A 142782-nucleotide genomic window follows, 5' to 3' on the forward strand; every position below is an offset into this window, starting at 1 on the left:
TTTAGTGTGGTCTCAATCAAATGATCCATAGCTTATAGGCTACGAAGTGCATGCTCGGAGATGCACAGTCACAGAGCAAAGTTATATTTCTAAGATAGCTGCTGGGATGGTGTAAATACAACTAGTCTGCATTACACACTGCAATGGATATTCCATCCCTGAGCCCCGGCCTGCTCTGCTCTTGCTGATCCCACACTTGTTTGTGTGCTGCCTAACCAATGCTGTGCTGTGTAGGCCTATGGTGGCAGGTCAGGAGAGTCAAAGACCTAGTCCAAAACATGCAGGTGTACTTGCCGATAGCCTATGTTCTGGAGGTCAATGTTAATACTTTGCTACGACTACAATTGATTTTATAGAAAATAGAGTTATTGACCTCACAATAAGACAGATTCTAGTAATATACATTGTGGTGGTGAAACTTGAAGCTGCAGCCACGGCACAATCAACCGGAAGGGGACAGCTCATGGTGCTGAAGATAGGCAAATTCGAGTAGACATAATTCATTTCAACCGTCTTCATTTTAATTAGACTTTACTAACAACAATAGGGCTTTGTGTTGGAGCCTATTTCTTCCTATTTAATAAATAATTAGTAGGCCTACCTGTTTGACAGACAAAATGTATGCTTTAGGTTGCTATATCCATAGATGTGTCTGTCAATTCCGCCCCCAACCATGCACTCTTTAAATAGACTACCTCTGTGTCAGTGAAGTGATGTTAAGTTAAAACCAAGACTCAAATTGAGGGGGTATGAGGGGGTATTCCATAGGCCTAACTTGTATTAAAGAAAACGGCAAAAAAAAAAACCTTGTTAGCTTAAGATTTTGAAGAAAATAAAACGGATTCGATTATATGAAGTGATCTATAAAGGCGCTTTGGTCCACAATGCTTTATGCTAGACTCCAAAGCTTATGGGAATATCATGGTTTAGTTTATTTGACCTTCAGCGGCTGAGCTACAACCTATAGCCTTTGCTTTGCTTGGGAAGCAATCTAATTCTGTCACTATAGAAGATGTTTGAACCCAGACAGCTTTTAGGGAAACACTTATGACCTTCTCTCTCGTTGGGTTAAGCCACAGAAGAAGAGTAGCCAGCAGTTAAATCTTAACATTTTCTGCATCTACACGGAACTCAAACCGGTTGCGCGCGTGCGCCATCGTGCATACATTTATTTTGTCCCCCTACACCAAACATGATCACGACATGCAGGTTAAAATATCGAAACAAACTCTGAACCAATTACATTAATTTGGGGACTGGTCGAAAAGCATTAAACATGTATGGCAATTTAGCTAGTTAGCTTGCACTTGCTAGCTAATTTGTCCTATTTAGCTAGCTTGCTGTTGCTAGCTAATTTGTCCTGGGATATAACCATTGAGTTGTTATTTTACCTGAAATGCACAAGGTCCTCTACTCCGACAATTAATCCACACATAAAACGGTCAACCGAAACGTTTCTAGTCATCTCTCCTCCTTCCAGGCTTTTCATCTTTGAACTTATATGGTGATTGGCATCTAAACTTTCATAGTATTACCACTACGACCGGCAAAACAGTTTGTCTTTCAATTACCCACGTGGGCATAACCAATGAGGAGATGGCACGTGGGTACCTGCTTCTATAAACCAATGAGGAGATGGGAGAGGCAGGACTTGCAGAGCAATAATTTAAAAACTAGGATTTCTAAATTTATTTTGCAACGCGACGCACATGCGACGCGAGCGGTGTAGTTAGGCCTACTCTGTCTGGGGTGGAAAGGCAGGCCTAACTTTTGAAAGTACTATGCTCAGATTCCAAATGACGTCTCAGATTGAATTATTTGCAGGGACAGTTTTGTTGCAAACAAGACACACTGATTTGACATTAGAGAAATATTGTAAAATGAACACATAGGTCTATCTCTGTCCATTCTTAGCCCGTAATTTCGGTAATTTGTGTGGTATTAAAAAATATTCTGCTAATATGTAAAAGGACGTAGAATTGCATGAAATGTTTATTAAAAAGCATTTTTTTCTCAGACCTGCAAATACGATGATAGATTAATGTAATGATTAAACTATAAAGGAGATCTTTCCACCCCTACTCTTGTCCACGGTGGTCTGCGAACCCACAACCTTCTGGCCCGCAGCCCTGTGCGCTATCAAAATTCATGCGTTGCCATGTAATGAGTATATGACGCAGAACAGTTCCTAAAACTGCTTATCTAAGGCTCTGGTCTGTCCAAGAAGTGAGGGTATCCATGTTCTCTGCTATCCATTTTGATTTAATAATTATTTTGGCCATAGGGGAGGGTCACTTGTTTTTTTAAAGCGTTTAAGGAGGGTTTAGGTCAAATATATTTGCTGAAGGGAGGGCCATCAACTTTCATTTCGGAGCGGTCCGATTTTCTCCATGTAACCCTTATTATAAATAACATTCACTCTCTTAGTGGTAACCTGTGAAGTCTGCTGACTGGAGGGAGTGTTTCCATACTGTTGCTGCTTTGCTTCACATGTAGAAATACTGCCCACTTGTGTCTGAAAGAACATTACAGTCATCTGAGATCCTGAGAGTTGTAGCCTATCACAGCAGGGCAATGGTGCACTATTAAACAAAACATGCAAGTCCCACAAATGATAGACCACCCTAAAATCATATTAGGACGAAAGTGAAAAGAGTCTGGTAGCCTACTGAAGGCTCCAGTCCAGGTGAAGAGCAGGCCTCCAGATATTCCCAGCATGTGCTAGTCATGCACCATCTGGTTACGCTCTTCATGTAATCTCAATGAAATGCTAATGCAACATGAGGCCTTCCCATTTTAGCGCCTGTAGACAAGACCTTGTCTGTCTATGGGAATCATCTTTAGTTTTGTGCTGTGGCAAGAAAGGCTGGTGCGTCTGTGTTGCAGTGAAAGGGCACATGCTATAGTCACGAGCCAGGCTGCTGCAATTATCACTGTCATGTACACAGAGTGTACAAAACTTTGCTCTTTCCATGACATAGACCAGGGATGGGCAACTTTGATGGGGGCCACAAAAAACTGAACTAAAGAGGGGCCGCAGAGGCTCATGGGTCTGCATAACCACATCCATAGCTCGGTCGGTAATTCAACCATACTTATTACAAGTTTAGAAAGCTGGCCGCTAGACTAATTCATCAATCTAAAAAAAAGGGATGACATGGGCTAATTGAGTGACTGCTGATGCACAACCAAATTTCAAAATTGCACAATATGTATTCTATTATTCTGGCTCTCAACAGTAAGTTCCAACTGAGTTCCTAAAATAAATACAAATATATCTATATATTTTTGGGGTGAAATTGGTCCGCAGGCCTACAAAAGGGGAGCCAGTTGCCCATCCCTGACATAGACTGACCAGGTAAATCCAGGTGAGACATGGACTGTGTGCCATTCAGAGGGTGAATGGGCAAGACAAAATATTTAAGTGGGTGTCAGGCGCACCGGTTTGAGTGTGTCAAGAACTGTTTACTGTGTGCATCACGACTGGTCCACCACCCAAAGGACATCCATTCAACTTGACGCAGCTGTGGGAAGCATTGGAGTCAACATGGGCCAGCATCCCTGTAGAACACTCTCGACACCTTGTAGAGTCCATGCCCTGACGAATTGACGCTGTTCTGAGGGCAAAAGGGAATGGATCTCAATATTAGGAAGGTGTTCCTAATGTTTTGTCCACTGAGTGTAGTTCCCCCACACTCAGCAGTCAGAGAGCTGGGGTATGGACTTAGCCTGGCTCCACATGATCATTCTGACAGCATTGGTCACACTCCCCATCAGAGAGAGGGTCAGGCCCAGGGTTCTCCTATAAGTCTGGAGTCAGTAGTCAGGTGGCCATGTTGGACTGGTCAGACACATCCAGGTCCCGGACTTCATTTGCAACGTTAACAATGCTTTGATCACTGAATTACACCGGAATATTGTTCAAATCTGATTTTCCTGTTTCAGCATCATTTCCCCCCTCATTTTTTATCTATGGTATTTGCAATGAAGGTGAATATTATTTGAATAGGAGCATACTTGATTGATACAGTGGGGAGAACAAGTATTTGAAACACTGCCGATTTTGCAGGTTTTCCTACATACAAAGCATGTAGAGGTCTGTAATTTTTATCATAGGTACACGTCAACTGTGAGAGACGGAATCTAAAACAAAAATCCAGAAAATCACATTGTATGATTTTTAAGTAATTAATTTGCATTTTATTGCATGACATAAGTATTTGATACATCAGAAAAGCAGAACTTAATATTTGGTACAGAAACCTTTGTTTGCAATTACAAAGATCATACGTTTCCTGTAGTTCTTGACCAGGTTTGCACACACTGCAGCAGGGATTTTGGCCCACTCCTCCATACAGACCTTCTCCAGATCCTTAAGGTTTCGGGGCTGTCGCTGGGCAATACGGACTTTCAGCTCCCTCCAAAGATTTTCTATTGGGTTCAGGTCTGGAGACTGGCTAGGCCACTCCAGGACCTTGAGATGCTTCTTACGGATTTACTCCTTAGTTGCCCTGGCTGTGTGTTTCGGGTCGTTGTCATGCTGGAAGACCCAGCCACGACCCATCTTCAATGCTCTTACTGAGGGAAGGAGGTTGTTGGCCAAGATCTCGCGATACATGGCCCCATCCATCCTCCCCTCAATACGGTGCAGTCGTCTTGTCCCCTTTGCAGAAAAGCATCCCCAAAGAATGATGTTTCCACCTCCATGCTTCACAGTTGGGATGGTGTTCTTGGGGTTGTACTCATCCTTCTTCTTCCTCCAAACACGGCAAGTGGAGTTTAGACCAAAAAGCTCTATTTATGTCTCATCAGACCACATGACCTTCTCCCATTCCTCCTCTGGATCATCCAGATGGTCATTGGCAAACTTCAGACGGGTCTGGACATGTGCTGGCTTGAGCAGGGGGACCTTGCGTGCGCTGCAGGATTTTAATCCATGACGGCGTAGTGTGTTACTAATGGTTTTCTTTGAGACTGTGGTCCTAGCTCTCTTCAGGTCATTGACCAGGTCCTGCCGTGTAGTTCTGGGCCGCCAGGTCCTGGCGGTCTGACACAGGAGAGACATTGTCAGTGTGACACCGACACATCATTCATCTGCCAATTCAGCTCATATCTAGTTTGTTTGTGTGACTCCACTTGATCATTGATGCCCCACGAGGTGAGATCTTGCATGGAGCCCCAGACCGAGGGTGATTGACCGTCATCTTGAACTTCTTCCATTTTCTAATAATTGCGCCAACAGTTGTTGCCTTCTCACCAAGCTGCTTGCCTATTGTCCTGTAGCCCATCCCAGCCTTGTGCAGGTCTACAATTTTATCCCTGATGTCCTTACACAGCTCTCTGGTCTTGGCCATTGTGGAGAGGTTGGAGTCTGTTTGATTGAGTGTGTGGACAGGTGTCTTTTATACAGGTAACGAGTTCAAACAGGTGCAGTTAGTACAGGTAATGAGTGTAGAACATGAGGGCTTCTTAAAGAAAAACTAACAGGTCTGTGAGAGCCGGAACTCTTACTGGTTGGTAGGTGATCAAATACTTATGTCATGCAATAAAATGCAAATTAATTACTTAAAAATCATACAATGTGATTTTCTGGATTTTTGTTTTAGATTCCATCTCTCACAGTTGAAGTGTACCTATGATAAAAATGACAAGACTTCTACATGCTTTGTAAGTAGGAAAACCTGCAAAATCGGCAGTGTATCAAATACTTGTTCTCCCCACTGTATGTAGCTGTACAATAATGGAGTAAACGCTTGCTTACTTGCTTATGGCGGCACAATGTGCAGGATGATGTCATGCCATAGCTCGCCGTTATTCATGACAGCTAGAAGGTCCCCTGTTCTGAGACCAGTGTCTCTGCATATGTTGTCCACACAGGTTTAATGTGGTCTTCCAGAAGGCCTGCACCCATGAGAGAATACCCACAGTATGAGACTGCTGGTGGCTAGCTCGAGATGCCTGAAACAGTGACCAGCAAATCTCAGCCTCCTTAAAACATAGACAAATTGACACACAATGTAATAATAACTTTTTAATCACATTAAACAAAAGGGACTGCAGAGCAGGAACTCTGACATTCATCAGTGATGACCAACAGTTTGGCCATTTAATTTTACACAAAAAAATCTCCCCTCCAAGCCATAAGCAACTAATTAACAATATTTACATAGATAAAAATCCAATACCAAACCCCAATAAGCACTGAGCTTTCCAAATCAGTCAAACTGGAACCTTGAACACTGAAAGCTGGACCTGCTTATGAATGTGAAACACTATATAAACTAACTTTAAATCACAACTGCTGTTTCTTTACACATCTTCATATCATGTCCTTATCTGAACTGTATTCAACTATTTACACTTTTGTAAATGCACATGCTTTGTATAAGAATATTTCAGATCTTGATTCCTATAGTACAATGTATTTCTACTTCTGTCAACAGTTTGACTTGTGCCTCCATAAGGATAGCACCAATAACACAAACAGCCCCCTAAAGAAGATCCCAATAATGTTGAATTATTCTGTTAGAAGTGTGTATCCTGTTCAACAAGAGTGATGTGACGTTTAAGTGGTAAATCTCTTAGTGGTTGATTCACATTGATAAATGTGAGGAGGGTTGAACAACAACAACTTAACCTGCCGTGAGTTTGCATTTGTGGTGCGTTGTGAGGCTAATGATTCAAGTGAATATGATCTTTTAACACGTCAAAGAATACAATAGTATTGCTTAAAAATGTGTGTGTGTGTGTCTGTCTGCTTTAGGCTACTGTGCTATATGCTGCATTCTACATGATGCTTTCCTAAATAGCCTGTACATGTGGTTAGCTGCCCACTGTAATACACTGCATATTGTCAAATGTACAAATGTTCGCTGCAGAGATTAAACGACCATAGAAGATGAATACATGCAGTTCAGAACATAAACCAATATTTCACACCATCCCGTAGGCTCATGGTTTGACTTAACAACAGTATTATACGTACATGAGCATTGGAAAACTGTGTAAATATGTAGAAATAAGTCAATAATACAATGAAAACACAGGTAAGAAATATTCACCTTGTGTATCCTGTCTCAGTATCCTTGCTCAGGTCAAAGACAGCAGCCTATGGGTAGTACAGTCAGAAGGGAGGCAGCTAAAATCACACAAGCACTCGGACGGACACAGACAGCGAGTGGATGCATAGATGGAATTGGAGATCCAGAGGTAAACCCAGTCAAGAGCACAGGACATGACCGATATCAAGATAACAGTTGAAGAGACTGGAACTCGAGGTTAAAATCCAATTGATATTCACATCTCAAATCTCCCCGGCAAAGTCAACAGAAAGTCATGTTATAGTAATATCTCTGTTGTTATACTTTTACTAATCTAGGCTTCGTTTAACTATACACTCCTATAGATAAAGTCAGAGGCAAAGGGTTTGAATAAGGCAGGTTTAAAAAAAACTAACAAAAAAAACAGTTACGGATCAAGACGAATAACATCGTCAACAAAAAGCCATCAACAGTATGGGTGAAAACAACACAAATCCCTAAGTCAGTCCATAAAACAGACAGTGACATGGGCAAGTACTTTGTTTGTTCCTTTGAAACCCCATGTCTTTGTACAGTGAAGTCAATTGCTGATGTGAAACGTTAAAGGGATACTTTGGGATTTTGGCAATGAGGCCCTAACCCTTTATTTACTTGAAGGAAGTTAGAGGTAGTTTCACGAGCCACACCTATAGACTTCCAGTCATTGCGCTAACGCTAGTTAGCAAGGGATCGTGAAACTACCTCTAACTTCCTTCATACTGGACAGAGACATAAAAATGTTATCCACAAGTTCATCTGACTCTGGGGAAGGTCCCCATTGCCACAACCCTGAAGTATCCCTTTAATAACAAAACATAAATGAATCAGCTGAGCTTCAACTGTAACATATGAAACTCCCACCAACAAAAAAGTGTGACCTCAAATATATAAATATCAAGTACCTCTTGTCCCTTCTCTTTGAAAATAAAACAAAAAAATCTGAACTGTTGCCATAACATGAAAACCTATTTACATGTATGTACACATATTGAAGTAAAAGAGTCATATATATATATGTATATACTGTATATCCTTCCCTGATCAGTTAAGGCCAAAGTGCTATGGGTGCGCAGCTTCTCCAAACTTTGTATAGGCTGCATTTGCATTTAAATGTTCCTCATTTTTTCCCAAAACAAAATTACAAAAAGCAAAATAACATCAAGCTCACGAGGCTCTTAAACTAGTGCTACGTTCTGTCTCAAACATATAAAACTAAGTAACTCTTGCATCTAGAAGAAAACTACCAAGCCTTTTTTACACCAGTTCATCTTTCTTCATTAGAAAAGCAAGCGTTGTACAGCATATACATAGTGCCAGCAGACATATGAGGACTGCCCAGGGACATCCTGTGGGCTTCCTGTAATGCCCTCTACCACTGAAAGAGGATCATGGGTAGTCTGTGTGAGTCGAGGAGAGTTGTCCATTGTCCAATGCTGATGGAGAGGGTAACAGGGGTATACCAGAGGCCTGGTTAACGCAGGTTTTGTAAGTACCCCCCCCCCCCCCCCCCCCCCGCTGTATGAGCAGGACTACAGTGTGACCAGGGTCTGGGGGTGAGCTCCAGGGATAAGGCCAATCAGAGCATGCCGAAGCCCTCACTGCCCTCACTGATGGCGAGCTTCAGCATCTTGTGCAGCTCCTCATAGGAGTCATAGGTAGGGAGGCACAGCTGGTTAAAACTAGAGAGAAAAGAATCCACAGAGTCAATTGACAGTTGTGTATGTGTTTATTCTACAAGATGTGTAGTGTGTCTGTGCATTATTCAAGTAAAGAACTGAAACCAACTACATAGTACATGCATATGAGCCAAGTACGAATGTGAGTGTGAATGTGCATATACTGTAAATGTCCGTCTGAGTGTGTGTGTTTGTGAGGGTGCGTGCATGCCCGTCCACTCACCAGGTGTGTGCGGTGGGCAGGGTGCTGTGTGTGGGAGCAGCGATGATCTGGAAGGAGGGGCAGAGGGTGCTGAAGCCCCCGGGGGGCAGCTGGGAGGAGCCGGTGGTGAACTGCAGCAGGCGAGCCAACTCCTCCTGGGTGAAGCTGGACACCACAGCCCAGAACCACTTCATCACCTAGGACAACACAACACCAGAACACAGTCAGCATGGTGCTCAACACAAGCACATTTAACACATCTCCATCAATGCTGTAGCAAAGCAGTATCTTTCACCGTGTACTCTGGGTCAGACCTAGTGATGTCACCCACCTTCTCTCTGAAGTGCCAAGACCCTCCTACGACCACAGCATGGGCCTTGAAGTCCTGGACATCGATATCCCCCGTACCACACAACAACAGCTAGGGACAAACAGACATTTAGACTAGAGGTCGACCGATTAATCAGAATGGCCGATTAATTAGGGCCGATTTCAAGTTTTCATAACAATCGGAAATCGGTATTTTTGGCCGTTTTTTTTTTTTTACACCTTTATTTAACTAGGCTAGTCAGTTAAGAACACATTCTTATTTTCAATGACGGCCTAGGAACGGTGGGTTAGCTGCCTTGTTCAAGGGCAGAACGACAGATTTTTACCCTGTCAGCTCGGGGATTCAATCTTGCAACCTTACATTTAACTAGTCCAACGCTCTAACCACCTGCTTTACATTGCACTCCACGAGGAGCCTGCCTGTTACGCGAATGCAGTAAGAAGCCAAGGTAAGTTACTAGCTAGCATTAAACTTATCTTATAAAAAACAATCAATCAATCAATCAATCATAATCACTAGTTAACTACACATGGTTGATGATATTACTAGTTTATCTAGCATGTCCTGCGTTGCATATAATCGATGCGGTTCGCATTCGCGAAACAGGACTGTTGTTGCTCCAACGTGTACCTAACCATAAACATCAATGCCTTTCTTAAAATCAATACACAGAAGTATATATTTTTAAACCTGCATATTTAGCTAAAAGAAATCCAGGTTAGCAGGCAATATTAACCAGGTGGAATTGTGTCACTTCTCTTGCGTTCATTGCACGCAGAGTCAGGGTATATGCAACAGTTTGGGCCGCCTGGCTCGTTGCGAACTAATTTGCCAGATTTTTACGTAATTATGACATAACATTGAAGGTTGTGCAATGTAACAGGAATATTTAGACTTATGGATGCCACCCGTTAGATAAAATACGTAACGGTTCCGTATTTCACTGAAAGAATAAACATTTTGTTTTCGAGATGATAGTTTCCGGATTCGACCATATTAATGACCTAAGGCTCGTATTTCTGTGTGTTATTATGTTATAATTAAGTCTATGATTTGATAGAGCAGTCTGACTGAGCGGTGGTAGGCAGCAGCAGGCTCGTAAGCATTCATTCAAACAGCACTTTCATGCGTTTTGCCAGCAGCTCGTCGCTGTGCTGTTTATGACTTCAAGCCTATCAACTCCAGAGATTAGGCTGGTGTAACCGATGTGAAATGGCTAGCTAGTTAGCGGGGTGCGCGCTAATAGCGTTTCAAATGTCACTCGCTCTGAGACTTGGAGTAGTTGTTCCCCTTGCTCTGCATGGGTAACGCTGCTTCGAGGGTGGCTGTTGTCGATGTGTTTCTGGTTCGAGCCCAGGTAGGAGCGATGAGAGGGACGGAAGCTATACTGTTACACTGGCAATACTAAAGTGCCTATAAGAACATCCAATAGTCAAAGGTATATGAAATAAAAATGGTATAGAGAGAAATTGTCCTATAATTCCTATAACAACTACAACCTAAAACTTCTTACCTGGGAATATTGAAGACTCATGTTAAAAGGAACCACCAGCTTTCATATGTTCTCATGTTCTGAGCAAGGAACTTAAACGTTAGCTTTCTTACATGGTACATATTGCACTTTTACTTTCTTCCCCAACACTTTGTTTTTGCATTATTTAAACCAAATTGAACATGTTTTATTATTTATTTGAGGCTAAATTGATTTTATTGATGTATTATATTAAGTTAAAATAAGTGTTCATTCAGTATTGTTGTAATTGTCATTATTACAAATACATTATCAAAATTACAAATATATATATTTTTTTTTATCGGCCGATTAATCGGTATCGTTTTTTTTTTGGTCCTCCAATAATCGGTATCGGTATCGAAAAATCATAATCGGTCGACCTCTAATTTAGACATTACAGGGCCATAAGAGTGACATTTAGAATATATGACAAGGGATGTACGCTTGGAACGTATGACAGTGAATGTGATTTTATGCAGCATACCTCCAGCTCATTCTCATCAAATATGGCCAAAAGGTTCTCTGGAACAAGTTCATTCAAACCTGCAATTCACAAAACAGTTTGTTGCCTATCCCCTTACAGAGATTCCAGATTAGACACACAGGTGAATGTGAAGAGGCCATACAATATCTACGTTTGTATCCTTACCTTTGAGAAAGTGCTCCACCTCGTCTCGCACCTGACTGGCGAGCCTGTACTGGGCCAGCAGGTTCAGATAATGCATCTTGTTCTCATTGTTGACAGCAATCTGAGCTCCTCCAGATATCAGCTCCACCACCTGCAGTGACAGAGTAACAGAGCTCAGGACATGACTGACAACACATACCGAACCTTACACACTACCTCTACTTTTACACACTCCACTTCTATTTAGGAGTCCTAAGCAGTCTGCCAAGGAAATCATATGGGTTTCTTCTGTTGAGTTATTGCTTTATTTTTTTCTGTGAGATGACTTGGTGGATAAGGGAAGTCATGTCAAATAGAATGATTGCCTCATCACCTTCTCCAGCTGTCCTGACTTGCTGTACTTCTCCTCGGCAAACACCAGGTCCATTTCACTGACATCATTGTTTAGGATGACACAGACTTTCATTTTGTAGAACTCCTGATCATCCGTCTCAAAGTACTGCCGTGGAAAATGAAATAAAAACACAGGAAAATGGAATTTAAATAAACACGTCATTCTATCTCGGCGAAACAATAAGGATGACTTATCCACTTAGAGCGGCAGGTTTAGATCTTAATATGTTCTATAAACACCACAACATACAACTGGTACGCTATGAAATAAACACATCTCCTTTCATGGCCTTGTGAACAATGCAACACTTACAGTTTGATACCAACTAGGGCTGGGCGATATGGCCAAAATCTCATATCCCGATATAGGATCATTTTCTGTCAATTCAATTTATAAATAGTTTATATAAAATGACCACATGTAAAGGCCTATTTCTTATTACATTTTGAATTATACTCATCAAATAAAAAGGTACTTACTCATATTTGATTATTTATTTTATTTAGAACCTGTGCAAATGTTCAATGAAGCACGAAACAAAATATAAAATATGAATGTATAAAATCTAAAAAAGGTAAATAGAAAACACTTTCAACTATAGTTGCAAACAAAATAAATATAGGCCTAAAATATATATATTTTTGGGGGGGGCTTTCCTGTTTTGCATGTTATTTTGGCATTAATACATGTCACATACCAATTTGGTATTTGGGTCAAGTGTTAGCACCAACACACGAAACCCCCGTTTCTCGACCGTGTAAACTGGGGCCATGTCTTTGCAGATGTAAGTTGTAACAGCAGCTGTTATCGCCTTCCATCTTTGTGATTCTTTGCCATATAGTGTGCCGCGGGCAAAGGCCTCTTGCAACGTCTGAGTTTGGGGTTTGTTTTGAGCACTCGACTGTACTTTTTTGGGTCTCATCCGTAGACTCTCTCCGTACTGTTTCACATGATTCTTGCATAGGTGGTAAAATAGGTTAGTGGTGTTTGAGCCTGTTGTCGGGACTGGCCTGCGGCATATTTTGCAGTGGACGGTTTTCTGGTCCATGTCAGAATTTTCATACCCAAACCACGTCCATGCGACCGAAGTAGCCCCTCTTTTAGGTACGAGCTCCGTGTCACCGTGCTCTGTGTCACGTTCACTCTCCTCCATGTTTGTTTGTGATGCAAATTTCCTTTCACACGGCACGTGTGGAAGAACTCAAAGCGTTGTCCAATTGGCGAAAAATATTGCCGTAAAGAGTGTGATTTGCGACAACGAAATAAACAATAGAGCACAATATGAAACGATAAGACGCTTTTCTATCGTCACACGATATATATCGTCATATCGCCCAGCCCTAATACCAACTAGCCGAAGCATAGAGGTAAACATTGGGAGTGAGGTCTAACTCCAGTTCCTCTGAGCGGCTGTGGGACTGGGGTGGAGGATGTACCTTGTAGTTCATCCTGAGTCCGATGATCTGGGCTAGGAAGGAGCGGGTGAAGCGAGCACGGACCATCTGCTTGTAGGCCCCGCCCAGGGCTGACTCGTACAGGCACTTCCCCACCACGCGGCCGGCAAACTCATACATCTTCAGACGCAGGTGGGCTGGCCGCTCTGCATTGGGGTGGACCTGGGAAGACAGGCAAACACATTACCTCACTATCATATTGGCAAAGTCAGTGAATATTGACCCTAGCCGTATTGTGTTAGTTGTGCTGGTGAGAAGGGAGGTCTTACCAGGCCCTGGTTGTCGTCACTGAAGCGAGTGAACAGCTGATTGGTGGTGTCAAACAGGGTCTTACAGATGAGCTCAAACCACTCCCTTCGCGGCCCTCCCCAGTCCAGAGCTAGGGGCCAACACAACACACATACTTAGTCATTCAACAGCGCTTACCACAAACAACACCAGCTGACTGTCCTGTCATCTTCTGTATGTTGAGTGTTGATCTTACCTTCCTCATCCTGGAACACCACCTCAAAGTTCTTACTCCAGTCCGACACGGAGAAGTTCCGGGTGGATTTCAGAGACTGGGGAGAGAATTCTTTTGTAATTTTCAATTTCCACTCATTGTCATCATATGAGTCTGCTGTAGCAGTTCTTAATCTCACTGCGGCTCGGAGAGTAGTTGCACGGTGGGTTCACTCACCGAGTCCAGGATGCAGTGGCGTGTGATCTTCAGGCAGGTCTTGGTGCGAGGTCTCTTGGAGTGGATGTGTCTGAGCTCCCTCTGGAAGAAGCTCACCTTGTCCTGGAACGTCTCCGAGCCTCCTGTCAACGGCATAAAAAACATACAGATCTTAACCATGTACTCCCCATGGACACTGAATTGGAAGAGGAAAGAAACTAGGGCTGACCCCATTTAGTCGACTGGTAGGTAGGCTGTTGGTTGACCAAGATTTCTTTAGTTGAGCAGTAGCAAAAAATAAATACAAACGTTAATGGTGTAGACACCTGTCTGATTGGCACCTGTCTGAGCGGACTAATCCATTATAGAGGCTGTAGGGATGGCATAGTCCATCACTCTAAGACATGTGCTATTGAAATTGTATATGATTATATTATGTAAGAACAATGGCGCAACACTAATAACAATTATATTATTTATAACAAATGCGCTTTCTCCCATGTTGGATAGCGGTCGCAGTTCTGAAACATCAGTGCGCTGTTGAATTGGCACCTTTTCATAGACCAGCAAAGTTAACCAGCATGCATATTGGTGTTGAGAACAATGCGGTTGAGGCAGCAGTGGAGTTAGGAGACAAGAAAACAGCCTTTTCCTTAATTGCCTAAGAAAAGTGAGGAGAGAGGAAACCAACTTAATTAGGTCTATAATCAATAGCCTAACTGTTAAATGTGCCTGGCTATATAAATCATCCATGTACAGAAATGTACAGAAATAAGACAGATCCTGCTTCTGTTGCCAGTTTGAGTGTTTGTTTAATAGCCTGCTGATTCTGTGAGCACCAAGCCTCATGTAACCACAGCATGTTGGATAAACAATTTCACAAATTCGGCTGTTTATAATCTTTGCTATGCTGTAATAAAGGCATTGGACTTTTTTCCCATTAGAACAGCCTCTCTAGTATTATTTATAATCTATTTAGTGTTGTTTACACTGTTCTAAATTGTCAGGAAAATTATATTTATAATAATAACCCTCCTTATTGTTATTATTACTATTATTATTATTGATTGTCAATATAATAATAAGTAATGCCATTATAATTAGTAGGCTTAATATAGCAGCCTTCCCCTTTACCTCCTGAGCGATCAGAAAACATTCCCCCGTTTTGAGTTTATTTGTCACGTTCTCTGCATCCATTTTTCTGTCACGTGTTACGGTGTTCAGAGTTCATCACCAATTAATTGCTGTGATTATGATACAGTGCGTTTGGAAAGTATTCAGAACCCTCGACTTTTTCCACATTTTGTTACGTTACAGCTTTATTCTACAATGGATAAAAATAAATAAAATCTTCATCGATCAACACACAATAACCTCATAATAACAAAGCGAAAACAGGCTTTTAGACAATAAAAAACAGAAATACCTTATTTACATAAGAATTCAGACCCTTTGCTAAGAGACTCGAAATTGAGCTCAGGTGCATCCTGTTTCCATTGATCATCCTTGAGATGTTTCTACAACTTGATTGGAGTCCACCTGTGGTAAATTCAATTGATTGGACATGATTTGGAAAGAGCCCCGAAACAGGATTGTGTCGAGGCACAGATCTGGGGAAGGGTACCAAAAAAATGACTGGAGCATTGAAGGTCCCCAAGAACACAGTGGCCTCCATCATTCTTAAATGGAAGAAGTTTAGAACCACCAATACTATTCCTAGAGCTGGCCACCAGGCCAAACTGAGCAATCGTAGGAGAAGGGCCTTGGTCAGGGAGGTGACCAAGAACCTGATGGTCACTCTGACAGAGCTCCAGAATTTTTCTGTGGAGATGGGATAACTTTCCAGAAGGACAACCATCTCTGCAGCACTCCACCAATCAGTCCTTTATGGTAGAATGGCCAGACGGAAGCCACTCCTCTGTAAAAGGCACATGACATTCCGCTTAGTTTGCCAAAAGGCACCTAAAGGACTCTCAGACCATGACAAACAAGATTAAACTCCTTGGCCTGAATGCCAAGCATCACGTCTGGAGGACACCTGGCACCATCCCTGCGGTGAAGCATGGTGGTGGCAGCATCATGCTGTGGAGATGTTTGTCAGTGGCAAGGACTGGGAGACTAGTCAGGATCGAGGGAAAGATGAACGGAGCAAAGGAGATCCTTGATGAAAACCTGCTCCAGAGAGCGCAGGACCTCAGACTGGGGTGAAGGTTCACCTTCCAACAGGGAAACGATCCTAAGCACACAGCCAAGACGATGCAGGAGTGGTTTCGGGACAAGTCTCTGAATGTCCTTGAGTAACCCAGCCAAAGCTCGGACTTGAATCCGAGACCTGAGCTTTTCAGGTCTCTCCAGAATCTCTCTGGAGAGACCAGAAAATAGCTGTGCAGCAACGCTCCCCATCCAACCTGACAGAGCTTGAGAGGATCTGCAGAGAAGAATGGGAGAAACTCCCCAAATACAGTTGTACCAAGCTTGTAGCGTCATAACCAAGAAGACACGAGGCTGTAATTGCTGCCGAAGGTGCTTCAACAAAGCGTCTGAATACTTATGTAAATGTAATATTTCAGTCTTTTTTATTTCTAAAAACCTGTTTTTGATTTGTCATTATGGGGTATTGTGTGTAGATTGATTTAATACATTTTAGAATACGGCTGTAACGTAACAAAATGTAGAAAAAGTCAAGGGGTCTGAATACTTTCCGAATGCACTGTACTATAAGTCAGGCCCTATTGGTCACGTGCATGCGATGCATACATGTATCATGTAAAGAGAGCAAGGGTTGAGGGAATAGAGAATGTAAATGGCTCTAATTATGTTGCAGCTTTAGCAACACGGACAGCGGCATTAACACTGTTGATATTCTGTGGTGGTCGCTGTAGTGGGGAGGGGAGGGTGCTAGTCACACAGTGTCATTTTCTTACACACAATCAAATCAAGTGCGGTTGGACTCCCTCTAGTCATTAGGGTGTCTTAATTATTTAATCAAACAGTGAGCTTAAAGCATCGGACAAGCTCAGTGAATATAGTTGATTTGATTAAAATACATAGCATGTGTCTATATATGTAAAATGCAAGTTTTAAAAAAGGAAACCAACCGATATTCTTGTGCAGGAAACGGATGAAGGTGGCAGCCATGATGTTTCTGTCTTTACAGCTCAGCTCCACTGGCGGCTGGATCCCATCATCCACCACTAGAGTCAGGTACTTGTGAACGGGGTCAGGGCCGTAGTATGTGAACTGGGAGGGACAGAAGAGGAGGGTGAACACACCAGCTCATTAAATCTACTAATAAAAGGTCAGAAAGCATTATGTGGACATCGTACAGTGTTTCAGAGCAGTTCTGCTTGTCCTACCTTTGTCCCTGGACACACTCGAAAGGTAAAAAGGCGCCATGGAATAATTTTCAGGTAAAACTCCTTCACGGACAGTTGCTGTGTAGCAGAAAAGTAAATTTTCCAGTCAATGACAAGTCTGCAACACACCCAACTGTAGAGCATGTCCTATTTCTATAAAAAAAGCCTTCCCTTTTATCCCCTCTTCACCCACCTTTGGGGATATGTAGCAGTAGACCTTTTTGGGTTTCTTGACCTTCTCTGGCTGGTCTTCTACAGGGGAGTCATGCTCGACCTCCTCGTCCCCCATGGAGGGTCGACTCTGAGGGGCCATCAGAGCCGAGGCTGGGAGCTGCCACGAGGAGTTACTGTAGTTACTGTAGTTCCCTGTGCCGTAGAGGTACGCCTCAAAGTAGATGCTGATCCCTGGAGTTGACACGTTCTTCTCCACACAGTTCTTCTCATTCTCTGTGGGGGAGGTGGAAGAGTAGCAGTTGAAACACAGGAGCGACGTAAGAGATTTTACTACACAAAGAACAAAAGTCTTCATATACACTGTACATGATCTAATTTTGAGTATGATAGGCTGACTTGCTGAAATATTTCCTTCACCTCGGCCTGTGTAATCGTACCCTAAAATAGGACCCTTACTCACCACTGAGAACGATGATGTCAAACTCCCCATTGCTGATGGGCAGGTCGTTATAGGAGATGCGTGCCCGGAAACAGCCCTTCTTCCTAAGGGTGATCTTCAGCAGTACCTGGCACAGCTGCTTGTTGGACGTCACTGACTTACTGTAGTACTCCTCCAGGCTGTCGTCATCCACTGTGCCCAACTGATAGGAGGCAGACACAAAATGGATTCCCAGTTTCCACTTTCACAGTCTAAAATCCGGAAACAATTGACTTCAGGCTGTTATATGAGGATTGTTATATTGGGTCTCAAGTGTCTTACCGAGTGGACGTGGACACTGTAGTTGACCTCGTCTATGAGTGAGGTGGAGTTACTGGTGGGGTTGCCATACTCGTCCCGGGGCTCAATCTGCAGGGTATGCTGCTGGCCATATACTAAGACCAGCGTGGAGAAGTGGTAGGCTATCTTCGTTTTAGATGGGACCACTGTCCCTGAAATGAACACAGAAAATAAGGGAAACAGATGAGCATTGAAGGAACGTTTCAAATTAAAGTATGTAGTGTTTACCAGTATAATACATGCAATGGCCCTGAGACAACAGAGAAAAACAACTCTCTTTCATTTACACAAAGGTTCAAGTTGCTTCCATGTTAAGGGAGCATTTCAACACGTATCAAGCCTGATTGATCAAAGCTGTAGAGCATGATGACAAATTAAATCATTCCAAACATTGTAATAAACAACCAGATGAAAGTAAAATGTTCCCGAAAAATATTGATTTTGTCTTAAATAAACTTGATGTCATGATCAGCATCACATCATGCTATATTTAGTAAACAAAGCCAAACTACAAACCAGATTGGGATGAAGAATAATATTAACAGCCTTATTATTGTGCTATGAGGACAAGCAATGGAAAGAACATTGGAAGAAACATTGGCATTATAATAAGGGGTATCAACATTTCTGGTCTGGGTGGCCATTCATTCATTCCTACTAGGCAACTTCAAAGTTATGTTCTTTATGAGCAAAAGCACATGATTATCAATATCACTTACTTAAATGTCACCCATGCTTTGTATTAAATCTTACAAATATAGCACAGTCCTGTCCTGAAATGGGTTACTTACACAGCCCAAAAGGTCATGACCTTACCTGGCTGGAATATCTTGTAGTAGGGGCTGTAGGCCACGTTGAGTCCTCCCAGTTTGACGGCCACCTCATAGCGTCCGGCCTTTCGGACAGTGAAGGTCACTTTGACCACGTTGGACTCAGGCTCCTGCAGAACCTCCTGGGTGACGGGGATGTCTAGGGCCAGCTCTATGTGGGTGATGTTGACCCTTAACCCCACGGGCCGGTGGGCAGGGAAGGGCTGGCCGTTCTTATAGAAGAGCTGGGGTAGAGAGTCAGAGAAAACCATGAGAAACCATGGCAGGAAGTCTAGCACCACAACTTGTGCCAGAACACCATCCTGCCAACAGTCTATTCATTGTGTGCTTTATGATCCCAACAGAAACCCAACAAACAAGCCAAATAACAGAATGACTGATTTCAATCTGCAGAAACAAAAAAAACTACATCCAAATGTATCCTTCCTCCACACTCTTTAATACTTGATGTAGGTTGTTGTGTTTTAATCATACAGTTTCAAACAGAAACTAAACTCTTAAAATCCAGAAATTACTGAAGCAGACTTCAGATTTCAAGCCATTCGGTGGGTAAGGATCTTACCTGAACACAGAAGCTCATAGTTTGGCCCACTTCCTGTGGGTCCTTCCAATCCCATGACACATTGCAGGAGCGCGGGTCCAGGTAGTTCCCCCGTACATAGTCGTAGATGCTGCGGTCGCCCCTCCTCCCAGGGTCATCATTCTGCAGGAAGCTAACCACCCGCGCAGCGAGCTCACATAGGAACTTGATGGTAAAGACAAACGCTATGATGGAAACAGTAATTCCACCTGACAGGGGGAGACATTGTGTCAGAGAGCTAAATGTGATTAAATGCACAGCACACTGAGGATGGCTCATACATATCTCATTAGTAGAGAGACCATTTGCAATGCAATATTACTTCAAAGAATGCCCTCCAGGTCTATTTGATTTAATGAACTGCAGATAAGCAGTAACTGTATGGGTAAAGCCTGAAAGTCTTGGGACACAAACAGTATCACAAGTTCAAATATGTACTAGTATTTCAACAAGTTCAAAGTTCTTCCTGATAATTCTTAACTACAAGTTAGTTTAGACTCCAGGCCTGGCTGACAGGCACCCATCCCCTACTTCAAACAGCTACGGTCAGTAGAACTCACTCACCAATCACGTAAAACATGAGGTCCCTTATCAGAAAGCAAAGTGCCACAGTACAGCCAAATATAAGAGCTCCCGCTGAAAGAGAAACAAAGACAGACAGCATACTTCACTTGACTTTCACAGCACAGAAGGAGCTTTCAACAGACATTTCATATAAAGCTGACGTGCTCTAGTGTACACCATTCATTCTGAGAGGCATACTTACAGATCAACTTGGAGGATTGACTTGTATTTCACTTTTGTTTTCTGATTCATCTGTAGATAATAAACCTTTAAACGTAGCACACACCCAGGTTGGACTCTGCATCCAGGACATTCATCAGGAAACCTATTAGGTCCATGTTGTCCTGCACTAGCCAAGTACTGCAGTATATGGACTAGGGCTGACCCCATTTAGTCCACTGGACGATTGTTTGGTCGATAGGCTGTTGGTCGACAGAGATTTCTTTAGTCAAGCAGTGGCTTAAGAATGTATGACACATGAGACACCTGTCTGATACACGCCTGTCTGATACACGCCTGTCTGAGTGGACTAATACATTGCGGAGGCTGCGTGGGTGGCACACCAATATCACCAGTACTACTAATTACAATGTTTGTTTGGTTACGGTCATTTCTGTTAATGCATTCAATATAGTACTATTACAGTCTAACCGTCATTGTAGGAGTGGACACGTTGTTTGCAGAGCGCACAACCTATGCTACACTTGTGAGAAAAAAAGTTGTGGTTTATTTAATTCTATTTACGAGTTGTCAATTTATTCATTGTCTTTTGTTTGGAGCGCTCCTGTCAATCTTGAGTACGCACCTGATTTCGCATAGAAGTAGGCCTAGGCTACCTGGCCTGGGCGCAAATGTAGGCCTATAAATGTTCCCGTTTGGGGATTTGATACCATTTTGAATTGTCTTAACTCATCACCACTGTGGAGCTTCTCAAAGTAATTTTGTCTTCGCCTTAAACCGCAAGTAAATTAAGTCTGTTTTTACATCCATTGAGAATGACAAAAGTTGTGTGTCTGTCTGAGCTCACCAGCGTGGGAAACTCTCGAGGGCCCAGAATATTTTATACAGTGTTGCAAGTTTGCTAGCATGAGCTTCAGGCCAGACCAAGTTAATGGTTGATACAATGTTTCAAGTTCATTGCAGAAAGGCCATGCATAGCAAATATGATTAATAGGATATTTATTTTTAAAATCAGGATATTTTCTACCTGCAGTCTGCAATGTTTTTAATTTGTTGGCTTTATGTAGGCTATTTTTAAATATTGTCAATGGCAATAGAAGTTACTTTTAGATTTGTATCATTTTAATTTAGATAGAATTTTGATTAACCACATAATATTGATTGAGATATGAAGACATTATAAATTAAATGAAACTGTTCCATGAAAATGTGCAAATGAAAATCATAACTGGTTCGCAGATCAGTAGAAACGGTACGATAACTTGGCACTCCAAATTGAAAATGTTGCCGACCGCTGGTGTAGCCTATTACCGGCAACTTCAGGAAAGTAATGGCAGAATCTGCGAAGGCCAGATCTCCCTCTTTAGTAATTTGTGCGTCTTCATTTTTAATCGCAGTGCTTAAAGCATCAGACAAGCTCAGTAGCTTACACATAGTTGATTTTATTCAAATATAGGGTGTGTCTATATATATGGAAAAATACACATTTACAAAAAAATATATTTTGTACTTTTTTTCTCCTCAATTTCGTGTGGGGCGGCAGGTAGCCTAGTGGTTAGAGTGTTGGACTAGTAACCGAAAGGTTGCAAGATTGAATCCCCGAGCTGACAAGGTAAAAATCTGTCGTTCTGCCCCAGAACACGGCAGTTAACCCACTGGTCCTAGGCCGTCATTGAAAATAAGAATTTGTTCTTAACTGACTTGCCTAGTTAAATAAAGGTACAAAATAAAATATCCAATTGGTAGTTACAATCTTGTCCCATCGCTGCAACTCCCGTACAGACTCAGGAGAGGGGAAGATCGAGAGCCATACGTCCTCTGAAACATGACCTTGCCAAGCTGCACTACTTCTTGACACACTGCTCGCTTAACCTGGAAGCCAGCTGCACCAATGTGTCGGAGGAAACACCGTCCAACAGGTGACCGAATTCAGCATGCATGTGCCTGGCCCGCCACAAGGAGTCACTAGAGTGCAATAGAACAAGGACATCCCGACCAGCTAAACCCTCCCCTAACCCAGACGACGCTGGACTAATTGTGTCTCCTGGTCACGGCCAGCTGTGCCACAGCCTGGGATCCTGACCCGGGTCTGTTAGACCGCTGCGCCACTCGGGAGGCCCACATTTAAACATTTCTATCGATTGGTCGAAAGAGCAGAAAACTCTCGGTTGACCAAGTTTTTTTTTTTAGTTGGGAACAGCCCTAATGTGGACACTGTTAATTCACTGATGCACCACATAACAAAGGCAAATCAAGATTTTCCGGGAATAGGAGTTAGGCTATTCTTGGCGTCAGAGAAGATACGTATCACAGGAAGCATAGCTATTTGCTAATTGAGAGTGTATAGGCCAATGAGACTTGGTGTGTGTACTACAATATGTAAATTAGGATAGGAAATGGTACATTGGAGAATTGTAATGTAACAACATAGGCCTAGGCTACCTTCTTAACATTATGTGGTTGCACTTTTTTGGGGGGGGGTGAAAGATTTGATTTATGATTACGATTTTTAAAATCCAAAACATCCATGTACAAACAACAACAAGCAGACGCACACAAACATCCACAACATCATCCCCACCCAGACCCACCTGCTCACACCCCCATCTTCAGCACTAGTATTACTCTCCCCCACATGACTTCAAACCGCACCATTTTGTATCTCTCCGTCGCCTACGCACATTTAGATAATAAAGCATTTGACATTTCCATTGTGTTAACGATTTATTTCCAGTTAAGTATACGTTTTCTCAAGATGATTGATGAGAAAAGTATCGTCCAGCCCATCGGGTATCTCACTCCACCCTCATATGCCATGTCTTGAAATATGCAGACAGACGGATTATAAGTAAATTTACATTGTAATATTCTGACAGGCAATTTTCTAACTCCTCCAATAACTTTTGGGCTTTATAGCATTCCCAGAAGGCATGGATTATTGAGTCATTGTTCGTTTTACACTTAAGACATGACCCATTGCGCTGTAGAATGTAGCATGCGCATCTTCAATATGTACCCATTGTTCCTCTTTAATCCATTTAACTATATAATCACAAGTAAAGTCCCTGAGTGGCGAGTTGATACAATTCCAGGTCTGGAAGGTTAAAACCACCCTCTGATTTAGGAGGATGTAAAACTTTCCTTTTTATTCTATGAGTTCTATTTGCCCATATAAAGTCTGTTATGACTGAGTACTATCATCCCCCCTCACCCACACACGTGTTACTGTCAAATTCAACACAACAAAAACAATATCTGTGGGCTACACTGCACATTATTACATTGTACACTTTCTGCCTGTGGACATCTGTTCTACAAATGTGCCAGCAGAGCATGATACCCTTTTGTTGGCATAATTTATCTCTTTCAGGCAGAGAGTACACCTGGCTTACCCCTTTTTATGCACTGTATTGAAAAAGTGAGAAAGAGGGAAAGTGTTGTGTTCCTTTCACCTCTATAGTGGCATCCAGCTTAAGCCAGGCCCAGCTCCAGCTACACTTGATCCCTGAACCCACTTGTTTAACAAGCATTGTCACCTCATTTTCTCATTATGAAAATTAAAGGGAAAAACATTAAAACATTAAAACATTAGTTAACAGATAGTGGTTAGTTCTTCTTTTTTTTAACCTTAATTTAACTAGGCAAGTCAGTTAAGAACAAATTATTATTTACAATGACGGCCTAGGACCAGTGGGTTAACTGCCTTGTTCAGGGGCAGAAGGACAGATTTTTACCTTGTCAGCTCGGGGATACGATCTTGCAACCTTTACGGTTACTAGTCCAACGCTCTAACCACTAGGCTACCTGCCTCCCCAGGCAGAACATTTCACACAGATTGCCAGGGTTCAGTAAGCAACTAACGCGTTATAACTTGAGGAACGGCAAGGAGTCGTATGCCAGTTAATATTATAGCGAATGGTTAGGTTACTAATGTTTGCTCATCTGATGTTGTAACGAGCTGTCTGACTTTATTAGCAAGCTACATTTCACACCATAAACTAAATGATTTGATCAGATAAGTTGGCTAATGTTGCTCAACATTTCTCTGGCTAGCTAACGGAAAATTCGATCCAGCTAGCAAGATACTTAAAATACTTGTTCCACCACACTTTCTCCCTCACCTCAAACTTTCCAAATGTCGGTTGTTTTTCGGTTATAGCTCGTGAAGTACGCATCATCACCTTCTCACCCCCGTCTCCGTAGTCAGGCTTCTCACCTAACGTTACCTCTTCGTTACCGTTCAGGTGACGCGATGCTGTAACTGGCAAGCTGCCTTTCCAGAGCGCGCGCTGATGCTGTAACTAGTAACGGTTGTCTCCTCTTTCTGCAGTCGTGTGCTGCGCTGCATTCTGTTGCTATGTACACGATTTTGCTCCAGTATTGCTAGAAAAAAGAAGAAAAAAACGCGCATCACTCGTTCGTTTACAGCCAGTAGTAATCCAACCTCCCCCTGCCAAAGTTCTCATTGGATCTACACGAATCACGTAGGTCGCCTATTTTAGATTCAAAACGGCAAATTTCGCCGAAAGGTGACTAGTTTGCATCGCTGATAATTGCTTCGGGGTTGTTGAGTCTTAGAAGGCTGTAGGATCCGTCCAATTGTTGTTTAATTCAGATTTATATAGATTTTCATAGAAGCTTTTAAAATGGTAATTAATCCCGTTGTTGTTTCTAATGAACGAATTTGTATCTTTATCTTTTAAAATTATAACTGGTTTGGCGTGTAATCGTTTTGTGAGGGCTGCGAGATTTTTAACAGGTTTATTTGCCATTAAATAGTATGCTTTATTTGAGTTTAACCTGTATTTGTTGGCTCTCTTCAAAAGTAAATCATATTCCTGCTTATGTTCAGAAATTGTATTTTCTTCTTTACTTTGTACGGATTTTGTATGTACTTTTTCTAAAATAGTGATTTATTTTTATTTAATTTGAATTTCTAACTCAGATGTAACTTTTGCAGACTAATGAGATTATCATGCCGTTAATGTACGCCTTAAAAGTATCCCAAATTATAATCGGTGAAATTCTTTCTCTATCCTCCATGTCTACATTTGTAATGGTAAAGGTTTAAAAAAATATATTTATGTATTTAATACATTTCGGGTCTTGAAGATGCACTCTGTTCATTCTCCATATTCGGTTGCGGAGTGTATTTTCTGTTGGTGTAATTAATCATGATACAGGTGTTCTGTAAATTATTTGTAGAGATAGCATTTTTTTCAGTCTCTTTGAAGGTTCCTTGAGTTTGCCTTTTTTATTGCTACGTCTGTCAAACTTATCAACTGTATTATTTAGGTCTCCTGCTAAAATAATAGTTCCTGTCTGGATTTGATCTAATATAGCTTAAATTCCATCTAAAAACACCAGATTTGCCTATTAAATCAATGTGTAATCTTTTACCATGTAAGGTACAATTCAACATTAGAAAATGTCCTTTTTGGTCTGTGTGCTCGGATATAACAGAACGGGGTGTATTCTTATTTCTCCGCATGCCTGCACTACTGCTGTTACTACAGTAGTTGGCAGTAGGGCTGGGCGTTATGGCCTAAAACTCATATCTCAATTTTTTTTAACTTATAAGTGATTCAAGATATATATCTAGATTTTTTAAAAGTTCTCTCTACATAAGCTTTGTTGTACAATTAAAAAGGTTAAATACACTGCTTTTAAAACAGTCACCAAAATTCTAATGAATTGAGAGCTTGTGAAATTATACCTAGGCTGAATATATATGCCTTCCACAACCATAAGACCCACTAATAATGTAATTATTTTATCAAAAATAGTTGTACCTTTTTTGTTGTTGCAATAATCACTGATTTGGCTTTCAGGTCGGTCTATAAAAATGCTATTTTTGTAACAAATTTAACCAAAACCATGCATAATGCACATTCAGTAATAATGTTGAGGGCATTATATAAAATGAACACCGGTCTCATGAACAATATCTCGAGCACAAGCCCATGTGCTAATATTTATATTTCAAGTTTAGCCAACTTGGATCTAGGTATAATTTCAGAAGCTGTGAATTCAGCTAACAAGGCCAAACAGTTGAATTGTTATGAACACAACCTTCTGTCCGTCTCCAACTGTTTGAACATCATGCTAGCCTGTCTACTTTGTTCACATGTTGAAATAAGTGGCCTACCTTATTTGTCAGAATAAGAACGAGTTGCCAATTCCTTATAATTGTTTTATGCTTATTGCACATTTATAAAAGACAGACTAAACAGCTAGTATAACAATCTTTATTTGACTAAAATGCTGCTAGCGATACGTGGGACCGTAACCCATGGGCGTGCAACAAACTGAGCATACATTTTCCAGAATAATTGTTCATTGGTACATCCGTTTTATTAGTGTCTGCTCTGCTTGAAATGTAAGGAGTTGAAACATAAACAGGGTATGGTTCGAAAGGTTCACGTTTCCTCTATTACAGTAAAATAATGTCTCAATGTGTTTCGGTGTCCATATGAACGATTCCGTTGGACCAAACCTCAAATAGCGAGTTGAAACCGTTTGTCAGAGAGGAAGAAGTGATCTCCCATCTTAGTTGTTGTGAGTGGTAGGGGCTTTGGAGAAAGAGGCGGGACAACAACTACCATTGTTAGGGTGGAGACATGAGCATCTCGTTATTATATACAAATCTCTGGTGGAAATGGGAAGGTGCACAGCACAGAAGGAGCGAACGAGATGAGACCAAAAAGACATGAAAACAAGCAGACAAACGCTCATAAAAAAATAAAATAAGAATTCTGCGACACAGGCATTTGGAATATCAGGCAAAAACATTCATTTGAATTAATTTTATATATCGCTCAGCCCTAGGTGGCAGCATAGGCCTCTCCAACCCAGCTCCTCTTTAAATATTACATTTCTCCTTCTTTGAAATGTAACTCCTGCAGGAAAACCACATATGCTGACAATCTCTAAGTGTTCAAGAACCATATGCTTTTCCCCCATCATGAAGCCTGTGCACATTCCATGTAATCAATCAATCGAATGTATTTATATAGCTCTTCTTACATCAGCTGATGGCACAAAGTGCTGTACAGAAACCCAGCCTAAAACCCCAGACAGGAAGCAATGCGGGTGTAGAAGCACGGTGGCTAGGAAAAACTCCCAAGAAAGGCCGGAACCTAGGAAGAAACCTAGAGAGGAACCAGGCTATGAGGGGTGGCCAGTCCTCTTCTGGCTGTGCCGGGTGGAGATTATAACAGAACATGGCCAAGATGTTCAAATGTTCACAGATGACCAGCAGGGTCAAATAATAATAATCACAGTGGTTGTAGAGGGTGCAACAGGTCAGCACCTCAGGAGTAAATGTAATAAGTTGGATTTTGTTGATCTTTACTTGTATACAATCAAAGTTAACCAGATAAAACATTTTAGCAGTCGTATAAGGGCAGTGGGCCATTTCATGAAATGGGAGAGTCATACATCATATGAATACATAGTTATTGTATACATTACATCTATAGAGCGTGTGAACATGCAAGCTGAACAGAGATTTAACAGAAAACATACAAAAAACAAAGTAAAGTACTTTTGTACTTTGAGGTGCTATGCCTTTTAGGGCTTTTAAGCTCCAACTCCTCTCCTAGTGTACCAAAGGTCTGAGGATTATGTCATTGTACATAGATGAGTGGAGGCTTGACACACACCTAAGAGAAGTGTCTAATGCCTTCCCATTCACCCCGTCCCAATCCCCCAGAAAGAGCCCCTCTCCACTCTCACCAATAACCACCATTGAATCTTAGCTGTAATGACAAATTCAACATCCTCTCCTAATCGATCCAGAACTCTTACTCATTTTACAGCAGGTTTGCAAGTCACAAAAGTAAATTAAATGACATTGTAGTATAGTTAAATACTTCTCTCTCCCAAGCCAAACCCATCCCTCTCCACCTCCCTGCTCCCCTCCTTCTACCCCCTTTACCTAAGCCAAGCTTGTCCCAACCTCCCATCCTTGTCCACCCAAGCCAAGCTTGTCCCAGCTTCCCATCCTTACCCACCCAAGCAAAGCTTGTCCCAACCTCCCATCCTTGCCCACCCAAGCTAAGCTTGTCCCAACCTCCCATCCCTGCCCACCCAAGCTAAGCTTGTCCCTACCTCCCATCCTTTCCCACCCTCCCTCCCTACCTCTCTGACACACTTACACCCATCAACTTACTCATCCATTCCCGCCCAACATATACCCTATGCACCCACTCTCTCCCACCCTCCTACACATATTCATATTCACCATCCATCACCAGTTTTAACCGGTAGGTAGCCTAGCGGTTAAAAGCGTTGGGCCAGTAACCGAAAGGTCACTGGTTCAAATCCCTGATCCCTAATTGCTCCTGTCGCTCTGGATAAGAGTGCCTGCTAAATGACCAACACATATATATACAATGCCAGTCAAACGTTCGGACACACCTACTCATTCAAGGGATTTTCTTTATTTTTACTATTTTCTACATTGTAGAATAATAGTGAAGACATCAAAACTATGAAATAACACATATGGAATCATGTAGTAAGGGAGGCAGAGCTAGCATGTTGGAGTGAACGGCTGTGTGTGAGAGAGGCTCCTGCAACTGTTTTGCAAAACAATCTAACTTAACCTACTTTACAGCACTTTTTACAACATAAGTCTCTTTCTAATACAATATTGTAACTTTTTATGTGAACATGCTGAGTAATAGGCGACTAAAGGACAATAAATCCTCATCGGAGCCCTCCTCCCTACCAAACAACAAGACAGACATGGCGGAATGCACAGGTAACAACATGACACTTGCCCGGGCTCTGGGAGAACTACGTGTTGCTATAGCTGAGGATTTTAAGGCTACTATTTGAGAAGACCTTGAGAAGGCTTCTGAATTCAACGCTGATAGGATTGACGAGTTAGAGAAGCTATGCACGTCCTTGCAGGACAGTGTGCAGAGGCTTTCTGTGAAAGTGGTCGACCTAGAGGGCCGATCCAGACGTCATAACGTTCACGTTGTCAGAGGGGGTGGAGGCTGGCTCTCGCCTGTTGTCCCCGTGCCTGGACCGGGCCAACGTCCTCACCCAGTAATCATCTCTTGTCCCCGTGCCTGGACCCGGCCAACGTCCTCACCCAGTAATCATCTCTTGTCCCAGTGCCTGGACCGGGCCAACGTCCTCACCCAGTAATCATCTCTTGTCCCAGTGCCTGGACCGGGCCAACGTCCTCACCCAGTAATCATCTCTTGTCCCAGTGCCTGGACCGGGCCAATGTCCTCACCAAGTTGTCACAGTTTCAAGACCAAGGATCTTATCCTGTGTGAGGCTCGAATGGGGTAACCTGTTACATAAAGGACATCCCTTCCGTGTCTATGTGGTGAAGCATCACGCCGGCTACAGAGATGTCATGACCAAACTCTACAAACTCCATCTTCGCCCAGCCTTGCTCTTCCCTGTCAGACTCAGAATTACCCCTCCTTCTGGTGAGAAGATCTCTCCTCGGTTTTGGATGCAGAGAAGTTTAGAGTGCCTTGTCATTGTGTGTTAGGGTGTGGTGTGCTCATGGACTCGAATCCATACTATGCCATAGCGGATGAGACCTTAATAAACTGTCTCAGCACGGGCTGCCGACTGAAGTTTTATTGTTGCTCCCGAACATGTAAGATGCTGAGCCGGCCAATGGAGGGCGGTTAGAGCTTTCATTTCACTTTCATTCCAGCTGGAAGACTGACCTGTCGTTGGAGTTTAGAGGATGCCTATTTGAGTGGCTTGTCAGGTTTGATCATTGACACTTTTGGATGGATATACTTATATTCCCCCATTTTTGTTTTGTTTCGTTATTTCTCAATTCTTACATTATTCCTACATTATTCTTATTATCATACCATTTATTTACTATTTGCAGGGGACTGGTGGTGATGGTTGGGGCGGGGCAGATGGGGTGGCATCAGACACCTGGATATCATGTTGGTGTCTTGTGCCGTTCTGCTTCTGCTTCTGTCATTGCAGCGGCCGCTCTGCCGTTCTGCTCCTGTCATTACAGCGGGCCGCTCTGCCGTTCTGCTCCTGTCATTACAGCGGGCCGCTCTGCCGTTCTGCTCCTGTCATTACAGCGGGCCGCTCTGCCGTTCTGCTCCTGTCATTACAGCGGGCCGTTCTGCTCCTGTCATTACAGCGGGCCGTTCTGCCGTTCTGCTTCTGTCATTACAGCGGCCGCTCTGCCGTTCTGCTCCTGTCATTACAGCGGGCCGTTCTGCTCCTGTCATTACAGCGGGCCGCTCTGCCGTTCTGCTCCTGTCATTACAGCGGGCCGTTCTGCTCCTGTCATTACAGCGGGCCGTTCTGCTCCTGTCATTACAGCGGCCGCTCTGCCGTTCTGCTCCTGTCATTACAGCGGGCCGTTCTGCCGTTCTGCTCCTGTCATTACAGCGGCCGCTCTGCCGTTCTGCTCCTGTCATTACAGCGGGCCGTTCTGCCGTTCTGCTCCTGTCATTACAGCGGGCCGTTCTGCCGTTCTGCTCCTGTCATTACAGCGGGCCGTTCTGCCGTTCTGCTCCTGTCATTACAGCGGCCGCTCTGCCGTTCTGCTCCTGTCATTACAGCGGGCCGTTCTGCTCCTGTCATTACAGCGGGCCGCTCTGCCGTTCTGCTTCTGTCATTACAGCGACCGCTCTGCCGTTCTGCTCCTGTCATTACAGCGGGCCGCTCTGCCGTTCTGCTCCTGTCATTAGAGCGGGCCGTTCTGCTCCTGTCATTACAGCGGGCCGCTCTGCCGTTCTGCTCCTGTCATTACAGCGGGCCGTTCTGCCGTTCTGCTCCTGTCATTACAGCGGGCCGTTCTGCTCCTGTCATTACAGCGGGCCGCTCTGCCGTTCTGCCCCTGTCATTACAGCGGGCCGCTCTGCCGTTCTGCTCCTGTCATTACAGCGGGCCGCTCTGCCGTTCTGCTTCTGTCATTACAGCGGGCCGCTCTGCCGTTCTGCCCCTGTCATTACAGCGGGCCGCTCTGCCGTTCTGCTCCTGTCATTACAGCGGGCCGTTCTGCCGTTCTGCTCCTGTCATTACAGCGGGCCGTTCTGCTCCTGTCATTACAGCGGCCGCTCTGCCGTTCTGCTCCTGTCATTACAGCGGGCCGTTCTGCTCCTGTCATTACAGCGGGCCGCTCTGCCGTTCTGCTTCTGTCATTACAGCGGCCGCTCTGCCGTTCTGCTCCTGTCATTACAGCGGGCCGCTCTGCCGTTCTGCTTCTGTCATTACAGCGGGCCGTTCTGCTCCTGTCATTACAGCGGGCCGTTCTGCTCCTGTCATTACAGCGGGCCGTTCTGCTTCTGTCATTACAGCGGGCCGCTCTGCCGTTCTGCTTCTGTCATTACAGCGGGCCGTTCTGCTCCTGTCATTACAGCGGGCCGCTCTGCCGTTCTGCTTCTGTCATTACAGCGGGCCGCTCTGCCGTTCTGCTCCTGTCATTACAGCGGGCCGCTCTGCCGTTCTGCTCCTGTCATTACAGCGGGCCGTTCTGCCGTTCTGCTTCTGTCATTACAGCGGGCCGCTCTGCCGCTCTGCCCCTGTCATTACAGCGGGCCGCTCTGCCGTTCTGCTCCTGTCATTACAGCGGGCCGTTCTGCCGTTCTGCTCCTGTCATTACAGCGGGCCATTCTGCTCCTGTCATTACAGCGGGCTGCTTTGCCGTTCTGCTCCTGTCATCACAGCGGGCCGTTCTGCTCCTGTCATTACAGCGGGCCGCTCTGCCGTTCTGCACCTGTCATTACAGCGGGCCGTTCTGCTCCTGTCATTACAGCGGGCCGCTCTGCTCCTGTCATTACAGCGGGCCGCTCTGCTCCTGTCATTACAGCGGGCCGCTCTGCTCCTGTCATTACAGCGGGCCGCTCTGCTCCTGTCATTACAGCGGGCCGCTCTGCTCCTGTCATTACAGCGGGCTGCTTTGCCGTTCTGCTCCTGTCATCACAGCGGGCCGTTCTGCTCCTGTCATTACAGCGGGCCGCTCTGCCGTTCTGCACCTGTCATTACAGCGGGCCGTTCTGCTCCTGTCATTACAGCGGGCCGCTCTGCTCCTGTCATTACAGCGGGCCGCTCTGCTCCTGTCATTACAGCGGGCCGCTCTGCTCCTGTCATTACAGCGGGCCGCTCTGCTCCTGTCATTACAGCGGGCCGCTCTGCTCCTGTCATTACAGCGGGCCGCTCTGCCGTTCTGCTCCTGTCATTACAGCGGGCCGCTCTGCCGTTCTGCTCCTGTCATTACAGCGGGCTGCTCTGCCGTTCTGCTCCTGTCATTACAGCGGGCCGCTCTGCCGTTCTACTTCTGTCATTACAGCGGGCCGTTCTGCTTCTGTCATTACAGCGGGCCGCTCTGCCGTTCTGCTTCTGTCATTACAGCGGGCCGCTCTGCCGTTCTGCTTCTGTCATTACAGCGGGCCGTTCTGCTTCTGTCATTACAGCCGGCCGCTCTGCCGTTCTGCTTCTGTCATTACAGCGGGCCGCTCTGCCGTTCTGCTTCTGTCATTACAGCGGGCCGTTCTGCTTCTGTCATTACAGCGGGCCGCTCTGCCGTTCTGCTTCTGTCATTACAGCGGGCCGCTCTGCCGTTCTGCTTCTGTCATTACAGCGGGCCGTTCTGCTTCTGTCATTACAGCGGGCCGCTCTGCCGTTCTGCTTCTGTCATTACAGCGGGCCGCTCTGCCGTTCTGCTTCTGTCATTACAGCGGGCCGTTCTGCCCCTGTCATTACAGCGGGCCGTTCTGCCGTTCTGCTTCTGTCATTACAGCGGGCCGTTCTGCCCCTGTCATTACAGCGGGCCGCTCTGCCGTTCTGCTTCTGTCATTACAGCGGGCCGTTCTGCCCCTGTCATTACAGCGGGCCGCTCTGCCGTTCTGCTTCTGTCATTACAGCGGGCCGTTCTGCCCCTGTCATTACAGCGGGCCGCTCTGCCGTTCTGCTTCTGTCATTACAGCGGGCCGTTCTGCCCCTGTCATTACAGCGGGCCGCTCTGCCGTTCTGCTCCTGTCATTACAGCGGGCCGTTCTGCCCCTGTCATTACAGCGGGCCGCTCTCCCCATTAGGTACCCACCAGCCTTCTGTGGTGTTTGTGTATATATGTGTAGGTGTGTGTACATATAAATATTATTTGAACTTCATTTTTTTCTCTCAGCATTTTATTCTTATTATTATGTATGTTTAATTTAGATTATTATTTTTTGTATAAATATGTTTGTGTTGATATGTATATATTTGTGTGTGTATGTATGTATGCGTGTGTGTGTGTGTGTGTGTGTGTATGTGGTGTGGATATATATATATTTTATTTATTTTTGATTGGGGGGTACGTTTAATTTAGCAAAATCCATGTTCCGATCTCCCAACCCACAATATGTAAATGTACCGCTGTCTATATCGGTTGTTGATGGTTTATGTTTAGACCGGCATTGCTTAGCAATATAACCTTGAGCTGTTATATATTGCTTATCTCAGGGATAGACCCAGGATGACATTTAAGTGCGCAATATGTTTTCGTTGCAACTTATTCTGTTTTGGTTTATTAGATGCTAAATGAACAATTTATTTGCTGGAGCCTCCTCAGTTCATATGTTAGTAGACGTTCTAGGATAGTGAGAGGAGAAAGTATAGTTGGGATTTTATTTTTGTTTTACCTCTCGTTTGAGGTCGCGCCGTGCATTTTTGGCATCGGCCAGACAGTGTGTTTATTTGTATTTTTCTCTCCTATTTGTGTATGCCTGTTAAAGGTGGGTTGAGGGGAGGGTAAATGTTGGGGAAAGTTGGGGGACAGGGTAGAGAGTAAGGGTGCTTGCCAGGTGGAGGGGTTGGTTGGATACTGCTCATATGTAGGTGCTACATATGCTGATCGTGATGGTTTGGTGCGCTTTCTTACCTTTTTATTGAGTTACATGTTATGCAGGCCACCATAGGAACTACAAACGAGAGGAAGGCGGGGCTTACATTTACTTCCTGGAATGTCAAGGGTTTAAACGAACCAATTAAGAGAGGCAAGGTCCTAGCCCACTTGAAAGCACTCTCGTCTGATATTATATTTTTGCAAGAAACCCATCTGAAAAACAATTCTCATAGCAGACTTAAAATGTAGGTGGGTGGGGCAAGTGTATCATTCTAACTTGTCCGCCAAAACGAGAGGCACAGCGATTCTGGTACGGAAAGGAATTCCCTTTCTACATAAAACCACTATTGCGGATAAAGAGGGTCGTTATGTGATCGTAATAGGAAAGATCCACTCTACTTCTGTAACTCTACTAAATATCTATGGGTCAAACATTGATAACCCCACATTTTTTCAAAAGAGTCCTTGCCCTGATTCCAGATATCTCCCATACTAACCTGGTCATTGGAGGGGACCTTAACTGTGTGCTAGACCAATATTTGGATAGATCCTCTACCCGGCGAACCCCTACCTCCTATTCAAGCTTATACCTGTAATGTGAGGTATCATGATATTATAATCTCTGACCACAGTCCACTCACCTTCTCCCTGAGATTGAGTGACATCGTATCAAACGAGAGGGTCTGGATGTCAAACGAGAGGGTCTGGATGCTCCTCACAGAACCAACACTCTGTGAACATCTTAAAGACCAAATGACATTTTTCTTTGATACCAATGACAACACAGAGACTTCCCCAGCATTATTGTGGAAAACACTGAAGACCCCAGTACTTGCACACTCATCTTCTGCTCATCTACCACTCCAGTGTTTAATTCTAAATTGTAATTATTTCACCACTATGGCCTATTTATTGCCTTACCGCCCTGATCTTACCTCATTTGCACACACTGTATATAGACTTTTTTTCTCTATTGTGTTATTGAATGTACGTTTGTTTATTCCATGTGTAACTCTGTGTTGTTGTTTGTGTTGCACTGCTTTGCTTTATCTTGGCCAGGTCGCAGTTGTAAATGAGAACTTGTTCTCAACTAGCCTACCTGGTTAAATAAAGGTGAAATATATAAATATATATATATACATACATATATATATTTGAGAGGCTGTATCATCTCCTTTCAGGCTGCCAGAAGTAGGCAAAACAGAAAGGAAAAAAAATAGAATTGGAGGGACAAATTCATTTACTGGATAGGGAGAATGCTAGTCATCCATCTATGGAGAAACATTTTTTTAAATTACCGCTTTAAAATATGAATATAATCAGATTCTCTCAGCTAAAATGTTTAAATCTTTGCTCTATGCCAAGCAAAAATATTTTGAATTTGGTGACAAACCACATAAATTACTTGCCAGACAACTTTTAAAAAACTGAGAGTGACCGAATGATTCACAAAGTAAAATTTGCAACTGGAGAATTACTCTCTTCCCCCAAGGACATCAATGACAGATTCCATCAGTTTTCCGAGAATCTATATACATCTAAAGCAGATCCTAACCCCTTAATTATGAAAAACGTTTTGGAGGACTGTAATCTCCCTGCCCTAAACCAGGAAGATTCCAACCTCCTGAATAAGGAAATATCTCTTCGAGAAATTCAAGAAACAATTACATCTTTAAAGAGTGGCAAGACCCCAGGCCCAGATGGATTCCCTGGTGAATTCTATAAAACATTCAGCAACATGCTCTCCCCCTACCTGCACAAAATGTTGGTTCAGGCCAATGAGGATGGAGCTCTCCAACCTACTTTGGATGAGGCGTTTATTACAGTTATTCATAAAAAGGGTAACGATCCGGAAGAGGTAGGGTCATACAGACCAATATCTCTCCTTAATACAGACCAAAAGATTTTAGCAAAAACTCTTGCTAATAGGGTTAGCACTTTAGTGGGCAAATTGGTCCATTCGGACCAGACCGGCTTTATCCCTAACAAACTCATTCTTCAATATCAGGCACCTCTTTAACATTATGTATTCCCAGAGGTTATCCAACGTGGACCTTGCCGTTATATCTCTGGACGCCGAAAAGGCCTTTGACCAAGTTGAGTGGTCAAAGGCTATCTATTCAAGGTCCTACAGAAACGTAATATTGGAGATGGGTTCACAAAGCGGATCCAGCTTTTATATAGGAACCCCTGTGCGAGAAAACTTACTAACCAATCACTCACTAACCAATCGCCACAATTTAACCTTTATAGAGTGACAAGGCAAGGTTGTCCGCTGTCGCCTCTGCTTTTTGCTCTAATCTTCGAACCTCTCGCTCAGACAATCAGATCTCATGCAGCAATACAATGGCTTTAATACTAAAGATACTCTAAATAAGATTTCACTATACGCAGATGACATACTCCTCTATGTAACAGAACCCCAATCTAGTATTCCAGCTATTCTTGATTTTATTAATTTGTTTGGTATCTTCTCGGAATCCAGAATAAATTGGAACAAGAGCGAATTAATGCCCATATGGTTGCAAAACACCTCTTGGTTAGAACTTCTTCCATTTAAGTTATCTTCAGAAAAATTTACCTATCTAGGAATTGTAGTTACCAAACAATACCTCTCACTATTTAAAGAGAATTTCCCCCCTCTGATGCAAAAACTCAAGGCAAACATATAATTTTGGAGAACTCCCCCAATTTCATTGCTCGGAAGAATTATTGCCATTAAAATGATCTTCGTCCCACAACTGCTTTACCTATTCCAGAAAATCCCAGTATTCATACCTAAGTCCTTTCATAAACAACTGGACTCAATTATCAATCCATTCATCTGGGATTATAAAACACACAGGATAGGTAAAAAACACCTCAGTAAATCCAAGATGGAAGGAGGATTGTCTCTCCAAAATGTTTATATTTTACTATTGGGCCGCTAACCTCCGTGCTGTTACGTTGCTGCTGGATGACGCACTTCTGTCATCCAGTTGGCTTAGTATGGAGCGTGAGGATTGCCACCCCTTCTCTATTGGCGCTGTGATTTTGTCACCTGTCAAGTTGGAGATGTCACTTTATAGTAACAATCCTATTATACATAGCACAGTCCGAAATTGGAAGCAAATTAAAGTTGACTTTGACCTTAGACCAATATCATTCCTACTCCCTGTTGCCAGGAATCCCTCCTTTGCCCCATCTAACCTTGATAACACCTTTGAGTTATGGGGAGAACTAGGGAGCAATACCATATGGCCTCCTTTGATTTGTTGATGGAAATCTATAATCTTCCCAGAATTAACTTTTTCAGATACCTACAGATTAGAGACTACGTTAGAAAACATCTTCCAACATTTGGGAATGCTAAACCGTCCATATTTGACAGATGCATAAAAATATGCCCCAACGCAGGCAAACGAATATGTTGTCTATATGACGCTTTTAAATCTGTTAGCACACCTTCTACAGATGCCATTAAGGCAAAGTGGGAGGAAGAGCTAGGGACTGACATTTATGTGGCAGACTGGGAAGATAGCTTGGAGTATATCCACATCTGCCCTCTTTCTGTTTACCTGTCCTTGTTCTGTTTTTGTATTATTTACTTTGGACCTAGAACTCTGGGTCTTTTTGTTTCTGTCTGCTCTTTTATGTTTAGATAAGAATTGCATACTTGTCTTTTCTACAAAATACCTATACAACATTCTTGTGTGTTCAATAAAAAAATATTTGAACAAGAAATCATGTAGTAACCAAAGCAAGTGTGAAACAAGTCAAAATATATTTTAGATTCTTCAAAGTAGCCACCCTTTACCTTGATGACAGCTTTGCAAACTCCTGGCATTCTCTCAACCAGCTTCTTGAGGTAGTCACCTGGAATGCTTTTCCAACAGTCTTGAATGAGTTTCCACATATGCTGAGCACTTGTTGGCTGCTTTTCCTTCACTCTGTGGTCCAATTCATCCTAAACCATCTCAATTGGGTTGAGGTCGGCTGATTGTGGAGGCCAGGTCATCTGATGCAGCACTCCATCACTCTCCTTCTTGGTCAAATAGACCTTACACTGCCCAGGGGTGTGTTTTGGGTCATTGTCCTGTTGAAAAACAAATGATAGTCCCACTAAGCGCAAACCAGATGGAATGGCGTATCGCTGCAGAATGCTGTGGTAGCCATGCTGGTTAAGTGTGCCTGGAATTCTAAATAAATCACAGACAGTGTCACCAGCAAAGCACCTCCACACCATCACACTTCCATGCTTCGGTAGACTAGTGGTTAGAGCGTTGGGCCAGTAACCGAAAGATAGCTGGACTGAATCCCCGAGCGGACAAGGTAAAAATCTGTCGTTCTGCCTCTGAGCAAGGCAGTTAACCCACTGTTCCCAGGGCACCGAAGACGTGGATGTCGATTAAGGAAGCCCCCCGCACCTCTCCGATACGTGGGACCGTAACGCGTGCAACAAACTGAGCATACATTTCCAGAATAATTGTTCATTGGTACATCCGTTTTATTAGTGTCTGCTCTGCTTGAAATGTAAGGAGTTGAAACATAAACAGGGTATGGTTCGAAAGTTTCACGTTTCCTCTATTACAGTAAAATAATGTCTCAATGTGTTTCGGTGTCCATATGAACGATTCCGTTGGTCCAAACCTCAAATGCAAATAGCGAGTTGAAACCGTTTGTCAGAGAGGAAGAAGTGATCTCCCATCTTAGTTGTTGTGAGTGGTAGGGGGAGGGGCTTTGGAGAAAGAGGCGGGACAACAACTACCATTGTTAGGGTGGAGACATGAGCATCTCGTCATTATATACAGATCTCTGGTGGAAATGGGAAGGTGCACAGCACAGAAGGAGCGAACGAGACCAAAAAGACAACATGAGAACAAGCGGACATAAACGCTCAAAAAAACAAAAAATACAACAAAAAAATAATTCTGCAATAAATGGATTTGGAATATCGGGTAAAAACATTCATTTGAATTAATTTGATATATCGCTCAGCCCTAGGTGGCAGCATAGGCCTCTCCAACCCAGCTCATCTTTAAATATTACATTTCTCCTTTTTTGAAATGTAACTCCTGCAGGAAAACCACATATATTGACAATCTCTAATAGGCTGACCACACCGCTCGCGTCGCAAAATAAATTTATAAATCTATGTTATTCAATTATTGCGTCAACAAGCGTCTGCGTTGCCAAGGGCTAAAATAGAAGTCCTTTCTATTTCTGATACAGATCGCGCTGCAAGTCCTGCCTCTCCCATCTCCTCATTCGTTTATAAAAGCAGGTACCCACATGCCATCTCCTCATTGGTTATACCCACGTGGGTGATTGAAAGATGAACTGTGTTGCCGGTCGGTGTAGTAATACTATGAAAGCTTAGATGCCAATCACCATATAAGTTCAAAGATGAAGAAGCCTGAAAGGAGGAGAGATGACTAGAAATTATTCGGTTGGCCGTTTTATGTGTAGATTAATTGTCGGAGTAGAGGACCTTGTGTATTTCAGGTAAAATAACAACTCAATGTTTATATCCCAGGACAAATTAGCTAGCAACAGCAAGCTAGCTAAATAGGACAAATTAGCTAGCAAGTGCAAGCTAACTAGCTAAATTGCCATAAATGTTTAATGCTTTTCGACTTGTTCTCAAATTAATGTAATTGGTTCAGAGTTTGTTTTGATATTTTAACCTGCGTGTCGTGATCGCGTTTGGTGTAGGGGGACAAAATAAATGTATGCACGATGGTGCACGCGCACAGCCGGTTTGGGTTCCGTGTAAGTGTTCAATCTCTAAGTGTTCAAGTTCAAATGTTTAATCATGAATTGAAATGCATTCCAGGTAACTACCTCATGAAGCTGGTTGAGAGAATGCCAAGAGTGTGCAAAGGTGTCAAGGCAAAGGGTGGCTACTTTGAAGAATCTCAAATATTTTTTTATTTGTTTAACATTTTTTGGGTCACTACATGATTCCATGTGTGTTATTTCATAGTTTTGATGTCTCCACTATTATTCTACAATGTAGAAAAAAGTAAAAAATAAAGAAAAACCCTTGAATGAGTAGGTGTGTCCAAACTTTTGACTGGTACTGTATATGTGTATATATATATATATATGTGTATATATATATATATATATATATATATATATAAGTCACCTTCCCATTCATATACACACACATACTCCCACACACACACACATCCATGAAACAGTTATTGCACTTATTGTTTCAGCATGACTATGTAGTAACAGTCAACTTCTCCTTTACAACATATTACCTAGTTCTGCTCATCTGTGTGGCTATTGCTTGATAAAACAGTGAAACGCTAGGTCCTTGCAATACATCAGTATCTTCTACAGACAACTATTGAAGTCACTCTAAGTCTCAATACATGGCAGAAGCTTTCCAACACCTGTCAAACAATGTGTACAAAGTGATCAGGCACTCACCGATAGACCACTTCTCATTCAGCCGCCTCTCAGCAAGGTTGTGCACTAGTTGGATCTCGTAGTCTTGGTCGCGGCTCCCCCTAGAGGCCTGGAGAACCTTGACGCCCGTGGACAGCTTGATGTAGTCTTCGTAGTAGTATCCCCACGCAGCCAGAGAGAGCTGCAACTGGCTGTCAAACTGGGCTAGATCATCCAAATTCATACAACCCAAGGTCTTCAGTCTTCATTTGGACCACAGTGCAATATGGTCAAACAGAGAAATAAACTGTCAATTGTATTCATTTCACCTCTAGCATGGCCCCAGTCTTACACAGGACAACTGAACAAGAAGAATCTGGCTTTAAACAGGGCTGTGGTCTGTTAGCTAGTGCCTTAAATAGGCTTCTGTGTACTCTATCGTGCACGTAAAGCAAATATTGGTTTATCACCTTGTTCTGCACTGCACCACAGTAAACGTAAGATGATCTACTAAGTTACATTTACATTAAGCCTTAAAAAGGGTCAATCTGCAGTTCAAACAACAACAAAACGGTCAAACCGCCCCTGATTTGGTAAATAGCTGAGGGATGGGGCTGGAGAAATGTAACCACTCAAATTCATAGACAAAGCTATGGATGCAAGGAGATCAAATGAGATCAAAATTACAGTTAACCATATTGAGCCAATACAGTGTTTGTTTACAATTACTTTGTTTAGAAACAAAGGAGTAGAACAAGTTTATATTTTGGGTTCTGATGCGGTAAGAACATTTTACTACGCTCATGAGGGATTTATAAGTTATATTCTTCAAGAATCTATGCAAATTAATCATGAATTTAAATGTCCAGAAATGGATGTAGCAATCGCAGATTGCCTCTTCAAGAGTTATATAAACATCAGAAAGCCAGATAGTCATAGTGTAGTATGTAGTGAGTCATGATGAAAATGGATTAGTATTCCTATGACACATGTATTAAATGGTACATTGTAATCTACTCAAGGAGCAAAAGCTTTCCAGGGTTGACAGCTGCTGTAGCCACAATAAACACAGTGTAATAACCACTATAACCCAGCTGCTCATGTTTACAATACATTACTTTAGGTAAAGAGCCAGTGCTCAGACAGACCTGAGCTCATACTGTACTGAACAATCTGCAAAGAGGAAGTCAAGTTTACAATCCCCTCTGTATGACTAACCTATGTATCACAATAAAATATATGAATGTGATACAACTGAAAATAGAAAACATTTGTCTTTATTTATTAATTAATACATAAAACAAGTAAAGGTTATACTATTATACAGAAAGGCCTATCGGCTCAGTCTGACTACAGTTCAACTCAGTCCACTGAAAGCTACCCCCACATCTATAGGATTGCAGAACATCGACTACTATATCGTATGTGTAACAGCCCCTTAAGAGCACTCATTACTGCAGTGACCCTCTGAAACACTGCAGCCTCCTGAGCTCAGTGTCACCAAGCGCAGCCAGCCATGAATGGGGAGTCTGCTCCCAAGTGGACAAAAAAGCTGACACAAAGCAGTATCTGTTCTATGGTTGTTATTCTCATTCATGTAGCCTATCTCTCAGTGAAAGAGAGAAAGAGAGAGACCTCAGTGTTTCACGAAATGAATTCTGTAAGATGTAAGTGCAGAATTGTGTAGTAATGTTAGTTGTGTTTATGTGATGAGTTTGAATCTGCCCATGACAGGTGAGAGGTAGGTAGTACTGTGCTAATAGCATGGTGGTGGTATGCTTACGTATGATAGTAGTGCTCAAGGCTTTGAGAGCAAAGCCACTCCTGGAAGGCAAAGTCTCGCAGCAGCTGGATGTGAGCCTCTGCGATGTCCCTCCAGCGCCGCTTCTCTCTCACCACGTCCTCCAGACGAGTCAGAACACTCAGGCTCAGCTCCTCCAGAGTCTCCACATCTACACACACAGACAGACAAAGACGCAGACAAATCAGCCAGAGCAGAGTAGACATGCCAGTATGAGGATCTATTCTAGTCTATAGCCTTGTCACAAAGACATACACCTCAACATTACCAGAATGAGGCGAACACAAGAATATACTCTTACCTGCAAACAAGAAGGCCCTAAATCACTGAAACAACAACCCCAGGCACTACAAAAAGTTACACCAATGGCTGAAGATAAGCTGTCGAGAAGGAATTTCACCCATTGGCCTAACCTTCGTTAAAACGCCCTTTTAACTGTGGTAGACATTTGTGCAAACTCCAACAGATGAGAAAATTCAAAGAGAATAAATTCCCCTTGTTGTAAAAGAGCTGGGATGCTGTGCATTAACTACAGAGCAAATCAATTAAGATTTACTGTGTTTGGCTGCAATTCAATTAGCCTCCTTCCCATCAGCAATAGTTCAGAGATGCCAAACTGCCACTGAAGATGTTCCATGCCATTCATAAACACTGGATCATCGCAAAGAGTGGCGTATATTTTCTCAACTGACCTTCAAGTAAGTGTTTGTATTCGGAGAGACTGTGGCCTTGAATCCATTCTTCGATCTGACTTTCTTTGCCTTTCTTCCAGCACACTTCCCAGAAGAAAATCCACGAGACTGAGCAGAAGAGGAAGGTCAGCAAAAAGCGGCGGTCCATCAGACCATCTTCAGCCTGGACTCAGACTCCTCTGCTCCTCACAAAGGCTGGGCCAGGTCCAAAATATTGCACGATAAAGTCTCAAATGATCTTAATTTCTCCAGCTTCTTCACTTGGAAAGACCTAGAGCAACAACAAAACATGACAGGTATAAGTCCGGCAGTTCAAAAATAATTAACCTAAACAATGACTGAGACAATGAAAAACGTGTGATCATGCGCATCTAGCTACTCAGACACTGTCACTAATCAGTACCAGCATAGCCAAGAAGACATGTATGAATATTAATGTGTCACACTGGAGGAGTGTTGGGTGATGGGATACGACATGTAATCCAGATGACTTAAATATGCATGAACTGGCAAGGGTCCTAAAAGGTCTCATTACTTGAATCTCATAATCTGAACTGAAGACCACCAAAGACCATAGTGATAAAAACATAGACTAAATGCATTGTGGCAACACCCATACTCAGACTATCTACAAAAACAGCATCCCCACAAGATACCTATTTGTCATCAGCGCCGCTTTGGAAGCCTTCATCAAGGTTGAAATGATACGGCATTGATTTACATATGACCCCTATGAATGACAACTAGGTCGAGGATACTAGGCTGTATCAATAAGGAGGTTTTTTGACAGCATATCACAGAGTGCTGTTTGCTAAAGATCTGACGAGAAATTACACATCTGGAATGGTGAAAGGTTTAGCAATACTGCATAGCTTCAGTAATCAATATGCCTTGATACTGGCTCTTGGGGTTAACTTGTCCTGCTAACGTTACCTGGGCTGGTTGGCAAAGTAAGGCGACCAATTAATGGAACAACAGCAGCTAGTTATGTCGTTATCTCGCTACTCCATGCATGTGTAGAATGGAGAGCCGTAGCTAATACCGACCATCATTAGAAGGATGAATATATAGCTAACTACAACATGGTTTTAGTTAACGTTAGTTAGATACACAAATAACATGTCGCATCATCAATTCCTTCAAAACAAGTGCATGATAGCTAGCTAACGTTAGTTGCTGATAGCTAGCCTATGCCAGCTAGCGACGTTAACCGTCAATGTCAACGCAAAATAGAAATGTGGTATTCCAAAGCCAAATTCAGTGTTTCAAAACAAATGTGATAATCCACCCCTCACGCATAGCTACGCCAACTATTAATTGAAATACATTACATAGCTAATACAACGTTCATTTCAACAATAACACTTATCATACCTTGCGTGTATTTATCATATTTAGCTAGCCAGCAGCAATCGGAAGTCAAAATGTGCAAGGCAGCAAACGTCTATTGTTGATGACGTACAAACACAGTTACACGAGGGCTATACTACTAGCGAGATGCAAGAAGTCCGCTGTTGGATAACAAATCATGGTAAAATCGTACTTTAACTAATCATATTATAATGACATGATACAATGTATATAGTGGTTGTTGATTTAGCTGTTTTAATGATTGAACATGTGTTTCTGTAGTTGTTGATGGGTGTTCGTATGCTTTGTGTTGCTCTGCTACTACTAACTAACGAACGTTAACTTGCTAACCATGAGCTAACGTAACGTGCATTTCTCGATTAACCGTAGCTAACTAGTAGTTTACGTTATTGTGTTTCTTTTTTTGTTCTGACTGTATTATTCCAATATGTGTATTTCAGGGGAAACGGAAGACTAGTTTGCTTCAATAAAGAGAATGATAAGTTTGAAAGATCAGAGAATGTGAGTTGCTAGCTAGCAAGCTAAGTTACTACCGCCGGTAAACACGAATATGAATGTCTATTGTACTTTATGCACAGGATCATAACACACACCATTTAGCGAGCTAACGTTAGTTGACTAACAAACCATGCCAACTTTGTATATACTAATTGTCAAGCTAACAAATTGGAATGAATTGTCAGAAATAACTAGCTTGCCAGTTTGCTTACTAATTGTTCACACATTCCTTTCTCTACTTTGAATAAGACATAGCTAACTTATCTATCATGATCTCTCCAGTTTGAATTTCTATGGTAATGACTGTGTTTCTTTAGAAAAGAGAAAGACCGTACCAAAGTACAGGTGAAAAAAAAGAACGATCCTTAAGAAATAAAGGAAAAAGAAGTGTAAGTACATCTGAGTAAACAAATATAAATGTACCAAAAGTTCTTAACTGATATTCAATATATTGTGAACACATGATTGATTATAAGTTGATACCTTCTTACTGTGTGGTCACACATTCCTTTCCTACCTGCAGGCCAAAATATGCATCATGTCTGTTCTTCCAGTACAACAGTCAGCTTGGTCCCCCTTATCACATCCTCGTCGACACCAATTTTGTCAACTTCTCCATCAAGGCTAAACTCGACATAGTTCAGTCAATGATGGACTGCCTGTACGCCAAATGTGAGTATCTGGAAAAGTTTATTCAGCTGAAACTCAATTAATGTAACCCTATTAGGCAATAACTGTATATTTTAAATTATCATCAAGGTATCCCATGCATCACAGACTGTGTAATGGCTGAGATAGAGAAACTGGGGATGAAGTATCGAGTAACTCTAAGGTAACTAGCCTGTTGTGAAGACCAACACCCAGATACATCTAGACATTCAGACATAAACACATGATCAGAGCACAGGAGGTTGGTGGCACCTTAATTGGGGAGGACGTGCACGTGGTAATGGCTGGAGCGGAATAGGTGGAAAGAGTATCAACAACATAAAACACATGGTTTCCATGTGTTTGATGCCATTCCGTTTGCTCTGTTCCAGCCATTATTATGAGCTGTCCTCCCCTCAGCAACTTCCACTGGTTTAGAGGGTTATTATCGATGTTCCATAGGGGAAGTATTTGATAGATAAATATTTGTCTGTTTCTGTAGGATAGCCAAGGATCCTTGGTTCGAACAACTGCCATGCAACCACAAAGGAACTTACGCTGATGACTGTTTAGTTTAAAGGGTAACACAGGTAATGTAATTTAATGTACTAAATTGACAGTAATATTATACTGATCAAATATATAAACGCAACGTGTAAAGTGTTGGTCCCATGTTTCATAAGCTGAAATAAAAGTTCCATATTGAGAAACCTTATTTCTCTCAAATTGTGTGCACAAATTTGTTTAAATCCTTGTTAGTGAACCTTTATGCTTTCCCAAGGTAATCATTCACCTCACAGGTGTGGCTTATTAAAAAGATGATTAAACAGCATGATCATTACACAGATCCACCTTGTGCTGGGGACAATAAAAGGCCACTTTAAAATGTGCAGTTTTGTCGCACAACACAATGCCATAGATGTCTCATGTTTTGAGGGAGCATACAATTGGCATGAATGTCCACAGGGTTTGTACAAGGTGCTTAAAGTCCTTGAATTTGCCACACAAATTGAAGTACTGCAATACCACTGACTTACCACTCATGTATGTAGTGACAAGTTCTGTTTAAGGTTGTGATGTATAGTAAGTTATGGAGATCTACTGCCATCTGGTGGCGACTAGAAACAATTGCATAATAGGAACTATTACAAATGTATTTTATTTTTATTCCACCTTTATTTTACCAGGTAGGCCAGTTGAGAACACGTTCTCATTTACAACTGCGACCTGGCCAAGATAAAGCAAAGCAGTGTGACACAAACAACAACACAGAGTTACACATGGGATAAACAAACGTACAGTCAATAACACAATAGAAAAATGTACAGTGTGTGCAAATGTAGTAAGATTAGGGAGGTAAGGCAATAAATAGGCCAGAGTGGTGAAATAATTACAATTTAGCATTAACACGAGTGATAGATGTGTAAATAGAGATACTGGGGTGCAAAAGAGCAACAACAACAAAAATAACAATATGGGGATGAGGTAGTTGGGTGGGCTATTTACAGATGAGCTGTGTACAGGTGCAGTGATCCGTAAGCTGCTCTGACAGCTGATGCTTAAAGTTAGTGAGGGAGATATAAGTCTCCAGCTTCAGTGATTTTTGCAATTCGTTCTGGTCATTGGCAGCAGAGAACTGGAAGTAAAGGCGGCCAAAGGAGGTGTTGGCTTTGGGGATGACCAGTGACATATACCTGCTGGAGTGTGTGTGCTACGGGTGGGTGTTGCTATGGTGACCAGTGAGCTGAGATAAGGCAGTGCTTTACCTAGCAAAGACTTATAGATGACCTGGAGCCAGAGGGTTTGGCGACGAATATGTAGCGAGGGCCAGCAAACGAGAGCATACAGGTCGCAGTGGTGGGTAGTATATTGGGCTTTGGTGATAAAACGGATAGCACTGTGATAGACTAAATCCAATTTGCTGAGTAGAGTGTTGGAGGCTATTTTGTAAATGACATCGCCAACGATCGGTAGGATAGTCAATTTTACAAGGGTATGTTTGGCAGCATGAGTGAAGGGTGCTTTGTTGCGATATAGGAAGCCGATTCTAGATTTAATTTTGGATTGGAGATGCTTAATGTGAGTCTGGAAGGACAGTTTACAGTCTAACCAGACACCTAGGTATTTTGTAGTTGTTCACATGTTCTAAGTCAGAACCATCCAGAGTAGTGATGCTAGTCGGGCAGGCGGGTGCGGGCAGCGATCGGTTGAAGAGCATGCATTTTGTTTTATTAGCATTAAAGAGCAGTTGGAGGCCACGGAAAGAGTGTTGTATGGCGTTGCAGCTCGTTTGGAGGTTTGTTAACAGTGTCCAAAGAAAGGCCAGATGTATACCGAATGGTGTCGACTGCGTAGATGTGGATCAGAGAATCACCCGCAGAAAGAGCGACATCGTTGATATACACAGAGAAAAGAGTCGGCCCGAGAATTGAACCCTGTGACACCCCCATAGAGACTGCCAGAGGTCTGGACAACAGGCCCTCCAATTTGACACACTGAACTCTGTCTGAGAAGTAGTTGGTGAACCAGGCGAGGCAGTCATTTGAGAAACCAAGGCTATTGAGTCTGCCGATAAGAATGCGGTGATTGCCAGAGTCGAAAGCCTTGGCCAGGTCGATGAAGACGGCTGCACAGTACTGTCTTTTATCGATGGCGGTTATGATATCGTTTAGGACCTTGAGCGTGGCTGAGGTGCACCCATGACCAGCTCGGAAACCAGATTTGCATAGTGGAGAAGGTACGGTGGGATTAGAAATGGTCCGTGATCTGTTTGTTAACTTGGCTTTCGAAGACTTTATAAAGGCAGGGCAGGATGGATATAGGTCTGTAACAGTTTGGGTCTAGAGTGTCTCCCCCTTTGAAGAGGGGGATGTTCCTTGAAAATAAATATTAGTGCTTGAAAAAGTACTTAAGTTCTTGAATTTGACTTGCCACTGTCTGTTCGAATCCTGTGTCCACCAGAGGTGTTACCAGACAATTTTAATGCAGAGATACTGTGACGAGATCCTGAGGCCCATTGTCGTGCCATTCATCCGCTGCCTTCACTACATGTTTCAACATGATAATGCACAGCCCCATGTCGCGAGGATCTGTACACAATTCATGGAAGCTGTCCTGCATACTCACCAGACATGTCACCCATTGAGCGCGTTTGGGATGCTTGGATCGACGTGTACGACAGCGTGTTCCAGTTCCCGCCAATATCCAGCAACTTCGCACAGCCATTGAAGAGGAGTGGGACAACAGGCCACAATCAACAGCCTGATTTCCATGAGGCAAATTGTGGTTATACTGACTGTATTTTTTTCTCCACGCCCCTACCTTTTTTTTAAGGTATCTGTGACCAACAGATGCATATCTGTAATTCCCTGTCATGTGAATTCCATAGATTAGGGCCTAATTTATTTATTTCAATGGACTGATTTCCTTAGATTTTACTGAGTTACAGTTATGGATAATTAGCAACACCTTTCTAATATTGAGCACCAATGCCCCCCACCCTTTGCCCTCAGAACAGCCTCAATTTGTCTGCGCATGGACTCTTCAAGGTGTCGAAAGCGTTACACAGGGATGCTGGCCCATGTTGACTCCAATGCTTCCCACTGTTGTCAAGTTGGCTTGATGTCCTTTGGGTGGTGAAGCATTCTTGATATACACAGGAAACTTTTGAGTGTGAAAAACCCAGCAGCGTTGCAGTTTTTGACACAAACCGGTGCGCCTGGCACCTACTACCATACCCCATTCCAAGGCACTTAAATATTTTGTCTTGCCCGTTCACCCTCTGAATGACACACATACACAATCCATGTCTCAAGGCTTAAAAATCATTCTTTAACCTGTCTCCTCCCCTTCATCTACACTGATTTGAACTGGATTTATCAAGTGACCAATAAGGGATCATAGTGTTCACCTGGATTCATCTGGTTAGTCTGTCATGGAAAGAGCAGGTGTTCTTAATGTTTTGTATACTCAGTGTATAGTAGTAAAATGTATAACAAGATAAAATACCTTATACCATGATCTTTAAACCATGTCTAACAATATTTCTTCACAGGTTCAACATTGAAAGAATGCCTGATGACTATGGTGCTCCAAGATTTTAACATTCAATGGATGGACATAGAATTTAAATTCCAGTTGGACTGTGGCTTCTGTCGAGGAGGATTTGATTTGTTTGCCTGCTTATTGTATATTGTCAAAGGACTTGAGTTCATGCTGTTTTTTTTTTTTATGAAAAAAGGAATGACATAATATTTTTTGCAAGCTTATTCTGGCTGTGTTTTTTTACCAATCCAAACCTAATTTTTGTTCCATAAAAGTGCAATAAATTAATGGGAGAAGTAAAATGTCTCCAGTTTTTCTACTATAGTACTCCTAGAGCTTTGATAACTTGGAGAATGCATTTATTATACAGCCATTGAGCTTTGCTGCATGTAAAGTATCCAAGAATGATGCCAATACAATATATGTGCTGTTAAATGTTAATATAATAGCTGCCCACTGTGCTGGCATATCAAGTACCTGCAAGCCATTGCGGTTCACAGTATATTTATCAATAGACTAATGCATTTTCCGCTCATCATTTGTCTGTAATAGAGGAGTAATTTAGTTTGGCTAACGCCACCCACAGTAGACGAAATGTGCATGTCGTGGAAGATGTAATCCGTCAAATAGAGCATGCGCAGCTGCTGGGTTCTGGGAGTGTCTGAGCGGCGCAATATTGTAGCAGGCATGAGATCAGCACTCGCTACTGTGAAGCCATGGGCGTTCAAACTGGACAATGACTTGGACTGACAAGAAGAATATAATGTCAAATGGACTAGACTGAAATGCGCCACCGGCTAAGCAGAGTGTCGAAGAAATGTCAGATCGAATCTTTCCCGGCGTTTTGGATATAGACGGAATCACCGCTCTGGGATAACGGTGCCGGGTATTAGTGCATTGTAATACAGTAGTTTGTTGTGGCCTACTCTGTTGGAAGACTGCTATTTTTTCCGTTATGTTGTAGGCATTGTGTGTATTCATTATTTCCAAGGTGCTGAATTTATCCTCGATGTTGTAGGCCTAGTATAATGTGTTGAATGTTGGCTGCCAATTCACGCCTTTTCTAGTTTTGATAATTTTTGTGTAGTTTCATGTTTTTCAGTGATATACTTGACTTAATCTGCATCTTATAGATCATTGTGATTTTTCTAAAGTGCCAATACCCATATTGATCAGATAGTGATTATGACTATTGATGTAGCAAAAATTCCCTTTAATCTCTGATTTTGGAAGCATTTAATGTTTTTGAAGTTGAACTCATCTGACAACTTAAGTGGACAATTGTAACAACATATGGAACATATTTTCAAATCTGTGTGCCATTTTGTTCATGAGGCACAGTATTTGAATTGGGAGACTAATAGGCTACAGCCTGCAGTTTTGCAAAGTCCTACATATCCAGCGTGTCATGAATTGCTCATGTTTCTCACCTGCTGTGGGAGTGTTACTTGCTGAGAAACTGCAATCAGATTGACAGTTAAAGGGCGAGGCTGTAAGCCATTTGTGCCAGCCAGGTTCCAGGACTGGGGTCCGTTGTGTGGCAGGATGCTGAGGACCACAGTGGGGTGTGTGGGGGTGGAGGAGAGAGATGAGGAGCAGGAGGATGAAGGTGAAGAGGACTTGCGGGATGGAGGTGTGCCCTTCTTTGTGAACAGGGGAGGCCTACCGGTGGATGAGGAGACTTGGGAGCAGATGTGGAGGCATGTGGCCCGGATTCACCCTAATGGTGAGGCCATAGGGACACGCATCAGGGGAGCCAGTGATCTGCCCAAGGTAGGATGAAGGTGAAGTCCTGACCTAGCTAGAACTCTACAGGCTGCACTCATACGCTGTCTTTGTCAATAGCCCCCCCCCCCCCCCCCCCCAGAAGTATAGGCCTAGACACTGTTCCAGTAATATCCAGTAATAAACCATCATTCAAGATTGAGATAAACATACAGTAAACGGTTCAGGAGGATATATTTTCCAATAGCATGGGCTTAGTATATTATGCTACATGAACTTCATCAAATTCACACTTACTGACAATAGAGTGAATAGCTGATTATGCAGAATGATGGTAACTGAGTGATTCAGTTATGACCCTTCTAAATGTACACCAGTTATTTAAACGCTACATATTCTGGAGGAGCACTTCTCACCTTTCTGTCACGCAACATACAGGCATGCAGAATCCAGTTGAGCTGTCCATGCCTTTTCCTCACCTGTATATAATACATTCAGTAAATCAACCATATGAATGGAATGTTAATTGACTATACAGTGCATTTGGAAAGTATTCAGACCCCTTCCCTTTTTCCACATTTTGTTCCAGCATTATTCTAAAATGGATTAAATAAAAACATTTCCTCATCAAGCGACACACAATATCCCATAATGACTAAGCAAAAACAGGTTTTTAGACATTTTAGAAAATATATAAAAAATAAACTGAAATACCTTATTTACATAAATATTCAGACCCTTTTCTATGAGACACAAAATTGAGCTCAGGTGCATCCTGTTTACATTGATCATCCTTGAGATGTTTCTACAACTTAATTGGAGTCCACCTGTGGTAAATTCAATTGATTGGACATGATTTGGAAAGCCACAGACCTGTCTATATAAGGTCTCACAGTTGACAGTGCATGTCAGAGCAAAAACCAAGCCATGAGGTCAAAGGAATTGTCTGTCGAGCTCCGAGACAGGATTGTGTCAGGGAGGTGATCAAGAACCCGATGGTCGCTCTGACCGAGTTCCACTGTGGAGATGGGAGAACCTTCCAGAAGGACAACCATCTCTGCAGCACTCGACCAATCAGGCCTTTATGGTAGAGTGGCCAGACGGAAGCCACTCCTCAGTAAAATACACAACCGCCTGCTTGGACTTTGCCAAAAGGCACCTAAAGGACTCTCAGACCATGAGAAACAAGATTGAACTCCTTGGCCTGAATGCCAAGCATCACGTCTGGAGGAAACCTGGCACCATCCCTACGGTGAAGCATGGTGGTGGCAGCATCATGCAGTGGGTATGTTTTTCAGCAGCAGGGACTGGGAGACTAGTCAGGATCGAGGGAAAGATGAATGGAGCAAAGTACAAAGAGATCCTTGATGAAAATCTGCTCCAGAGTGCTCAGGACCTCAGACTGGGGCGAAGGTAAACCTTCCAAAAGGACAATGACCCTAAGCACACAGCCAAGACAATGCTGGAATGGCCTTGGGACAAGTCTCTGAATGTCCTTGACTGGCCCAGCCAGAGCCCGGACTTGAACCCGATCGAACATCTCTGGAGAGACCTGAAAATAGATGTGCAGCAACGCTCCCCATCCAACCTAACAGAGCTTGAAAGGATCTGCAAAGAAGAATGGGAGAAACTCCCCAAGTACAGGTGTGCCAAAATTGTAGCGTCATACCCAAGAAGACGCGAGGCTGTAATCGCTTTAACAAAGTACTAAGTAAAGGGTCTGAAAACTTATGTAAATGTAATATTTCATTTTTTTTATTCTAAAAACCTGTTCTTGCTTTGTCATTATGGGGTATTGTGTATAGATTGACAACGGGAAAAAAAATTCATCCATTTTAGATTACGCCTGTAACGTAACAAAATGTGGAAAAAGTCAAGGGGTCTGAATACTTTCCGAATGCACTGTATGCTTGAAGACATCCACTGACTATTGTCAATGATGGGTTGTTTGTTTTCGTTAAGTATACTAAGTGTGTCTCCGACTGCACATTCCAGTTAAGAATTTCATTATACAAAATTACATTATTTTCGGACCAAAACCAAGTGGATAAAGCTGTCAAAATATACATTACAGACCATGCAGATAAACATGCCACTAGATTTACTGATGCTGTTTGGTCCAGAAGAGGATAAATGCTCCCTCTGTGCTTATGAGGAATTCCATCATATATTCAATTAATGTACGCATTTTGAGACATTTTACCCGACACTCCTATCCAGAACGACTTACAGGCTCAATTAGGGTTACATGCCTTGCTCAAGGGCACATTAACAGATGTTTCACCTAGTTGGCTTGGTGATTTGAACCAGCAACCTATCAGTTAAACCCCATCACACTTAACCGTTAGGCTACCTGCCAACCATAGACTCGCCATTGGGAACAATTAAGATAATGATCATGGGTTAAAAGTTTAAAAAAAACATGGTTGTTAGGTTAAACAAGTGGACATTCTCCAACTCTATAAATATAGGGATTGTGTGATACTAATGCCTCTGGTTGTGCTCTGCCTCTCCCCCATAGATTCCAACACTGAGTGTGCCTACATACCAGCCAACCACCAGTATCCCACAGCGCCTAGAAGCCATACAGAAATACATCAGGGATTTGCAGTATCCTTTGCCTGGAATGGTAGAACTGCTTGTCACTATTGCCAAGCTCTGAACCAATGATAGCCCAGGTAGCCGAGATAAAGCTATGAATATTCATCAAGGTGCAGTTGTTGGTCATGGTCAGTTTTTATGATTGACAGGGTGGGCTGAACAGTCTAGGACATATCCAGATATGTCAACAAAATATACATTAGGTTGATCAAACATGAATGTGTAAAGATTCTAAATTCCATGAATGATGCAAGCACACTATGCTCTGGGTTGGAATTCAAGATAGGTCTTCTGAAATATGTGTTAGCCATGCACTGTATTATGTATTGCTTTAAGCTTCATACATAATTCATAGACATAGGCACAAGCTGATTCCATGCTATGGAAACTGGGCCACACACAGTAGATGTACTGAAGAAGTATTATGGTGGTGAATGACCAGTAAAATAGTTCATATGTACTTCATACTTGTTTGACTCTGTCTTTTTAGGACAATATCAATTTATGTCACAACATCTCAGAATGTAGGCCATCTTTAGGCTATAATCTATTTTAAGCATAAACATTAGCACCTCTCAGCTCAAGAAGCTCATCCATAATTCACAAACGAGGAACTATGAATATCAGAAATCACTTAACATGGTTTTATTCCCCATTAGAAAATGTTTAGTTGTGTTTGAACAGTTCCATGTTGTTTCACTCCCTCTGCATTCTTTGTACTTAACAATATCCTACAGGTACAATCACACAGGAACACAGTTTTTTGAAATCAAGAAGAGCAGGCCTCTTACTGCGTAAGCACAGTTTCTTCTATCCAATTAATGTTTCCTAACGTTTCGTTTTAGCTTAGCTCTTTGATGATCCTAATTGTTTGTAAATGTCAGACAGTGTAAGTGACATGACTGTTGTCCGCCAGAGAGAATCTCAGGGTTTGACGAAATAGCTTTTCCTGGAGCTGCAGAGAGGCCACAGAGGCAGCAAACAGAAGAAGCAGCTGAGGATGTTTACCAATTGCTTTCTAGTTGTACTGATCATGACAGAAGCTGAAGGAACTGGATGTCTGTTGCACCCCAGGGCTGAGGGGACAGGAACTGTTATCATAGCCTAATAGGATCTGTTTCCCGGGCAGGAGCTTCTAGTACATTTTGCTTGCTCATCCACTCAGTTTGTGACATTTAGCACCAGACGATTTTATTTCAATGTTTTTCAAAATGCCAGTTTTCTAAGCTTTGAGATCTTTTTAGTAATCAATAGTTTCGCCTAAAGGAGGTAATCATTTTCTCTTTGCATGCATACAAATGTCCTGTAATATGTTCAAATGTCCTTCAGGCCATTTAGAATACATGTTTAGAATTATTACCTTTAGTGTAGACTATTTTGTTGCCTTTTCCTTCGGGTGTATTCTAACCCTCAAATTCTGTGTAGGTTGATGGACATCGCCAAGGAGATGATCCGGGAGTCACTACCAATCAAGTGTCTGGAGGCAGTGATCCTTGGAATGTATCCTTTCCTTTAATTAGCTTAGGTATTCCATGGGTCACAGCGACAGCACGTGGAAATTGTAATGAGCTTCTTATGCCCGTGTTTTTACCTGCACATCATTTTTTTGTCAAATTTTGGAGACTTAGGAATGGGGTGAGGATAAATGATGACCTGGAAATGTTGTTTTCCAACTGAGTGTTTATGGGAAACTAAAAATAGCCCAGAGTGATGCCCCAAACAGTGTGGTAACAGGGATTTAGATAAGACAAAGCTTTATGGGCACAACCAGGGCATCCAAGTATTATGTGATTAGAACTGACTTGTGTGCTTACAGTCTGAGACTACTGTATGTGACTAATATATTCTTGTTTAAAAAACAGATCATTGGAGCTTGAAAACTGTTGTCTATGTTACCCTGTAAAGGAGCACTCCAGTGTGAGCATACAACCAGGTAAGTTATAATATGGGTTTCCATTTCCTTGACCTTGCCTGTCCCAGTTACCTCAGCAACAGCATGCCGGGTGTGGAGCGCTTCCCCCTCAGCTTTAAGACGCAGTTCTCAGGGAACCACTTTTGCCACATCGTGCTGGGGGTGCACAGCGGTGGCCGCTTCGGGGCACTGGGTATCAGCCGGCGGGAGGACCTCATGTTCAAACCCCTGGAGTTCCGCACGCTGGCTGACCTGGTGCAGGAGTTTGAGGGGGCCTACAGGGGCTACTGGCACACCTTGAGGAAGGTGAAGATTGGTCAGTATGTGTCCCATGACCCCCACAGTGTGGAACAGATAGACTGGAAACACTCCATAATAGACGTGGACAAACTGACCAAGGAGGAGCTGCGGAGAGAGCTGGAGAGACACACCCGGGACATGAGGCTGAAGGTAAAGGACCAGGGATACAGAGATCATCTGTTAGAGTGTAGTGATGGGATGTACAGCGCTAAAGCAGGACATGTTCACACATCCAGGAAGGATCCTGGGGACTGAGATGGAAAATGTCCATGAACCAAACCAGTCAGCTTCCTTTATTAGAGAATTCTAGTGATTGCATTAGATCCAACCAGTGGTGGAAAAAGTACCTAACTGTCATACTTGAGTAAAAGTAAAGATACCGTAATAGAAAATGACTCAAGTAAAAGTAAAAGTCACCCAGTAAAATACTACTAGAGTAAAAGTCTAAAGGTATTTGGTTTTAAATATACTTAAGTATCAAAAGTCAATGTAACAGCTAAAATATACTTAAGTATCAGAAGTAAAAGTATAAATAATTTCAAATATCTTATATTATGCAAACCAGACGGCACCATTTTCTTGTTTTTAAAATTTACGGATAGCCAGGGGCACGCTCCAAAACTCAGACATAATTTACAAACAAAGCATGTGTTTAGTCCACCAGATCAGAGGCAGTAGGGATGACCAGGGATGTTTTCTTGATAAGTGTGTGAATTAGACAAATTTCCTGTCCTGCTAAACGAATACAAAATGTAACGAGTACTTTTGGGTGTCAGGGAAAACATATGGAGTAAAAAGTACATCATTTTCTTTAGGAATGTAGTGAAGTAAAAGTTGTCAAATATAAATAGTAAAGTCCAGATATATACTGTAAATAAAAAAACTACTTAAGTAGTACTTTAAAGTATTATTACTTAAGTACTTTACACCACTGGATCCAACTGGGACTGAATTAGTCTGCAGCCTATCACTGTACCAGCACTGAATTTAGATTAGTGTCAAATTAAATTGGGATGCAGGTGAGCTACATTAGATCTGATGAGGGGGAAGCACAAGGGGCTCGTTGAATGTGAATCCATCCTGAGCAGATGGAAAGCCCTTAATCACTGAGTTTCTGACCTCCTTTTGACCTGTCATGCATGATGATATGGAGTTGACCTGCGAATTCAGGAGCTATCATCCTCAAATGATGACCTCTCATGGGCTATCATCCCAAACAGTAATGAAAGGAGCCTTAACGCAGGGCCCTGTGAATAATAATATCTAATGTGATGGCATTTCTCTGCTCCATTGTGAGTCACGCATGGCTGCCTCAATCAATCAATGGCTGATCTTTTATAGCGAGGGCTCTCACCCAATGGCCACAATCACATTAAAGATGGGGACGATTTTACCGTCATCACTGTCAAAACTGTGCCTCCTTAAGCACATTTGGGCCTCTCATTGAGGTGCTCACCTTAGTACTACTCTAAGTAATTGAAAGCTGATGACCGGTGTGTGTGTGTGTGTGTGTCTATACGCATGTGTTTGGAACAGTTTCCTTCCTACTCTGCATAAATGGTGTGCTGAATTTTAAAAGACATAAACGTTTAGTAATTGGAGAACTGCACTTCTCCTTAGTCTACACAGTGGATATGACCAGAACTCAACTTGTAAGCATTTGTACCTCTCGTTTGTGTTGCCCCTTGTTGTTACTGTGAGGTAAACAGAACTGTGTGATTGTCTTTCAGATTGGGAAGGCTGCGCCCCCTTCACCCACCAAAGACAGGAAGAGTAACATGGGGTCGCCCCTCCGTAACCCAGGCAGCCCCATGCGCAGGAACAGCCGCATCGAGAGACGGTAATGCTGATTGTGCAATGTAGTCAGATATCAGGAGCTGCTTAGTCTCAATATAGTCTCTCCGACAGCACAGTAAATACTCATTAGGTCAATAAACAAGATGCTAGCTGTAGTGGAGATGGCCCTGCACTGATCTGAACAAGCACTAGAGGCTATATATCCTATGATGGTGTAGTTCAAGAGGAATCTCTGAACAGTAATCTCTCAGTTTTAATCTGTGTCATGAGAAATCATATATATTTTTTTGGGGTTTACAGTCCATCTGGAGAGAAGAAAGTTCTTGATCCGAAGCCACCTCCAGACATGAATGGATATCAGATTCGAGTGTGAGGAGGATTTCACTTCATAAAATCATCCTGCAAAACAAGATCTTAGAATGGTAGGGTTCTGTCTGACAAAAGGTTTGTTCTGGGGAATGGGGCTTTTGTGTTCAGTTTTCCAAATAGGTTTGTACTTTGTAAGCAATTTATTTTGCATTCAACAAACGTGTGGTATACTGTACAGAGCTTGGCCATGTCAATAACTGGTTATTGACTAAATGTACAGTACTAGTCAAAAGTTTGGTCACCTACTCATTCTAGGGGTTTTCTTTATTTTTATTATATTCTACATTGTAGAATAATAGTGAAGACATCAAAACTATGAAATAACACATATGGAATAATGTAGTAACCAAAAAATATATTTTATATTCTTCAAAGTAGCCACCCTTTGCCTTGATGATAGCTTTGCACACTCTTGGCATTCTCTCAACCAGCTTCATGAGGAATGCTTTTCCAACAGTCTTGAAGGAGTTCCAACATATGCTGAGCACTTGTTGGCTGCTTTTCCTTCACTCTGCGGTCCAACTCATCCCAAACCATCTCAATTGGGATGAGGTTGGGTGATTGTGGAGGGCAGGTTATCTGATGCAGCACTCCATCACACTCCTTGGTCATTGTCTTGTTGTAAAACAAATGATAGTGCCACTCAGTGGAAACCAGATGGGTTGGCGTATCGCTGCTGGTTAAGCGTGCCTTGAATTCTAAATAAATCACTGACAGTGTCTCTAGCAAAGCACCATCACACCTCCTCCATGCTTCACGGTGAGAACCACACATGCGGAGATCATCCGTTCACCTACTCTGAGTCTCACAAAGACATGGTGGTTGGAACCAAAAATCTCAGATTTGGAATCATCAGACCAAAGGACAGATTTCCACCGGTCTAATTGCTCGTGTTCATTGCTCGTGTTTCTTGGCCCAAGCAAGTCTCTTCTTCTTATTCATGTCCTTTAGTAGTGGTTTCTTTGCGACAATTAGACCATGAAGGCCTGATTCACGCAGTGTCCTCTGAACAGTTTAAGTTGACATGTCTGTTACTTGAACTCTGGGAAGCAATTATTTCAGCTGCAATCTGAGGTGCAGTTAACTTTAATGAACTTATCTTCTGCAGCAGAGGTGACTCTGGTTCTTCCTTTCCTGTGGCGGTCCTCATGGGAGCCAGTTTCATCATAGGTCTTGATTTTTTATTTTTTATTTTATCCCCTTTTCTTCCCAATTTTCGTGGTATCCAATCGCTAGTAATTACTATCTTGTCTCATCGCTACAACTCCCGTACGGGCTCGGGAGAGACGAAGGTCGAAAGCCATGCGTCCTCCGAAGCACAACCCAACCAAGCCACACTGCTTCTTAACACAGCGCGCCTCCAACCCGGAAGCCAGCCGCACCAATGTGTCGGAGGAAACACCGTGCACCTGGCCCCCTTGGTTAGCGCGCACTGCGCCCGGCCCGCCACAGGAGTCGCTGGAGTGCGATGAGACAAGGATATCCCTACCGGCCAAACCCTCCCTAACCCGGACGACGCTAGCCCAATTGTGCGTCGCCCCACAGACCTCCCGGTCGCGGACGGCTGCGACAGAGCCTGGGCGCGAACCCAGAGACTCTGGTGGCGCAGCTAGCACTGCGATGCAGTGCCCTAGACCACTGCGCCACCCGGGAGGCCCCCAGCTCTTGATGGTTTTTGACGTTTTCCGTATTGACTGACCTTCATGTCTTAAAGTAATGATAGACTGTCGTTTCTCTTTGCTTATTTGAGCTGTTCTTGCCATAATATGGACTTGGTCTTTTACCAAATAGGGCTATCTTCTGTATACCACCCATACCATGTCACAACACAACTGATTGGCTCAAACTCATTAAGGAAAGAAATTCCACAACTTAACTTTTAACAAGGCAGGTTAATTGAAATGCATTCCAGGTGACTTCCTGATGAAGCTGGTTGAGAGAATGCCAAGAGTGTGCAAAGCTGTCAAGGCAAAGGGTGGCTACTTTGAAGAATCTCAAACATAAAATACATTTTGATTTGATTAACACTTTTTTGGTTACTACACGATTCCATATGTGTTATTTCATAGTATTATTTAACAATGTAGAAAATAGCAAAAATAAAGAAATTAGTAGGCGTGTCCAAACTTTTGACTGGTACTGTACGTTCAAAGCCTATAATTCTAAGGTCTCGCAATGCTCAACTTTGGGGATATCAAACACTTGTTTTACACCAGGGGATATCAAACCCTTGTGTAGGATCAATTCCACAGGCCTACATATTATTATTATTATTTTGCTCTCAGTGGGGTCTCAACTTACTTTTGAGAGGTAGAATACACAAGGTGCAATTTCAAAATGTGGTTGTGCATCAGCAGTTTTTCTCTTACGTCAGTCACTGAATGAACCCATGTCAGCTAAATATTTTTAGATTGGTAAATTAGTCTAGCGGCCAGCTATCTAAACTTCTAGCAATCCTGATCGAATTACCAACTGGGGGCCCCCCATTGATTTTGTTAGTCACTCTGACATCATATTAAAAACTGCAAACATTTCTCTCCACCTTATGGCAAAATGTAGAATTGCAGGACATTAGCTGTAAAACTGCACACAAAAAATCCCCCTGACAAAATGTGTAGAATTGTATAAAATTAGTTATAAAACTGCTAAATCTTCTCTCTGCCCCAAACTTGTTTTAAACCTGCAACGTTTTCTCTACACCCCATGGCAAAAATGTGTTTAATTGGAGGAAATTAACTCTAAAACTTAAATTAACTTCATAAAAGTTGCCCATCCTGTTTTAGACAATTCTATTTAAATTAACAGGCATAACTGGCTGACCAATTCACAATATCTCGTTGAGTAATAGATTTTAAGTCCCCAGCAACTTCTTTCCAAAAATGTGGCATGGGCCATTCAGCAGCTCTGTGGTTCTAGGTTGCTACCAGGCTTTTTGTAAAGCCAGAAGCTTGGTAGTGTCATCCTTCTTTTATAGTCCATTCTACAATAAGATTGGTTCAGACAGCATTTAAGGAATTCCCAAAGGCTAAACAGGTATGGCTCATGTTTTTAAAGATGGGTTAATATGCAATGTTACATTTGGCTTAAGGTGTGAAAATGAGTAATTAGACATATCACAGAAGAGATCCATGTTGTCAGTTATTAAGAATTGCAATCTGTGTCTCCATGTTGTACTTTAAGTGTGTAAATACATTTAACCTTTTAGCTCTGCTGGACAGTAACCGCTTTTGTAGTGTAGTTTGCAATCCACTTACCTTGTGCCTTTTAATGAACATTTTAATAGACAGTGATAAAGAAAACAAGTGTTACTGGATGAATAGTTCATCTTCAATTTCACTAGCAAAACATACTGTACCATCTGCTCTATCCCAAATAGCCAGTAAATTGAGTGATCTACACCTTACTCTCGTATTTGTATGTTCTGCTATTGATTACACATGATTGAATATGGGGTAATTCAGCGTGCAGTAGTCTATTTAAACCTTCCAAAGCATGAGAAGTGTGATTCGTTTTAGGATAGTAAGAGAAAGTGGTCACTGTGATCAACAGAAGTTTAGAATTTTGTGGTCATTCATGAGACAACCTCACATGCACAAAATGTCCAATTGTGAGCGATTACATTGCAGGTGATTTATTTTTTGCTGTCATTATTCTTGAGGAAATAGGCATTTTGAAGGCAGCAGTTGCTTTTTTATATTGACATGGACTGATATATTTAGTTTTTGTTCAGTATAAATAACCTTGTTCTTATTTTAACACAGCCTTAGTGTGGTTGTCTAGCTACTTTAAATATTAAACAGTTGTATTCAAGGTGCAAAGAGATTTGTTTACAATATTCTCATCTGCATTTTTATATGGCATTTAGGCCAGAGTTTCTGTAATTTTATACTAGCCTCAATTTTTATTATCACCGAGCATTTGAGAAATTGGAGTCCGCCCCACATTTCTAAATATTGCCACAGAGCACATTGAAATTTGTTGGTAGGGATTTCTTTAGTCCACTTTCATTTCAATACCATAAACACAGAGGTTGTTGTCTTGTGCCAAAAGATTGTAATTGTCATTTTATCATGTTGTAAGGCTTTCTATTGATTTAAAGTCAACTCCTCTCACTTCCCTCCCAGTGTGTCTGTTGTTGCTAGGATTTATCTCACTCATTGACATGGGTCAGATGGCTGAAAGTCTATTAGCAAGCTTCAGCTATATTTAGAGATTTACAAAATGTAGTTAAAATCAATGACCGATACAGTATAAATAAACTGGGTGCTAAGGACATGGAGGACAAACTGATAGCCTACATGCCAACCAAGAGTCCAAATTGGGTGTAGCCTGGACTAAAGAGAGTGACTAACATTTCCTCCTTTAATTGTCTTCAAAGAAAGCTTAATACAACTCCCATACTGAGGATTTGTGTACTGGGGGACCATACAGTAAGACAATGAACAACATTTGGTTGCAGCTATACTAATTAGAATTTTCTGTATATTCTCTGTTGCCTGCTGGTACACTGTGAGACATTCGACCTAGCCCATTTTGGGCTCCAAGACATCCGTGACATGAAATCACAGCGGTTTTGAGATTTCCTTTCATTGCAATGTGGTCTGTTTTTGTTCCTTAGTGCGAAGATGTGGTGATGACACTATTAATACATGTCATCTGAAATATTGTAACTGTAAATCACCCATATGGCTTTGTGACAATTGAAACTGAAATAAACAAGGAACTGGTATTTGACCAGATTTGTTGAAAACAAATGGTGTAACATTTGAGTGATTAACCTACCTCTTTTCCCATTCATCACATGCTTTTTGGAGAGCTGCCAGTGCTAGCAACCAGCATGGGTTGTACAAGTCAATTGTACTGTGCTGGCTGTGTCTACAGTGTACTGACACCCAAGGATTCTGCTGCACAAATCAATTAAGTCTAATGGAAGCTTGGCTGAATGGATAGTCTACCTGGCAGCACTGCAATCGGCTAACAAGGCTTAACTAACGAAACCCTGTTAATCCTGACATTTTCATCATACGAGCACAGAGGACTGCCATGGTTGTTGCTCTCCTGAACAAACAGCCTCTGTTTAACAGGGGAAATCCATACATGGTACTGTTTCATGTTCAGACCAGGGAGATTTTGATAGCTCATATACAGTAGCACAAGAGTAGCTGGTGACCGTTCTCTTATGAAATGGCTCCTGTTAGTATATGCTATAGCTGAATGCATTTCACATACCTACATGATGTACAAGTGTTTAAAGGAATCGCAGATGAAATCAGTTGGAGTGGGGGTAGGGTTGGTAATGTTCAGTGGCAAGAAGGATTTCAAATGTATGAAGGCACAGAGGGAGACAAAACAGAAGCCCAGAGGTAACAAACACTAGGTAGTACCTCCCCCACCACTGTTTATGAAATGAAGACAGAAGGAATCGTGGTCTACTTTGAAAAACCTACTGACCCATTTCTCCTCAGCGCATGTGTTTTGTGCCACGGGGAATTTATTTTCGTGCAGCACAGTCAAACTCATGTATAGGTTTCAAGGTAGATCCTGGAACTGAAGCCTTACACTGAACCCACTGCCTTTATGCTAACTTACGTTTAAAAACTCCTTCAGTGATTCATTATGAGATACAGAAAATAATTCCCTGGAAGACCTGAGAGAGAGAACACCTACTGATTTATTGTAGTTAGACTAAAGGAAGTGTCAGACCTTGACATTTGTGCCATTCCAGTGAGCTATAACTAGAGGTCTTAGTGTTGACAGGAGTCTGTTGGCTGTTCCTCTAGACCAGGGTTTCCCAAACTCAGTCCTGGGACCCCCCTGCCAGGTGTACCTTTTGGTTTTTGCCCTAGCACTACACAGCTGATTCAAATAACCAACTCAAGTTGATTATTTGAATCAGCCATGTATTGCTAGGGCAAAAACGTGCACCCAGGGGGAGTCGTAGGACTGAGTTGGGAAAACCCTGGTCTAGACTGCAGTGTACACACACAGAAGCCCCAACAGTGCCCTAGCATGCATGAACGCTCCCTCCCTGCAATCTGAATGAATAATTGATTCATGCCTCAGCCAGCCACACACATCTTCTCCTTGACAGACAGAGTGCCTCAGTGGAGCGAGAGATCTTCCATCTCAGTGTGGCACTGCCAACATTCAGGTCACAATCTTAACACCAAAAGATGATGTAGATCACCCGAATTAGACTGCCAAGCTATTGTTAGATTTATTCAAGATTTCTACCATTTGAACAAATAATACTGACTGGCCCAAAGCCAGAGGATACGGGGAAAAACAACACAAAATATATAGAAAACATTGACATTCAATTATTTCACAGTTTGTAAATGTTTTAAGACAAATGTTCCAATTTACTAGTGTAACAGATTGTGAAAACGGAGCAAACAAAATCCCCATAAAAAATGTTTACATCTAAAATCTTCTTGTATTCATATCTTAACAGTAAGAGCATTTGTCAAATAAACTCCAACTCTAACTGAATCTAACCTTTTAGGTTATTTTTTCTCTCTATACATGTAAACAAAAATGATCAGAGGACATCCCATCTCCTCTGGAAATTGGGCTGAGTAGTTTTTCTTCAGGTAGGAAACAAGCAGAGTAGATGGGACTCAAAACTGTCTGTGAGCCCCAGGAACCAAGTAAGTACAATTATTTACTTTTAAACATGGAATTGTGCCATGGGCAAATCATGTAAGGTTTGAACAAAAAATTTTAAATGCTTGACCTCTGTCCTCCTGATTCTTCATTGACCATAGACAGCCCAAATCACACAGGGTTCAGGTCCAGCTGGAACTTGGCCAGGAGACTGAGGTGGTCTGAAGGGAACATTTCATTGGGTAAACCGTTCATTGACCAGAGGTCCTCCTCTGGTAGGAGGGAGAGACGACCAAGCAGCTTCAGACCTTCGCTCTGCCGTTGACCTCCACCTGAAACAGCGTTTTTGGTACACCATCTCTCAATTCTTCTTTCTCTAAACACTTATCAACGGCTATTTATATATATTTCCTTTGGATACATGCCCCTTACCTTTCTGATCAGCACTAGAAATGCCACGCCTTGGAGAGTAGAAGATGTAGTCGACCGTAGCTCCAACCTCGGAGTGCAGCGTGGTCACCTCAGCACGGTCTGTTCCAGGTATGAAGTGGCCGTAGGCTGAGCGCAGGTTCAGGTAATGGGAGATAGTCTGTCTGAACCTGAGGAAGGACATGGATAATGTTATTACATTTAACATGTATTCAGCACTGTCAGAGTGCCTTCAGAAGTATTCACACCCCTTGACGTTATCCCCATTTTGTTGCGTTACAGCCTGCTGCTACTGGACTCCTATTTACAGTTGAAGTCGGAGGTTTACCTACACTTAGGTTGGAGTCATTAAAAATTGTTTTTCAACCACTCCACAAATTTCTTGTTAACAAACTATAGTTTTGGCAAGTCAGTTAGGACATCTACTTTGTGCATGACAAATAATTTTTTCCAACAATTGTTTACAGACAGATTATTTCACTTATAATTCACTGTATCACAATTCCAGTGGGTCAGAAGTTTACATACACTAAGTTAACTGTGCCTTTAAACAGCTTGAACATTCCAGAAAAGGATGTCATGGATTTAGAAGCTTCTGATAGGCTAATTGACATCATTTGACATCATTTGAGTCAATTGGAGGTGTACCTGTGGATGTATTTCAAGGCCTACCTTCAAACGCAGTGCCTCTTTGCCTGACATCATGGGAAAATCCAAAGAAATCAGCCAAGACAACAGAAAAAAAAATTGTAGACCACAAGTCTGATTCATCATTGGGAGCAATTTCCAAACGCCTGAAGGTACCACATTGATCTGTACAAACAATAGTACGCAAGTATAAACACCATGGGACCACACAGCCGTCATACCGCTCAGAATGGAGACGTGTTCTGTCTCCTAGAGATTAACGTACTTTGGAGCGAAAAGTGCAAATTAATCCCAGAACAACAGCAAAGGACCTTGTGAAGATGCTGGAGGAAACAGGTACAAAGTATCTATATCCACAGTAAAATGAGTCCTATACCCACAGTAAAATGAGTCCTATATCGACATAACCTGAAACACTGCTCAGCATGGAAGAAGCCACTGCTCCAAAACCACCATAAAAAAGACAGACTACGGGTTGCAACTGCACATGGGGACAAATATCGTACTATTTGGAGAAATGTCCTCTGGTCTGATGAAACAAAAATAACTGTTTGGCAATAATGACCATAGTTATGTTTGGAGGAAAAAGGGGGGGGCTTGTAAGCCGAAAAACACCATTCCAATGTGAAACGCAGGAGTCGCAGCATCATGTTGTGGGGGTGCTGCAGGAGGGCCTAGTGCACGTCACAAAATAGATGGCTACATGAGGAAGGAAAATTACGTGGATAAATTGAAGCAACATCTCAAGACATCAGTCAGGAAGTTAAAGCTTGGTTGCAAATGGGTCTTACAAATGGACAATGACCCCAAGCATATTTCCAAAGTTGTGGCAAAATGGCTTAAGGACAACAAAGTCAAGGTACTGGAGTGGCCATCACAAAGCCCTGACCTCAATCCCATAGAACATTTGTGGGCAGAACTGAAAAAGTGTGTGCGAGCAAGGGGGCCCTACAAACCTGACTCAGTTACACCAGCTCTGTCAGGAGGAATGGGCCAAAACTCACCCAACTCATTGTGGGAAGCATGTGGAAGGCTACCCAAAACGTTTGCCCCAAGTTAAACAATTTAAAGGCAATGCTACCAAATACTAATTGAGTGCATGTAAACTTCTGACCCACTGGGAATGTGATGAAAGAAATAAGCTGACATAAATAATTCTCTACTATTATTCTGACATTTCACATTCTTAAAATAAAGTGGTGATCCTAACTGACCTAAGACAGGGAATTTTTACTAGGATTAAATGTCAGGCAGTGTGAAAAACTAAGTTTTTAAATGTATTTGGCTAAGGCAAACTTCCGACTTCAACTGTATATTCCTGCACAATGTCTATCACACAATCCATTGCACAATTCCTCGGCACGTATAAATATTCTACTTTAATTCATTGAGTGCCTTCTTGTAATCCATAAAAAATAAAAATATTTTTTTTTTTAAATGAATTGAGCTTTTACTTTTAGTATGGTTTTATTCACTTAATTACTTTCCCATTGTGGAGAGGTGAACCTGCAGGTCAGCATTTCATTGCACTGTGTACATCAGGTGTATATGACAAACAAAATTGAACATGAAATGTGGCCCTTTGAAAAGGAACATAAAATCTGACCTTGTTGTATAAGGATGCTTGTCCTCGGGATCTATTGGAAATAAGTGAAAGAGTAACATACAGGAGTCATTAACTGTTCTCTACACAACTGTGCTCTGGGGTCTCACCTGCCGTGGGTACAGTTGAGATTAAGTGTTTTTGGGTCTAGTTTTAGTGTGTGTGTGTGTGTGTTACCAGGTGTGTTGTCAGTGACCCCTGGGATGAGCTCCAGGTCCTGTGGCCGGACACAGGCAGCCTTACAGAAACGCAGCCGACGCAGGAAGCCATGGTTGTACTGCAGGTTCCCTACACAGGAAGAACAAATATAGAGTGGCCAGTCAGACCATCACACAAGACCTAAATGGAGATACTGAGTGAGAAGATGAATCGACCCATTGTCATAATGGGAGCTTGACCAACAATCCACCCTGACAGGGTCCAAACAGAAAGACTGACACATACGTTCTGGACTCTGGGTTGACGTGACTTGACTCTTTGGCTCATTTACAGTTGTGTACTGGCAGTTGTCATCGATGCCCACGGTGCTTGGCCAAAGTGGAGCGAATACCCTCCTATGATGGATGTTGTAGGACAGGTCCTCTTGACCTGATATCTGCCACACATAGAAAACAAAACACAGAACCCATTGGCCAAGGTAACATACTGAACACCAACTCACCTTTAAATTATTAAGTAGCTTAAAATTGACAACAACAAGTCATTTTCCATAGGAGTATTGTGCTCACCATCCAGGCAGGTAGACCATGATAGTAAAGCTGTCTTGTCGTGATCAGTTGGTACAGCGGCATGTTGGGCAGAGCATTGAAGTCCCCACATAGAACAACATTGCAGTGCTCTCCCTTCACCTTGCAGTTCCTCACGATGTAGTCGATCTCTGCCAGCAGCATTGCAAGCTGGGTCAGCTTCACATCACCCCTCCTGGTGTTGAACAGGAGGTGGGTGGTTGCCACACAGAGGGGTGGGCCCTTGGCAGTGACTTCTGACCCCTGTGTGATAATTGGCTGGAGCAGCAGGACAATGCCCACGTTGTCTCGGTCCAGCAGCTCACACTCTGGCCTGTAGAACTCCAGCAGACTCTCTGACACCTGGGAGAAACGGTCGCCGCGGTAACAAACCACACAGCCGTCAGTCTTGGTGCCGGTGCGCCGCTTGTAAACACAGGTGTAGCCTTGAGGATTGAACCACAAAATTACAAATATTGATATACAAACAGCTATTACATGTCTGTTACTAACTGTAGATGACTTGCATTATTTTGCAATGGTCTTGATTGTGCCATAAACAGATGCTGAGGAACTTGGACCTACCCATGTCACGAAGGACAGGATGGAGTTGCTCTGTAAAGTGGTTCTCCTGGACCTCTTGCAGACACAGGATCTACACATGGGAAAAACATACAGCTCAATTCACAAAGCGACTACGATGACAATGGTTCAGCAATACAGTGTCAATAGATGTTACTGTATTAGGTTGGTAAGGTCAGACTCGCATCTGGTTCCCATTTCTTGAACTCCTGTGTGAGGTTTGGGAAGCGGTAGTCCCAGCTCAACACCCCTAGAGGGCAGTGTGTGTACAGCTCCTGGTTGGCCTCCAGCAGATCCTGGGCCAGGATGTTGTAAGACATCACAGTGAAGTCAAACAGGGCCCGGGGCTCTGAGGGGGTCCTCTGGGGAGGCTCTGGCGCTGTGTGGGTCTCACTGAGTTCCTCCCACACCCTCCACACCACTGAGGGGGAAGCAGAGAGATGTCTAAGCAAACGGTAACACTGAAATTCTGATGGTGATGTGGGTTCACAATCAATCAATCAAAAACCTGTACTTAATGTTACAGATATAATGCAAAATGCTCACCTTCGAAGGTCTCTCTCTCCAGTGAATGTGGGTAGTAGCTCATGCTTGGGAACGCTGTGGAAGGGCAGAACAACACCTCTTCCAGGCCAGGGCCGATGGGGAAATGCCAGCCCTTGGGTGGGGGCTGAGCCCTACTCTCCCATGGCTGTGTCTGGGCCTCTGCCTCACAGAGAAGGGAGACCAGGTCCAGCCCAGGATCCCATATCTCAGCAGGCACTTCACTAGTGCTTGCATGTGGGTCTACAAAATAGCTCAAGTCTAGTCCTGCTGCAGTCTGGCTCTCCCACTCCGGTTTTTGCACCTGGGCATTGGTTACTGACTCTCCCATGCTCATCTTTTCCACTATCTGTTCTAACAGGACATGGACCATCGCTTTATCGTCTGTTGTCCTGCTGTCCTTGACTGATGGATTCTGTACTTCAGATGTCTCTGTTAGCTCCAGCGTTAGGTTACTGTTCTCAGACTCCTCTGTGGGAGAACAGGGAGCCTCCTGCACGCCATCATCCCTCATGAGCTTCTCTGAGTAGAGGATAGTCTGCTCCTGGTGCTTTTGACCTTCCTCTCTGACCCCGTCCTCCTCCACGCCGTCTCTCACCTCTGGCTCCTCTTCCTTCACTCCACCAAGCAGCCGAACCTCCAGAGTTACTAATACAGGCTCTTTCCTGTCTTTCTCTGGTTCAGACCCCATCACCTCTTTCACAGTGCTTTTCTTCATCTCCGCCCCTTTACTCTTCTCCTTTTCTAGTGCACCGGGATCCTTCTTGGCCTTTGGGGGCCCGCTGCTTGTACTGAGCCACGGATCCAGCAGGCCTGCCTGCGTTTTAGTAAATCTTTTGTTAGGGACTTCACCATCCCACACCTTCTTGCCATTAATGGACACAGAGGGACCCTTTTTCAAGGGTACTGTATAAAAGAAATGGTGCGATAACTTACATGTGTATTAAACACTACCTTATTATTACTGCATGCATCTATAATAAAACAAATATTTTAGGCAATTATATCATTACTCCTCATAAAATCAAACAAAAAGCTGTCAGTCAATGCACACACCACAACATATGCACGTGGTACTCATATGACGTCACGCAGTACATTTAGAATCTATTGCGCCTAGCTAAAATGTCAATGCCATGTGTTTGCTATTTAGATTATGTTCAAACTCAAATAGCATGCGGTAGCTAAAGCAGACCAGATTAGCCTTTAGTTAAACCATCGATTAAAAATTGGACTCCCAACAAAATATGTGCTACGAGACGTGTAGTTAGTTAGCTAGCTAAAGCTAGCTATTCGGCCATTCAACTTTAGGCACCCAAAAGAGCCATCACGTTCGGCGAAAATGTACAGGCAATAAAACAAAAATCTATGTGTCAAATGTTTTTTGTTTGTATGTGGTTTACCTGTGACGCAGTTTATAAGCCGTGTTAACGGGTAAAGCCCGTAAAATATCAGGCTCCCAATCATGCTCCGCTCCAATGATTGGGCGGACTCGACCATGCCGAGCCGCGGGGCACCGGGCTATGGCCCGTGATATGAACGGGATGAGTGCCCTTCTCAAATCGAACAATAATCTGCGCCACGCGGTCATGTTCTCAACAAAACATCTATTTCCACAAAATCAGTTTTAATTGTCCAACTAGTTTTCATTTGGAAGGCAGATTACGCGTTTTATCAAAATCAATCACTTTTGAAAAAACTAAGAATCCTACTCATTACTCAATGTGCTTAATTACATGTCACTTTTGTTTTGAGACGATTTAGCGTGGGCATTTTCCCCATTCAAAACATCTAGGAACTCGGAAATCTCCGACTTTTGATTTAAATGCGTTCATATTGTATTTAACCTTTAACTAGGCAAGTCAGACAACTGGGAACTCGGCGAAAAAACTGGGAACATCGTTTTGAATGGTCATCCAACTCGGAATTCCAAGTCGGAAAATCTTTCTAGAACTCCGACTTTTACATCGTTTTTTCTCCGAGTTCCCAGTTCTTCATGCTCGAGAGGCCGGCAGCCCGGTTCCAAAAACTAACGCAATCAACTTTCACCCGGCCAGATTAATCGAATCCCCTCACTGCTATGCTCACATGAATTATGTATAATTCTCTTCTTTTTTTAAAAAGTGAACTCATACACTACAACCATCTCAGTGGCAGACTTCATTATAGTGATAACAAGAAAGCTGCACATGTTGCAATGTAGACTCCTTTTATGTGTTTGTAAACAGTGCTGCACGAGGTGGTGGCAAAACGCGCGAGTTCTTATGGAATGCCAGCTAATTAGTGCATTTCAAACTACTTTTGGATTATAATTGGACTTTAAGGCTCGTATGAATGACCTGCTTAATATAATGTTTGTGTCATCATCGCAAATCAACTGCATTATGCTTACAAAAACACTTAAACTTCAACCAGTATAATGGCCCTTTGGCTAGCTTTTGCTACACTCTATGGCAATGAGCGTTAGCATTCTAGCTACCTGCTGCATCCAAAATAGTTATTTTGCAAAGATCACAACCAACTATAATCTTAGCGACTGTTCAAGCAAGAATCGAAACACTAAGCGTATGACAACCCCAAAAAGTTATTTGGTTTAGAAGTAATAAAAACGTACATCTAAAGGACGTAGCAGCCAAGAGTCGCGCGCATCTGTGCGTGACGTCAGTGTGTCATGTACTGGAAAAGGGTCTGTTTGTAAAACATTATGGTCTGGAACTGTGAATGCAGAAGTTTTATGGATTGACAGTGAAAATCAACCCAAATCTATAATACGCAATGGTGTACTACCCAGGAATATATATATATATTTTTTCCCCTGTTGGTGATTTAAAAAAAATTAAATACACTATATATACAAAAGTATGTGGACACGCCTTCAAGTTTGTGGATTCGGCTATTGCGACCACACCCGTTGCTGACAGGTGTATAAAATCGAGAACACAGCCATGCAACTTCAAATCAAATGTTATTTGTCACATGCTCCGAATACAACAGGTAGACCTTACAGTGAAATGCTTACTTACAAGCCCCTAACCAATAATGCAGTTTTAAGAAAATACCAAAAAAAAAAGTAAGAGATAAGAAAAACAAATAATTAAAGAGCAGCAGTAAATAACAATAGCAGGGCTATACAGGGGGTACCGGTACAGAGTCAATGTGTAAATGTGCTGGGGGCACCGGTGTTGAGGTAATTATGTACATGCAGGTAGGGTTATTAAAGTGGCTATGCATAGATAATAACAGAGAGTGCGGGGTGCATATAGTCTGGGTAGCCATTTTATTAGCTGTTCAGGAGTCTTATGGCTTGGTGGTAGAAGCTGTTTAGAAGCCTCTTGGACCTAGACTTGGCGTTCCGGTACCATGTGCGGTAGCAGAGAGAACAGTCTATGACTAGGGTGGCTGGAGTCTTTGACAATTTTCAGGGCCTTCCACTCCAAAGACAAACATTGGCAGTAGAAGGATAGGATGCCACCTATCCAACAAGTCAGTTCGTCAAATTTCTACCCTGCTAGAGCCCACGATTTTGGAATTAGATGTTCGACAAGCAGGTGTCCACATACTTTTGTTCATGTAGAGTACCATATGGTGGGAAGTACTGTATCAATGAAAGACATACTGGAATGCAAAATAATATTTCAACAAATAATATTTCAACACATATATGTGGTGGAGCTGGATCTTGTGAGAGTTGAACACAGGAGATGTCTATCCTATCTCTCGAGTCTGCCAAGCAGATAATGTCAGTCCATCCCTTGCAGAAGAGCTAGACCTGCATGATGAGTGGGATATAGACCTGGAGGTTGATGAGTATGCTATTTTATTGACATTTTATGGATAAAAAAAACATCAGATCACAGTAGGTATTACAATGTATTATTGTTTGTATTGTAAGTTGATTTGTTTTATGCATATCTCACCCTGATGGTTGTCTGATAGTGACACCACTTCTTATCATCGTTAGAGGTGAAAAAGACCACCGCTGAGATGTACCTGCAGGCCTGCAACCTGGTCCGGGTGGTTCCTGTCTCTTACTTCCTCTGGAATCTGGGCACCTCCACCATGAGCCTCAACCACCACGGCGTGGGTCCCCTGGGGGGAGGCGCTGGTCATTGCCCTGGTGATAAGTCTGCTGGACGTCTATTGACACATTATCAACTTCAAGAAACGCTCATCAACAGGACATGGACTATCGCTCTATCATCTGTTGTCCTTGACTGATGGATTCTGTACTTCAGATATCTCTGTTGTTAGCTCCAGTGCTGGGTTACTGTTCCCAGACTCCTCTGTGGGGGAACAGGGACCATGCACATCACCAACCTGGAGCTGGCAGGCAACTACCTGCTGGCTGAGGGAGCCAAATGCCCTGTGGCGATGTTGAAGGCAAATTTCACCATTCGCCATCTGGTAAGTTTGTATGAGCTCTTTGTAAGAAGGTAATGTAAATGTATCTGGTAGCATCAACATCTCTTAAACATGTTAATTCAGAAGTGGGATAAGTATGATGTGCTATATGTCCCACAATCTGCCACAAGAGGGCATTAGAGTCGCTTACAGTCTAAAGGCGCTGAGTGCATAGCAAAAATGTTGCTCGACAACATTTCCATCAAATCCATCAAACTTTCAGGTAGTACACACAGATTTGAAAATGAAAACAAAAAACTCTGTTCATTAGATACACTGAAAAAATATAAACGCAACATGTAAAGTGTTGGTCCCATGTTTCATGAGCTGAAATAAAAGATCCCAGAAATATTCCATACTCACAAAAAGCCTATTTCTCTCAAATGATGTGCACAAATTTGTTTACATCCTTGTTAGTGAGAATTTCTCCTTTGCCATCCACCTAATAGGTGTGACACATCATTAAGTTGATTAAACAGCATGATCATTACACAGGTGCACCTTGTGCTGGGGGACAATAAAAGGCCACTCTAAAATGTGCAGTTTTGTCACACAACACAATGCCACAGATGTCTCAAGTTTTGAGGGAGCGTGCAATTGGCATGCTGACTGCAGGAATGTCCACTTGAGCTGTTGTCAGATAATTTAATGTTAATTTCCCTACCAACGTCGTTTTAGAGAATTTGGCAGTACGTCCAACCGGCCTCACAACCGCAGACCATGTGTAACCACGCCAGCCCAGGACCTCCACATCTGGCTTCATCACCTGCGGGATCGTCTGAGACCAGCCACCTGGACAGCTGATGAAACTGAGGAGTATTTATGTCTGTAATAAAGCCCTTTTGTGGCAAAAAACGTATTCTGATTGACTGGGTCTGGCTCCCCAGTGGGTGGGGATGTCAATTAAGGCACATTTCAGTTGAATGCATTCAGTTTTACAACTGACTAGGTATCCCCTTTTCCCTTATGATGCGTTTATATTTTTGTGACGTATATATTATATTTCTCTACTTTGTTTGTGAATCCTTTTTTCAAAAATTTCAACAACAGGGAATGGATTCATAGAGGACGATGCTAAAAGTTTTGCAGATGTCCTGGCAGTAAGTGAATAGAAATTACATTAAAAAATGCAGGCATATTGATGATATTACTGTCATTGGAGTCTATAGCTAGCTACTTGCAATATCTCTCCCTTTAGAACAACTATAGAGTAAAGGAGCTGGACTTGAGCCACAATCAGTTCTGTGGGAGAAGTGTGGAGCATCTGGGCCAGATGTTAGGTAGGACCATTTCACTTTATGTCTGCATCTCACATCGTTACGGTTGAGCAGTCTCATGGAGTATACAGAGTCTCATGGAGTATACAGTCTCATGGAGTATACAGAGTCTCATGGAGTATACAGTCTCATGGAGTATACAGAGTCTCATGGAGTATACAGTCTCATGGAGTATACAGAGTCTCATGGAGTATACAGTCTCATGGAGTATACAGAGTCTCATGGAGTCATTCGGGTTACAATCATTCACAATGTGAGTGTTTAGCGTTTTGCATCTGCTGTCACTGACCTTGTAATCCTACAGCAAATGATGAAGGTCTGGCGGTACTAGACTTAAGCTGGAACAGCTGCAAATGAAAGGAGCTGTGGCTTTCTGTGCCGGCCACAAGGTGTGGATAAACATACTCATCCCAATTCCCACATTCAAAGTGTAATTGTTCCTTTAAAAAAAAAAAATAGTAAACAGTATGTGATGAAGATATTTCCTCTTCACAAAGGTGAATATGACCCTGAAACACCTAGACCTGTCCTGGAATGTCTTTGGGAATACGGGGCCTTGACTTTAGGAGAGGCACTGAAATTCAGCAACACTCTGGTATCGAAATATCTAGACCTCAACTACAACCGCATCACCAATGAGGGGGTGGGCATGCAGTGCAAGGGCTGGAGGCCAACGACACTCTTGGAGTGCTGATGGTAGGTGCTAGATTGACAGGGCTCACACCCACTGACCTGTGTAGTGTGGAACTAGGGTGACATTAGATGTTTTGTGTCCCTGCAGCTGGCTTATAACTCTGACAGTGGAGGGGGCGCTGGCTCTTGTCACTGTGGTCAAGAACACACCCAGAACTGCTCTGGAGGAGTTCAACATATCTGTGAGCATTGTTGTTCTCTACTTGATGTAAACTAGAATTGTTTTGGTCCCTCTGTTAACACTCCAAACCATGGTAAAGTTATAACTGGGTCCTTTGTGTTTGTGAGTAGAATCCAGTCTAGAGGTGCTGTATGGAGGTGTCGGAGGCTTTATTGCTAAGAAACCATCCAAACGCCTTGACCCAGGTACACTGACTGGTCAAATGTGTATTCACATGCGGTAGTTACAAGTGATTGTAAATAATAACTGAATACAGAGTATTTAAACAATTTTTTAAATAAACTTCAAAATCGACTCACTGGTACCTAGTTATCAATGTTTTTCAAACCAGTGCAAGATGTGAAATGGGGAGGATTATGTCAAGGAAAAAACATCTCTGCTCTACTCTTTTCTTTGAAGGATTATCTGGATCAATGAAAGCTGCACCTTTGGGACTGCTTTTGGAACACTGATAAAGATGGGACAATGCAAGTGCCTGTAGCAGACTTCAGGAAGGCTGTGCAGCTCTCAAACTAATTGTTCATCCCATAGTCTCTGACATTTGCAGGGTCTGTTGAGCTAATGCATTTCCAATGCTCCAAGATACCCCGGAATACCCTCACTTGCATGTACTCATATGAGTGGTTTCTGTAATGTTATTCTCATACACTGAGTGTACAAAACATTAGGAACACCTTCCTAAAATTGAGTTGCACCGCCCACCCCCATCCCCTTTGCCCTCAGAACAGCCTCAGGGCATGGACTCTACAAGGTGTTGAAAGCGTTCCACAGGGATGGTGGCCCATGTTGGCTCCAATGCTTCCCACAGTTGTGTCAAGATGGCTGGATGTCCTTTGGGTGGTGGACCATTCTTAGCGCACATGGGAAACTGTTGAGCGTGAAAAACACAGCAGTGTTGCAGTTCTTGACACAATCAAACCGGTGCATCTGTCACCTACTACCATACCCCGTTCAAATGTACTTAAATCTTTTGTCTTGCCTATTCACCCTCTGAATGGCACACATACACAAAACATGTCTCAATTGTCTCAAGGTTTAAAAATCATTATTTAACCTGTCTCCTTCCCTTCGTCTACACTGATTGAAGTGGATTTAACAGGTGACATCAATAAGGTATCATAGCTTTCACTTGGATTCACCTGGTCAATCTGTCATGGAAAGTTCCAGAGACTGGATCGTGAAAGGACAGGGATGGTTGATTACAGGTGGGCTTTTCTCATACAGTACACACTGTCAGGGTGGGGTGAACTAGCAACAATATTTGAAGACCGCTATGAGTGTGTAAAGAAAACACCACACATCAGCAATAACCTGAGAACTGAACAGAAACTTGTCATAAACTGTCCACACATCTGTTTGCCCTAAAAAAAAAACTCATCATGAGCAGACGTTTACGGTCAAAGTGTTGTAGGGCAAACACATCTATTTATTATTGCTTGTAGTGCCATGCCAATGTTTTTCCTTTTCAAACGCTAAGAAAGTCCTTTTAGTGAAACATCACATGAAATACGTTATTTGGAGTCTCTCCTCAGGGGTCTGGCCGACACCAGGAAGCAGAGGATGCCAGCTGCATAAGATGGAGTCCCGTCAGAAGAAGGAGAAGCGCGAGCGCATCCTGAAGACCTTCCAGAGTACCGTGAAGGCCAACACCCCCCGCAGCTCATGGTCATGTCCCCGGGGGGCACCAAGGAGGACTCCAGTGGCCCCCAGCACTTCTCTGCCACCCCACTGAACTCCTGGCACCACATCATCATGTCCAACAGCAGCCGCTACTCCGTCACCAACCTGAGCAGTGAGCCCATCCATCTTCCCATGCCCGGGGACAGGACCCACCACAGGCCCACCAGCTCCCCCACCATGTGCTCCTACTCCCAGCCCAAGCTGACGGAAGACTCTCCACGCTAACCCCAATCTAAACCCTGTTATGTAATTTTACAGAGAAATCACTAGCTTCTACATACAGTCCATGTATTACACATATAACCATAAAATATACATTCTTCCAGTATACATAGCCACGTTTCATGCCAACTTTATTCTCACCCAGTTAAATTAGATGGGATGATGATATTTAAATGAATGTGCCTTAGCTCAATAGCATGACCTCTGTTATTTAAGATACACAGTATCATTTAGGGCCAGGCTTGGCAAAGATCCTGCTCAGACCATAGCTCTTTTCATAATGTCTGGGAAAGTACCCAGATGTAGATGCACACCCATGAATCAACTGGGGAAATCATAATACCACACCATTTTGACATCCCTGCACTAAACATATCTTAGCAGTTAGAATCTGCTTGTCAAAGATAACTGACGTCTCACAGTTGTAAAAGGAGTCTAGATACTCTGTGACGTGTATCTTTAATGGAGTGGGTGTGAAGGACACAGGTGCTGATTTTCTCTGAGATATGACAGGCTTTATACGTCTGCGGACCAACAAGTCTGAATCATAACCACCTCGACTACTCCAGAATGATTTCCCCTCTGTTTGTCTTAGCTCTCCTGAGAACCACCTTGGCCTTTGGGGTACGTGTGATGTGATTCTGGTGCATCTCTCTCATACTAACTGATGCCTATAGAGGTGACTTGTTTATTTGCCTTGTTCGCAGCCTGTAGGCCTGTGGAGTGAGAGGAATGGGATGGAGGATGGAGGGGGGAAGTGCTCCTGTGAGGCCTTCCTGCCCGGCTCCACCTTCCCATTGGGAGAGCTGGTCCTCCTGGAAGAGACGGCTGTGCAGATCAACCACAAGCTGGAGATGGAAATGAGCAAGGTACACCAGTATGGAGTCACATAGATGGTTATAATGGTGGTTATAATGGCCTATCACTATCTGACACACTATACACCATACACTCTATCATCAAATCACATTTTATTTGTCACATGCGCGGACTACAACAGGTAGACTTTACCGTGAAATGCTTACTTATGAGCCCTTTCCCAACAATGCAGAGTTTTAAAAAGTAACAACAATTTGCAAAAAAGGAAATGGTAACACAATAAAAGAACAATAAGGAGATTATATACAAGCAGTACCATCATAGAACTATAGCTAAGCTATAAAGATTGAGCAATAAGCACGGGTTCTGATGACCTACTCTTTCCTTAACAGTAGCTCAGTTTGCCTATTATAATATGGCTTATACGGTAATTTGTATATAAAATATCCCTCCCCTCCAGTTTGAGACATATGAGAGCAAGCTGACAGTGTATGCAGAGAGGATAGTGAACCTGACAGTACTGGTGGAGCTGATGGAGAAGAACCCTGATGCGTACAGTGAGGCCTACATGCAGGAGGTGAAGGTGCAGATCAAACAGTTGGAGGCTCTGGTACAGGAGCTCCTGGGCTCCATACAAACCTCCACTGCCGTCTTTGAGTCTCTGCACCAGCAGGTAACTACCCGAAGACTGTCCCCAACAACTCATCTGGCCACGATACAGCTATAAACCATGACCATGTCTACTTTTCACTTCAGACATGTATCTTTTGAAGGACTTAAACTTCTGGTCTTATGGTTGTTTATCTGTGTTCTCACAGATCTCCTCCATGGTGGTGATCGTGACCAAGCTGGAGAGATACGATAAGAACCTGGTGTTGGTGACCTGTCGTGAGTACATCAACATACAGCTCAAACTGGAGGAGTGTGAGAAGCGCCGAAATGAGATCTTCAACCCCAACATCTAAGACTACTTTTATGGTCTCCTTTGTGGTCTATCTATGCACAATCACTTCACCCCTACCTACATGTACAAATTACCTCAACTAACCTGTACCCCCGCACACTGACTCGGTACCGGTACCCCCTGTATATAGCCTCGTTATTGTTATGTTATTGTGTTACTGTCACGCCCTGACCTTAGAGATCCTTTTTATGTCTCTATTTTGTTTTGGTCAGGGTGTGATTTGGGTGGGCATTCTATGTTCTGTATTTCTAGGTTTTGTGTTTCTTTGTTTCTGGCCGAGTGTGGTTCCCAATCAGAGGCAGCTGTCTATAGTTGTCTCTGATTGGGGATCATACTTAGGCTGCCCTTTTCCCTCTTTCTGTGTGGGATCTTGTTCTTTGTTTGTGTGCAGGGAGTTTGCACATCGAAGCTGTTCTGTCATTGTATTAGTTATTGTTTTGTCCTGTTTTAGTTTCACTTCGTGATTAAATTATGTGGAACTCTAAGAACGCTGCGCCTTGGTCTCTTCCGACGACGACACCCGTTACAGTTACTTTCTATGATTTGCATTTCACGGTAAGGTCTACACTTGTTGTATTCGGCGCTTGTGACAAATAAAGTTTGATTCGATTTTGAATTGATGGTGATACACACCCGCCTCATGCCAAAACATTTGTAGACCATTGCGTCTTTGATGTCACTGACTTTACCCTCTTTTCTCAGGGTCCTGTGAGCCCGGAGGTATAACCAGAGTCAGCAAGCCCATTGTCAGTCAACTGAATGCCCACTTGCTGGCTTCAAATGGGGAGGCTGGGGGAAAGATTCTAAGCCTGTGCATGGTTCTGAATCTCAATACTGGTACTCTGGGTATAGTGGTGCCTCAATTGTTGACATGAGATTTTACAGTAGCTACAAAAATCTTAGTTTGAGAACTCCATTTAAACACCAAAGCTTGTCAAGTAGCTGGTATGGAACTGGTAACAACTTCATTGTTTGTGATAACACCCTGTATTATCAATTGAACAATCCATTTAGCATGGCCAAACTGAATTTTACTGCTATGAAATATGAGTACAGGGTCATTGCAAAGGCTAGCACCAGATTATCGTATAGTCACTCACCCAATCTGAATCTAGACTTTGCTGCTGATGAGAATGGGCTGTAAAGTGACCTATGCTACAGAGGAATCCAAGGGTAAAATGGTCATTGCTAAAATTCATGAGCCATCATTTGGTATAGAGGAGTTGTGGGAAACCAGTGTGTACAAACCATCTGTGAGCAATGCCATCATGGTGTGTGGGGTCTTCTATGCTGTCAGAACAGTTGACATTCACTATGAGGAAATATTTTATACTTATGACACCAAGATAAAACAATAGAGCTACATGAGTATTCCATTTGAGCGGTTCCAGGACAAGTATGTCAACCTGGACTACAACCCCACTGATCAGAAACTCTACATGTACAACGATGGCTACTATGTCAACTATCATCTCTGGTTTGACAACCAGGCCACTGTAAACACAACACACCCCTTGGTCAGATAAAAGGCCTATTGTGGCATCTCTCATATTGAAACTCGTTATACTCAAATCAGATTTAATCTCTTTTGTAGTTGCTCTGATTATATAGAATATCCGGTTTCATGCACATTGTGTTGATTTTAAATAAATCTCGTAAGCATTCTCGTTGTGTTTACTTTTGATATTCCATCTGAAATAGTACTGTCTTCATTGTATTACAGTATTATGATTCCTTCAGTCTTCAGTCTACATCAGCATCTGTATAATGAGGTGTATACTAGACCCTAGAGTCAGCCGAATGAAGGTCAGTTGTGGCTAATAAGCATGAAACGGTGTATCTCATATAAAATACTTTAAATGGGTCCCTTATGCTGACAACAAATTCGGTGCCAAACATAAAGTCAGATGCCAATACATTTTCTGTCTCTAGACTGTCTTGTTAATCTTCATGTAGGCCTACTATAGGTACTAAACAGTCTCACTCACCAACATCACAGAAGGGGTTTGTGATGCTGTTTTAGAGGAGAATCTCTCTCAATATGCAGCACATTGTTAGGAATTAATGAACAGTAACACACTTCATTACTGAGAATACTTAGTCTGCTCATTATTGATATCTAAACATATAGAAAATAAAACTTGTACAATATGTGACATTTTGCAAGGATTGGCTACTGCAAAGTCTTGAGAACAACATTTGTCTGTTCCTTGTCTTATCTAAAAAATACTATGGTCAAACCATGTTGAACACAGACCCAATCCTCTTTTGGCCTCTTTGACCATTTATTTTGTTAGCAATACAGTATGGATTCGAACTATGGAAAGTGGCTTAAGTGTTAACTATTTAAACGTAGTTAGTGTACAGGCGCGCGAATCAGTCTGTATCGCCGAAGCATCGCGGATGATCCGCATTCTGATTGAGCCGACATATGCAGCCCGTGAATGCATTCTCCGCGACAGCAGAAACATTGCCTTTATTAATTGTCAATCACATTATAACGCATATCTTCAGCACCTATACTTCTTACCAGCATAATCTAAAGTCTCAGGTGGAGAAAAAAAGTTAGCATAATACTTGTGGAATTGTGTGATGGAACTTGCTAGGCTATATCATTGGAATAAGGATGAAAATACTTTATTATACTATGCTTATCTCAACATATCATATCCTGCCACATTGTTGATGACTAATAGTAAGATCCAGTTATGTAGTTGATAATATCAGGTGCCATCTACCATATGCCATCAATAACATGTCTTCATAACTGAAAAAACTGTCCATATGCCCTGTTTCTCATGCACTCCATGTCCACAGAATTATTGTGATCAATAAAATGATGAGACAGAATTCAAAAATTGTACTTGAGTATTTTATTACAAGCAAACAAGGATGTCTGCATATAATTCCTCAAGAATTGAAGGTAGTCTCTTAAGAAACAGCAGTAATTATGGGAAGAAGCAAGATGTTTCTTATTAGCTGATAGGAGCGGGTCTATTAAAAACCCAGAACAGACGGACAAGGAGCCACACCAGAACAACACTGGATACAAGATGGTTCCGTTTCTAGTGCTCCTGCCTCTCCTTTGCCCTGCAGTGGCTTGGCTGTTAATTAAGGGACTCTCATTTTCTCCTTCCACTAAACCTTGACAGTTAGAGATACTTCCAAAAAGAGAGCTAGTTTACTACTTGAGTGAGCCACCACTGTGAAGTTCAGTGAGAGCGGCCCTGATAATTACATCCAACTGGATTTCGAGCTTCTCAGGATTGAGCTGAGAGAGTTTGAATTGTTGGTGACACAGCTGAAGGAATCCTTCAACTCCTCCTCACCTATGTTCGACAGCCTGTACACTGGGGTAAATGGGTGATAGGTAGACAGACATAGCTGAATGACTATTAATGACTGGCATTGGCATTATAAATAAGTGACAGCTAATATCATGCGGAAGAAAGAGGAATGTTGCTATATGGAACAAATGACCTATTTGTCCTTTGTACACATGCATCCATAGACTCACAACATGAGCCTGATTGTGAACCACCTGGAGAGCTATGACAAGAGTAACCTGGAGGTGATCCGTATTGAGTTTGGAAAACTGCAGAAGAAGCTGGAGGAGAGCCAGAAGAACCAAGAGGAGGGACAAACCCAGATATTGGTAAGAAGCCTCTGTGATGGTGGCATTGTTAACATATTGTATCATTATTTCAAAGCCAGTAGTTTGTGGATTTGTTTGTCTTATATATTATTAATAGCTATTTATGTTTCCCCCAGGCTCCTGCAACCATAAAGGCATTGCCAGTGTAGGGAAGCCAGTGATCAGCCAACTGAATGTGAACTTGAATGCAGGCTACAGATTTGGGGGGTGATGGAAAAGGCTCAAAACCCAATCGTGGCTTTGAATCAATGTATTGGTATGGTGCCTATAGCAGTGCCTCAGTGCATAACTTTGTACTTTACTCCGACTATCAAAATCTGGTTTTAATGAATTAATTTAAACAACATAACTTGCCAAATGGATAGCAGGGTACCGGCACCAATTACATTGTTCATGGTAACACCCTGTATTATTAGAAAAACAGCCCATTCAGCATGGCTAAACTGAATTTGACCACATCCAAATATGACTATAGAGTAATTAAAAAGGCCAGTGCAACATTCTCATACAGTTACTCAGCCAATCAGAACATGAGAATGATGAAAATGGGCTATGTGTAACCTATGCCACTGATGAATCCAAGGGTAAAACGGTCATTGCCAAAGTAAACGAGGTTGAATTTGGCATAGAGGAGCTGTGAAATATCAATGTGTACAAAGCGTTGGTAGGCAATGCCTTCATGGTGTGTGGGGTTCTCTATGCTACCAGACCAGTAGATGTTCACACTTATGACACCAAAACAGAGCAGGAGTACTACCTTGGCATTCCATTTGAGAAGTTTCAGGATGAATATATAAACATGCACTAAACCCTATTGACCAGAAACTCTACATGTACAACAAGGGCTACTATGTGTCTTATAGTGTCACGTTTAGCAAAAACTAGAGCCTCCCTCTGGTCTATCGTATCATGACTGAAATGACTCTCTGACAGCATGGGGCTTTGACTGAATAAATACTCATTACTTTGTCTGATGCACTGAGTTGCATTCAAAACTCATGTCCCTTGAATTTCTGAAATAAAATCAAACTGAAGCATTGAATCTGTTTGTGTTGTAGTTCAGTTCATTTTAAGTTGGATTGAAAATAAAAATGTTAATTATTACCATAATGATTAAAATACCCAGCCAACTGTGTTAGATTCCCGCCCATTACCTAAGGTAGTCCAATGAGAAAGAGTATAGGGATGCAGTATCCCACCCCTTATTTTTCAGTAGAATATGAGTCACTCCGTATAACTAGTACCACAATATGACTCATCCCCAGTATGATATCAGACCCCTCCCACCCTAGCTTTGGGCTGGGCTGTGGTTTACTCTCTCACACCCTCTCCTCTCCCCCTCCCCTTCCCAGCTCTCCTCCTTGGGCTCAGGCTGGGGCTTCCGCCTTGCTTCTCTGTAAGCAAGCCCTCCCCTGGGGTGGCCCTCCCCTTTGTGCTCCAGCAAGAGTCTGGATCCAACTGTTACTGAGGACCAAATCAGAGCAGATTAGACTAAGCAGGCAGGGTGAGGCCACATAGCATCCATTCACTGCATGTACAACAATGAACCATGCACATTGTTTTATTCTTACGGTTTCAGGTCATTGTTGTACAAATCCATTGACTAATTCAAATGTGGATACAACATTATACTATAATAAATTGCCAAATCTATCTGAAATAGAAAAAGGTCTGGAGACAACAGCAAGACAAAAACAGAACCAAATATTTTTTATAACTAAACCAACCAAGATAGACAACAGCCTGTCGTTTTCAAAGGGAACAAATGAACCATAGTGGGCAGAACACGCAAGGAGGGGACAGAGCCAAGCACGAGTTAGCGAGATCCCATTGGTGCGTTTTAGCATCATCTGCATATTTCCGTAAAGGAACGCCTACTCTCTGAAGTGCGCGTGTGCAATAACTCAATTCGTTTTTGCACTCCTAAACAACGCGATTTTTAAAAACTTTCGCAAAGGCCAAAGTGTACAAATCTTAGTCCACTCTGTTCATAACATATTGTAGTTTTGCGAAAATAAAACTGTATTGATATCAAATGTTTCATCGATGAGAAAATTAGCAGAATGTCGGCCAAAATCCATCTCGTTCCATCTTCTCCCACTGCGCGCCAGTGGGTTTCCCCTCAGTGGAAACGCCAAGCGGATGCTTCACATTTATACATCCAGTAAAATATCTGTCTCATTGTCCCATCTGACAGCCCCGTCTCTTTAAATATTGCATCTGTCAGGATGAGACGGGGGAAGTTAAGGCCTCGTGGCTAATGGTACCACCGTACATCATTTCAAGCCAATGGGCAGCCTCGCTGAACTCTCCTCCTTTTCCTGATATCTGTGCAGAGGGAGGCTGCTGAGGACGAAGGCTGCTGCTGGGGCAGTGGGTCTAGGGGGCATGCTCTGATCACATCAGGTAGGATATATGTGTGCATGTGCTGTCTGTCGTGTGGCGACCAAGATGAATGTATGATGCAAGCATGTCTATCCATTGCAGACAAACAAATGGGATTATTATATTGTTAATCTTGTGTGTTCTGGCTTGTCTCTACGCTGACATAATGTTTGTCGTTAGTATCAAGGATATTGGTGCATGTAACATGGAAATACTGCAGGAGGCTGACTGATTCTCAACAACAGACACACTATGACTTCCCCTCATTAGACTGTATGAGGAATGATAAAGAGTGTATGTGAGTGGGATACAAAACTAACCCCATGTAACAATGATACTGTTGTAAGGCATCAGCACATTTTCATTGTGCACTTTTGTGGTATGCTAAGAGCTAAGAGCTACTATGATTGCATTCATAAAATCCTCTGACGGGGATCTGCCCACAGCTTTCGTACGGTAATATGTACCCACAGGGCAAATACGTCGTCATTTCAACGTCTAGTTTTGATTTACATTTGGTTCAGTAGTCAACTAACGTAAATTCAATGACATATCAACAACAAAAAAATCACTGTCATTGGATTTAAGTTAAAAGTTTGGTGAAAAAAAAAGACAATGCCCTTAGGTTGATTATTTTTTACAAATCTACGTTTCCCACGTTAATTCAACATAAACACATTTTTTTTTTTAGATTAAAGTAAAAAATGTATTTTTTTGCAAATGGATTAAAAATAAAAAACAGAAATACCTGATTTACATAAGTATTCAGACCCTTTGCTATGAGACTCAAAATTGAGCTCAGGTGCATCCTGTTTCCATTGATCATCCTTGAGGTGTTTTGACAACTTGATTTGAGTCCATCTGTGGTAAATTCAATTGATTGGACATGATTTGGAAAGACACACCTGTCTATATAAGGTCCCAGAGTTGACAGTGCACGTCAGAGCAAAAACCAAGCCATGAGGTTGAAGGAATTATCTGTAGAGTTCTGAGACAGGATTGTGTTGAGGCACAGATCTGGGGAAGGGTACCAAAACATTTCTGCAGCATTGAAGTTCCCCAAGAACACAGTGGCCTCCATCATTTTTAAATAGAAAAAGTTTGGAACCACCAAGACTCTTCCTAAGGCTGGCCACAGGGCCAAACTGAGCAAACGGGATAAGGGCTTTGGTCAGGGAGGTGACCAAGAACCCGATGGTCACTCTGACAGAGCTCCAGAGTTCCTCTGTGGGGATGGGAGAACCTTCCAGAAGGACAACCATCTCTGCAGCACTCCACCAATCAGGCCTTATGGTAGAGTGGCCAGACGGAAGCCACTCCTCAGTAAAAGGCACATGACAGCCCGCTTGGAGTTTGCCAAAAGGCGCGTAAAGACTCTCAGACCATGTTAAACAAGATTGGCCTGAATGCCAAGCGTCAAGTCTGGAGGAAACTTGGCACCATCCCTACAATGAAGCATGGTGGTGGCAGCATCATGCTGTGGGTATGTTTTTCAGTGGCAGGGACTGGGAGACTAGTCAGGATCGAGGCAAAGATGAATGGAGCAAAGTACAGAGATCCTTGATGAAAACTTACTCCAGAGTGCTCAGGACCTCACTCTGGTTCATCTTCCAACAGGACAACGACCCTAAGCACACAGTCAAGACAATGCAGGAGTGGCTTTGGGACAAGTCTCTGAATGTCCTTGAGTGGCCCAGCCAGAGCCTGGACTTGAACCCGATCTAATGTCTCTGGAGAGACCTGAAAAAAGCTGTGCAGCAATGCTCCCCATCCAACCTGACAGAGCTTAAGAGGATCTGCAGAGAAGAATGGGAGAAACTCCCCAAATACAGGTGTGCCAAGCTGGTAGCATCATACCCAAGAAGACTCAATGCTGTAATCGCTGCCAAAGGTGCTTCAACAAAGTACTCATTAAAGGGTCTGAATACTTATGTAAATGTTATTTTGTTTCTTTATTTTTATAAATTAGCAAACATTTCTTAAATCCTGTTTTTGCTTTTGTCATTATAGGGTGTTGTGTGTAGATTGATGAGAAAAAAAACAATTTAATCAATTTTAGAATAAGGCTGCAAAATAACAAAATGTGGAAGAAGTACAGGGGTCTGAATACTTTCCGAAGGCACTGTTAGTACTTTGAGTCATCCTTCCTCCTCACCACCCCTGCAGCACTGACAGTGTTTATTCATCAGCAATAGTACCGGAGCTGCACACTCATACTCACTTCCTGTGCTCTACTGATGTAAAAACTGAACTCTCTGATGACCCAGGTTCGTATCATCATGCTTGAAAACAAAGACTTTAACCTTCAAGTCGAGGAGGATAACCCCCCAGTGAGCCGACTAACCAGCTGCCAGAGATGAGTCCCACTGCTGATAGGACCAGGGAGAAAAGGTGAGACACTCCACATGCTTATGATCTGACGAGGAGGCTGGTGAGGGGAGGATGGCTCATAATAATGGCTGGAATGGGACGACTGGAATGGTATCAAACATATGGTTTCCAATGTTTGACACCATTCCATGTATTCCTTTCCAGCCATTACTATGAGCCCGTCGTACAACTGACTAGGTATCCCCCCTTCCCTTCCTTCCTCCCCAATTACAGTGCCACCAGCTGCCTGTAAGGGGAGAGGAACAGAAACAGTCTATTATTGGTCACATTACTTTCACTTTACTCTGTTTCATGCTTTGCCGTCATGTTTTTCTCAGACAAGTGACTAATTAAGGGATTTACTGTAGCCCTGGGGAAATCTAGGCTTTTGGTAGTTAACCATCTCTGGAAGATTTGATCAATTATTCACTGCCATCATAAGGATTATTCTTAGGAACTTCCCTTAAAGAGAGGAAAGTCTTAGCGGTGGCTGGTCGTGTTATGACCCCTCCTAGGACATACAGGTCAGTGTGATTACATATAGTACGGTACACTCTGTTGTGCGGCTGCTAGGCCCGTCTGGACTTCCACAGTGCCGAGCCAGGACAGCCATGGCCAAGAGAGACTACCTGGTGGAGGCAGCCAAGCAGATCCGCATGGCTCTGGACAGGGAGGTCAGTGAAGACTATGAAGCTGCCTTCAGCTACTACAAGAATGGGGTTGACCTGTTGCTCAATGGAGTTCAAGGTACAGTGGTAAATCTACTGTACTCTAGAGTATTCTGTCAACATGCAGGGTTCTGGTTAGGGTGATATTGAATAGAGCAGGTTAAGGCGCTACAGACTCTAGCTACTCAACAAGTCATGCGGCATGAAACAGGAACATGTGGATTTATCTGCTCATGATTCATCCATTGTAAAGCAGAATTAAATAATTCCTATGAAAAACAGGAAGTCAGAAAGCCAAGGTCAGAGAAAAATGTCCATACTGGTAAAGCATGCCGGATATTCTCTCTGCTGTGCTAGTGAAGTATGTGAGCTATATTCAAACAGAAGCGTTTGAATGATGAGGTTATTTCAGTTTCAGTTTAGTGGAGTGAGGTTTCTCCATTGTGTGAGAGGGAGAGAACTGAGGTCTGATGTAGTTGGTCTGTCTTCCAGTGGACCCTAACAAGGAGCGCCGCGAGGCAGTGAAGAGGAAGACTACTCAGTATCTGAAGAGGGCCGAGGAAATCTTTATCTCCCACCTGCAGGACAACCTGGGGAAGGGGAACTCTCACGTAGGGGTAAGAAGATGACCTTTGAACCCTCATTTTGACAAGATGAACATTCCATAATACTGTGCAAATCTTATCGATGGAAATCAACCCACTCTGATCATCCATGTTACTCAGGGAACTGGACACTCATTTTCCAGCCTTTCACTCCTGTGTTGATTTATATGTCTAGTCTGTTTATTGAAGAGGTGGTTAAGTGCTATTCATGTCAGCACCTCTCTGAATCATTTCCTTCTGGGAAAGCCTGAGTCACATCCTCAAAGCAACCAGTATGTGCTGCTTACAGCCTCTCTCTGGAGATGGGCTACAGACCAGCACAACAACCCCATCTTCCTCCGTTACACTACACCCGACCCGGGCGAGAAGATCACATTATATCTGCCAGGATGCCTCGCACTGGCCGGCTGGGCGCTCTCTCTCCCCCTCTCTCTTATGCAACATGCTAATATCTGTTCTAAGATTGTAACTAATCCTTGAGTAGAAGCAACATTTCAGATCTGAATTAAACACAAAGACACGTGTCCACCTCGCTGTTATCTGTCCTGTACTGATTTGTAATCTCTTTTTATCACCAGGGTTACAGTAGTCTGAGATTCCGGCCAATCAGACACCTGAGCTGCCCAGTGGAGGATCTGGAGATGTGTAAAGTGGTGGGGATCATTGATAAGGTAAGGAAGTTTTTACACTCACTGCTCTCAACCAGACATGGGTACTATAATGTTTTGTTAGACTGATGATAATCTCTTGAACATACATCCTGGCTGTAGTTGTCACGTTCCTGACCTGTTTTCTGTTGTTTGGTATGTGTTTATTGGTCAGGGCGTGAGTTTTGGGTGGGCAGTCTATGTTTTCTGTTTCTATGTTGGTTTTGGGTACCTGATATGGTTCTCAATTAGAGGCAGGTGGTTTTCATCTCCTCTGATTGAGAATCATATTAAGGTAGGTGTTTTCACACTGTTTGTTGGTGGGTGGTTGTCTCCTGTGTCTGTGTTTGTCGCGCCACACGGGACTGTCTCGGTTTGTTTGTAAGTTCGGTTTATGTAGTCTGTTCCTGTTTCATGCGTTCTTCGTGTCATGTAAGTTCCTATGTTCAGGTGCGTCTACGTCGTTTGTTGTTTTGTAGTTTGTTAAAGTGTATTTCGTTTCGTCTTTGTCTTGTTAAATAAATCATTATGAATTCACACCCCGCTGCACTTTGGTCCAATCCTTGCTACTCCTCTTCGGATGAGGAGAAGGAGGAAGCCCGTTACAGAACCACCCACCAAACCCGGATCAAGCAGCGGGTTAACGGACAGCGCACGAAGCAGGATTTCTGGTCTTGGGAGGAAATCATGGAAGGAAAAGGACCATGGGCTAAAGTTGGAGTTAATCGCCGCCCATGGGAACAGCTGGAGGCAGCTCGGAGAGCGGAGGAAACCGGAGAGAGGAACCGGCGTTATGAGGGGACGCGTCTAGCACGGAAGCCCGAAAAGCCCGCAAGTACAACCCAAAAATTTCTTGGGGGGGGGCTAAGAGGTAGTGGGTCTAGGGCAGGTAGGAGACCTGCGCCCACTTCCCAGGCTAACCGTGGAGAGCGGGAGTACGGGCAGACACCGTGTTACGCAGTAGAGCGCACGGTGTCTCCTGTACGTGTGCATAGCCCGGTGCGGGTTATTCCACCTCCCCGCACTGGTAGGGCTAGATTGAGCATTGAGCCAAGTGCCATGAAGCCGGCTCTACATATCTGGCCACCAGTACGTCTCCTTGGGCCGGCTTACATGGCACCAGCCTTACGCATGGTGTCCCCGGTTCGCCTACATAGCCCGGTGCGGGTTATTCCACCTCCCCGCACTGGTCAGGCGACGGGGAGCATACAACCAGGTAAGGTTGGGCAGGTTCAGTGCTCAAGGGAGCCAGTACGCCTACACGGTCCGGTATATCCGGCGCCACCTTCCCGCCCCAGCTCAGTACCACCAGTGCCTGCACCACGCACCAAGCCTCATGTGCGTCCTCAGAGCCCTGTACGCACTGTTCCTCCTCCACGCACTCTCCCTGTGGTGCGTGTCTCCAGCCCAGTGCCTCCAGTTTCGACACCACGCATCAAGCCTCCTGTGCGTCTCCAGAGCCCTGTACGCACTGTTCCTTCTCCCCGCACTCGCCCTGAGGTGCGTGTCTCCAGTCCGGTACCACCAGTTCCGGTACCACGCACCAGGCCTATAGTGCATATCGAGAGTCCAGTGTGCCCTGTTCCTGCTCCCCGCACTAGCCTTGAGGTGCGTGTCTCCAGTCCGGTACCACCAGTTCCGGCACCACGCACCAGGCCTACTGTGCGCCTCAGCGGGTCAGAGTCGGCCGTCTGCCCAACGCCTTCTGCACTGCCTGTCTGCCCAGCTCCGTCTGAGCCATCCGTCTGCACAGTGCCATCTGAGCCATCTGTCTGCCCAGCGCCGTCTGAGCCATCCGTCTGCCCAGCGCCGTCTGAGCCATCCGTCTGCCCAGCGCCGTCTGAGCCATCCGTCTGCCCAGCGCCGTCTGAGCCATCCGTCTGCCCAGCGCCTTCTGAGCCATCCGTCTGCCCAGCGCCTTCTGAGCCATCCGTCTGCCCAGCGCCTTCTGAGCCATCCGTCTGCCCAGCGCCTTCTGAGCCATCCGTCTGCCCAGCGCCTTCTGAGCCATCCGTCTGCCCAGCGCCTTCTGAGCCATCCGTCTGCCCAGCGCCTTCTGAGCCATCCGTCTGCCCAGCGCCTTCTGAGCCATCCGTCTGCCCAGCGCCTTCTGAGCCATCCGTCTGCCCAGCGCCTTCTGAGCCATCAGTCTGCCCAGCGCCTTCTGAGCCATCCGTCTGCCCAGCGCCTTCTGAGCCATCCGTCTGCCCAGCGCCTTCTGAGCCATCCGTCTGCCCAGCGCCTTCTGAGCCCTCCGTCTGCCACGAGCCATTAGAGCCGTCCGTCAGTCAGGAGCCATTAGAGCCGTCCGTCAGTCAGGAGCCGCCAGAGCCGCCAGCCAGTCAGGAGCCGCCAGAGCCGCCAGCCAGTCAGGAGCCGCCAGAGCCGCCAGCCAGTCAGGAGCCGCCAGAGCCGCCAGCCAGTCAGGAGCCGCCAGAGCCGCCAGCCAGTCAGGAGCCGCCAGAGCCGCCAGCCAGTCAGGAGCCGCCAGAGCCGCCAGCCAGTCAGGAGCCGCCAGAGCCGCCAGCCAGTCAGGAGCCGCCAGAGCCGCCAGCCAGTCAGGAGCTGCCAGATCCGCCAGCCAGTCAGGAGCCGCCAGATCCGCCAGCCAGTCAGGAGCCGCCAGATCCGCCAGCCAGTCAGGAGCTGCCAGATCCGCCAGCCAGTCAGGAGCTGCCAGATCCGCCAGCCAGTCAGGAGCTGCCAGAACCGCCAGCCAGTCAGGAGCTGCCAGAGCTGCCCTACAGTCATGAGCTGCCCTACAGTCATGAGCTGCCCTACAGTCATGAGCTGCCCTACAGTCATGAGCTGCCCTTCAGTCATGAGCTGCCCTTCAGTCATGAGCTGCCCTCCAGTCATGAGCTGCCCTCCAGTCATGAGCTGCCCTCCAGTCATGAGCTGCCCTCCAGTCATGAGCTGCCACCCAGTCCGGAGCTGCCACCCAGTCCGGAGCTGCCACTCAGTCCGGAGCTGCCACTCAGTCCGGAGCTGCCATTAGTACAGAGTTGTCCCTCTGTCCTAAGCTACCTCTCTGTCCGGAGCTACCTCTCTGTCCGGAGCTACCTCTCTGTCCTGAGCTACCTCTCTGTCCTGAGCTACCTCTTTGTCCTGAGCTACCTCTTTGTCCTGAGTTGTCTCCTCTATTTTAGAGGAGCGTTGGTGAAGGTTCCTGGACCATGGTCGGGGGCGAGGGTCGCCATTCAAAGGACGCTAAGGAGGGGGACAAAGACAGTGGTGGAGTGGTGTCCTCGTCCACCGCCGGAGCCGCCACCGCGGACAGATGCCCACCCAGACCCTCCCCTTGAGTTGTAGGGGTGCGCCCGGAGTTCGCACCTTGAGGGGGGGGTTCTGTCACGTTCCTGACCTGTTTTCTGTTGTTTGGTATGTGTTTATTGGTCAGGGCGTGAGTTTTGGGTGGGCAGTCTATGTTTTCTGTTTCTATGTTGGTTTTGGGTACCTGATATGGTTCTCAATTAGAGGCAGGTGGTTTTCATCTCCTCTGATTGAGAATCATATTAAGGTAGGTGTTTTCACACTGTTTGTTGGTGGGTGGTTGTCTCCTGTGTCTGTGTTTGTCGCGCCACACGGGACTGTCTCGGTTTGTTTGTAAGTTCGGTTTATGTAGTCTGTTCCTGTTTCATGCGTTCTTCGTGTCATGTAAGTTCCTATGTTCAGGTGCGTCTACGTCGTTTGTTGTTTTGTAGTTTGTTAAAGTGTATTTCGTTTCGTCTTTGTCTTGTTAAATAAATCATTATGAATTCACACCCCACTGCACTTTGGTCCAATCCTTGCTACTCCTCTTCGGATGAGGAGAAGGAGGAAGCCCGTTACAGTAGTTAACCCTTTATTAACCAAATCACATTTTATTGGTCACATACACATACATCATGTCTTATAGATCTCGTGACAACCATGATGCTTACCTAAGCAAATAGTACCTCGTCCTAAAATGTCACAACCATCTAATAACATACTACTACTATGTTCTATTTAAACTAAAATAAAATGTATGTCTTCTCCCCAAGGTCCTGATTGTCCAAAGCCTGATTACAAAGGAGAAATGTGTTGTTAAAGTAAGTACTTACGTCTGAACTTAACACTACCAATACAGTATGTCAGAGGACAGAGTGGCAGACATGTAGTAGAAACAGTGCAGCTGTCTATCTGTGTAGATGCATATCCAGTGCACAGATGGCTGTTGTACTGTCTGGTCCCCTGCCAGCCATTCTGTGGCAGCCCAGTCAATGGGAATACTCTCAGTCTTGAGTATCCTTCACCATTGATTTGGCTAAAAGCCCTCCACTCTGACCCTCTTAGTGCAAATGCACCTCTGATTTCCGTAACCAGAGAGTTGTTATTGGAAAATACTGTAGCAGGGTCTCTAAGGCGCAGGTCTCAGTAGTCTCGTTTACACCTGGCACTATCATGCATCATATGTCTTGATCTTGTCCACATTCTGATTGTGCCCAGATCTTGAGAAATGTGTCTACATATGGTATTAAAATGTATTTTTTTAAACGACAACTGTGTCCACATTGTGACCAGATTTCCTGGTCTCTCCCTGTATTTAAATTATTTGATGGATATACTTTCAAAATAATATTTATGTATTTATTTTAAGACACATATTGATGCCATAAGTCAGTAGTGCCACCTGTCAATGATTTTACAGGGTGCGATAATGAGGATATAAATGGTTTCACTATCCAGATCTGTTTACACTAACGATATCCAGACACAATGCATGCCTGACTACCTCCGTAAGTGGGCAGGAAGATCTGATCACAATCGGATCACAATGTGTCTTTTAATCGTCTACACCTGTCTTAACAATCAGAATGTGGACAAGATCAGGACAAAGGACGCGTGTTAGAACCAGGTATAAACAGTGCTAGAGAAGAGCCAGCTTTTGTAGAGATTAGTTTTTAGATTTCTGTTTTTATCAATTAACTATAGACACAGATTAAGACTAGATTAAGAGAACAATGTGTATTACAGTAGAGAAGTTGTATTTTGACCAAGGTAATAGTAACAGCATAGTAATAAATGTATTGTTCTATTGCGATGTGTCCTCTCAGAGCCTGCCCAAGTCGAGCTGGGAGAGCCGGGACCAGCCCACTATCATCCCCCAGGGCGTCCCCTATATGGTGAAGCTGCTGAGATACTATGTCAGTGAGGATGCTGTGTACCTGCATCTGGAGCATGTTCAAGGTGAGCTGAACACAGGCTCTGCCTGCCAGCCCTGCAGTATGCGAGATGTAGCTGATGCTCTTACCTAGCCCATCGCCATGCAAAGGGAGATTTATGTCCATGGCATAGCAGTGGACCGACAGTTACATTTTTTTGTTGTTGATGGTTGCACTCTTCAGCCATTTTGGGTCAAGGATGCCAAGGAGATTAGAAAAAATAGCTGAATTAAAATAAAGAAAAACGACTGTTGTCTTATGATGTATTGACTTTTCTATGCTCTGCAGGTGGGAAGCTTTTCTCCAAACTGTCCAAGGTCAGGAACGACCGAGCCAAGGAGCACCCAGAATGCTACATTCCCAGCCAGCACAGGATCAAACTGAAGAACAGCTACACCTCCCCTACCATCAGCTCAGACTACCAGCAGAATGATAGAGGGGGCACAGGGACAACCCCTCTCCTGGAAAGGGAGAACGAGGAGAGCCCAGACACAGACTCCCCTGCATCTTGGCATGAGGCTCAGCACCGTCTGAGCCTCATGCCTGTAGGACCCACTCGTACTGCGGGGAGACAGGCTGCCTGCAGAACAACTCAAGGTCTACAGCGCCACAGCCCTCTTTATCTGGACCAATGAGGACAGACATCAGTCCCCATATCCATCCAGCAGGCCACAGTCAGTGTTTGCACTCTGAAACTCAGGACAAGCCTGCTCTTCCTAGTCATCTGTGCATCGATCAGGTTCCTGATGCCACCTCTGAGCCTTCTGGGAAGGCCACTGGAACAGAAGAAATAGAATCCAGTTTGGATTTTGACGTGGTGTGGAAGGCTGCTGATCCGACACAGAATTGTGAGAGTGACTCAGATATAGCTGCAGGTAAACCTGTACCTCTAACAACTCAGACCTCTTCTGGTGGGACAGGGTCAACAGTGAACTTGAAGAATCATTCTATCAGTTTGTATTCACAGAATAGTTATGTTCCCAATACATTGCAATTACCCCTCCATAATCAAAGCCAGGCTAGTGAGATGGCAACTTTGACCTCCTATGGCTCTCACCAAGGCAGTGTTTCAGGTGGAGACCTTGAGAACACTGTGGGTGTAGAGATATCCACACACCAGGAGAGAGGGCAGGAAGAGCAGGTAAACCATCACACTACTGAAAAGAGCATTGTGAACTTAGTAAGCGGGGACACAGAGACTTCCCAGCCTGGCAGAGCTGTTTGTCCCTCTACAGTAGACAAGCTGAAGGTCATGAGGACATCCTCAGGGATCTCTCACCCCCCTTCCCTCCCTCGCTGTCTCAGTGCTGGGACAAAGCAGGGGAACCAGGCAGGCATCTCCCTGGCCCTCACAGGGGCAAAGTATCATGTGGGGCCTCCTTGCAGAGAGCCAGGGGAGGAGGTGGAGGAGGGCTGGGAGCTGAGCCCTGTGAGTAAGGACATCCCCCAAGAGAAAGGATCACTGTGTGACCCCAACACCCCTGGCCCCACAGGGGCCTCCCCACAGTGTCGGAAGGAGAACATGAATGCTTTCCTGAAGTCAAATGGATCAGATGGACAGGGTCAGGATCAGATCATTGAGGTGGAGGGCTGGTGCCACCAGCCCAAGTTCCCAGCCAAGACCTCCAGAGGGAGAGACGGGGTCTGGCAGGGCTGTTGGGGGCTGCCTGAGGCAGAGGTGCGTCTGTTGGGAGCTCAGATCCTCCTGGCCCTGGAGAGTCTTCACCAGCAAGGTGTCATGTGCCGTGACCTCAACCCAAAGAACATCCTGCTTACCAGCATCGGTTAGTCACCTAAATCACTTTAACTCCGTAAGGTCTCAGTTTTTGGCATGAGTTGAGTCTTGAAAACTCAACAAACTTTGATTGTGACATATTGTCATGTTTCTCAACAGGAAAGGTCTGCCTGACATTCTTTGGCCAGTGGAGTGAAGTTCAGTCAGAAACCAACTCTGAAGCTATGGACCAGATGTACTGTGCCCCAGGTGGAAACACTGTTTATTCAGTAAACCTGTCACAACAGTTCCACATATGGCTGCTACCCTAAAGTGCCTTCTAGTGGTGAGAATCAGACATTTAGTTTGATCCAACATGAAACCTGTTAATAACAGTTCTGTTTGTTGTTTGCCAATAGAGATTGGAGGTGTGTCCAAAATCACAGAGGCTTGTGATTGGTGGAGTTTGGGGGCATTGCTATTTGAACTTCTTACAGGAATGGTAAATAACATTTGTATTGAATAATCCTTTGGAGAAAAAAAAAGAGGCCAGAATCTTGCCATCTGTCATAGTAAAGTTTTTTCAATCCAAATGTGTATATGTATATTGATTAGAGTGCTGCCAACTGATCTGTTGATAGTGTATCTGTGTTGGTACCATTATCAAGTCCTTGTTGAAACTGTATGCCTGTTCCTGTGCATCCAGCCCCTGTGGCAGTTCCACCCAGCCGGGGTACATTCTCACACCCAGCTTCTGATCCCAGACCAGCTGAGTACTGCAGCTGCCTCCCTGCTCACTGAGGTAAGGCCTGAGTCCCATTACACACATGACCGGTAGTGTAAATTCCGTAGACATATACACACATGCTGCTAGCCTGCGACCACAGATACACACAGCCACACACATTGTACAAACTCAAATTGGCTTTCTGAATGAGTGACTATTGTGTGTGCCACAGCTTCTGCAGTTTGACGCTGGTTATCGTTTGGGCTCTGGAGGCGGTGGAGTGAGTGACATCAAGTGTCACCCCTTCTTCAATGGTGTCTCCTGGAAGGCACTGAGCAGTTAGCAGGTCAACAGACTGTCTGTAGCCTGAACAGTTATCTGCAGCCAAGTGAAGTTGGGCAGCCACTGCCCCCTCGTGGCTAAAATAATTGAAGCCCCAGCTCTGGAGCTACTTCCTGAGCATCTTGTTCTTCCCAAATAATGACAGATTAGAAGGGTAATTCAGAGCAGCAGGCACACAGCCAACATGTCAACCCTGCAACATCCAAACTCTGCCATCTAATGTCACCCTAGTTCCACACTACACAGGTCAGTGGGTGCGATTTTGAATTGATGGTGATACACACCCGCCTCATGCCAAAACATTTGTAGACCATTGCGTCTTTGATGTCACTGACTTTACCCTCTTTTCTCAGGGTCCTGTGAGCCCGGAGGTATAACCAGAGTCAGCAAGCCCATTGTCAGTCAACTGAATGCCCACTTGCTGGCTTCAAATGGGGAGGCTGGGGGAAAGATTCTAAGCCTGTGCATGGTTCTGAATCTCAATACTGGTACTCTGGGTATAGTGGTGCCTCAATTGTTGACATGAGATTTTACAGTAGCTACAAAAATCTTAGTTTGAGAACTCCATTTAAACACCAAAGCTTGTCAAGTAGCTGGTATGGAACTGGTAACAACTTCATTGTTTGTGATAACACCCTGTATTATCAATTGAACAATCCATTTAGCATGGCCAAACTGAATTTTACTGCTATGAAATATGAGTACAGGGTCATTGCAAAGGCTAGCACCAGATTATCGTATAGTCACTCACCCAATCTGAATCTAGACTTTGCTGCTGATGAGAATGGGCTGTAAAGTGACCTATGCTACAGAGGAATCCAAGGGTAAAATGGTCATTGCTAAAATTCATGAGCCATCATTTGGTATAGAGGAGTTGTGGGAAACCAGTGTGTACAAACCATCTGTGAGCAATGCCATCATGGTGTGTGGGGTCTTCTATGCTGTCAGAACAGTTGACATTCACTATGAGGAAATATTTTATACTTATGACACCAAGATAAAACAATAGAGCTACATGAGTATTCCATTTGAGCGGTTCCAGGACAAGTATGTCAACCTGGACTACAACCCCACTGATCAGAAACTCTACATGTACAACGATGGCTACTATGTCAACTATCATCTCTGGTTTGACAACCAGGCCACTGTAAACACAACACACCCCTTGGTCAGATAAAAGGCCTATTGTGGCATCTCTCATATTGAAACTCGTTATACTCAAATCAGATTTAATCTCTTTTGTAGTTGCTCTGATTATATAGAATATCCGGTTTCATGCACATTGTGTTGATTTTAAATAAATCTCGTAAGCATTCTCGTTGTGTTTACTTTTGATATTCCATCTGAAATAGTACTGTCTTCATTGTATTACAGTATTATGATTCCTTCAGTCTTCAGTCTACATCAGCATCTGTATAATGAGGTGTATACTAGACCCTAGAGTCAGCCGAATGAAGGTCAGTTGTGGCTAATAAGCATGAAACGGTGTATCTCATATAAAATACTTTAAATGGGTCCCTTATGCTGACAACAAATTCGGTGCCAAACATAAAGTCAGATGCCAATACATTTTCTGTCTCTAGACTGTCTTGTTAATCTTCATGTAGGCCTACTATAGGTACTAAACAGTCTCACTCACCAACATCACAGAAGGGGTTTGTGATGCTGTTTTAGAGGAGAATCTCTCTCAATATGCAGCACATTGTTAGGAATTAATGAACAGTAACACACTTCATTACTGAGAATACTTAGTCTGCTCATTATTGATATCTAAACATATAGAAAATAAAACTTGTACAATATGTGACATTTTGCAAGGATTGGCTACTGCAAAGTCTTGAGAACAACATTTGTCTGTTCCTTGTCTTATCTAAAAAATACTATGGTCAAACCATGTTGAACACAGACCCAATCCTCTTTTGGCCTCTTTGACCATTTATTTTGTTAGCAATACAGTATGGATTCGAACTATGGAAAGTGGCTTAAGTGTTAACTATTTAAACGTAGTTAGTGTACAGGCGCGCGAATCAGTCTGTATCGCCGAAGCATCGCGGATGATCCGCATTCTGATTGAGCCGACATATGCAGCCCGTGAATGCATTCTCCGCGACAGCAGAAACATTGCCTTTATTAATTGTCAATCACATTATAACGCATATCTTCAGCACCTATACTTCTTACCAGCATAATCTAAAGTCTCAGGTGGAGAAAAAAAGTTAGCATAATACTTGTGGAATTGTGTGATGGAACTTGCTAGGCTATATCATTGGAATAAGGATGAAAATACTTTATTATACTATGCTTATCTCAACATATCATATCCTGCCACATTGTTGATGACTAATAGTAAGATCCAGTTATGTAGTTGATAATATCAGGTGCCATCTACCATATGCCATCAATAACATGTCTTCATAACTGAAAAAACTGTCCATATGCCCTGTTTCTCATGCACTCCATGTCCACAGAATTATTGTGATCAATAAAATGATGAGACAGAATTCAAAAATTGTACTTGAGTATTTTATTACAAGCAAACAAGGATGTCTGCATATAATTCCTCAAGAATTGAAGGTAGTCTCTTAAGAAACAGCAGTAATTATGGGAAGAAGCAAGATGTTTCTTATTAGCTGATAGGAGCGGGTCTATTAAAAACCCAGAACAGACGGACAAGGAGCCACACCAGAACAACACTGGATACAAGATGGTTCCGTTTCTAGTGCTCCTGCCTCTCCTTTGCCCTGCAGTGGCTTGGCTGTTAATTAAGGGACTCTCATTTTCTCCTTCCACTAAACCTTGACAGTTAGAGATACTTCCAAAAAGAGAGCTAGTTTACTACTTGAGTGAGCCACCACTGTGAAGTTCAGTGAGAGCGGCCCTGATAAGTACATCCAACTGGATTTCGAGCTTCTCAGGATTGAGCTGAGAGAGTTTGAATTGTTGGTGACACAGCTGAAGGAATCCTTCAACTCCTCCTCACCTATGTTCGACAGCCTGTACACTGGGGTAAATGGGTGATAGGTAGACAGACATAGCTGAATGACTATTAATGACTGGCATTGGCATTATAAATAAGTGACAGCTAATATCATGCGGAAGAAAGAGGAATGTTGCTATATGGAACAAATGACCTATTTGTCCTTTGTACACATGCATCCATAGACTCACAACATGAGCCTGATTGTGAACCACCTGGAGAGCTATGACAAGAGTAACCTGGAGGTGATCCGTATTGAGTTTGGAAAACTGCAGAAGAAGCTGGAGGAGAGCCAGAAGAACCAAGAGGAGGGACAAACCCAGATATTGGTAAGAAGCCTCTGTGATGGTGGCATTGTTAACATATTGTATCATTATTTCAAAGCCAGTAGTTTGTGGATTTGTTTGTCTTATATATTATTAATAGCTATTTATGTTTCCCCCAGGCTCCTGCAACCATAAAGGCATTGCCAGTGTAGGGAAGCCAGTGATCAGCCAACTGAATGTGAACTTGAATGCAGGCTACAGATTTGGGGGGTGATGGAAAAGGCTCAAAACCCAATCGTGGCTTTGAATCAATGTATTGGTATGGTGCCTATAGCAGTGCCTCAGTGCATAACTTTGTACTTTACTCCGACTATCAAAATCTGGTTTTAATGAATTAATTTAAACAACATAACTTGCCAAATGGATAGCAGGGTACCGGCAACAATTACATTGTTCATGGTAACACCCTGTATTATTAGAAAAACAGCCCATTCAGCATGGCTAAACTGAATTTGACCACATCCAAATATGACTATAGAGTAATTAAAAAGGCCAGTGCAACATTCTCATACAGTTACTCAGCCAATCAGAACATGAGAATGATGAAAATGGGCTATGTGTAACCTATGCCACTGATGAATCCAAGGGTAAAACGGTCATTGCCAAAGTAAACGAGGTTGAATTTGGCATAGAGGAGCTGTGAAATATCAATGTGTACAAAGCGTTGGTAGGCAATGCCTTCATGGTGTGTGGGGTTCTCTATGCTACCAGACCAGTAGATGTTCACACTTATGACACCAAAACAGAGCAGGAGTACTACCTTGGCATTCCATTTGAGAAGTTTCAGGATGAATATATAAACATGCACTAAACCCTATTGACCAGAAACTCTACATGTACAACAAGGGCTACTATGTGTCTTATAGTGTCACGTTTAGCAAAAACTAGAGCCTCCCTCTGGTCTATCGTATCATGACTGAAATGACTCTCTGACAGCATGGGGCTTTGACTGAATAAATACTCATTACTTTGTCTGATGCACTGAGTTGCATTCAAAACTCATGTCCCTTGAATTTCTGAAATAAAATCAAACTGAAGCATTGAATCTGTTTGTGTTGTAGTTCAGTTCATTTTAAGTTGGATTGAAAATAAAAATGTTAATTATTACCATAATGATTAAAATACCCAGCCAACTGTGTTAGATTCCCGCCCATTACCTAAGGTAGTCCAATGAGAAAGAGTATAGGGATGCAGTATCCCACCCCTTATTTTTCAGTAGAATATGAGTCACTCCGTATAACTAGTACCACAATATGACTCATCCCCAGTATGATATCAGACCCCTCCCACCCTAGCTTTGGGCTGGGCTGTGGTTTACTCTCTCACACCCTCTCCTCTCCCCCTCCCCTTCCCAGCTCTCCTCCTTGGGCTCAGGCTGGGGCTTCCGCCTTGCTTCTCTGTAAGCAAGCCCTCCCCTGGGGTGGCCCTCCCCTTTGTGCTCCAGCAAGAGTCTGGATCCAACTGTTACTGAGGACCAAATCAGAGCAGATTAGACTAAGCAGGCAGGGTGAGGCCACATAGCATCCATTCACTGCATGTACAACAATGAACCATGCACATTGTTTTATTCTTACGGTTTCAGGTCATTGTTGTACAAATCCATTGACTAATTCAAATGTGGATACAACATTATACTATAATAAATTGCCAAATCTATCTGAAATAGAAAAAGGTCTGGAGACAACAGCAAGACAAAAACAGAACCAAATATTTTTTATAACTAAACCAACCAAGATAGACAACAGCCTGTCGTTTTCAAAGGGAACAAATGAACCATAGTGGGCAGAACACGCAAGGAGGGGACAGAGCCAAGCACGAGTTAGCGAGATCCCATTGGTGCGTTTTAGCATCATCTGCATATTTCCGTAAAGGAACGCCTACTCTCTGAAGTGCGCGTGTGCAATAACTCAATTCGTTTTTGCACTCCTAAACAACGCGATTTTTAAAAACTTTCGCAAAGGCCAAAGTGTACAAATCTTAGTCCACTCTGTTCATAACATATTGTAGTTTTGCGAAAATAAAACTGTATTGATATCAAATGTTTCATCGATGAGAAAATTAGCAGAATGTCGGCCAAAATCCATCTCGTTCCATCTTCTCCCACTGCGCGCCAGTGGGTTTCCCCTCAGTGGAAACGCCAAGCGGATGCTTCACATTTATACATCCAGTAAAATATCTGTCTCATTGTCCCATCTGACAGCCCCGTCTCTTTAAATATTGCATCTGTCAGGATGAGACGGGGGAAGTTAAGGCCTCGTGGCTAATGGTACCACCGTACATCATTTCAAGCCAATGGGCAGCCTCGCTGAACTCTCCTCCTTTTCCTGATATCTGTGCAGAGGGAGGCTGCTGAGGACGAAGGCTGCTGCTGGGGCAGTGGGTCTAGGGGGCATGCTCTGATCACATCAGGTAGGATATATGTGTGCATGTGCTGTCTGTCGTGTGGCGACCAAGATGAATGTATGATGCAAGCATGTCTATCCATTGCAGACAAACAAATGGGATTATTATATTGTTAATCTTGTGTGTTCTGGCTTGTCTCTACGCTGACATAATGTTTGTCGTTAGTATCAAGGATATTGGTGCATGTAACATGGAAATACTGCAGGAGGCTGACTGATTCTCAACAACAGACACACTATGACTTCCCCTCATTAGACTGTATGAGGAATGATAAAGAGTGTATGTGAGTGGGATACAAAACTAACCCCATGTAACAATGATACTGTTGTAAGGCATCAGCACATTTTCATTGTGCACTTTTGTGGTATGCTAAGAGCTAAGAGCTACTATGATTGCATTCATAAAATCCTCTGACGGGGATCTGCCCACAGCTTTCGTACGGTAATATGTACCCACAGGGCAAATACGTCGTCATTTCAACGTCTAGTTTTGATTTACATTTGGTTCAGTAGTCAACTAACGTAAATTCAATGACATATCAACAACAAAAAAATCACTGTCATTGGATTTAAGTTAAAAGTTTGGTGAAAAAAAAAGACAATGCCCTTAGGTTGATTATTTTTTACAAATCTACGTTTCCCACGTTAATTCAACATAAACACATTTTTTTTTTTAGATTAAAGTAAAAAATGTATTTTTTTGCAAATGGATTAAAAATAAAAAACAGAAATACCTGATTTACATAAGTATTCAGACCCTTTGCTATGAGACTCAAAATTGAGCTCAGGTGCATCCTGTTTCCATTGATCATCCTTGAGGTGTTTTGACAACTTGATTTGAGTCCATCTGTGGTAAATTCAATTGATTGGACATGATTTGGAAAGACACACCTGTATATATAAGGTCCCAGAGTTGACAGTGCACGTCAGAGCAAAAACCAAGCCATGAGGTTGAAGGAATTATCTGTAGAGTTCTGAGACAGGATTGTGTTGAGGCACAGATCTGGGGAAGGGTACCAAAACATTTCTGCAGCATTGAAGTTCCCCAAGAACACAGTGGCCTCCATCATTTTTAAATAGAAAAAGTTTGGAACCACCAAGACTCTTCCTAAGGCTGGCCACAGGGCCAAACTGAGCAAACGGGATAAGGGCTTTGGTCAGGGAGGTGACCAAGAACCCGATGGTCACTCTGACAGAGCTCCAGAGTTCCTCTGTGGGGATGGGAGAACCTTCCAGAAGGACAACCATCTCTGCAGCACTCCACCAATCAGGCCTTATGGTAGAGTGGCCAGACGGAAGCCACTCCTCAGTAAAAGGCACATGACAGCCCGCTTGGAGTTTGCCAAAAGGCGCGTAAAGACTCTCAGACCATGTTAAACAAGATTGGCCTGAATGCCAAGCGTCAAGTCTGGAGGAAACTTGGCACCATCCCTACAATGAAGCATGGTGGTGGCAGCATCATGCTGTGGGTATGTTTTTCAGTGGCAGGGACTGGGAGACTAGTCAGGATCGAGGCAAAGATGAATGGAGCAAAGTACAGAGATCCTTGATGAAAACTTACTCCAGAGTGCTCAGGACCTCACTCTGGTTCATCTTCCAACAGGACAACGACCCTAAGCACACAGTCAAGACAATGCAGGAGTGGCTTTGGGACAAGTCTCTGAATGTCCTTGAGTGGCCCAGCCAGAGCCTGGACTTGAACCCGATCTAATGTCTCTGGAGAGACCTGAAAAAAGCTGTGCAGCAATGCTCCCCATCCAACCTGACAGAGCTTAAGAGGATCTGCAGAGAAGAATGGGAGAAACTCCCCAAATACAGGTGTGCCAAGCTGGTAGCATCATACCCAAGAAGACTCAATGCTGTAATCGCTGCCAAAGGTGCTTCAACAAAGTACTCATTAAAGGGTCTGAATACTTATGTAAATGTTATTTTGTTTCTTTATTTTTATAAATTAGCAAACATTTCTTAAATCCTGTTTTTGCTTTTGTCATTATAGGGTGTTGTGTGTAGATTGATGAGAAAAAAAACAATTTAATCAATTTTAGAATAAGGCTGCAAAATAACAAAATGTGGAAGAAGTACAGGGGTCTGAATACTTTCCGAAGGCACTGTTAGTACTTTGAGTCATCCTTCCTCCTCACCACCCCTGCAGCACTGACAGTGTTTATTCATCAGCAATAGTACCGGAGCTGCACACTCATACTCACTTCCTGTGCTCTACTGATGTAAAAACTGAACTCTCTGATGACCCAGGTTCGTATCATCATGCTTGAAAACAAAGACTTTAACCTTCAAGTCGAGGAGGATAACCCCCCAGTGAGCCGACTAACCAGCTGCCAGAGATGAGTCCCACTGCTGATAGGACCAGGGAGAAAAGGTGAGACACTCCACATGCTTATGATCTGACGAGGAGGCTGGTGAGGGGAGGATGGCTCATAATAATGGCTGGAATGGGACGACTGGAATGGTATCAAACATATGGTTTCCAATGTTTGACACCATTCCATGTATTCCTTTCCAGCCATTACTATGAGCCCGTCGTACAACTGACTAGGTATCCCCCCTTCCCTTCCTTCCTCCCCAATTACAGTGCCACCAGCTGCCTGTAAGGGGAGAGGAACAGAAACAGTCTATTATTGGTCACATTACTTTCACTTTACTCTGTTTCATGCTTTGCCGTCATGTTTTTCTCAGACAAGTGACTAATTAAGGGATTTACTGTAGCCCTGGGGAAATCTAGGCTTTTGGTAGTTAACCATCTCTGGAAGATTTGATCAATTATTCACTGCCATCATAAGGATTATTCTTAGGAACTTCCCTTAAAGAGAGGAAAGTCTTAGCGGTGGCTGGTCGTGTTATGACCCCTCCTAGGACATACAGGTCAGTGTGATTACATATAGTACGGTACACTCTGTTGTGCGGCTGCTAGGCCCGTCTGGACTTCCACAGTGCCGAGCCAGGACAGCCATGGCCAAGAGAGACTACCTGGTGGAGGCAGCCAAGCAGATCCGCATGGCTCTGGACAGGGAGGTCAGTGAAGACTATGAAGCTGCCTTCAGCTACTACAAGAATGGGGTTGACCTGTTGCTCAATGGAGTTCAAGGTACAGTGGTAAATCTACTGTACTCTAGAGTATTCTGTCAACATGCAGGGTTCTGGTTAGGGTGATATTGAATAGAGCAGGTTAAGGCGCTACAGACTCTAGCTACTCAACAAGTCATGCGGCATGAAACAGGAACATGTGGATTTATCTGCTCATGATTCATCCATTGTAAAGCAGAATTAAATAATTCCTATGAAAAACAGGAAGTCAGAAAGCCAAGGTCAGAGAAAAATGTCCATACTGGTAAAGCATGCCGGATATTCTCTCTGCTGTGCTAGTGAAGTATGTGAGCTATATTCAAACAGAAGCGTTTGAATGATGAGGTTATTTCAGTTTCAGTTTAGTGGAGTGAGGTTTCTCCATTGTGTGAGAGGGAGAGAACTGAGGTCTGATGTAGTTGGTCTGTCTTCCAGTGGACCCTAACAAGGAGCGCCGCGAGGCAGTGAAGAGGAAGACTACTCAGTATCTGAAGAGGGCCGAGGAAATCTTTATCTCCCACCTGCAGGACAACCTGGGGAAGGGGAACTCTCACGTAGGGGTAAGAAGATGACCTTTGAACCCTCATTTTGACAAGATGAACATTCCATAATACTGTGCAAATCTTATCGATGGAAATCAACCCACTCTGATCATCCATGTTACTCAGGGAACTGGACACTCATTTTCCAGCCTTTCACTCCTGTGTTGATTTATATGTCTAGTCTGTTTATTGAAGAGGTGGTTAAGTGCTATTCATGTCAGCACCTCTCTGAATCATTTCCTTCTGGGAAAGCCTGAGTCACATCCTCAAAGCAACCAGTATGTGCTGCTTACAGCCTCTCTCTGGAGATGGGCTACAGACCAGCACAACAACCCCATCTTCCTCCGTTACACTACACCCGACCCGGGCGAGAAGATCACATTATATCTGCCAGGATGCCTCGCACTGGCCGGCTGGGCGCTCTCTCTCCCCCTCTCTCTTATGCAACATGCTAATATCTGTTCTAAGATTGTAACTAATCCTTGAGTAGAAGCAACATTTCAGATCTGAATTAAACACAAAGACACGTGTCCACCTCGCTGTTATCTGTCCTGTACTGATTTGTAATCTCTTTTTATCACCAGGGTTACAGTAGTCTGAGATTCCGGCCAATCAGACACCTGAGCTGCCCAGTGGAGGATCTGGAGATGTGTAAAGTGGTGGGGATCATTGATAAGGTAAGGAAGTTTTTACACTCACTGCTCTCAACCAGACATGGGTACTATAATGTTTTGTTAGACTGATGATAATCTCTTGAACATACATCCTGGCTGTAGTTGTCACGTTCCTGACCTGTTTTCTGTTGTTTGGTATGTGTTTATTGGTCAGGGCGTGAGTTTTGGGTGGGCAGTCTATGTTTTCTGTTTCTATGTTGGTTTTGGGTACCTGATATGGTTCTCAATTAGAGGCAGGTGGTTTTCATCTCCTCTGATTGAGAATCATATTAAGGTAGGTGTTTTCACACTGTTTGTTGGTGGGTGGTTGTCTCCTGTGTCTGTGTTTGTCGCGCCACACGGGACTGTCTCGGTTTGTTTGTAAGTTCGGTTTATGTAGTCTGTTCCTGTTTCATGCGTTCTTCGTGTCATGTAAGTTCCTATGTTCAGGTGCGTCTACGTCGTTTGTTGTTTTGTAGTTTGTTAAAGTGTATTTCGTTTCGTCTTTGTCTTGTTAAATAAATCATTATGAATTCACACCCCGCTGCACTTTGGTCCAATCCTTGCTACTCCTCTTCGGATGAGGAGAAGGAGGAAGCCCGTTACAGAACCACCCACCAAACCCGGATCAAACAGCGGGTTAACGGACAGCGCACGAAGCAGGATTTCTGGTCTTGGGAGGAAATCATGGAAGGAAAAGGACCATGGGCTAAAGTTGGAGTTAATCGCCGCCCATGGGAACAGCTGGAGGCAGCTCGGAGAGCGGAGGAAACCGGAGAGAGGAACCGGCGTTATGAGGGGACGCGTCTAGCACGGAAGCCCGAAAAGCCCGCAAGTACAACCCAAAAATTTCTTGGGGGGGGGCTAAGAGGTAGTGGGTCTAGGGCAGGTAGGAGACCTGCGCCCACTTCCCAGGCTAACCGTGGAGAGCGGGAGTACGGGCAGACACCGTGTTACGCAGTAGAGCGCACGGTGTCTCCTGTACGTGTGCATAGCCCGGTGCGGGTTATTCCACCTCCCCGCACTGGTAGGGCTAGATTGAGCATTGAGCCAAGTGCCATGAAGCCGGCTCTACATATCTGGCCACCAGTACGTCTCCTTGGGCCGGCTTACATGGCACCAGCCTTACGCATGGTGTCCCCGGTTCGCCTACATAGCCCGGTGCGGGTTATTCCACCTCCCCGCACTGGTCAGGCGACGGGGAGCATACAACCAGGTAAGGTTGGGCAGGTTCAGTGCTCAAGGGAGCCAGTACGCCTACACGGTCCGGTATATCCGGCGCCACCTTCCCGCCCCAGCTCAGTACCACCAGTGCCTGCACCACGCACCAAGCCTCATGTGCGTCCTCAGAGCCCTGTACGCACTGTTCCTCCTCCACGCACTCTCCCTGTGGTGCGTGTCTCCAGCCCAGTGCCTCCAGTTTCGGCACCACGCATCAAGCCTCCTGTGCGTCTCCAGAGCCCTGTACGCACTGTTCCTTCTCCCCGCACTCGCCCTGAGGTGCGTGTCTCCAGTCCGGTACCACCAGTTCCGGTACCACGCACCAGGCCTATAGTGCATATCGAGAGTCCAGTGTGCCCTGTTCCTGCTCCCCGCACTAGCCTTGAGGTGCGTGTCTCCAGTCCGGTACCACCAGTTCCGGCACCACGCACCAGGCCTACTGTGCGCCTCAGCGGGTCAGAGTCGGCCGTCTGCCCAACGCCTTCTGCACTGCCTGTCTGCCCAGCTCCGTCTGAGCCATCCGTCTGCACAGTGCCATCTGAGCCATCCGTCTGCACAGTGCCATCTGAGCCATCTGTCTGCCCAGCGCCGTCTGAGCCATCCGTCTGCCCAGCGCCGTCTGAGCCATCCGTCTGCCCAGCGCCGTCTGAGCCATCCGTCTGCCCAGCGCCGTCTGAGCCATCCGTCTGCCCAGCGCCGTCTGAGCCATCCGTCTGCCCAGCGCCTTCTGAGCCATCCGTCTGCCCAGCGCCTTCTGAGCCATCCGTCTGCCCAGCGCCTTCTGAGCCATCCGTCTGCCCAGCGCCTTCTGAGCCATCCGTCTGCCCAGCGCCTTCTGAGCCATCCGTCTGCCCAGCGCCTTCTGAGCCATCCGTCTGCCCAGCGCCTTCTGAGCCATCCGTCTGCCCAGCGCCTTCTGAGCCATCCGTCTGCCCAGCGCCTTCTGAGCCTTCCGTCTGCCACGAGCCATTAGAGCCGTCCGTCAGTCAGGAGCCATTAGAGCCGTCCGTCAGTCAGGAGCCGCCAGAGCCGCCAGCCAGTCAGGAGCCGCCAGAGCCGCCAGCCAGTCAGGAGCCGCCAGAGCCGCCAGCCAGTCAGGAGCCGCCAGAGCCGCCAGCCAGTCAGGAGCCGCCAGAGCCGCCAGCCAGTCAGGAGCCGCCAGAGCCGCCAGCCAGTCAGGAGCCGCCAGAGCCGCCAGCCAGTCAGGAGCCGCCAGAGCCGCCAGCCAGTCAGGAGCCGCCAGAGCCGCCAGCCAGTCAGGAGCCGCCAGAGCCGCCAGCCAGTCAGGAGCCGCCAGCCAGTCAGGAGCCGCCAGAGCCGCCAGCCAGTCAGGAGCCGCCAGATCCGCCAGCCAGTCAGGAGCCGCCAGATCCGCCAGCCAGTCAGGAGCCGCCAGATCCGCCAGCCAGTCAGGAGCCGCCAGATCCGCCAGCCAGTCAGGAGCTGCCAGAACCGCCAGCCAGTCAGGAGCTGCCAGAGCTGCCCTACAGTCATGAGCTGCCCTACAGTCATGAGCTGCCCTACAGTCATGAGCTGCCCTTCAGTCATGAGCTGCCCTTCAGTCATGAGCTGCCCTCCAGTCATGAGCTGCCCTCCAGTCATGAGCTGCCCTCCAGTCATGAGCTGCCCTCCAGTCATGAGCTGCCCTCCAGTCATGAGCTGCCCTCCAGTCATGAGCTGCCACCCAGTCCGGAGCTGCCACCCAGTCCGGAGCTGCCACTCAGTCCGGAGCTGCCACTCAGTCCGGAGCTGCCATTAGTACAGAGTTGTCCCTCTGTCCTAAGCTACCTCTCTGTCCGGAGCTACCTCTCTGTCCGGAGCTACCTCTCTGTCCTGAGCTACCTCTCTGTCCTGAGCTACCTCTTTGTCCTGAGCTACCTCTTTGTCCTGAGTTGTCTCCTCTATTTTAGAGGAGCGTTGGTGAAGGTTCCTGGACCATGGTCGGGGGCGAGGGTCGCCATTCAAAGGACGCTAAGGAGGGGGACAAAGACAGTGGTGGAGTGGTGTCCTCGTCCACCGCCGGAGCCGCCACCGCGGACAGATGCCCACCCAGACCCTCCCCTTGAGTTGTAGGGGTGCGCCCGGAGTTCGCACCTTGAGGGGGGGGTTCTGTCACGTTCCTGACCTGTTTTCTGTTGTTTGGTATGTGTTTATTGGTCAGGGCGTGAGTTTTGGGTGGGCAGTCTATGTTTTCTGTTTCTATGTTGGTTTTGGGTACCTGATATGGTTCTCAATTAGAGGCAGGTGGTTTTCATCTCCTCTGATTGAGAATCATATTAAGGTAGGTGTTTTCACACTGTTTGTTGGTGGGTGGTTGTCTCCTGTGTCTGTGTTTGTCGCGCCACACGGGACTGTCTCGGTTTGTTTGTAAGTTCGGTTTATGTAGTCTGTTCCTGTTTCATGCGTTCTTCGTGTCATGTAAGTTCCTATGTTCAGGTGCGTCTACGTCGTTTGTTGTTTTGTAGTTTGTTAAAGTGTATTTCGTTTCGTCTTTGTCTTGTTAAATAAATCATTATGAATTCACACCCCACTGCACTTTGGTCCAATCCTTGCTACTCCTCTTCGGATGAGGAGAAGGAGGAAGCCCGTTACAGTAGTTAACCCTTTATTAACCAAATCACATTTTATTGGTCACATACACATACATCATGTCTTATAGATCTCGTGACAACCATGATGCTTACCTAAGCAAATAGTACCTCGTCCTAAAATGTCACAACCATCTAATAACATACTACTACTATGTTCTATTTAAACTAAAATAAAATGTATGTCTTCTCCCCAAGGTCCTGATTGTCCAAAGCCTGATTACAAAGGAGAAATGTGTTGTTAAAGTAAGTACTTACGTCTGAACTTAACACTACCAATACAGTATGTCAGAGGACAGAGTGGCAGACATGTAGTAGAAACAGTGCAGCTGTCTATCTGTGTAGATGCATATCCAGTGCACAGATGGCTGTTGTACTGTCTGGTCCCCTGCCAGCCATTCTGTGGCAGCCCAGTCAATGGGAATACTCTCAGTCTTGAGTATCCTTCACCATTGATTTGGCTAAAAGCCCTCCACTCTGACCCTCTTAGTGCAAATGCACCTCTGATTTCCGTAACCAGAGAGTTGTTATTGGAAAATACTGTAGCAGGGTCTCTAAGGCGCAGGTCTCAGTAGTCTCGTTTACACCTGGCACTATCATGCATCATATGTCTTGATCTTGTCCACATTCTGATTGTGCCCAGATCTTGAGAAATGTCTACATATGGTATTAAAATGTATTTTTTTAAACGACAACTGTGTCCACATTGTGACCAGATTTCCTGGTCTCTCCCTGTATTTAAATTATTTGATGGATATACTTTCAAAATAATATTTATGTATTTATTTTAAGACACATATTGATGCCATAAGTCAGTAGTGCCACCTGTCAATGATTTTACAGGGTGCGATAATGAGGATATAAATGGTTTCACTATCCAGATCTGTTTACACTAACGATATCCAGACACAATGCATGCCTGACTACCTCCGTAAGTGGGCAGGAAGATCTGATCACAATCGGATCACAATGTGTCTTTTAATCGTCTACACCTGTCTTAACAATCAGAATGTGGACAAGATCAGGACAAAGGACGCGTGTTAGAACCAGGTATAAACAGTGCTAGAGAAGAGCCAGCTTTTGTAGAGATTAGTTTTTAGATTTCTGTTTTTATCAATTAACTATAGACACAGATTAAGACTAGATTAAGAGAACAATGTGTATTACAGTAGAGAAGTTGTATTTTGACCAAGGTAATAGTAACAGCATAGTAATAAATGTATTGTTCTATTGCGATGTGTCCTCTCAGAGCCTGCCCAAGTCGAGCTGGGAGAGCCGGGACCAGCCCACTATCATCCCCCAGGGCGTCCCCTATATGGTGAAGCTGCTGAGATACTATGTCAGTGAGGATGCTGTGTACCTGCATCTGGAGCATGTTCAAGGTGAGCTGAACACAGGCTCTGCCTGCCAGCCCTGCAGTATGCGAGATGTAGCTGATGCTCTTACCTAGCCCATCGCCATGCAAAGGGAGATTTATGTCCATGGCATAGCAGTGGACCGACAGTTACATTTTTTGTTGTTGATGGTTGCACTCTTCAGCCATTTTGGGTCAAGGATGCCAAGGAGATTAGAAAAAATAGCTGAATTAAAATAAAGAAAAACGACTGTTGTCTTATGATGTATTGACTTTTCTATGCTCTGCAGGTGGGAAGCTTTTCTCCAAACTGTCCAAGGTCAGGAACGACCGAGCCAAGGAGCACCCAGAATGCTACATTCCCAGCCAGCACAGGATCAAACTGAAGAACAGCTACACCTCCCCTACCATCAGCTCAGACTACCAGCAGAATGATAGAGGGGGCACAGGGACAACCCCTCTCCTGGAAAGGGAGAACGAGGAGAGCCCAGACACAGACTCCCCTGCATCTTGGCATGAGGCTCAGCACCGTCTGGAAGGCTGTAGGACCCACTCGTACTGCGGGGAGACAGGCTGCCTGCAGAACAACTCAAGGTCTACAGCGCCACAGCCCTCTTTATCTGGACCAATGAGGACAGACATCAGTCCCCATATCCATCCAGCAGGCCACAGTCAGTGTTTGCACTCTGAAACTCAGGACAAGCCTGCTCTTCCTAGTCATCTGTGCATCGATCAGGTTCCTGATGCCACCTCTGAGCCTTCTGGGAAGGCCACTGGAACAGAAGAAATAGAATCCAGTTTGGATTTTGACGTGGTGTGGAAGGCTGCTGATCCGACACAGAATTGTGAGAGTGACTCAGATATAGCTGCAGGTAAACCTGTACCTCTAACAACTCAGACCTCTTCTGGTGGGACAGGGTCAACAGTGAACTTGAAGAATCATTCTATCAGTTTGTATTCACAGAATAGTTATGTTCCCAATACATTGCAATTACCCCTCCATAATCAAAGCCAGGCTAGTGAGATGGCAACTTTGACCTCCTATGGCTCTCACCAAGGCAGTGTTTCAGGTGGAGACCTTGAGAACACTGTGGGTGTAGAGATATCCACACACCAGGAGAGAGGGCAGGAAGAGCAGGTAAACCATCACACTACTGAAAAGAGCATTGTGAACTTAGTAAGCGGGGACACAGAGACTTCCCAGCCTGGCAGAGCTGTTTGTCCCTCTACAGTAGACAAGCTGAAGGTCATGAGGACATCCTCAGGGATCTCTCACCCCCCTTCCCTCCCTCGCTGTCTCAGTGCTGGGACAAAGCAGGGGAACCAGGCAGGCATCTCCCTGGCCCTCACAGGGGCAAAGTATTATGTGGGGCCTCCTTGCAGAGAGCCAGGGGAGGAGGTGGAGGAGGGCTGGGAGCTGAGCCCTGTGAGTAAGGACATCCCCCAAGAGAAAGGATCACTGTGTGACCCCAACACCCCTGGCCCCACAGGGGCCTCCCCACAGTGTCGGAAGGAGAACATGAATGCTTTCCTGAAGTCAAATGGATCAGATGGACAGGGTCAGGATCAGATCATTGAGGTGGAGGGCTGGTGCCACCAGCCCAAGTTCCCAGCCAAGACCTCCAGAGGGAGAGACGGGGTCTGGCAGGGCTGTTGGGGGCTGCCTGAGGCAGAGGTGCGTCTGTTGGGAGCTCAGATCCTCCTGGCCCTGGAGAGTCTTCACCAGCAAGGTGTCATGTGCCGTGACCTCAACCCAAAGAACATCCTGCTTACCAGCATCGGTTAGTCACCTAAATCACTTTAACTCCGTAAGGTCTCAGTTTTTGGCATGAGTTGAGTCTTGAAAACTCAACAAACTTTGATTGTGACATATTGTCATGTTTCTCAACAGGAAAGGTCTGCCTGACATTCTTTGGCCAGTGGAGTGAAGTTCAGTCAGAAACCAACTCTGAAGCTATGGACCAGATGTACTGTGCCCCAGGTGGAAACACTGTTTATTCAGTAAACCTGTCACAACAGTTCCACATATGGCTGCTACCCTAAAGTGCCTTCTAGTGGTGAGAATCAGACATTTAGTTTGATCCAACATGAAACCTGTTAATAACAGTTCTGTTTGTTGTTTGCCAATAGAGATTGGAGGTGTGTCCAAAATCACAGAGGCTTGTGATTGGTGGAGTTTGGGGGCATTGCTATTTGAACTTCTTACAGGAATGGTAAATAACATTTGTATTGAATAATCCTTTGGAGAAAAAAAAAGAGGCCAGAATCTTGCCATCTGTCATAGTAAAGTTTTTTCAATCCAAATGTGTATATGTATATTGATTAGAGTGCTGCCAACTGATCTGTTGATAGTGTATCTGTGTTGGTACCATTATCAAGTCCTTGTTGAAACTGTATGCCTGTTCCTGTGCATCCAGCCCCTGTGGCAGTTCCACCCAGCCGGGGTACATTCTCACACCCAGCTTCTGATCCCAGACCAGCTGAGTACTGCAGCTGCCTCCCTGCTCACTGAGGTAAGGCCTGAGTCCCATTACACACATGACCGGTAGTGTAAATTCCGTAGACATATACACACATGCTGCTAGCCTGCGACCACAGATACACACAGCCACACACATTGTACAAACTCAAATTGGCTTTCTGAATGAGTGACTATTGTGTGTGCCACAGCTTCTGCAGTTTGACGCTGGTTATCGTTTGGGCTCTGGAGGCGGTGGAGTGAGTGACATCAAGTGTCACCCCTTCTTCAATGGTGTCTCCTGGAAGGCACTGAGCAGTTAGCAGGTCAACAGACTGTCTGTAGCCTGAACAGTTATCTGCAGCCAAGTGAAGTTGGGCAGCCACTGCCCCCTCGTGGCTAAAATAATTGAAGCCCCAGCTCTGGAGCTACTTCCTGAGCATCTTGTTCTTCCCAAATAATGACAGATTAGAAGGGTAATTCAGAGCAGCAGGCACACAGCCAACATGTCAACCCTGCAACATCCAAACTCTGCCTGCAGTGTTCTCTTTGTAACCTCCATGTTTGAATAATAGAGGCTAGTGTAAACATAGTAGGGCAAAATGTACTCCTGGGTGCCTTTTGTGGTATTTCTGTTGTACAAATGACATGCAATGCTACTGATAACATATCCATGCATATCATCACCATGTATGGTAACGGATGTTTTTCATTGTCAAACGCTTACTACACAAATACTTTTGGCTGTGATAAACAGAATTGACAATAAGGTTAGTAAAATGAAGCAATGCATCCGTGCTGTGTTAGTCTTTAATACACACTCATGGTCAGCCTTTTTTCTGGTCATCCGTACATAACCTGATATAGGTTTTCTCAAACTCAGTCCTGGGACCCTACCTGGGTGCACGTTTTGGTTTCTGCCCTAGCACTACACAACTGATTCAAATAATCAAAGCTTGATCAGTTGGTTATTTGAATCAGCTGTGTAGTGCTAGGGCAGAAACCAAAATGTGCACCCAGGTAGGGCCCCAGGACCAAGTTTGTTTAACCCTGGCCTATGACTATATTTATACCACAGCTCAGACAGTCACTTCCTGACTTGTAAGTGATGTGGCGTGTTCTCAGTCTCTTAAATGTCTCCATTTCTTTTAAAGCTTCCAAGGCCTGGCAATATCTATTTTACACTACACACCAGCCACTTGGTTTCTGAATTGTTCTTATCATCAGTCATTGAGAACATTCTGTAAAAAAGGCAAGTGTCTGTGTAAACAGAAAACAAAAAGCATAGTTAAGATGTCAAGGTTTAAAAACTCTTTAAATAGTTTTTTTACACAGCATAAACAGACTTTAAGAGTGTGCGTGAATGAGATGTCAGGACAGTCATTTCATCAGTGTAACAAAGATTCAATTACCTGTACCATGAATATCTTAGGATATAGTGTTTTCACAGTCCATCTTGTGATAGGTTACAATTGTTATCTCAGAAAAAGTAAATGAAAAATACTTAATGCAACTTTTTGCCATTTATATTACAATTATTTGACAAATATTTATTGTAGGTAGAAAATAGCAAATGGTGCTTTGAGATGTACAACACCCTCTCCCTGCCCCAGACACACAACATTTAGCATCAATTATTTCACCATTTCAGCCCATGCAATAAGTCCAATGCACCTTTTGGTCTATTCAAGTATCCCTTTGCCTAGTTAACCAACACAAAACGTCTGCAGTTTAGGTTAATCAGGCAAGTATAGCTGCTGCGTGTGAAGGGCAGTAGATTGGTTTGTTTAGCCATTGACTGGGGGAGGCTGGCTCACATGTCCAGTAGCAGCACTCTGGGATCTTCTACCACAGTCTTGATCTTACGCAGGAAGGTGACCGCCTCTCTGCCGTCGATGAGGCGATGGTCGTACGTCAGAGCCACATACATCATGGGGCGGATCTCCACCTGCAGCAGAGGAAGAGGAGCTTCAGAGACAGACAAATACTGCTTCCTGTCTCTATTCCACATAAACTCAGCAAAAAAATGAATGTCCTCTCACGGTCAACTGCATTTATTTTCAGCAAACTTAATTAACATGTGTAAATATTTGTATGAACATAACAAGATTCAACAACTGAGACAAACTGAACAAGTTCCACAGACATGTGACTAACAGAAATTGAATAATGTGTCCCTGAACAAAGGGGAGAGAGGTCAAAATCAAAAGTAACAGTCAGTATCTGGTGTGGCCACCAGCTGCATTAAATACTGCAGTGCATCTCCTCCTTATGGACTGCACCAGATTTGCCAGTTCTTGCTGTGAGATGTTACCCCACTCTTCCACCAAGGCACCTGCAAGTTCCCGGACATTTCTGGGAGGGGGAATGGCCCTAGCCCTCACCCTCCGATCCAGCAGGTCCCAGACGTGCTCACTGGGATTGAGATCCGGGCTCTTCCCTGGCTATGGCAGAACACTGACATTCCTGCCTTGCAGGAAATCACACACAGAACGAGCAGTATGGCTGGTGGCATTGTCATGCTGGAGGGCCATGTCAGGATGAGCCTGCAGGAAGGGTACCACATGAGGGAGGATGTCTTCCCTGTAACGCACAGCGTTGAGATTATCTGCAATGACAACAAGCTCAGTCCGATGATGCTGTGACACACCGCCCCAGACCATGACGGACCCTCCACCTCCAAATCGATCCTGCTCCAGAGTACAGGCCTCGGTGTAATGGTGTAACGCTCATTCCTTCAACGATAAACACGAATCCGACCATCACTCCTGGTGAGACAAAACCGCGACTCGTCAGTGAAGAGCACTTTTTGCCAGTCCTGTCTGGTCCAGCGACGGTGGGTTTGTGCCCATAGGCGACGTTGTTGCCGGTGATGTCTGGTGAGGACCTGCCTTACAACAGGCCTACAAGCCCTCAGTCCAGCCTCTCTCAGCCTATTGTGGACAGTCTGAGCACTGATGGAGGGATTGTGCGTTCCTGGTGTAACTCGGGCAGTTGTTGCCATCCTGTACCTGTCCCGCAGGTGTGATGTTCGGATGTACCGATCCTGTGCAGGTGCTGTTACACATGGTCTGCCACTGCGAGGACGATCAGCTATCCGTCCTGTCTCCCTATAGCGCTGTCTTAGGAGTCTCACAGTTCGGACATTGCAATTTATTGCCCTGGGCATATCTGCAGTTCTCATGCCTCCTTGCAGCATGCCTAAGGCATGTTCACGCAGATGAGCAGGGACCCTGGGCATCTTTCTTTTGGTGTTTTTCAGAGTCGGTAGAAAGGCTTCTGTAGTGTCCTAAGTTTTCATAACTGTGACCTTAATTGCCTACCGTCTGTAAGCTGTTAGTGTCTTAACGACCGTTCCAGAGGTGCATGTTCATTAATTGTTAATGGTTCATTGAACAAGATTGGGGAACAGTGTTTAAACCCTTTACAACGTAGATCTGTGAAGTTATTTGGATTTCTACGAATTATCATCTTTGAAAGACAGGGTCCTGAAAAAGGGACATTTCTTTTTTTGCTGAGTTTATGATAAGGGGGTCTCCTGAGATATGAATCTACAATATATGGAGTAAAATCAAAGTCTACAGAACAGAGCCAACCTTGCCCCCGATGGCCACTGGCCTCTCGAAGATACCATGCATTCCCAGGATGGCAGACTGTGGAGGGTTGATGATGGGCGTGCCAAACATGGATCCAAACACGCCACCGTTGCTGATGGTGAAGGTTCCTCCATCCATGTCCTCCACGGCCAGCTCATTCTTACGGGCCTGCAATCAACATCATCAACTTAGAGAATGCACAAAGTCCAAACATAAAGTACAGCGAAATCCATGTTATCCTACCTTCTCCCCCAGCTCGTTGATGGTCTTCTCAATGTCAGCGAAGTTCATTCCCTCCACTCCACGGATGACAGGCACCACCAAGCCCTGGGAGACAGGACACATTAGATATTCAGAGTTTTGGTTCATGTACAGTACCAGTCGAGTTTGGACACACCTACTCGTTCAAGGAGTTTTCTTAATTTTTTACTATTTTCTACATTGTAGAATAATAGTGAAGACATCAACACTATGAAATAACACATATGGAATCATGTACTAAACAAAAATAAGTGTTAAACCAATTATAATATATTTTATATTTGAGATTCTTCAATGTAGCCACCCTTAGCCTTGATGACAGCTTTGCACTCTTGGCATTCTCTCAACCACCGTCATGAGGAATGCTTTTTCAACAGTATTGAAGGAGGTCCCACATATGCTGAGCACTTGTTGGCTGCTTTTCCTTCACTCTGCGGTCCAACTCATCCCAAACCATCTAATTTGGGTTGAGGTCGGGGTATTGTGGAGGTCAGGTCATCGAAATGCAGCATTCCATATTTTGATTTGTTTAACACTTTTATGGTTACTACATGATTCCAAATGTGTTATTTCATAGTTTTGATGTCTTCACTATAATTCCACAATGTAGAAAATAGTAAAAATAAAGAAAAACCCTTGAATGAGTAGGTGTGTCCAAACCTTTGACTGGTACTGTATATTAGCCCTGTTGTAAAAGTGTTCAATGTGAGTAGCCAACCATCGGCATTACCTTTGGTGTTGCTACAGCCACACTGATGTCCACGTAGTCCCTGTACACAATCTCTTTGGTTGTGTCGTCAATGACTAAAAAGAGAAACGGTATGAAAGGGATTTGAACATTTAAAATACTGTATTAACTAATAACTTTAAATCAAATTTTATTTGTCACATGCTTCGAATACAACAGGTGAAATGCTTACTTTACAAGCCCTTAACCAACAAGGAGGTTCAAGAAATAGAGTTAAGAAAATATTTACTAAATAAACTAAAGTCATTAAAAAAAATAAAAAGTAACACAATAAAACAACAATAATGAGGCTATATACAGGGGGTACCGGTACAGAGTCAATTTGGGGGGGTACAGGTTAGTCGAGGTAATTTGTACATGTAGGTAGAGGTAAAGTGACTATGCATAGATAATAAAACAGTGAGTAGGAGCAGTGTAAAAACAAAGGGGGGACATTTGATTAATTGTTCAGCAGTCTTATGGCTTGGGGGTCGAAGCTGTTAAGGAGGCTATTGGACCTAGACCTGGCGCTCCGGTATCACTTGTCAGGTGGCCATTTGAGAGAACAGTCTGCTTTGGCTTCTATGATTCACTTCCCTGAAGCCCAAAAATGTTAACCACTTCTTGACTGTGGCTAGTTTAAATAGGCCAGAGAGGCATTGGTGGAGTACACACTAAGTACGGTTGTCTATGTAAATCTCGTTCTTAACCAACTTAACCACATACGCCTGATACCAGTGGATACAAAATGTGTGTTGCCTTATTCAGACTGATATGACAAGTAAAGCAACTTCTCGGAAAGAAGAGCCCACCTCCGTTGACGGCAGGCTGTTCCATCAGAGCGTATGCTGAAGCCTTGACAAATGCAGACATGAAGCCCAGCTTGATGTTGTGTTTCTTCAGGAAAGCGTCTTTGTAGGCCTTCCTCATCTCACTGATGTTGCTGTTGAGAGAATTAGGCTCTCATATTGATGCATTACACTCAATCTTTTCAACAAAACTTTTAAAAAACTATACACATTTTTTCTGTAAAAGTTCACCTTCTCCAGATCATGGTGATTGAGTGCTATTGACACTGGGCTAATGTTTCACCATCGCTCATTTCTCCTCTGTATGATGAAAAAGGACTCTTGTATCTCTTTTTATTTGTTTGTTTTTCTGTCTCTAACCTGGTTTAAACTCTAAAGTTTCTTCACTAACGGCATTAGCCTCTCCCAAGACACTGAGAAAGGAGAGAAGAAGTGATAAAAATCTTCACTTTCCAAAACTCTCTAAATCTTACTGGCCTGTTATAAAAACCCATATCGGTTGAGGCAGCTCGTCCACTCAGAGCGCAGGTCTCTGTGGGCCCCAGTAGAGGCTCTGGTCTCCTGGTCTGACTGCTCCTTCGGCTCCAGATGAGCCCAGGCCTGGAGGTCTTCCTCCAGACCATCAATGCCAATTCAATTAGGATGCAGAGAAACCCCTGAATAGCTGAAAGCTGACACCCCACATTTGCACAGAAAATAAATCCTCAAAGTGTAATCTTTAGCACAGGGTTCATTTCCTTCTAAATTAATAAAGCCCCTGTTTTAAGAAATCTTATCTTTGTTTTCACCAATATTAGTACCAAATATTTACATTCCATCGTTTAAGAGGAGATCTGGCTTATAAAAAGCGTTTCCTATTGAGCAGATTCCAATCTCTAATCATTGTCTGTATGGCCTAAGCTTGAATAGCATTTCTTTACTACTGACCTTACTTTATCTAGACACCTTTATTTTAGACAGGACATATAATCCCTAATATAAATGTATACATTTATATAAGTGAATCTGTTGTACTGAAAGTGTAGTGGTAATGTTTAATATGTTCCGGATGAGTAATCAGCTCCCATAAGACCCATTTCCTATCTAATAATGTTACTAGAGATAGGGCTTGATAATGTAGGACAACTATTCTGTTATTGCCTACCTCATGTCGACCTCATTAAATGTTGTCAACATAGCGCAGGTGTTCTGGGCTTCCTTCAGTCTCTGGGAGATTCTCAGACGCATACGGTTCATCTTCACCTGAGACAGAAAATAGGAGAAACAACAACAAAAAAATAACACTATTTTAAGAATTTTCACAGAAATATTTTACCTTAAGAGAAAACATCACAACAGCTATGCATTCTATCAGACACTGTTTTTGTATACTCTACCAACACTATGGTCTGAGCCATTGTGAATATTAAGAATAATGTGGTTCCTTTACTGCAGTATTCCTGATTATGATGCCTCACCCTGTGCTCTGTCCTGACTGGTTTACCCCCTCCATCTGTGACAGCGGCTGGGGCAGCAGGAGCAGCAGTGGGTTTGATGGCTGAAACTGTACCGAACAGACAGGTGAACAGGAGTTGTTAGTGCCACGCCACCTCTTCTTAGCCATTACCAAGTGTCACTGTCAACAGGCAAGGGCCAAGTGATTTATCCTATTTCCATAATCAACAGTGCACACTGGACAGGCTAAATACTTCACTTGACATTGAGTTCATTGAGTGGCTGACAGACTAACCTGGTGTGGCAGAGATGGCAGCTCCTGGGACGGGTGGCACTGGGGGCATAGTGGTAGGGATGGGGCCCACTGCAGAGGGAGCAGGGGAGGGAGTTGTGGCAGCAGCATGGGGGGGTGGAGGAGCTGCTACTGCTGGGGCCTCTGCAGCTTGGGCAGCAACAGCTGAGGAGAGAAAGGTATAAGAATGCATTAGGCAATAGCAATGTGTTCACTTTGTAGGTAAGTATAATGTGTAAGTATAATCTAATAGCTCTGTAAACACATCTCCCATGCGTCTTGAATTTAGAAGATTTTTTTATGTGGTCCTACCATAGACATGGTAAACTCAGTGGTACTGACCTCCTTTCCGGAGTTTGAAGAGAGCCTGTCCTCCCTCGACCTTCTCCCCATCAAGGACCAGCAGCTCCTCAATCACCCCAGCAGCAGGAGACGGCACCTGCACGGACGTCTGTGGAGCGAGACAAAACATCAAGGACCATGCATGATACATCAAACTTTCTGTGGTTCTGTTATTCTAATCATCTACAGTCAACTGTTAGTTTACTATATAAGGCTGTTGTGAAAATAGCAGGTCAAAAGGTGAGTGATTCAGCGACCATTAAATACCTTGTCCGTCTCAATTTCACAAACCACCTCATCCTCTTTGACAGAATCACCAACCGCTGTAAAGAGAGAGTTGCATTAAGCGTGGCAAACAGAAATATCTACCTGGCTGCAACCAACATCTGAATGAGCACAAGAAACACAGAGACAAACATGTAAGTTACTGTACCTTTCTCCCACCTCACATCCCCCTCTGTGACAGACTCTGCAAATGCAGGTGTCTTTACTGTGATGACTTCATTCCCTAAAAGACAGAGACAACACAATACTGACTTAATACAACTCTTGTAGTGTTACACAGAATCACATTACTGCTTAGATCACAAGGGTCAAATAAACGGATGAGAGACCAGGCTAATACATACTGCAAGCTACAGATGTCTTGAAGTATCTGATTTGGAAGACACTGGACCTGGCTTCACATTTCCTACAAATAAAAAACAGTCAATACAGAAAGTATAACGGCATAATACAAGGCTAAAACACAGCTATAGCAATGTTCCAATGAGAAGACAGGTCAATGGTGTAGCTATAATACTTACGTAGGGTTGTTGACAGTGACACTACAGCTAGCTGACAATCCTGCAGGACAGATGACAACAGTACTCAGTTCAAGCGCAGAATCTCAAACGTCACTGAATAAAGATATAAAAAGGCAACATGCAACAATTTCAAATATTTTACTGAGCTACAGTTCATATAGGGCTCCCGAGTGGTGCGGCAGTCTAAGGCACTGCATCTCAGTGCTAGAGGCGTCACTAGACACCCTGGTTCGAATCCAGGCTGTATCACAACCGGCCATGATTGGGAGTCCCATAGGGCGGCGCACAATTGGCCCAGCATCGTCCAGGTTTGGCCGGTGTAGGCCATCATTGTAAATAAGAATTTGTTCTTAACTGGACTTGCCTAGTTAAATAAAGGTTACATTTAAAAATACAAATTAATTTAATTAAGGAAATCAGTTAAATTCATTAGGCTATGGATTTCACATGACTGGTGATACAGATATACATCAATTGGTCAAAAATACCTTAAAAAAAGGTAGGGGCGTGGATCGCAAAACCAGTCAGTATCTGATGTGACCACCGTTTGCCTCACGCACTGTGACACATCTCCATTGCATAGTTGATCAGGCTGTTGATTGTGGCCTGTGGAATGTTGTCCCACTCCTCTTCAATGGCCGTGCAAAGTTGCTGGATATTGGCGGAAACTGGAACACGCTGTTGTACATGTCGATCCAGAGCATCCCAAGCGTGCTCAATGGGTGACATGTTTGGTGAGTATGGAGGCCATGGAAGAACTGGGAATTTTTGTACAGATCCTTGTGACATGGGGCCGTGCAGGTGAGGTGATGACGGCGGATGAATGGCACGACAAATGGCCTCTGGACCTCGTCACGTATCTCTGTGCATCCAAATTGACATCGATAAAATGTAATTGTGTTCATTGTCCGTAGCTTATGCTTGCCCATACCGTAACCCCACCGCCACCATGGCACAACTTTGAAATCAGCAAACCACTCGCCCACACGACGTCATACATCTGCCCTGTACAGTTGAAACTGGGATTCATCCGTGAAGAGCACACTTCTCCAGCATGCCAGTGGCCATCGAAGGTGAGTATTTGCTCACTGAAGTAGTTTACAACGCCGAACTGCAGTCTGGTCAAGACCCTGGTGAGGATGACGAACGAGCATGCAGATAAGCTTCCCTGTGACAGTTTCTGACAGTTCTTTGATTGTGCAAACCCACAGTTTCATCAGCTTTCCGGGTGGCTGGTCTCCGATGATACCGCAGGTGAAAAAGCCAGATGTGGAGGTCCTGGGCTGGCGTCGTTACATGTGGTCTGCTGTTGTGAGGCCGGTGGGACGTACTGCCAAATTCGCTAAAACGACGTATAGTAAAGAAATGAACATAACATTATCTGACAACAGCTCTGCTGGACATTCCTGTAGTCAGCATGCCAATTGCGCTCTCCCTCAAAATTTGAGACATCTGTGGCATTGTGTTGTGACAAAACTACACATTTTAGAGTGACCTTTTATTGTCCCCAGCACAAGGTTGCATCTGTGTAATGATCATGCTGTTTATTCAGCTTCTTGATATGCCACACCTGTAAGGTGGATGGTGCATCTTGGAAAAGGAGAAATGCTAACTGACAGGAATGTAAACAAATTTGTGCACAAAATTCTAAAGAAATAAGCTTTTTGTGCATATGGAAAAATGTTGGTATATTTTATTTCAGCTCATGGGACCAACACTTTACATGTTGCATTTATATTTTTGTTCAGTATAAAGAGTTGGGTTCAACTACTGTAATTAACATGCAGTTTCAAAACACTCACCTGGCACAGCCCGCCGTGCAGACACATTGATTCCCTGTCAAAGAGAACAGTAACCTGTTAGCTATCAATATAAAGTGATCATTAAACAACTCAAAATATATATCATATGCATGTGTTATATCCCCCCCCTTCTAAAACGAGGGAGTGAAAATGCATAAAATCAACAACAGGTGTTTGTTACCAAGGACCATGTTTACAATGTTCACATGAACAGTCTGACAGACAAGACTTTGACATACTGTACCTCCCCAGTCAAAGGTCAGTAGTGGTGGAGGGGGAGGTCTACTGCCACGTTGAAAAAAAAAAAACGGGGAACTTTTTTTTTTTTACCGAGTTCACAGTTGTCTTGAAAGCGCCATTAATGCATGCGTGTTGTACCAATCGGTGACTTCAACACATGGAAACAATGTAGGCATACACTATTATACAGACAGACTGCTAGGGGATAACTATCTACTATGACTAAATATATAACGAAGTGAAAATAGATTGATAGAGGGCTGTCTTATCTGTGTATTTGAGAGTTCGACTGGTTTGTTTAATCCAGTTATGCAAAGATTGGACAGTCAATATGATGTCAAATCTGAATAAAAAAAGAACATAGCTTGTTCAAAATATAGCTAGCTAACTAGGCAAAATACAACAGTCTATCATCACAAAAATAGCTGTGTGCTAGCCAAAACTCTCAAATGACCTCAACATATCGTAGTTTGATAACGTTAGCTAAATAAACCACTGGTTGGGTAACTAGCCAACTTCGTGAAACCAAATAAAATGTTAGCTATAATCAAATTATATGGGAGATACTGCTTTAGAATTCAAAACCGGGTTGAACCAATGTCTTGCCGGGGAATCGGGTGTCATGCTGTCCTTGGCTTGCAATGTGAAGGCCTACCGTGGCCTACTGCTCAACGGGCGGCGCTTCTACACCTCTCGCTAACCTAGACCTCAACGTTGGCAGCAGCATGATGAAGCTCCGCGTGAAAGTTTTCCATTTATCTAATGCCTACCTGACGAATGACAGAGAGAGAACGTCCGAAATTTCGGCTGAGACACCGGGAGGAGGATAACATGGTGTCTGTAGTGACAGCAACCTGTCGGCGGGAGGGAATCTCCTCTCCGTAGTACGCCAAAACCTGCCAAAGGCGGAAGCAGTGTGGGAGGTACCAAGAGCCCCAACTAATGGGGGTTTGATCAAAGGGATGTCCCAAAAAGGATTCACTGTGGAAAAGCTAGTGGCCCGGTGAGTGAAAATAACTTACAATACATTTGCATAATGCATGTTTGATTTTTCCTCATCTATTCTTAAATAGGATTGGATAATTACATAATAAGATTATTCATTTGTATTTTATGTCAGTTTATTAATGTGTAATATAGCTTTTAAAAAAAATGGTAGGACCATTAAATAACGGATAATGTGATATCTAGTCTACACTCAAAAAAGTGAGTGCCTACCGGTAAACAAACTATCAGTTCAACACAAATTGTAGCATACATTTTCTTCTCATTTCATAATCAGTTTTCTTGCAAATTGTCCTCAAACTCACCACTCTGAAATATTGCCCTATTATGCCAATACATAGATTTGTTGAAAATGACAAAATAATATCTATTAAACAACTAATATGAGCTCAACTAATTAGTTCTATTGAGGATTTGTTTTGAATGATGGTGTAGGCCGTCATTGTAAATACTAATTTGTTCTTAACTGACTTGCCTAGTTAAATAACATTGAAATTAAATAAAAAATCATCCTTGGCCTCAGAGTTGAGTCAACTCCGAGGCCACGCCTCTGTTTCTTTTTGATGCATTGACAGTAGCTCCAGCTCTCATCACATTCATTTTCAGTGTATCAACCCGACTCGACTCTACTCAACGCAACAGGTAAGGTGCGCATTCTGTGTGCTCGTTTACTTTGGGACATTCTCAGGATGACAACTAAGCCTACATTTCTCAGCTACATCCTTAGTTTCACAACTAAAGGCTATGATTGTTGACGTTATTGTTAGTTGATGTCAGCATTGTCCACATGCAAATTAATTGGTTGCTTATGATTTCAGCTATGTTGAATTCTTGACGTTTTTCTGTGTATATTATTAACTCAGTAAATAAAGGCACGTTTGTTTTGTGTTTTTAGGCAAATCTTAGGCACATTTTAGGCTTATTGATTAAACATTTGACATACAAAAACTCTCAATGAGCACTTATAGACCACTTTTCACTACAGATTACAAGCTGCACTGTAACATTTTGTAATGTTTGACTTGTTTAAAAATATATTAATAACTCTATAATTGATTAACTATAGTTTTATGGATAGTTCTGTCATTTCCATGCAGATGGACGTATGCTATATTTGCTATTATGTTAGAATATCATGTCTCGTTTGGGATTGATCCAAATAAATGTACTTAATAATCATTAATTGCCTAAAGAATAAGACTCTCCTATTAGATAACCTTACTAAAAAAGTTGTAAGGATGATTCAACAAACGACAGAAAGTGTTTCCATCCAATAAAGAGGAAATAATCCATCCTCAAATTGTAAATCAAGTATAGAGACTACCAGTTCTTCAGTCACTGCCATACACCAGGTAGCCTACACAATGTGCAATGTGTTGTAAATTATACATTAAAGACGTGTTGTAAGTGGAATATGAATGACTTCACTGTATTTATTGAGGATGTCTATTTTTCCAACTTTCTGTAGTCATAGTGGTCAGAAGATTATTTTAATTTTAATTTTGTTGTGTTTCTCCCTCCAAAAAAGTTATTGCAAAGAAAATGTCCATACATATAAGGCTATTTATAAGGCTATTTACTCACTTATGTAAAACAAAAGATTTATCACATGAGGGCTTGGTGAAATATACATTCATTGTGTGTTGTTTTTATAGAATGCAAGTCTGTCATTTGTAATGTGTAATTAATAGTGATTGTGGTAAATTTGATCGATGCATGATTTTACCAGGATACATTCTTACTAGCTATCTTAACATGCTGTTTTTACAGCACACATGATCCACACATGATCCACACATGATCCACACATGGGAATAAATCAATTTACAAAGAAACTACAATTGAACGCAAATGAGAGATTAAAAACATTAATTCATTTATTTTCCCCTTAATAATATACAGTATCAGTCAAAAGTTTGCAGACACCTACTCATTCAAGGGTTTTTCTTTATTTTTTTTACTATTTTCTACATTGTAGAATAATAGTGAAGACATCAAAATGATGAAATAACACATATGGAATCATGTAGTAACCAAAAAAGTGTTAAACAAATCAAAATATAATTTATAGTTTAAATTCTTCAAAATAACCACCCTTTGCCTTGATGACAGCTTTGCACACTCTTGGCATTCTCTCAACCAGCTTCATGAGGAATCCTTTTTTAACATACTTGAAGGAGTTTCCATATATGCTGAGCACTTATTGGCTGCGTTTCCTTCCCTCTGTGGTCCAACTCATCCCAAACCATCTCAGTTGGGTTGAGGTCGGTGATTGTGGAGGCCAGGTCATCTGATGCAGCACTCCATCACTCTCCTTCAAGATCAAATAGCCCTTAGACAGCCTGGAGGTGTGTTTTGGGTCATTGTCCTGTTGAAAAACAAACAATAGTCCCACTAATCCCAAACCAGATGGGATGGCGTATCGCTGCAGAATGCTGTGGCAGCCATGCTGGTTAAGTGTGCCTTGAATTCTAAATAAATCACTGACAGTGTCACCAGCAAAGCATCCCCACACCATCACACCTCCTCCTCCATGCTTCACGGTGGGAACCACACATGCGGAGATTATCTGTTCACCTACTCTGCGTCTCACAAAGACACGGTTGGAACCAAAAATCTCAAAATTGGACTCATCAGTCCAAAGGACAGATTTCCACTGGTCTAATGTCATTGCTCATGTTTTTTGGCCGAAGCAAGTCTCTTCTTATTATTGGTGTCCTTTAGTAGTGGTTTCTTTGCAGCAATTCAACCATGAAGGCCTGATTCACGCAGTCTCCTCTGAACAGTTGATGTTTAGATGTGTCTGTTACTTGAACTCTGTGAAACATTTATTTGGGCTGCAATCTGAGGTGCAGTTAACTCTAATGAACTTATCCTCTGCAGCAGAGGTAACTCTGGGTCTTCCTTTCCTGTGGCGGTCCTCATGAGAGCCAGTTTCATCATAGCGATTGATGGTTTTTGCAACTGCACTTGAAGAAACTTTCAAAGTTCTTGAATTTACTGACATTTTCCAGATTGACTGATGTCTTGAAGTAATGATGGACTGTCGTTTCTCTTTGCTTATTTGATCTGTTCTTGCCATAATATGGACTTGGTCTTTTACCAAATAATGCTTTCTTCTGTATACCACCCCTACCTTGTCACAACACAATTGATTGGCTCAAACGCGTTAAGAAGGAAAGAAATTCCACAAATTAACTTTTAACAAGGCTCACCTGTTAATTGAAATGCATTCCAGGTGACTACCTCATGAAGCTGGTTGAGATAATGCCAAGAGTGTGCAAAGCTGTCATCAAGGCAAAGGGTGGCTACTTTGAAAAATCTCAAATCTCAAATATATTTGTTTAATACTTTTTTGGTTACAACACGATTCCATGTGTTATTTCATAGTGTTGATGTCTTCACGATTATTCTACAATGTAGAAAATAGTACAAATAAAGAAAAACCCTCGAATGAGTAGCTGTGTCAAAACTTTTGACTGGTACTGTAGATTGATCCTTTGTGTGTTTTTTCAGAATCTTTTCTTGCCTTTCATATTCTGATTAAATAATACCTTTCATGAGTGAAACTGTTATTCTTTTTATCGTTCATATTGACTATGTCCAACCCAAGATGAAAGGGAGACACAACTGTGCACTCCCCTGTGCCTTGAGTTCTTAGAGATTTCTCTTATACATCTGAGGATCTTCAAATAATGATCTACGGGCCTTTGACATTCCATGCTATGAATATGTAATAACAAGTTTGTTAACTGAGGTAGTGATTACAAGATCACAGATGAAATTTCAAGTTCTAAATATGAAATGGCAGGATCACATGTGAGGCTATTGCATTATATTTTAAATTATTTTAAATAACTGTTTATTTCTGTGCATCACTACTTTAAGGTGTCATAAGCATAATGGAAGAAGCAGATTATTGTTTCCCACCATGATTATATACATTCAATCAACTCTGTTGAATATAATTTAAGTGGCATGTAATAGAGAAATGAGGGAGCGCTGTCTACTAACATTTAGTAACCGAAGTGTTCTGGTGCAAGCCCTCTGCTCTATGTTCTGTAGGTTTAACTTGTACTTGTGCATTCTACTTTCCCCAAAACATAACAATTTGAACCCCAAATATTGTTAAGTGTTGCATACTGTTTACGGACATACCCTGTGCTATAGATGCTGTACTGAATAAGAGATTTATGGTGTATTCAGGTTTTATCCTTTACTTTTCAGATACCTGCATTTCCAGAGCAGTCTGTGGTCCGTTCATCTCATTGTGACTCACTCTAAGGTGTCCCGACACAGCAATAAAAAGGTTTACAGTGAGCATGAACCTAAGCCTTCCTGACCAGAACATGCACAACGCCAGTGACGGCGGTGTGGAGGATGACAAGGCTGGGCTCATGATCCCCTGCTTCCGCAGAAACATGTACGATGAGCCTCTAACCTCATATTCCAATGGATCCATCATTTCCCACCTCCTGCGCAAAACTGTCCAAAACAAGAGGGCTCTGGACGAAAGCCACTTCTACCTACCGACCTCGGCTGTGTCCAGCTCCACCATGGCTGACTCCAGTCAGGAGGACCAGAGCAGTGTCTCCTCCAAGGACAGCGCAGCGGAATTTGCATCCCCAGGCAGTCACCTCTCAAACGGAGCCAGCCCTGAGGGGGACAGGCCGCTGAGTGATCACCTCCAGGCCAAGCGTGCCCGTGTGGAGAACATAATCCGAGGCATGGCGGGGTCTCCCAACAGCAGGCTCCATGGTGACAGTGAGAGGGCCGTGTCAGACACCAGGGAGGCTAGAGAGGCCTACAGGGAGAACAAACGCAAACAGAGGCTCCCCCAGCATCAGGAGCACAGTCTCAATGCTGCTGCTCCGGCTAACAGAGGCAGCAGTAGCAGCAGTGGCAGCAGCAGTAAGGATGAAGAGTGCAACAAGCTCAAGGAGCAGCTCCAGAGCATGCAGAGACTCCTGAGACAGCTCCAGGAGAAGTTCTTGCAGGTTTATAACCAGGAAGACACTGAGCGTGAGGACAGAGATGGCACAGGCACAGCCAGCACTGCAAAACATGATGACACCACACCAAGCAAAGAGTCTGGGTTACGTAAAAACATGGATGAAGAGTTAGAGAGGAAGCATGACGGAGCTAAAGGGGACTGTAAGGACAGAGTGAAGAAAGACGGAAGTTTTCTGACACATCAAAAGGAAGGCAAGAACCTACAGGAGACTCTGAAGCATGAGCTCTCCAAAGCGGTGAGTGACAGTGTAGATATGGTGTTCAAGAAACTCTCCTCCACGGGGCTCAACCAGTCATCCTATCAGCGCATGTGTCACACCCCGGAGAACATCGACTTGGGAGTTGAGAGGAAGAGCCAGGTAGCCTGTAACCAGGAGCAATCACACACTGAGGAGCCAGTCAAACCCCAGGCTCTAGAGTACTACGAGAGCACTGAGCCTTGCAGCCCTGAGGATCAGACCGAGGCTCTGTCTCTTGTGGTCCGTAAGCCGCTCCTAAGCCAGCTTAGCTCAGTTACCCCGACGGTGAAGAGGCCCTACCCCTTACACCATTCTCCATTCCAGTTTAACTACAGCACACCTCTCCATGACAGTCAAATCCTGGAACACCTCCTCAAATACGGGCCCCACACTAACTTCGGAGGTCTCCCATGCGTGCCCCCATCCATGGACAGAACCTCCCCAGACTCGGTGGAGCTGCCCTGGGATGCCATCGCCATGAGGTCCAAAGTGACATCCAGCCACCTGACCCACCACCCTCGCACATCAGGCCTAGGACCAGTGACCGTGGACAGTCTGTGTCTCCCTCATGTCAAGATGGAGTGTGGGGACATGCAGAGCATGGCAGAGAGAAACTCCTACATGTCTCTGAATATATCCTTTTACTGGCCTAAAAAATCTCATAGTGTGGTAGTGTTCCAGCTAACATTTGTCAGCATATAGATTTAGTCATGTAGAATTGCATTTACAAGTATATAGTCTATGGATGTATGCATTAAATGTTTCATAGAATATCAATTTTTTTCACTGACATAATGACATAGAGCATTATGTACACTGTATTAATAATCCTAGATGTGTTTACTAATATTGAGTTATCTGATATTATGTATCTACATTCATTATAAAATCCACTATACAAACTCCCTCTGTTTTGCTTCCCAGTTGAACAATGATTCGTTGAGGTTCAGTGCAGCGTGCGCAGTTCCATTAATACAGACTTCAAGGATCATCTTTTCTTTGATCTCGCTAACCCAAAATAAAATTATAGCATCTTCTTTAATCTGAGCAGAGTAATGACTTTAAGTCTAGAAAAAGACAAATAAAAAGGAATACAAGGCTTTGATAAGAATTGTCATGAACAAAAGCCAATTTTCAAAGGCATTGAAAGCTTCTGTTTCTGTCCAGGAAACAGTGTTTTTTCAGACTTGAAAAGGTGCAGAATATATTTCTCTATCATCAGTGCGATAGGAGTGCATCTGAAAGGTCAGAGCTGAGTGCCTGTGGAAAGCAGAAGTGCCTCCCTACCAGAACACTTGTCTTCTTGAGTATATATTGGATACATACACAGCCATCAAAAGATGTGTTTATACACTCAAAAAACATTCCAACAATAAATATAATCCAGTGAGAGTATATTCAATGACACCACTCTGCATTTTATCATGATTATGATCACTTTAATCATAAATTAATATAATCACATTGTCAAATGAAACATGAATAATTATTTCCATAATCATTATGATAGAATCATGCTAATAGCCCCCTGCTGCTGTTGTTAAGCATTGTTTGATCACTGGATACGTTACCGGCACATCACAGGTAAACTGTAGTAAGCCAACTCCTGTGCCATATTTCTTTTTCACCTCTACTGAACAACTCTAAGTGATGTGAAGATTGTGCCCGTGGTCAGAAGTGGTCATTGTCCTTAGTTGTAAGGATTTGGAGAAGAATTGTATTAGGCTCTCTGAGGATATGCTTTATCTTTACTGTACAAAGAGCTATGGTTCTCTTTGAACAATTTCTCATCAATCTTTCATTCCAACTTCCTTATTTCAAAGGTTGGATTCCCTAATAAATGTATAGTGTGCTGTGACCTGCTGATAAGGAAGTATTACCTAAGGCGTGGCCGTGGGCTACAGAAAGAAAGACCTCTGAAGATCTAGTTGAATAGAAACTTTGCTTGAGGTATGATTTTATTTGTAACATGATGAAGCAGATTAATACAAAAAAAATCATACTTCAAGCAACGTTTCTAGCTCGAAGATGTCTTCAAATGATCAAGTAACTAGTTACTATTCAAAGCATTTTCCAAACAATCACCATCACCACCGCTAGGCATTAGGTGTAAGAGCCGCAGTGACTAATTCAAATCCCTAATCTAGTTCATAATGTTGTAGGGTCATTATTGACTTCCTGGTTACCACAGAGCTGTTATTTAGTGTCATTCATTTTAATTGGAGACAGAGGCAATTCAGTATTCTAATCTATTAACACTTTGTACAGTGTATGTGAACTGTATTTAATTGTGATCGACTGACAGAACTTGTGGCCTTAACACATTGACACATTCAGGAAGGCCTAACCCCCAACCATCTGAAGAAAGCTAAGCTGATGTTCTTCTACACCCGTTATCCCAGCTCCAATGTGCTGAAAACCTTCTTTCCAGATGTCAAGGTAAGCTAACACAATATTAACATTATGTTTAACATAATTAATGATAATTAAACATAATTAACATGATTAACATAATTAACATTATGTTATTTCATGTTAATGGGTTTGTTCTATGTTCACCATATTTGCCTGCAGAATACTTGTTGATGTATTTTTGGGACAGAATGAGCAGTAGGTCGGAGGAAGGAAACAAAAGAACACATGGCTTAGAAAAACAAAGCTGTTAAGCCAGTAGCATGTCCTGGGGCATAGACCAGGGAGATAGAGGGGCATTCTTTCTTTAAAAAGCCACTCTAGTCAGCAAATGGAGTGACAAAAGACTGTAATAAAGCCACTGTCACTTCTGCGTCAATACAGGGCAGGTTTTAGACATGCATGCAGGCAGGCTGTTAGGCGAGCACTGGGCCTAACCACAGCATCCTGTATTTCTGTGTGCCCTGTGTGTTTCCTCTCCTGTCCCCTCTCCTTCCACCGTGGCCGGGACATGTCCTGCTAGGGCCAGTCTGTGTCTGGGGCCCAGGCCTGGCCTCCACACTACTCTGACCCTAGGGTCATAAGGGAGGCCTGCAGCCAGCAGCCTACTGCGTCTCCTCCTTGCCCACGACCCTGTGGTGGGAAGTGGCACTGAACAAAAGACAGTTCTAATCCTGGTGTCTGATTCCATCCTATCAGGCAGAGTCACTGAGAGGGAAGCTTCCTTCTGTCCTTGCGCTGCACTGTGGCTTTCTCACTGTCTGATAGCAGCAGAGAAAATAAACGTCTTTGATGCCTGCCCAGCCCTTGGGCATTTTTTTCTTTCTTTCTGGATGAAGAGATAGAATAACCAGGCTAATGTCAAGACTGAGTTTAGAAACACATGGCTTTGACAGATGTTTTTTTATTCAGTAAGTTGGTGGGAAAAGATCAGAGCAATTAACTTTGAATAAAATGACAGACCAACACAATCCATATTGCTTGCATACAGTACCAGTCAAAAGTGTGGACACACCTACTCATTCAAGGGTTTTACTTTATTTGTACTATTCCCTACATTGTAGAATAATAGTGAAGACATCAAAACAATGAAATAACACATATGGAATCACGTAGTAACCCAAAAATATATTTTAGATTTTAGATTCTTCAAAGTAGCCACCCTTTGCCTTGATGACAGCTTTGCACACTCTTGGCATTCTCTCAACCAGCTTCATGAGGAATGCTTTTCCAACAGTCTTGAAGGAGTTCCCACATATGCTGAGCACTTGTTGGCTGCTTTTCCTTCACTCTGCGGTCCAACTCATCCCAAACCATCTCAATTGAGTTGAGGTTGGGTGATTGTCGACTATGTATATACTGAATATAGATTTTTATTCACTTGTGGAAGGTTTCACCCAAAACAACACATTTATATTCCAGCTCAGATTTGTAAATCGATATGAAAAAGAGAGAAGACACGGTTTTGACACAGAGTAGGATCTCGATCATCTTGCATCAACTTGATTATTTGGTCGATAAAGACATGTAATCTGAGTAAACGATGTCAGTCAATTTTTCTCAACTTGTTGTCCCCTTGTGTCTCTAGTTCAATCGATGCATCACCTCTCAGCTCATCAAGTGGTTCAGTAACTTCCGGGAGTTCTACTACATCCAGATGGAGAAGTTTGCCCGCCAGGCCATAGTTGACGGGGTCAATGATGTGAAAGACATGTCCATCAGCAGAGACTCTGAGCTGTTCAGAGCCCTCAACATGCACTACAACAAAGCCAATGACTTCCAGGTAAGTCAAAATGTGTTTATCTTACCATATGTATGGTCAGTTCCTCCCCTGGTATCCAATGTAACTATATACTGTATGTAAGCTCGTCAATGTTTTTCCATGATTTTAGATTATTACATATTAGATTAACATACTCCCTTTCCAAAGTAAATTGCAATACGTATTCAAAGGAAATATGGTCAATGCTGACTGAATTATCTTTATGTATGGAAACAGTGTGTTCATTCTGCTTTCATCAGCACTCCTCAGTTGATGCAGCCAATGCTGTGCTTTTTGCCCTGAAACTAAAATTAGTCATAAAGTGAGGAAAACAATGAAGTTGTTTAGGCATGAATGTGATAAATGACACATTGATGTAGTATTAGGGTAATACACCTTCATTAGCATATCAGAGAATTCTCCTCCCAGTCCTCCTCCTGTTCCTGATCTGGTCTGGTCAGTAATCTCCTACCTCTGTGGTTCTGGTCTGGTCAGCTATCTCCTAGTTGTGGTCACGTATGACTGTGTCCTTGCCCTGACCCATGTGTCACTGCACCTGTGGCTGCACAGCCTTTGCAGCCATTATCTAAACTCTAGAGCAATGCTTTATCAAACTGTGGGAAGAGGAAGCTGCAGAATCCCACTAAAACAACTCGGGATTAGAGGACCAGTACGCCTGAGCGAGGCTCAGATTGCTACTGATGCGGAATGCTGAGAAAGATGCTGTGAATTCCGAGGGAGAAGGCTGATTGGTGGGAAAGAACCAAGACCGTTTTCTTTACCTTGGGACTAAGACATTCCTTTCCCAGGGATGCTTTGTGTCGGGAGATGAGGAAAAAAAAAGTTATGCCAACAACTGGACTGTTAGCGGGTCTATGGGAAATAATGGCACCGAATAGATTCTTGTCCCAGCATCCAAGCCTGATCTGTGTTGATCTGTGTTGAGAACAGGGTGAAATTCCTGGGAAGGCTTGGTGCTTTCGCTCTTTCCGAACAGCTAAGTTCAAGGCTACAAAGTCAAAGCAGAATCCCACTACAGACAGCTAATGATTCTGACATTGTATTTGTTTTATGAGCATAGAGAACAAAGTGTGAAGGAGCTGTCTGTTTTGAAGTGAGTAAGGGTGTTAAAAATGTCCTTGTAGGCAGGGCCGGATTAAGAAATCATAGGCCCCGGGGCTTTGTTTTTTTTATAGGCACCCCAAACTTTGCTTTCCAAACTGTACGTTTTACCCGCGATTATATTTTGAAATCTGCAAGGCAAACCGAAAGCCGCAACCAACCATAGAAAAATAATCCATAGATGGCAGTTCCCATTCAAGTCAGGACTGGTATCCATTGCTACTGTACCCATGAGTTTAACAGTCAAATTGCCGGTGTAAGAAGTTACTAAACCCTTCTATGGATTGTATGTCTATGGCCACAATGCAACAAGCTGTATATTTAGCGCATGCTCCCCAAACTGCAGTCTTCCCAACTGTAGACATACTGGGAACTGCCAAAATAAAGGAAACACTTAAGTCAATGAGGCATATAAAGTATACAGTGCATTCGGAAAGTATTCAGACCCCTTGATTTTTTCCCACATTTTGTTACGTTACAGCCTTATTCTAAAATGTATTCAATTGTTTATTTCCCTCATCAATCTACACACTATACCCCAAAATGACAAAGCAAAAACAGGTTATTAAAAAACTTAAATGTACATTTAGTACTTTGTTGAAGTACCTTTGGCAGCGATTACAGCCTCGAGTCTTCTTGGGTATGACGCTACCAGCTTGGCACACCTGTATTTGGGGAGTTTCCCCCATTCTTCTCTGCCGATCCTCTCAAGCCCTGTCATGTTGGATGTGGAGCGTCGCTACACAGCTATTTTCAGGTCTCTCCAGAGATGTTCGATCTGGTTCCAAGTCCGAGCTCTGGTTGGGAGACTCAAGGACATTCAGGAACTTGTCCCGAATCCACCTGCATTGTCTTGGATGGGTGCTTAGGGCCGTTGTCCTGTTGGAAGGTGAACCTTCGCCCCAACCCGCTCTGGAGCAGGTTCTCATCAAGGGTCTCTCTGTACTTTGCTCTGTTCATTGTTCCCACAATCCTGACTAGTCTCCCAGTCCCTGCCGCTGAAAAACATCCCCACAGCATGATGCTGCCACCACCATGCTTCACTGTAGGGATGGTGCCAAGTTTCCTCCAGACGTGACGCTTGGCATTCAGGCCAAAGAGTTCAATCTTGGTTTCATCAGACCAGAGATTCTTGTTTCCCATGGTCTAAGAGTCCTTTAGGTGCCTTTTGGCAAACTCCAAGCGGGCTGTCATGTGCCTTTTACTGAGGAGTGGTTTCCGTCTGGCCACTCTACCATAAAGGCTTGACTGGTGGAATGCTGCAGAGATGGTTGTCCTTCTGGAAGGTTCTCCCATCTCCACAGAGGATCTCTGGAGCTCTGTCAGAGTGACCATCAGGTTCTTGGTCACCTCCCTGACCAAGGCCTTTCTCTCCCGATTGCTCAGTTTGGCCAGGCGGACAGCTCTAGGAAGAGTCTTGGTGGTTCCAAACTTCTTCCATTTAAGAATGATGGATGCCACTGTGTTCTTAGGGACCTTCAATGCGGCAGAAATGACACAATCCTGTCTCGGAGCTCTTACGGACAATTCCTTCAACCTCATGGCTTGGTTTTTGCTCTGACATGCACTGTCAACTGTGGGACCTAATATAGACAGGTGTGTGCCTTTCCAAATCATGTCCAGTGAATTGAATTTACCACAGGTGGACTCCAATCAAGTTGTAGAAACATTTCAAGGATGATCAATGGAAAAAGGATGCACCTGAGCTCAATTTTTGATTCTCATAGCAACGGGTCTGAAAACGTATGTAAATAAGGTATTTCTGTTTTTAATATTTAATAAATTCGCAAAAATGTCTACAAAACTATTTTCACTTTGACATTATGGGGTATTGTGTGTATTTTTTAATTTATTTAATCCACTTTAGAATAAGGCTGTAACTTAACAAAATGTGGAAAAAGGGTAGGGGTCTGAATACTTTCCTGGCATGGTTTAGGTTCTCTTGTAGAGTCTATGCCAAGGTGCACTGAAGCTGTTCTGGCAGCTCGTGGTGGCCCAACATCCTTTTAAGACACTCTATGTTGGTGTTTCCTTTATATTGGCAGATACCTGTATGTGCTTGTGATAAGGCTGTCTACACTTATTGAGAATGGGTTATTCCTGTGGTTGGTGGTTGCAGTAAAAAAAATATATATATATATATACCACATATATAATATATACCACATATATAATATATACAGTATATACAGTACCAGTCAAAAGTTTGGACAAACCTACAATTGAAGTCGGAAGTTTACATACACTTAGGTTGGAGTCATTAAAACTCGTTTTTCAACCACTCCACAAATTTCTTGTTAACAAACTATAGTTTTGGCAAGTCAGTTAGGACATCTACTTTGTGCATGACACAAGTAATTTTTCCAACAATTGTTTACAGACAGATTATTTCACTTATAATTCACTGTATCACAATTCCAGTGGATCAGAAGTTTACATACACTAAGTTGACTGTGCCTTTAAACAGCTTGGAAAATTCCAGAAAATTATGTCATGGTTTTAGAAGCTTCTGATAGGCTAATTAACATAATTTGAGTCAATTGGAGGTGTACCTGTGGATGTATTTTAAGGCCTACCTTCAAACTCAGTGCCTCTTTGCTTGACATCATGGGAAAATCTAAATAAATCAGCCAAGACCTCAGAAAAAATTGTAGACCTCCACAAGTCTGGTTCATCCTTGGGAGCAATTTCCAAACGCCTGAAAGTACCACGTTCATCTGTACAAACAATAGTACGCAAGTATTAACACCATGGGACCACGCAGCCATCATACCGCTCAGGAAGGAGACGCGTTCTCCTAGAGATGAATGTACTTTGGTGCGAAAGTGCAAATCAATCCCAGAACAACAGCAAAGGACCTTGTGAAGATGCTGGAGAAAACAGGTACAAAAGTATCTATATCCACAGTAAAACGAGTCCTATATCGACATAACCTGAAAGGCCGCTCAGCAAGGAAGAAGCCACTGCTCCAAAACCGCCATAAAAAAAGCCAGACTACGGTTTGCAACTGCACATGGGGACAAAGATCGTACTTTTTGGAGAAATGTCCTCTGGTCTGATGAAACAAAAATATAACTGTTTTGCCATAATGACCATCGTTATGTTTGGAGTAAAAGTTAAAGCTTGGTCGCAAATGGGTCTTCCAAATGGACAATGACCCCAAGCATACTTCCAAAGTTGTGACAAAATGGCTTAAGGACAACAAAGTCAAGGTATTGGAGTGGCCATCACAAAGCCCTGACTTAAATCCTATTGAATATTTATGGGCAGAACTGAAAAAGTGTGTGCGAGCAAGGAGGCATACACACCTGACTCAGTTACACCAGCTCTGTCAGGAGGAATGGGCCAAAATTTACCAAACTTATTGTGGGAAGCTTGTGGAAGGCTACCCGAAACATTTGACCCAAGTAAAACAATTTAAAGGCAATGCTACCAAATACTAATTGAGTGTATGTAAACTTCTGACCCACTGGGAATGTGATGAAAGAAATAAAAGCTGAAATAAATAATTCTCTCTACTATTATTCTGACATTTCACATTCTTAAAATAAAGTGGTGATCCTAACTGACCTAAGACAGGGAATTTTTACTCTGATTAAATGTCAGGAATTGTGAAAAACTGAGTTTAAATGTGTATGGCTAAGCTGTATGTGAACTTCTGACTTCAACTGTACACATTCAAGGGTTTTTCTTTATTTTTTAAAACTATTTTCTACATTGCATTGTAACTAAGAAATAACACATTGAATCATGTAATAACCAAAAAAGTGTTAAACAAATCTAAATATGTGTTATATTTTAGATTCTTCAAAGTAGCCACCCTTTGCCTTGATGACAGCTTTGCACTCTTGGCATTTTCTCAACCAGCTTCATGAGGAATGCTTTTACAACAGTCTTGAAGGAGTTCCCACATATGCTGAGCACTTGTTGGCTGCTTTTCCTTCACTCTGCGGTCCAACTCATCCCAAACCATCTCAATTGGGTTGAGGTCGGGTGATTGTGGAGGCCAGATCATTTGATGCAGCACTCCATTTTTGTATTTGTATTTATTATGGATCCCCATAATAAATACAAAATGGTGGAGTGTGGACCTTCTTCCTGGGGTCCAGCAAAATTAAGGCAATTAATACAATTTTAAAAACATTACAATACATTCAGACTGTGTGCCCTCAGGCCCCTACTCCACCACTACCACATATATACAGTACAAAATCCATGTGTACGTGTGTGTATAATGCCCATGTTATCGTGTGTGTGTGTGAATGCGCCTATGTTTGTGTTGTTCCATAAGGTGTTTTTTTATCTGTTTTTTAATCTATTTTTACTGCTTGCATGAGTTACTTGATGTGGAATAGAGTTCCATGTAGTCACAGCCTGGAGGTGTGTTTTGAGTCATTGTCCTGTTGAAAAATAAATGATAGTCCCACTAAGTGCAAACCAGATGGGATGGCATATCGCTGCAGAATGCTGTGGTAGCCATGCTGGTTAAGTGTTCCTTGAATTCTAAATAAATCACCGACAGTGTCACCAGCAAAGCACCCCCACACCATCACACCTCCTAAAAGTTAAAAGTAACTTTTAACAAGAAACACCTGTTAATTGAAATGCATTCCAGGTGACTACCTCATGAAGCTGGTTGAGAGAATGCCAAGAGTGTGCAAAGCTGCCATCAAGGCAAAGGGTGGCTACTTTGAAGAATCTGAAATATAAAATATATTTTGATTTGTTTAACACTTTTTTGGTTACTACATGATTCCATATGTGTTATTTCACTATTATTATTCTACAATTTAGAAAATAGTAAAAATAAAGACAAGTCCTGGAATGAGTAGGTGTGTCCAAACTTTTGACTGGTACTGTATATATACACAGTATTATTATTGTTATTATTATCATTATTATTATTTTTATTCCCCCTTGGGCCCCCCATTAGCCTGGGCCCAGGGGCTTCACTCCCGGTAAGCCCCTGTTTTAATCCGGCCCTGCTTGTAGGTCCAGGTTCCAGAGTGTTGGTTCAGAGCACTGTACAAAAGAGTTATGTAAACAATGAGACAACACACTTCCCATCCACTGTGGTGGTTTGTCACTCACATCAAAGAAGCTGTTGGTTTAGATTTTGCTTGGTTCCAGTGCAGGTAATTCATTGAGACTTGGCTTTAAGCACAACATCGTGTTTGATCCCTCTACCAACAGGTTCCTGAGAGATTCCTTGAGGTTGCTGAAATTACTCTCCAAGAGTTTTTCAACGCCATTTCTACTGCCAAAGATTC

At 43.5% G+C, this 142782-nt stretch overlaps 7 protein-coding genes, 1 long non-coding RNA gene and 4 pseudogenes across 14 annotated transcripts in view; 9 read left to right on the forward strand and 3 right to left on the reverse strand.

Annotated features, from left to right (window-relative positions):
- Positions 1–8595: 8595 nt before the first annotated feature.
- LOC120023171 (apoptosis-resistant E3 ubiquitin protein ligase 1-like) lies at positions 8596–44549 on the reverse strand. Of its 3 annotated transcripts, XM_038967187.1 has the most exons (22): positions 44486–44549; positions 43112–43382; positions 42402–42570; positions 40661–40881; positions 20218–20289; positions 19636–19862; positions 19060–19297; positions 18226–18395; positions 17926–18106; positions 17485–17738; positions 17292–17369; positions 17034–17175; positions 13957–14078; positions 13762–13837; positions 13547–13656; positions 13260–13439; positions 11803–11928; positions 11451–11580; positions 11286–11344; positions 9289–9378; positions 8979–9154; positions 8596–8758 (listed from the first exon to the last, which is right to left on the reverse strand). In XM_038967187.1, exons 2-22 carry the CDS (start codon positions 43257–43259, stop codon positions 8656–8658), a joined length of 3072 nt encoding a protein of 1023 aa, XP_038823115.1. In that variant the 5' UTR covers positions 43260–43382; positions 44486–44549; the 3' UTR covers positions 8596–8655. The 3 variants fall into 3 exon arrangements, with proteins under 3 accessions (XP_038823115.1, XP_038823116.1, XP_038823117.1); XM_038967188.1 differs by lacking the exons at positions 40661–40881; positions 42402–42570; positions 43112–43382; positions 44486–44549 and adding exons at positions 20420–20639; positions 24519–24719 and having other exon boundaries at positions 8656–8758; XM_038967189.1 differs by lacking the exons at positions 40661–40881; positions 42402–42570; positions 43112–43382; positions 44486–44549 and adding an exon at positions 20420–20681 and having other exon boundaries at positions 8656–8758.
- A 23-nt stretch (positions 44550–44572) lies between these two features.
- LOC120023478 lies at positions 44573–49968 on the forward strand. Of its 3 annotated transcripts, none has more exons than XR_005472694.1 (7): positions 44573–44642; positions 44923–44983; positions 45298–45369; positions 45504–45652; positions 45740–45812; positions 46131–46218; positions 49683–49968. It is a non-coding gene; the product is annotated as an uncharacterized LOC120023478 (long non-coding RNA). The 3 variants fall into 3 exon arrangements; XR_005472695.1 differs by lacking the exon at positions 49683–49968 and adding an exon at positions 48590–48698; XR_005472696.1 differs by lacking the exon at positions 44923–44983.
- A 108-nt stretch (positions 49969–50076) lies between these two features.
- On the forward strand, positions 50077–58620 carry vash1 (vasohibin 1). Its single transcript, XM_038967737.1, has 7 exons — positions 50077–51445; positions 53919–54007; positions 54736–54792; positions 55424–55498; positions 55979–56360; positions 57941–58050; positions 58308–58620. Exons 1-7 carry the CDS (start codon positions 51218–51220, stop codon positions 58378–58380), a joined length of 1014 nt encoding a protein of 337 aa, XP_038823665.1. The 5' UTR covers positions 50077–51217; the 3' UTR covers positions 58381–58620.
- Positions 58621–64568: 5948 nt separating this feature from the next.
- Positions 64569–72173, reverse strand: angel1 (angel homolog 1 (Drosophila)). 2 transcript variants are annotated; one of them, XM_038967692.1, is made up of 10 exons: positions 72127–72173; positions 69516–70418; positions 69155–69390; positions 68973–69042; positions 68391–68833; positions 68107–68257; positions 67840–67950; positions 67666–67696; positions 65415–65581; positions 64569–65314 (listed from the first exon to the last, which is right to left on the reverse strand). In XM_038967692.1, the coding sequence occupies exons 2-10, from the start codon at positions 70228–70230 to the stop codon at positions 65154–65156; spliced, it is 2085 nt and encodes a 694-aa protein (XP_038823620.1). In that variant the 5' UTR covers positions 70231–70418; positions 72127–72173; the 3' UTR covers positions 64569–65153. The 2 variants fall into 2 exon arrangements, with proteins under 2 accessions (XP_038823620.1, XP_038823618.1); XM_038967690.1 differs by lacking the exon at positions 72127–72173 and adding an exon at positions 70916–71398.
- Positions 72174–78536: 6363 nt separating this feature from the next.
- LOC120023299 lies at positions 78537–81413 on the forward strand (annotated as a pseudogene).
- Positions 81414–83269: 1856 nt separating this feature from the next.
- LOC120023300 lies at positions 83270–84423 on the forward strand (annotated as a pseudogene).
- Positions 84424–85739: 1316 nt separating this feature from the next.
- On the forward strand, positions 85740–99363 carry LOC120023541 (ribosomal protein S6 kinase-like 1). The gene is given in 14 exon segments (XM_038967572.1): positions 85740–85810; positions 88057–88180; positions 88733–88906; positions 89320–89444; positions 90011–90103; positions 94105–94152; positions 95158–95290; positions 95554–95881; positions 95884–97049; positions 97160–97249; positions 97399–97481; positions 97686–97781; positions 97939–98294; positions 98402–99363. Coding segments are annotated over 11 exon segments (2409 nt in total). The 5' UTR covers positions 85740–85810; positions 88057–88180; positions 88733–88770; the 3' UTR covers positions 98050–98294; positions 98402–99363.
- On the forward strand, positions 98233–99363 carry LOC120023301 (annotated as a pseudogene).
- Positions 99364–101219: 1856 nt separating this feature from the next.
- Positions 101220–102373, forward strand: LOC120023302 (annotated as a pseudogene).
- Positions 102374–103689: 1316 nt separating this feature from the next.
- Positions 103690–116442, forward strand: LOC120023538 (ribosomal protein S6 kinase-like 1). Its single transcript, XM_038967567.1, has 12 exons — positions 103690–103760; positions 106007–106130; positions 106683–106856; positions 107270–107394; positions 107961–108053; positions 112037–112084; positions 113088–113220; positions 113483–114973; positions 115084–115173; positions 115323–115405; positions 115610–115705; positions 115863–116442. The coding sequence occupies exons 3-12, from the start codon at positions 106721–106723 to the stop codon at positions 115971–115973; spliced, it is 2406 nt and encodes an 801-aa protein (XP_038823495.1). The 5' UTR covers positions 103690–103760; positions 106007–106130; positions 106683–106720; the 3' UTR covers positions 115974–116442.
- A 496-nt stretch (positions 116443–116938) lies between these two features.
- On the reverse strand, positions 116939–126872 carry LOC120023540 (dihydrolipoyllysine-residue succinyltransferase component of 2-oxoglutarate dehydrogenase complex, mitochondrial-like). The gene is made up of 15 exons (XM_038967571.1): positions 126730–126872; positions 125720–125753; positions 123918–123957; positions 123741–123802; positions 123545–123619; positions 123379–123434; positions 123112–123220; positions 122773–122934; positions 122501–122586; positions 122188–122285; positions 121047–121177; positions 120238–120311; positions 119490–119573; positions 119247–119414; positions 116939–117598 (listed from the first exon to the last, which is right to left on the reverse strand). The coding sequence occupies exons 1-15, from the start codon at positions 126790–126792 to the stop codon at positions 117464–117466; spliced, it is 1377 nt and encodes a 458-aa protein (XP_038823499.1). The 5' UTR covers positions 126793–126872; the 3' UTR covers positions 116939–117463.
- The window catches only part of prox2 (prospero homeobox 2), a 17571-nt gene continuing 853 nt past the window's right edge, over positions 126065–142782 (forward strand). The window contains exons 1-6 of one of the 2 annotated variants that reach the window (XM_038967569.1): positions 126065–126962; positions 127488–127606; positions 131192–132849; positions 134548–134655; positions 136217–136411; positions 142706–142782. The exon at positions 142706–142782 is cut by the window's right edge and continues 853 nt beyond it. In XM_038967569.1, the coding sequence (XP_038823497.1) occupies positions 131287–132849; positions 134548–134655; positions 136217–136411; positions 142706–142782 (1943 nt within the window). In that variant the 5' untranslated portion in view covers positions 126065–126962; positions 127488–127606; positions 131192–131286. The remainder of the gene's footprint in view (positions 126963–127487; positions 127607–131191; positions 132850–134547; positions 134656–136216; positions 136412–142705) is intronic. The other variant, XM_038967570.1, reaches the window with a different exon arrangement.

This window comes from Salvelinus namaycush, chromosome 28, assembly GCF_016432855.1.
Source record: "Salvelinus namaycush isolate Seneca chromosome 28, SaNama_1.0, whole genome shotgun sequence".
NCBI lineage: Eukaryota > Metazoa > Chordata > Actinopteri > Salmoniformes > Salmonidae > Salvelinus > Salvelinus namaycush.

Excerpts from the sequence above, each read along its gene's own strand:
- LOC120023171 (XM_038967187.1), bottom strand. The coding sequence starts at position 43,259 with ATGGACCGCCGCTTTTTGCTGACCTTCCTCTTCTGCTCAGTCTCGTGG. Across the intron at positions 18,107-18,225 it reads ACAGTGTCCACGTCCACTCG|TTGGGCACAGTGGATGACGA; the intron begins GTAAGACACTTG and ends GCCTCCTATCAG. Across the intron at positions 11,581-11,802 it reads AGTCAGGACAGCTGGAGAAG|GTGGTGGAGCTGATATCTGG; the intron begins GTGATGAGGCAA and ends CTGTCACTGCAG.
- vash1 (XM_038967737.1), top strand. The coding sequence starts at position 51,218 with ATGCTGAGGACCACAGTGGGGTGTGTGGGGGTGGAGGAGAGAGATGAG. Across the intron at positions 51,446-53,918 it reads GAGCCAGTGATCTGCCCAAG|ATTCCAACACTGAGTGTGCC; the intron begins GTAGGATGAAGG and ends TCTCCCCCATAG. Across the intron at positions 54,793-55,423 it reads AAGAGCAGGCCTCTTACTGC|GTTGATGGACATCGCCAAGG; the intron begins GTAAGCACAGTT and ends AATTCTGTGTAG.
- angel1 (XM_038967690.1), bottom strand. The coding sequence starts at position 71,012 with ATGGTCGAGTCCGCCCAATCATTGGAGCGGAGCATGATTGGGAGCCTG. Across the intron at positions 67,951-68,106 it reads GTCAACCCAGAGTCCAGAAC|GGAACCTGCAGTACAACCAT; the intron begins GTATGTGTCAGT and ends CTTCCTGTGTAG. Across the intron at positions 65,582-67,665 it reads AAGCATCCTTATACAACAAG|GTTCAGACAGACTATCTCCC; the intron begins GTCAGATTTTAT and ends GTCCTTCCTCAG.
- LOC120023538 (XM_038967567.1), top strand. The coding sequence starts at position 106,721 with ATGGCCAAGAGAGACTACCTGGTGGAGGCAGCCAAGCAGATCCGCATG. Across the intron at positions 106,857-107,269 it reads GTTGCTCAATGGAGTTCAAG|TGGACCCTAACAAGGAGCGC; the intron begins GTACAGTGGTAA and ends TCTGTCTTCCAG. Across the intron at positions 114,974-115,083 it reads CATCCTGCTTACCAGCATCG|GAAAGGTCTGCCTGACATTC; the intron begins GTTAGTCACCTA and ends GTTTCTCAACAG.
- LOC120023540 (XM_038967571.1), bottom strand. The coding sequence starts at position 126,792 with ATGTTATCCTCCTCCCGGTGTCTCAGCCGAAATTTCGGACGTTCTCTC. Across the intron at positions 122,587-122,772 it reads TGCCATCTCTGCCACACCAG|TTTCAGCCATCAAACCCACT; the intron begins GTTAGTCTGTCA and ends TGTTCGGTACAG. Across the intron at positions 122,286-122,500 it reads CAGTCAGGACAGAGCACAGG|GTGAAGATGAACCGTATGCG; the intron begins GTGAGGCATCAT and ends TTTCTGTCTCAG.